General features: G+C 49.8%; 1 protein-coding gene, 1 non-coding gene and 2 pseudogenes across 2 annotated transcripts; 3 read left to right on the forward strand and 1 right to left on the reverse strand.

The window, feature by feature from the left end:
- Positions 1–30688: 30688 nt before the first annotated feature.
- On the forward strand, positions 30689–30762 carry Trnal-caa (transfer RNA leucine (anticodon CAA)). The gene has a single exon. It is a non-coding gene; the product is annotated as a tRNA-Leu (tRNA).
- Positions 30763–34441: 3679 nt separating this feature from the next.
- Positions 34442–35756, reverse strand: LOC143389139 (coiled-coil domain-containing protein 85C pseudogene; annotated as a pseudogene).
- A 29787-nt stretch (positions 35757–65543) lies between these two features.
- On the forward strand, positions 65544–91020 carry LOC143389138 (HHIP-like protein 1; annotated as a pseudogene).
- A 7993-nt stretch (positions 91021–99013) lies between these two features.
- LOC143389137 (cholesterol 24-hydroxylase-like) lies at positions 99014–116175 on the forward strand. The gene is made up of 7 exons (XM_076842403.2): positions 99014–99029; positions 103300–103390; positions 103902–103982; positions 104581–104662; positions 112030–112103; positions 112486–112572; positions 116061–116175. The coding sequence occupies exons 1-7, from the start codon at positions 99014–99016 to the stop codon at positions 116173–116175; spliced, it is 546 nt and encodes a 181-aa protein (XP_076698518.2).
- The last annotated feature ends 5721 nt before the right edge of the window (positions 116176–121896 follow it).

Below are 121896 nucleotides of genomic sequence, written 5' to 3' on the forward strand. Positions count from 1 at the left end.
ATTTACTCAAGAGAGTTTTCTTCAAATATTTAAACTTTGCAAGCATAAGAGGGATTCATTTTTATTACACACATCTCCAATATAAAACTAAAGGATAGATTTTCTCTAAAGGCCAATCATAGTTTTTATTTTTTTTTAATTTTTTTTTCATGTAAGTAAATAAGCCTTTATTTACATTCCAATTTTTATAACAAATCACATCCACATTCATGTTTCCACACAGTAATTTATATTTAAGACACTAAATTTAAATAAGAATTTTAAAATAGGTATCAACTACATAGGCTGAAGAACTTTTACACAATGTAATTCTAAGACTTAATGCCAAAACTTTCCTTGTGAATGATCCAGAAAAGTGTCAGGTACCACATCAATGGACATATACAAATGCAAATACACCTCCACAGAACATTATCACCCCTCTTACAAAGTTACTGCTTTAAAAATCCTGGTAGAACTGACCTGGTCTCTTTTAAATCAATGTCACAAGGGAAAAAAAATAGAGATAGGTGGACAGTTCTGGGTTAACAGACTAAAGATACATAATAACCAAAATGAAACGCATGAGCCTTGACTGAATCCTGGTTCAAAAACAATTAGACATTTTAGGGAACTCTGAATGTAGACTAGACATCACGTGATACTATTAAATGGTTCTAATTCTTTTCAATGCAATAATGATACTGTGTTACATAACAAAATATCCTTATTCTTAGGAGATGCTCCATGAAGTTTTTAGAAATGAATTGTCATAACACCTACACTTTATTTTCAAATATAAAAAAATAGGTACAACCAACAGGCACACATTTAACAATTACTCAGTCCAACTTTTCTATGTCAAAAATTCTTTCATCATAAAAATATGGAGAAATTTTTACTGAGTTTATTTCTAACTTCTCATGTCTTATTTCAGCGCATTTTCCTAATATTCATGTTGTGAACTATACAAGGAAACTTGAACACAAAAGATAAATAATCCAAATCAGAGTAAATAGAAGATATAGATAGGCTTGGCTGGTATTTCTGGAATTGCAGTCTCTTGAATCACTACAATGGAAGACTATCTACAAGATATACATAGGATTGGATTTTACCTGCAAGTGGACAGAGCCCCGGAGGAGTCTGCTGTTGTACAAAGGACAGAAATTCATATTCTGCCTGCTGCAATGTAATTGTACTCTCCTTCACTGCCTTGGTAAGACCAGACTGCAAGAGAGAATCCCCAGCCCCCAGCAGAAACACATGAAGTCAGTTTTCAAAGGTATCCCGAAATGAAACTTTACTTCTAAAATGGGCAAGTATCACCACAGAAGGACCATTTTTATAACTCAAGTTCAAATTGAAACTGCCATCTTTTCACCAAATTTTTCTTAATCCAAGCCAATAAGTTATGTTCCTGATTGTTAATAGCATTTCCACACAGTCAAAAAAGATGGTGCTCAAAGTCCAAGGATATAACCTCTGGGAAGAAACAACTATTAAGAGGACAGCAGCATTCCCCCTTCTCTGAGAGTTGATGTCTAACCTCATCCAAAAGACTGACTTGAGTAATACTTGACAATCCACAATGCGTTCGAGACAGACTGAATATAGGAGAGAAAAAAGAGGACATTCAGGAGAAGATGATCTCGAGAGGTCCAAAAGATGAAAAGTAAAAAGCAAGCAGTTTCCCAGGCTTGCCAAGCAATCTTCCTCTAACCCTCTTTTTAAATACCATCCAACAATGGTCTAGGATTCAGATGTGAGTGCAATAAGCTTGTTACTATTCCCCAAAGCAGCAATCTTGTTATTTGGTAATGTTACCTTCCCATGGTGCTCCTTACACCAATCTGACATGCTGTCCAGCAACTCATCTGGCTGTTTTATTATCAGGTTAGGACCTTCAGCCAAAATGTTAAGATCAGAGTCTGTTATCAGACAGGCCATCTCAATAATCTGGTCCTTTTCAATGTCCAATCCTGTCATCTCCAGGTCCACCCAGACCATTCGCTGTGCCATGCTCTCCCCTGCCGCCATGGCTGCGCCACCTTCGCGGACACCTCGCGACCAGAACTGCCGGTGACTCCCACCCACACCCCGCAACAGCCTGGAGCCCAGGGAGCCGCCTAGCATCACCCGGCACGAGCTGCCACGGCCCCAGCCTAGCCACCGGCGGGCGCGCAGGCGCAATGGTCGCTAAACGTCGCAAACCCGCGGGGAGGTGCTGAGCAAGAAATCATAGTTTTTATAAGGAGGAAATTTTTTAATTAAAATTCTGGTTATGCGTCGACCTCCCACAGTGAAGAGATCCCTATCTTTTGAAACTGGTTATGATCTATTTTATTAAAAAAAAATAACCATAAGAGTCTTCTTTCAACAAATACGCACTGTCACTCAATACATACTGTAGGCACAGTGACTCCTGTATTAAAAGCACTATAGGATGAGAGTTACATGGATCATTTTGCTAGGTTATTATTCCAACTTGTAAGGAATTTTATGAGCAGAAGTCTTTCAATTGATTTGTTCATAAGCTAGCAGACAGAATGCACTTGAAAAGCCATTATTTGTATTGGCTTTTTTTCATATTTGTTAAGAAGATGGGATTTATTTTTAACTCATCACTTTCTCTGTTATTTTCTTTGTTACTACTTGAAGTAGTCACTGAACTAAACAATCACTTTGCAACAGTTTCATCATCATTCACATATAATTTCTTTTAGAAAATGTACCTTTTACAACAAAGCCAGGCTGTTGCCTATGTCTGTTAAGTACTGTTACAAGTTTAGGAACTGCTCTTGTATCAACTAACACTAATTTTTAAGTTATTTTTGTTTCTGTATGTTAATGAAAAGGATAAGAATTCCTAAATTCTTGATTATCTTACTAAGATTTTATTCCATTTCACATAAATCCACTAAGTTAAAAATAAAGACTATTTAACTTATATCTCATTCTTACTAATAAATATAGAACTATTGTAGCTATATTATTATTGGCAAAATGAACATACTTCAAGGTTCATATTTCATATTGAACCAATCAAACATCCTTGCTAAATTTAAAAAAAGAAATCTCCTTTCAGTTTTAAAATTTCTGCAATTGAGAGTTTATTGTCCAACAAAACTAGCCTGTTGTAAATCAGAGACATAAAATCACAAAGCCTATGAAAAGTTGTGTCAAGCATGAAATTAATACTTTGGAGACACTTTTATGAGAAATATATTAAATTCAATAAGTTCTTTTGTTTCAGAACCTTGCAGAGTTTAGTGAAATAACTGTAAATTTGTCTCTTTTAACCTAAAAGAAATAATCATATTAACATTTGTATGCTGATAATAAGTTTTATTACACATTACTGCTACATTTTAAAACTCTGAACATGATTAATTTGTGTTTACAAAGTTTGTATTCCTTGGTGTACAATTAAATAATATCTCAAATTAAGATTGTATTATATAACTTTAATTCTAAAATTGTAAAAATTTTGTTTTTCTGTGCTGAACTGAGTATAATAAGTGATATGCCACTAGAGTAATAATCTAGCTTGGCCCCTTAAATATAATATCAAATTATAAGTACAATTATCCAAAGTTTAGGGTTTCTCTTTTCTTTCATTCTTTCCTAACTTTCTCCCTTTTTACACATTATTTTTTAATTGTTTTAATATTGTCTTGTCTAAATTTCTGTAACTCACATATTGCAAAGCAAGTGTCTAAACTTACAAATTATATTCCTATTTTAGGTCTACTTCCCCAAAATTCAAATTAAACTATAACAATATTATATTTATGTAACCTACATTTATTAATTACCTGACAAGCACACTAAATACATTGTCAATCTCCCAATTGATTATTTTCTTCTAATTAGAAGATTATTCTCTTCTAATTTCTAATTTCTATTTGAATTTTGAAATGGTATATGCTTGAGTTTATATTTGAATCCACATAAGGAGACATTGTCAAGTTAGAAACCTGAACTCTAAGTATACTGTCTGGATTAAAATTCCAGTTCTGATTGAGGGTGCTCGTACTCTTCTGTAGTATGGAAATTAAAATTATCTTATTCAAACAATAAGGAAAATAAATATACGCATGATTTACACTATATATTGTATATAATTAAATAATTATGCATAGTTTTATATATATTTATATATGCACAGCTGTGTGTTTACATTAAAAACAGATACTCTATATAACAATATATAATTATTTTATATATTTATATGCATATTTATATACTTACATTTATGTACATATGACAAATTTTGAATTGTTTATGGCATATAATGAATACTCAGTGCATTTTAGTTAAAATAATGAATTTTTGTTCTCTTTGACTTTACCTTTTTTCTCTTCCCATTTCTTTCCCCATCTCACCCCTCCCATTCTAAACACCTGGACAACCTTTTAGCAAATAAGATCATATAAACCTGTCTTTCTGCTACAAAATAAAATAATTAGTGTAAAATAACACATACAATAAATTACTGAAACTTTTATGACAAATTATAGTGGCTTAGAAGCTAACAATATCCTTAAGGAATAAACAGTCTTGAAGTCTTTTATATAAATACCAACACAGGTTGACACTTACTTGCAGATAATCTTTTTAAAATGAAAATGGACAATTATAGAGTAACTAGAATATACAAAGCACATGACCATGTTTTTGGGTAGCATTTTGTAACTGGTGTAGCTTCGTCTTGTTTTCCTTATATCTTTGTGATCCTGGAATGTAGATCATAATAAGTTGGCCCTCAGAGACCTGTATTTGCTGCTGTTGATGCCCTGGGTGACACCCATCCCATGGGTATGACTGAAATTCTTCATCTCTACTAAATGCACTATAACAAAAGCATTGGTGTGTAATTTCTACAATTAAGTTACAAAGCATACATTGGCTTATATCTTTTTGCCTTCCTTTTTTTTCTGCCTGCTGAGGGAAGCCAGCAATCAAATTATGGGTATAGGTATGATTCCATGGGAAATAATTTCCCCAGACAACAGTCAGTAAATATATGTTAACAACCATTATGAATGCATTTGTGAACTAATAGTTCAGATGAAAATCAAAATGTCTGTAGCCAGATGTAATGCCTTGATCTCAGCCTATCGGGGGTTCCTGAGAGAGAAGCACCCTTAGAAATGATATAATAAGAAATATTTATTGTTATAGTGAATAAATTTTATAATAATTTGTTATGTTGCCCCAGATAACCATTACCAAAAATACCACTACTATATGTGGTATTTTTGGTAATGATTACCACTAAAATCCTTTTAAAGTACTTTCTGTGTGCTTTTCTTCAGATGATAGGAAACTGTATAAGGCAGAGAAGTTAAAGCAACAGTTCAGTAGGTACCTGGAACAGTGTCACATTAATGCAAACTGTATTTGAATTGTGTGAAACAAACATCTTCAAATTTATATGTAATGGAGGATAGTGAATTAAACTGGAATTAGAGTAGAATGTTACAGAACTAAATGAAATAAAATGCAAGAAAATAAAATAATAGATAATAGTACAAACTATCTACTTGTTTTTGCAATTATTAGCTGTGTGTGTATGTGTGGGAGTGTGTGTGTGTGTTTTGTGAGGGTGTGTCCTAAGAGCATGTACATACTCAGTAATCTGCTTAGTACCTGCCATAGTTGTACTCACAGCTGTAACCTATTAATGCAATCAGCTGAGTTTCAAGGGACCCAGGAAAAAACATCTTATGTTCTGCTCCAACCTTTCCCTAATACTTATACACACATGGGCACACAGTGTCCTCCACCTGCAACCTACACTATGTGTGCAATCGTTGTACCCAGGAAAGCCTACTTGAGACTCAGAGTCCAAGGTTATATTGGGGGTTGGTCATATAAGAGTAACAAGTAGCTACACTTTTGAAATTCCATATTTTAAGAATTAGAGCAGGTATTCACCATCCAGGTTAGGAGAAAAGACATGTTCCATGATACCAGCTAAGGGCCAGTTCCAAATGGGTTATTTTGAAAATAGAAACATGAGGCTACTGTGTTAACTCTTCGGTATAGCATGTGTATTATTTGTGTGATGCAAAATGGAAGATTTTCTCTTCAGGTAAAGCCTGAAAGACCTTATAATAAATTTCAATTTTTCAGGAACAATACGTATAATTTCTGAACTTTTTCATAATTTTTTCTTCTAAACTTCTATAGGATAGTACTTGAGCCTTGCAACTAGTGCAATCATGAAGACATTTTGTTGATTAAGATACATTCATCTGCCACAATAACCTAGTCCTCTGGGAGAATAGGCATTATACATTGTCATATCTTCCTAATGACCCTTGAAAATGCACAAGTAATCATATTTTCTTTCCCTGCTGAGTAGTTATTAACAAACTGTGATTTGTGGACTAAATTGAAAATATGGATTACTTTTGAAATGAAGAATACATAAAACACAAACACAAATATTTGTTTATGTACCACCCAAAACTGTTTTCACAAGACAATCACATGGAGTTGAATAGTTACAGAAGAGATTTCATAGCACACACAGCCAAAAATATTTACCATCTGGTCTTTTATAGAAAAACATGGCTAACATTCTGTATTATTAAAAAAATGGAATTCTTTTCACAAATGTTGAGTAAATTATTCAATACCGTCAGAAAATAAAATACAGTTGACTATATATATATATATATATATATATATATATATATATATATGTAAATCTCATGCATTTTTCTCAATTAAAATTTTTTATATATGCATAACATATATTAAGCAATTATTTTATTATAAGACTCTTGTTTTGCTCAAAGCTACCTCAGAAATATTAATGACTGTTTTTCATGGTATGGTTTAAGCCTTCTCCAAATATAATATCCTGTTATCAACAAAATGTATACTCTTATCAAGAGAAAATAAGTAATAATATATTGAGAATATTTTCTCTGAGATTTTGTTAATCAAAAATGTTAGAAAAATATTTCTTCATTTGACCAGAAATGGTAGAAAATAGTAGACTTTACAGAGTGAATTTCAATAGTAGTGGTCTAGATGAGAATCAAGAATGTGCATAACCTGCCATCAACATCTCCTATAAATACAAAATTCAAAAGATGAATTGAACTCCTTTGAATTATGACAACCACGGACTGACTCTTGAGAATTAAATAATTTTCCAAAGAGATAGAAAATAAAGTTAAGAAGAATGAGCCATCCTGAAGCAATAATGAGAAACTCCTCCATCAAGTGTTGTTAGAGTGGGTAAACATGAGAAGGATAAAAGGAGCAGAATCAGTGTGCCTGTCTGGGCATACGTGTGTGGAAGGGATGCAGAAGTGAGAAGGGGCATGGAAACCCATTTATTTTATTTGTCATTGGAAGTTCAGAAAAGACAAATATCAAAATTAATTTCTATTGTACAACAATAGAAAATTTTTCTAATACATCAGTTTTTCACATAATTTACACTAATCTTTATTTACTTAAACCACTTTAAAATTTACTTTAAGAAAAACTTTTAGAACTAACTTTAGAACAATACTGTGAATATAAACTGAATATGTTTTAACATATAAAAAAAATCGTACTTCCAATAAACACATTGGAATTTTATTTTAAATTTTAAATTGGGTATTGCTGCCTGCCAAGATTCTGAAACTGAAAATGTGCTTTTTGGTATAGCACCAACATGCAATAATATAATTTATCTGGGACTAGTTTATATTAGATCTAGTAAGGAGAGTAGATAGAGTGAAATAGGAAAGAATAATAGGTTGGTAAGTTTTCCATTGTGGTAAGTGATACTAATCTTCATTACAATAGTCACTAGCATCAGTTGATGAACAATTTAATCGGGGAGGTTTGGTGAGCAGGACAGAAGAGTGGTTGTATAAATCATTGTACAAGGCAGAGAAAGTTAAGAAGAAAGAGAAAAGGTGTAAACTATATAGTAGTAAAATATAGCAGGAAACCAGGAATTCCAGTTTTGGAGTTAAGAAAGAGGCTTGCCTATCAAGAAAAATACTGAACTTGAAAGAAACACATAGGTTGTAATTAAATAAAATATGTGAATCTACTACTTGTATAACATTATTTGTGCAGGAACATGTTAAAACAAATGTATATAAATCTTTAAATAATGTTTAAAAATTATATGTCATATCTTGTGGAAGAAATAAGTAATACCTCATTATGATTCTGTTTTGAATTTCCCTAATGATTAGTGATACTGGGTACTTTTTGTATACTATTAGTCATTTATTAGTTATTTTATTAGTTCCTGGGGGAAACTTTAGAATATTCCAAGTGTGGAAAGCAGGATGTCTGTTACCAGGAGTTTGCTCACCACAGAAACACTGTCTTGAACATTTCCCCAGCCAGAATTCTTACAGTCATTTGCAAGTCTTCTTTGGATAAATGTATATTCAGATCTTTGCCCATTTTAAATTGAATTATTTTATCTTCTGCTGCTGAATTCTATGAGTTTCTTACATATTCTATATATTAATCCCTTGTTTGATGGTTAGTTAACAAATATTTTCTCTTACTCTATACATTATAGTTTCTTCACACTATTGCTTGTTGCCTTTTCTCTTTACTTTGATATAATCCTATTTGTCTGATTTCCCCTTGTTTCCTGTGCATTTACCCAAAACAAAAAGATTTTTCTATATAACAATTTCATGAAGTGTTTCCCCCCATTTTCTTCTAGTGATTTTTAAAGTTGTGGGTTTTATATATCTGTCTTGGATTAAGTCTGATTTGATATTTGTAAATAGTGGGAGATACAGGTCAGTTTTGTTATTCTGTATAAAAATATCCAGTCTACCCAGAAATCTCACTAGTACTGTTTATATGTTCAAAGGAAAGGACATCAACATATTGAAGAAATAGATGTCTGTAGTCTCATGTTTATTGCAGAACTATTCACAATAGCCAAGTGTCCGTCAATATATGAACAGAAAAAAAAATGTGACTATGTACGCAACAGAATTTTAAGCAGTCATAAAACAAATAGAATCACATAATTTTTGGAAACATAGATGAGCCTTAAGTACATTATATTAAGTGAAAAAGTCAAAAATAAGCACATAAAGATTACTACCAAATGTTCTCATCCATTTGTGAAAGCTAAATAAATTGATCTTCTACAAGTACAAAGCACTCAGTAGAATAGTGATTACCAGAGAGGTGGAAGGGTGTTAGGAAAAGGGAGATAAAAGTTGTTGAATGAATATACAAATACACTTTAATACAGAACAATAGAGTGACTATAGTTTTATTGATGAGTGTGACTATATCCACATATGTGTATATAATGTTCCTGTATATGAAGTTTTTTTTTTTTTGGGGGGGGGGGGTGGGTATTAGGATCAAAGCCAGATCATTCTCTCTCTGACCTATACCCCTAACCCATTTATTTTTCCATATAGGGTCTGCCTAAGTTGTCCAGGTGGCCCTCTAATTCATGTTCCTCCTCCCTCAGCTTCCTGAGCAGCTGTGATTACAGGCATGCACCATAATGCCTGGCAAGAATATTTTATCATATATTCTGAAATAAATTGAAAAAATTAATTTTCAATGTTTCCAAACAGATTATTAATGTTTGCCTTAAATTGATCATTAAATATTTTATGTACCTCTATTAAAATGTCATACTGTATTCCAAAAATATGTACATATACTGTCAACCAAAATAATTGTAAATAAAACAAATGGTAAATTGAATATATTTAGATGAGTGAAACTAAATGAAAATATAACTTTAGTAAATATAAAATATGTTTTTATTCATTTTTAATTGCATAGTGAATTTACTGTATTCAACACCCTAGTGCAGAAATACAATACAATTACCAAAACAACTTTATGTTCATGCTCCATCTCCAGTCACTAAAACTTTCCCAAATATGACCACAATTTTCCTCATGATACTATGCATTAGTTGTTATACTTTTTAAAACTTATATAAATTGCATTATAAAGTATACAATAGTTTGTCTCTTGATGCAAATATCTTAAGAAAAATAATCAGGGATTCTTTATAAAAATACACAATAGGAGGAACCCTTACAGTAAGAGACACTTAAGTACATAATTCTTACATTAAAATCTTTGAAAGCAAATTATCACTAAAGAACCTGTCCCATTCTGCTGGGCAAATGTTAAGTAAAGAGTACGAACACAGTAGATGATTTAGGTCTCATTGTAGGCTCATATCTTCCTTATTCAAATGACACTTGAGACCCAACTCATTGTCTAGTCATGGTATGAAAGAAGTCATTTGCTTTACATTCTTTCATAAATTGTCTGAAAATGTCTTTCATTTGGATAAGCGCTGTTTACCATGGATGCTTCTTTCCTTTGTTTTATCTATTTTAGCTTATCTTTCCTTTATTAATTGTGCACATTTGTATGAATTTCTAACCTTAAAATAATAATAATGAAAGTAACAACAAGTTCACATTGCATGTTTTCCAAGATAATTTCTAGAATGAAATCATCTACCTTTACTCATTAGAGGTATGAGTTGATAGTTTTACAACTATAGAAATGTTATATTGATATTATGAATTTTTGCTCATTTACCTGAGAAAACCCATTTTCTGTGAATCATAGAATTTTACTGAATTTAGATAGTCAGCAAAATTCTTTTTTTAAAGTATTTTTTAGTTGTTGATAGATTCTTTATTTTATTTATTTATATGTGGTGCTAAGAATCGAACCCATTGTTTCACACATGCCAGACAAGTGCTCTACCACTACCCCAGCCCTCAGCAAAGTTCTGATGAGCTGAATTAATTTCCATTAATCTCTATTTATGCACAGCTTTGCCTCAATTTTTGAATAGAATTCACTTAGATAATGTCTCATGTATTTATAAATAGAATATAAATTATATATATAATTTCTATTATATATATAATATATACATATATATATATATAATTTAAAAGTTCAAAATATGTCTAATTTTGAACTTAGAATCTTAAAAAACTAGCCCCTAGCCATTTTTTCTATGACATTGAAATTACCAATATTTAATTTAATTTTTGGACTATATTACACATTAGCCAAATGTGTGTGTATGTGTATATATATTTCTGAGGCACAATAAAATGGTATTTATATCTACAGCAATTTGTTTTTCTTTCATTTCTGAAAATTGAAATGATTTACTTACATATCCTTTTTAAGATAAGTTAATATTGGAGATAAACACACAGAATTAGTGACTAGAAGCTAGTACTCAATTTTTTGAACTATTATTCCAAAATTGACTTTTTTACTTCACTGTGAAAACTTAAAATGTGACCTCTGATATTTAATTGACACACAATGCTCCATCAAATCCTTTTATGATTTTCACATTTATGTAATTGAGTATAGGGTATAAGGAGACAAACAAGGACAATTTGTAAATTTTTAATTTCATTGGAGGCTGTCATCCAGTAATATTCAAAATTTATGTCCTCAATGAATAAGTCAACTAGATCATGTATAAGAATATCAAGTTCCAAAAACCCCAACATTTTTAAAATACAATCTTTTAAAGAAGCCATCCTCATTTCCCCCAATGTCTGCTCTTCAAGACTATTCTTAGAAGCCAGACACTCTTGCCTCACCAGTCTTCCCCAGAAAATGCATTCTGGTCTAAGTGGGAAAATTAATAGTTTCAATTACTCTGGCCTAAAGAGTGCAGAGTCTATTAGTGGGCAATTGCAGTCACTTATTTCCAAAGGAAACCTGCCCATTGCTGCTGAGAATAATAGCTAACAAAGCTTTTCAATTATGGGTTGGAGTTTAAAATGAAGGAAAATAGGTCAGTACAAGGGATGAAATGAGAAAGGGAGAGTCCAGTGGTAGTAGGAAACTTAGGGAGTGCCGAGTTGGTAACAGCAGAGCCAAAGAGGGAAAGAGAGACCAGAAAGAGAAAGAAGATGCATTGAAAAACCTCATTATATAAATTACACTAACTCTGTGCCTTACTCATTTTGCAGCCTCAATTCCTGCTGCTGAAACAGAAAATTTGTATTGATTCCAGGCCATGTAAATATAGTTAATCTTTAGAATGATTAATGAGATTGAAACCCACCATGCTTCCGATTACAGTTCTAAGCAACAAAGATTTGCTAAGAAAAATCAAGATTTTCATGTTCTCTTTTTCTTTCTTTTTTTTTTTGAGAAATACTTTGTATAATATTATTCAGAATTGGAATACATACTTTATATTATAGAGACCCCAAAATAAAATTTTAAAATGTAATAAATCATGGATTTGAAAAATCAGCTGACTGATCCTGATCATGCATAGTTTATACAAATACTCATTCTTTTCATATTTTGTTACATTTATAGTGAAGAAAGACGATTTGGGGGAATAAAGAAATTTACACTGTTTGCTTTTGCCCACAAAGTCCTATTGTGTCAATAGTGATTGTGTTTAAGTTCCCAGTAAGCTATTCCCATTACTGTTCTAATTATGACTTACAAATTATGAAAACAAATATTCCTACCAAAATTATACAGGATGTCTTTTTATAAAAATTATAAGCATGCATTTCTCCACAGATCACACATTGTAAAATCTAATAAACAGTATTAGCAATAAGAAGATTGGCTCATTTAATAAATTTGAAAAACAGAGAGCAACAACTGTTGATAACATGTCACATAGCAGATGAATTTTCAGTATTTAAGTATAATAATTTATTGAAAATGTATTAATTATTTACTAGAAACAAGGACCCAAATTCTGTATGAATCATGGAAGTTATAAAGATGAAAAGATTGCCATCTTCAATTATAGGATTAATCATTATATTAAGCTTTAATAATGTTTTTTTAATGTTTAATTTATTTGTCTTATCAAATGGGTGACTCAGAATTTTTAAAATTATTATTTTGCATATTTTCTCTTAGTTTATGCAACAAGATACACATGAGTTAAATTTCCACTTAAGTACTTGTCAAACATAAGAAATATCCCTTGTGAAAAGTACTTGTTTATAGTGAAAATATTTTCTCCCATATGTCTGAAACATATTTAAATATAAATAGTTAGGAGACAGCCATTTCTGAATTTCTACTTAGTGTTTCTGAAGTATAAGTCTTTGAAAAACATCAAAGTGGTGTTCCAGAAAGAGCAACTACATTTAGATCCCAAGGTAGAGAGAAATTTAGTTGGATAAACTTCCTTCAGGATTGAAGCAAACAGAAATAATTGAAAAACAAAAATCCCCACTGGATGTGGTGACACATGCCTATAATCCCAGCAAATAAGGAGACTGATGCATGAGGATTGTAAATTCAAGGCCAGCCACAAAAATTAGCAAGACTATTACAAAATGGAAAAAAAAAGCTCTGGGAATGGCTATCAATGGTAAAACTCCTGGGGTTCAATTTCCAGTACAAAAAAAAAAAAAGGAAAGGAAAAATCAGAAACAACAAGACAAAACTTAAAATTCCATAACAGGGTTTTAGCATCCACACAATAAGTTTTCTATATTATTTTAATGATGGAAAAGCTGCTATGGCATCCTGACTCAGTTTATAAACACATTCTTGTTTCACAATATATTTTTGGTTCTAATAAAAATTGTATTTTAATGACCACTCTTAACGTTTTAAAGATATATTATTAATTAAGAAAATTTTATAAAAAAATAGAACAGTATAAAGGTATCTTCTGAAGTACTTTATTTTTACACTTTAATTTTCTTGGGAAGATGACATCCAACTAAATTATTTAAATTCAGCAAAATCTGATGAAATGTAAGGTCTCTAGAGAATGATTAAAATCATTTAATCTTTGAAATTGAATTAGTGGTAGAGATTGTTGTTTACATGCTGATTAAAAGTAGCCTAACTTCACCAATAAAAATAGAAATAGAGACATTTGAAGGAGATAAATATTGCCTCTTAGAAATATATTTCCCTTGATCGGTGATAAACACATTATGGTTATATAATTAATTCACTTATTGCTCCCATAATCTGTTAAATTGTTGGAGAAGGTATGCTGGTCAACTATTTCATGGAGCTGAAATAATTCAAAGGTAAAGTAGAATGACTTGAGAAGCGAGAGGACTGAGGAGTGACAGCTCTTTTTTCATTTCCTTTTAGAGATGCATGTACTTATAATGACTGCAAATTCTCTCTTCCTTACTGGAAGGGCAGGTTCCCGTGGCAAAGGCCTCCATAGTATGGAATCTAACTCTATATTACTGTAAAAATGTTGAAGTAACAGCAAGCTTGAAAATGTTGCAAGCCCTAAGCAACATTAATAATCATAGCCAACAAAATCAAAAACAGAAAACTAAATAAAATGCACATTTGTCTTTAAATGTTGGGGTTGTGACTTGTTTTCTAAATATGTAATGAGACTCATAAAAGAACATAGTTAATATATCATTGCAAATCAACATAAACATGGGGAAAACAACTAGTTGAGAAAATACCTGTGAAGCTCATAAAAATAATGGTTTCTTTAAATTCAAGAATTTCTTCAAAATTGAGAAAGAAAAACACCTTTCTTTCTTGAATTTCTAGTACTGGGGAAAGGGCAAAAATCAAATAAACAGGCATTTCACAGAAAAAACTCATACATAGGCACTCACAGAGAGACAACAAATAAATGTTCTATCATAGTCATTGGAAAATTAAAATAAATCATTCAAATAATATAAATAAAGTTAAGCTCAACTAACTCTCATATCTAACTCTTCATTACAATTTACTTGCCCCTCAAATCCTGATCCTAAATGAGAAGTACCAAAATAAAATAACATCTCAACAATTCTAATGAGAAAAATGACAATCAAAAAAATCTAAACTGGTGCCACAGAAAATAGGTTAAGTGAACAACACTTTATAAATAAACATATATTATATATTGGTATAATACAAGGGAGGTGTTACATCTTTTCTCCTTCTCTTAAGGAGAAAAATGTCTGGGCAGTAGTTGGTAAGAGAGAGTGGAGGAGAATCATTCTTCAGAAGATTTTTGCTCTTTTGCACTATTTCTTCACCATTCTTTTCTTCTTCTTCTTCTTTTTTTTTTTTTTGGATAATGGGATGTACCAAGTCTAATGAGTTGAGCACTGAGAATTACCCTAAATGAAAACTGCATTAAACTCCTTTGAAACTAGTAAACTTGGAAATGTGGAAATCAAGTATTGACATGGTTGACTAAGTATAGTAGAAGCTGCCACCTCTTCAGTCTCCTCTCTTGGTGAACACACTCACAGTAAAGTATTTAGGATTATTTGAACAGAGTGGTACATAATTCACGTTTTTATGTGAAATTTTTAACTAGAAACTCTTAATTTGTAGCTATACCTTTTTCTGAACCCATGGTGTCCAAATATCACTATTTCTTATTTGGTGTATTTTGCGTACAAATATTGGAAATAAGAAAAAAAAAACATTCTTGCAGAAACATATGAACTCTAAGTTTATTATTTATATTCATAAATATATACATATATATATATACATACACTTATATATATTTACATATATATACACACACAGAATGGTCACAAATTACTTACCTAATTTTAAATCTGCTTGTCTTTTTCACAGCTCTAAAATTCTCAAAACTCCCATAGAATTCCTACTTTTTTCCTAGAAAAATTCTGTTAATCCAACCAAATTTAGAATGTACTCTCTGAACATCCTTCCTCATCTCTGAAGGAGGTGAGAATTGATTCCCATATTTTCCTAGAATAACTCCTGCTCCTCTAAGTAAATTTAGAATAGATTTCTCTCCTAAAATCCTTTCCATCTAAGAATGTGGCTAGATAAATTTCCTTCTGTCCCTACAGAGTTATATATATGAAATTATTTTAGACATTAACATATTGTAGTCTTATTGTCCAGCCCTAGCCTTCCTCAATCCACACATGTATGCATGCATGCCTGTGTACAAAGTCTCTGAGCTCCTTGAGGGATGGATATGGCACATTTATGTATTACTGTGCTGCTTATAGGTTCTAAAGCAGAAGATGCTAAGGATTGATTAGTCTGAAGCAATTATCAAATGATAAAAAGGTATAATAATGGAAGTGGTAGAGCAGCCAGAGGTTTTTCATCATCATCATCATTATTATTATTACTATATATATTCTTTTGTGGTGTGTGTACTGATTTATTGGTTAGTTTTGTTGTTGTTTTTATATAGTCCAACATCTCAATAAATTTTCCAGCTCTTCTATGTACTTGCTGAATACCCATTAACTTACTAAGCCTGTCTAATGATAACACTCAGGTAATTAGAATAATTTAAATATAAAAGAAAGTATATATATAGAATAAATAAATATTTATACTTATTTGTATGTTTACAAATATATAAAAGAAATATATATGTATACATATGTGTAGATAGATATATAGTATATGTAAAATATTCTACTTACATCTTATTTCACCCTCACTTCCTTTTTCACATTTACCAAACCTCATGAAGTTATCTTACACCATGTGTTTTAATCCACCAAAAAGAAAACATTTCAGTATATACTACAGTATAAATATTCTTTGGTTTCTAATGCACAATTAAATTTTCCTTATTATATAATTACTCCTCTAAATCTTTTGATATTCTGAATCTCCAAAGAAAAGCAAAATTAAAATATTTACTGAAGTAGGTAAAAGACACTTTTCAACTTGAGTCAGTGTAGACAACAGATTTCATTCCATGAATAAGAATTTTAAGTATGGCACTGTGAATCACCTTGACCCAACGTAATGTTATGGACTATGATTTTTGGGTCAATGATATACTGATTTCAGAAATGACACAAGTCTAGTTTTATTACAACATCTTTTAACCTGTACCTTGTATGTAACAATGACACATTTTAAGTTTAAGGTGTACCTCCTGCTGTCAAGGCTGATCTTTCCAACAATAGCAAGTGAGGATTTCTCCTACCTTGGGGGGAAAAATGCGCTTTTTCAATTCAATGTATTGAAGAAAAATTTTTTTCCCATGGATTTTCTCTCAATGTAGGTATACACACAGACACACACACACATACATATATTCATATAATAGAGACATGTATGTTCAGATGTTATATATTTATGGATGGAATACATGATTGAAATAATATAATGAGTCATAATTAGTTTTAAGCATTTTTATTATCTACAGATTTTTAAGACTAAGTTTCTATTTTGATTTCAAAACAGCATTTTAAATGTAATTAGGATTTTTGGAGTACCAGCATTTTCAGTTTCCATCACACATCATTCTTCATACCACATGAGGTATTTTCAGATTTAGCTAGGTAGTATGTCTAAATAAAAAAAAAAATGTGTAGATAACACTGTCTGCAGACTCTGTGCATTAATCAGGCATGGTTTCTTCCCACCTTACACAGTACCTTTTGTCACATACTTTTCCCTCTCAGTAAAGCTAAAATTCAGGTTACATGGAAATATTTGCAATTTGTTCAAGACCTAGAACTTTGAGACACAAGCAGAAATCCCTTTCATTTTTCCTCTTCAGCCATCTTGAATGTTGATTCTTGTACTCTTGAGTTCACCTCTCCACTTCTGTGCTTATCTGTTTAACTAGTTGATCAATCATTGAGAAAAGGATAAGTATCAGAGTTTCCAGCTCTTTTTCCTTTCACAGAACTGTGGGACAAGAACTGACATCTAATTTTACCTTCTGCATGGATTATTGCCAACAGCCACATACTTAAGATGGGGTATGTTATTATAAAGCCCTTGGCTGCTTTCCTCTCTGAACCTATTTTCTCAATTTTATGTAGTATCTTCTTGTTAATTCACAGTGGCCCTTTGCCATTCCTCAATATACCTTACAAGGGACTTTCTATTTTTATTTCTCTGACCTGAAAATGCTCTCTCCAAACCTCCTATGAATCTCACCATCAAATACATTCACAAGATGCTAATTAAAAACAAACAAACAAAAATCAACTATAAACATCAGAAAGATAACAAGAGTAGAGGGAAGGAACAGGGGAGGGAGAATAATTTCTCTGAATAGAATTGTCCCTTACACAATGTATTTATGAACTTACCAAAGATTAGTCTCTTTTTTAAAGACCTTTAGATTCAATCTGCAGCATTAAATCTTCCCTACATATCCCACCTTCTGGTTTAGGGGTTGTATTCTATGTTATGGTAGGAGTGCTACAAGAAGAGGACAATTAGAAAAAGTCAACTTGAAGATGTGCTGTTTTTGTAAAGATCTGAAATACATAATGGAGTTAGTCATGGAAAGTTTTTTTATTCATTTTACTTGGTTTATTTTAGTCATGCATAATGTTAGAATTTATTTTGACATAATTGTAAAAAAAGGGACTGAAGGGCGAGAAGGCCGCAGGGCCCAGGCAGGGAGTCAGGTCCGACCCTACTCAGGGACCACTAGCCTGGGGTCACAGAAGCGTCCATGACAGGTGGAAGGTTTGGGAAAAGGAATCAGAGCCAGATGGCAGAGCACCTCCAGCTTTGTTCCCAGGACACTGAACTTGATGCTGAGGCTGAGGGGTCCCCACAGGATTGGATGCAGGAGGAGGCTATGCTCAGGAAGGGGAGAGTGAGGGCTGCAGGTGGTAGCCCTGGGGGCATGCAGGCAGCAGGAGGCCAAGAGCAGAGGGGGCACTGGAGAAGGAGTGCAGGTGTGCCCAAAGCCACAAGGTCACAGACCCATGATCAGATTGGCACAGGTTCATCTTGAGCTGCCTGATGCAGCAGAACAAGGCAGGGTAGGCAGGGCCTGGTCAAGCTGGTCAGACCCACTGGGGTCTGAACCCTGCCTCCAAGGGACACAGCCCCTGAGGATAAATGTCGATGTCCCACCTCCTGGAAGGAGCTGCCAGCAGGAAGACAGAGTGTGCAGCCTGGGAGCTGGGTCAGCCTCCCCTCCCCTCCTCCCCAGGGCACCACCATGGCCATCCCCAGGGCAGAAATCCATGGACTAAGATGGGTCTGCGGCCCTGGCCCTAGACATCCGCTGACCCCCTGCCCGGCAGCCCCAACAATTGTGCCTTTTGTTCCCCGGTCCCATTGTCTTCGATTCTCTCGCCTGCCTGCGCCAGGGCCAAAGGAGGATTTCCAGGGGGATTTCTCAATGGGCCTGCAGCGAGACATCCTGTCGACAGGACTGCGGCTCCTGGCCTTCCTCGAAAGGCCACAAAGTGCGGAGGAGGCCGACGACCTTTGGGAAATGTACCCAGATGTGAGCAGCTATTTTAGACAAAACCATCTTTGGGCTGTGTGGTCCAGCCGGTCACAAAAGGTGAGGCAGGAGTGGGGGTGTGGCTCAGTGGTAAAGCACATGTGCGGCAGGCACAGGCCCTGGGTGCCAGCACTCAGGGTGGGGGAGCCTGATCAGTCCTAAAATACTAATCTCTGGAGTCTTCCTCGTTTCAGACATGGGCACGGGTCATCGATGCACCATGTGGATCCTTCCTCTTTCCCCCAACAAGCCCACAAAGGACATGTGAGTGTGCCCGACTCCTCCAGGGGGAAGCAGGCTCACGGAGGTGACGAGACTGGCCGAGACTGCAGACCCTTCCCCCACCCCCACCCCCAGGCCCGCTCTGCTGCCGACCAGGCAGTTTTCAGACATGCACCGCGTACTCACGCAGGCCCAGCCAATTGGGCTGATCACACCCAGAGACGGGGAGAGAGGGACACTAGCAGAGCCCACGTGCCTCCAAAGTTGTCACCTTACTCAAAGGGGGCACCAGGCGTGCCTCCTGACCCTCGTCAGGATCCACTAGCCATGACCTCAAAGCCAAGACCAAGCCCCACACTCATCAGTGCACCAATAATCAGCACTTCTGAACACCCTGAGGTCCCCAGAAGGACCTCTGTCCACATGATGGGACAAGCCAAGGGTCCCTTAAAATGATACATAAAAGAAGAGCCAAAGATGGGATAAAACATTCTCAACAGGTAAAAAGAGCTGGAACTAAAAATTGTAGCAACAGCAGGTTGGGAAATTTGTTTTCCAAAAAGCATGTCTTGCTGGGCACTGCAATCCCAGTGAGTCAGGAGGCTGGGGCAGGAGGATCCCAGCCTCAGCAACTCAGTGAGGCCATAGCAACTATGGAGGCCCTGTCTCAAAACAAAAAAATGAAAAGGGCTGGGGATGTGGCTCAGTGGTTAAGCACCCCTGGGTTCAATCACCAGTACCAAAAAAAAAAAAAAAAATTTACTTTTTAAAAGTGCCAACAACAAATCTATACATGAGATGAAATCTCATGGAACACCAGAGACAAGGGTGGGGGAATGAGTGCATGGAAGAGAGACAGAATCTGAGCTTGGGTCTGAAGTGAGTTCTCTGCACTGCTAAGGCCCTTAATGACAAGTACATCCATTTTTAGAAAGAAGTTTTTGGGTTTTTTTTGGTACTGCGGATTGAACCCAGGAGTGCTCAACCACTCAGCCACATCCTCAGCCCTTTTCAATATTTTATTTTGAGACAGAGTCTCACTGAGGTGCTTAGGGCCTCACTAAGTTGCTGAGGCTGGCTTTGAACTCGTGATCCTCCCGCCTCAGCCTCCCAAGCCACTGGGATTACAGGCGCGCAGCACCGTGGCCGGCTTTAGGAAGAAGGCCCTTTCACACACAGGCACCTACCGTCTGTGTGGCTGGGGCCGTGGAGAGCGGGGCTGTCCCCGCAGGGGTGCCGAGAGCCCCCAGCTATCCCACTCAGGCTCCCACCTCCTGCTCCTCCACAGCCCCTACAGCTGCCCCTCAAGCCCCTGTCCCCCTTTCCAGGGCCAGTAGAAAGCTGTTCCTTTGTCAGAGCCCCAAATCATGCCAGGAGGCCTCAGGACAACCAAAAGTGCCCTGCCCTTCTGTCCTGCTTGGTCCCGTGGTGGGCATGGGAGGGGGTGGCCCCACAAGATGGTACCTGACAGAGGACAGCCAGACCCACTCCCTCTTCCCCACAAACTGCCCCTGGGCCCACTGCGGAAGGTATTGACAGGATGAATGGCAAAGGCAGGAGGGGTGCCCAGGCCCACGGGCCAAGCTGCCCCTGCTGTCGGGCAGCTCCTGGGGTTTGAGCCAGGCACCGTGGGCCACAGCCCTGCTGCCCTGGTCACTCAGCCTCAGGCCCCAGGAGCAGATCCCCGTCCTTCACGAGGCAGTTAATTCCTGGCGAAGCCTGGTGGCTTGTGACAAGAAAACAGCTCAGGGCCTGATGCAAAGTCTGTCTCCTTCTAGGCCTTCGAGCAAGACCTTATTATTAAATTTATTTATTTATTAAGAAAAAAGAACCAAGAAATACCACACATGGATTTGTTCCGTCCCCCTGTGCGATGGCCCTTAGAAAGCCCTCAGCCTCAGGCCACTCCACAGGGTGCCCAGGTGGCCCTGCCCTCTCAGCTCCTCAACTAGGTGAGACGGCCACCCCCCGGCCTGGGACCTGCCTCCTGCATTGTTCCACTCAGTCCCCACTCAGGGACCGCCTGGTGTGGGGGACAGCACAGACCCAGAGGCCCAGGCACCTAGGGACAGCCATGCTTCTCAGGACATGGTCATGGGCAAACAAGGGCCGTGGGGCCCTTCTGACCCCCACATTGGTGCAGAGGAGGCTGACCCTGCCTGTCCTGGGCCCACCCCTGGGCACACAGGCAGGACACTGAAGCAAACAGGTAGTGTGATAGTCTGGAGCCCCTCACACCACAGTTGGTCTCAGAAGCTTCGGTTGTTGTGAATAAACAAAGCCACATCACTCTCCCCAGAAGACTCCACTTCCTTGGGGAGGCAGGGAGCCCCCGCCCAGCACCCTGCATACTCCCTGGGCCCTCCCAGCTTGCCTCTGCCTCCCAGCCCCCTCCTGTAGCCCCGTATCCTCCTTCCCAGGCTGCAAGGGCCTCCCAAGCAGGATTCTCCACTGGGCTCTTCCAGCTGCCAATCAGCACACCGTGGGAGGAGGGGGGCTGGCAAGAGGGCATCTGGGCTGAGTACTGGAGGCTTCCCCACCCAGCAGGATGCCAAACACAGAAGGTGGCCCTCAAGTTCTGCAGTCACCCTTGTCATGGTTTCACTTTCCTCAGTCTCAGTTACCCACAGTCAACCAGAGCCCAAATATATTAGATGGAAAATTCCAGAAATAATCCATAACTTTTAAATTGTTGTCATCCTGAGTAGCGTGATGAGATCTCATGCCATCCTCCTGCCTCTCCTGGAACATGAATCAGCATATCCAGGCTGCATACACTACCCACCATTCCCGTCACCTGTGTGGTATTCATAGGGTTGGGTACTAGCTGCCGTTAGAGGCATCCACTGGGGTCTTGGAAAGCCTATGCCCATGGACAAGGAGGGACTTCTATACATTAGCACCTTTTGGAGGGGATATAGGTTAGGCACTGGCCAAGGGTGGCTGGCCTCAGCCTTGGCCCTGAGGGTGCACAAACCACCTCCTCCTCGGCCCAGCTCCCAAGCCTGCCCGTCTCATTGAAGCGAACATGCAATGCACATACGTTGAGTCAGAGAAAAGGGAGCCCACAGACATAGTCAGGAGTCATCAGAGATTGGAGGCCTGGTCTGCAGGAGTAAGGAAGGAGAGGCCAAGGTCACCATTCAAAAGAAGGAAATGAGTCCCCTTCTCATTCTGCCCTGCCTTCAATGGCTGTGTCCCAGGGTCACTATGGGGCCTGGCCGGTGAGGCCGGTGAGGCCGTGCGTGAGCTGGGGAAAGGAAGCCTCCTGGGGTGGGGACTGGGAGGAAAAGGATCCCTCTGGCTGCTGCCTTGGATTCTGGGTCAGATCAAACTCCCCCCACCCGAGGCACACCTGGAAGGTGACACCCTGAAGCCAGAAACAGCCACTGCAGGTTCTTAAACCCTCACAGCAGGACTGTGGAAACAACCCTGGGCAGGGGAAGCTGGGCTGGGAGCAGCCACCGGGCAAGGTGATAACCAGGAGGGGCCCAGCCTTCTAGAACTTTCCCAAGTTCCTCGGGGGTCTCTAAGCACCACAGATCTGATCCATCCACAGGAAACTGGGCAGAGACCAACCAGAAATAAAACCAGCAAAGAGAGTGGCATGAAAACATGTACCCAACCCATAAAGCCCTCCCACAAATAAAAACGGCTTCAGGAATGAAGGTCACCTGGGTGACCTCTGAGGACGCATGAACAAGGGGAACGGAGTGCTCATAGGACAGCAGAGCTGCAGGGATGTCCAGAGACCCTCGCCCCCCGAGACCTTAGGTTCCACTTTATGCCTTTAGGTTCTGTGTGGCATTTCCTGACTGTGAACATGCATTAAAGTTTATATATATATATATATATATATATATATATATATATATTTTTTTTTTTTTAAAGAGAGAGAGAGAGAGAATTTTTAATATTTATTTTTCAGGGTTTTTTTTTTTTTTTGGCAGACACAACATCTTTGTTGGTATGTGGTGCTGAGGATCGAACCCAGGCCGCACGCATGCCAGGCGAGCGCTCCGCTTGAGCCACACCCCCAGCCCAGTTTATATATTTTTTTAAAGGCCTCAGAAGGAACGTCGCCAAACCTACGACCAGGGTTCTTCATCTTTCCTGAGCCCTGGGACACTTTCAGCCTCAGGTGAAAGCAAAGGACAGTGTCCCAAGGAAAGTGCTTGAGTGCACAGTCACCTCAGAGGCTGGGGTTCCCTGAAGACCACCAGCCCCTTGGCTAAGGGATCCTGAGGACACAGCAGGTGATGGCTGCAGAGGCCACTGACCAGTGGTCAGTGCAAGAAAGGAGAACAAGGCTCACTGGAGATAGTAGGTACTGCCCGGGGCAGCTCCCTCCTGTCCCCAGCCCCAAAACTAAACAGCAGGCCAGGAAGTTCCTGTGCCACGGGGGGTCCTGGGAGTCAAAGAGACAGCTGCAATCAGCAGAAGGACAGACCCATGGGATGGCCACTCTCCTGCCTCTCCCTGCTCACACAGTTTGGGCTGCATGGGAAACAAGGGGTCTTTCATGCATGTGCCCACAACCCTCAGCCCCACACAGCTCGGGCGGATCACGTTGCCCACAACCAGGTCAGCACTCCCGCAACAAGCTCTTAATTCAGTGGAAAGGAATTAGCAGCTCTGCAGGTCCAAGAGGCACCCAAGCCAGGGATCACCCTGGAGGGCGGGAGCATCCCAGGGCCCCCTGATCACCCTTCTGGAGGGATGCACCCACCTGCCAGCAGGAGGAATTCTGACAGGACACAATGGAGGGGCTCACTGAGCCAGAAATGCCCCCCAGGAGGAGGAGAGGAGAACAGAAGGCCTGGGCAGCAGAGACACGGGGAAACTCCAGGGACACGGACATGAGGCGTCCCCGCCACAGCTCCCCCTCCACCAACAGTGCCCTTGCACGTCCAGAGTTAGACAAGAGCTTAGAAGGGGCTTTCCCGAGACCCTCCCACCACAAGCTCAGGGATACTCTATGGGCCCCTTTGTGGAGATGAAGCCACCCCTTGCAGGGCACAGGGCTGGGAGCTAGGTGGACGGCCTGAGTCCCCAGGCTCCTAGACCCAGTCTCACTCTGGCCTATGCCACTAGGAATACCCTGATGTCACCCTGATCACCAGTTCCCCTCCACACACACACACACACACACACACACACACACACACACAAAGCAAAGGCAGACAAGGCTATGGTGAGCAGAGGGACCAGGACCAGGGCCAGAGCCCCAGGTGTGGTATGTAATGGCCTCACTGCAGACAGCTGGACCCAGGCAGCTCACTTGACCCCTAGAGGTGCCTGCCTGCTTGCCAGTCTCAGCCGTGGCTGCCACAGGGAATCAACGGCACAGAGGCAGGAGGGAAACCATGCTCCAAGCCTATAAGGATGTGGCCGGGGCGGGTCTGCATCTTCCAGAAGGGGAGAGCCAGCAGAGAGTGTGGCGCTGGCCCGTGTCTATTCTCCCAACGCCCCGCTCCACCCCACCAGCTTAAAAGCCATTTTCTTTTTTTTCTGATCCTGCATCCTTCTTGGCCTCATTTTCAGAATAGGAAACTGGCAGTGAGAATGAGTTGGCTGGGCTCTGCCGGTGCCAGGGAGACCCTGGAGCTGGGCGGCCTCCCTGAGTCTGGGTTTTCTGCACAGACATGTGGACCCAGCCCCCACGCCCACGGCTCATGGCCACCAGCCATCTCCTGCACACAGGGGGACCTGGCACCACCACCACAGGGACACCTCCAGGAGCCCAGCTCAGGGCGCCAGGGGATGAGGGCTGCGGGTCACGTGCCCTGTGGCCTGTTCTCCTTAAGGGCCGACCTAAGCCTCAGCAGGACGGTGGTGTTTCAGCAGGTCCAGGGGGCAGGAGAGGGCCGTTCATGGGACAAGCAGGTCCAGGGTCAGAACTCCACAGCCAGGCGGAGAAGTCAGGAAGGCTGGCACTGGAGTCCCTGACACCAGGCTCAGGTGTCAAGACTTCCTTCTGGGGACAAGTGGGAGCTGCACGGCCCAGGGAAGGACGGTCTAGCCCAGAGCTGCCCCTAGGACTCCGTGATGGAGCACTCGTCATCTCACTGCTGACAAGGTCCCGAACATACGCACGGTGCCCAGTGAAGCTGAGAAGCTAGAAGGTCTTGTGCCATTTAATTGTCATTAAACTGAACTGAAGGGCTAGTGGAAAGCTCAGGGCCAGAGCCAGGAGACCTTGAGGCAGAGGTGGCCGTGGGTGCAGCAGAGGCTCAGGAACACAGGTGAGAGAGGCAGGGTCCCAGGCCCAGAAAGGTGAAGTGGAGAGGACGGTGACCAGCAGCCCGCAGCCTAGGACGGTGTTCCCACCAGCCACAGGGGCTGGAAAGGGGAGGCTGGAGAAGAAGCCACCCTGCCCAGGGTCTGGGGCTGCCCAGGGCAAGAAGCCACACAAATTTCCTTCCACGGAGAAGGAGGGGCCCCAGGGACAGGATGGAAGAGGGGAGGGGTTTTCTTTGATGGCTCTGCATCAGGAAACAGGAGCCTGTGTCCAGGGGAGAAGCCCAAAAGGAGATAATGCGCGGGGGGGGGGGGATACAGGAGGGTCTGGGCAAAGGCATGGGGGCCAGGCCTCGGGGAGAAGGGGGGCACTGCAAGAGGGAGAGATCTGCCTCTTAATTCTCTGTCCCGGCATCAAAGTGGTGTGCATGCACTCTAGAAAATACGGGAAATACAGGAAAAGGAGAAAGGCTGGGGGGTGGGGGGCGGGGGCTTCCTATTGTCCCACCAGCTACCAAGGGATATGAAGCAGCCAAGCAGCGGGAAATGGAGTCCTGGCGCGGGCAGCGTGGCCGGAACCTGCCACAAAGGGCCACTCCCAGAGAGGGCTCATTAGGGAGGCCAGCCGGTGCCGCGCGTGGTGACAGGCAGGCTCATTCAGGGCCCACACACAATCAGAGCCTTGTGGCGAGCAAGGGAGCAGAACGTTCGCAGGAGCCTCTGATTCCTAGACAAGAGCAGGCCTTACCACCTGGGAGCCGCCAGAAAGATAGATTTGGGGAGACAAAGAGATGCGTCCCCTGACAGTGGCTGGTCTATTTTTGGAAATGGGTCGACTCTTTACAGCTGCATCTCAGTGCCACCAATCCAGCCTGCATCTGCCCCGGTGAACAGGTCTAAAGAGTCCTGCTTCGGGGCAGCTGAGTGCCAGCCACAGGGGTGTGGGAGGCGGAGCCCCACCGTGGCAGTGCAGCCTGGCAGTCCCTGAGGGCTCCCAGGGTAGACAGCTGGGTGCCAGCCAGGCTGCACCACTGCAGAGCCAGTACTGGGGACCCTGCGGGCTTCCCACTGTGGCCTGGGAGCCCCCAGCTGAGCACAACAGAGCACCTCCCTGAGCATCCAGGCAGAAAAGGTCAATGAGGGAGCAACCCAAGCAGGCCGTCTCAGCCTTGCCACTAGTATGAACTGATACCACCTCCAGGCCCAGCCCACTGGGCCCCAGGATGCCCCTCCATGGGGCAGTGTCCTCCCCAGCTGACCTGCTGACTGGGTCCATCTCCAGCTCATGTGACCCCTGCAGGCCCTTCAGGTGTTCTGCGTCTTCCCAGAAGGGCTCTGGCCACTGGGCAGGACTCCAGGAGCCCTGGCGATCACAGGTCCATCTCTGAGGCCAGGCCCAGAGGCACTATTTCTTAAGCCCACAGAACACCAACATACACCATGGTGAGGAACCACCAGTAAAAGCAAAAAAGGTATCTTTTTTAGAGTGATTAAGGGGAATGGGGAAGGCAGGGTTGAGCAAATCACCACCATGGCAGGCTAGATTAGGGGGACATAATTAAACACCATCTGGTGCCAAGTACAGCAAGTGGGAAAAGAAAAGGGGGTCACAAGTGGCTTGACCACCATCCAGCTCAATAAACAAAGGAGGGGGCACCTTATCCACTCACCCACCCCCGGCTCTAGCACTGGCTGCACACCTACTATACACAAGGAAGACTGGGCTCTGCCCTCAGGAACCTACAGCCTGGGAGGGACCCGCTGGCAAACAGAGGAACTTGCTGAGGACAGGCAGCCTTGTCCCCAGCAATCCCGCCCCAGGAGTCAGCACCCAGTGTTCTCTGGCCCTCAAGCCAGCACCTAGGCCTTTACCAGAGTTAGCCAGACGGGGAGGCAGGTAATTCCATCAGGCCACAGGGGGAGAGGCTAACCCAGGCAGAGGTCTCAGTTGAGCTAGCATCTGGACAGGTCACCATCTCAAAGCCTCAGAGCAGCACCATGGTGTCACAGGCAGCCTCACCACGCCACCCCACCACCCCAGTGGTCAGTCCACCGACCTGCCCCAAGCTGGGTCCAAACACCAGGGAAGAAACAAAACGCTGTCTTTGGGGCCTAGAAAGGTTACTCCCAGAAATATAAAAGGCTGGCTCCGGGTCACCAATGTGATTGCAGCAGGGCAGAGAGGAGGCCCTGTCCCGTGACTGAGTCTGTACAACCTGGGTCTGGACCCTCAATGCCACCCAGCCCAGCCTCCCATCTTACAGAGGAGAGAATGCTGGCCCAGGGTGCTGAATTTCAGTCACCCTTTCCTAAGCTGCCAGCACACCTGAAGAGCCCAGGAGCCACCCAGAGCACAGAGAGGGCAGGGTCTGGTGAAGAAACACACCAGGAGGCAGGGCAAATGGCACAGGCAGGGTTGCAGGACAGGACCTCCCAGTCCATCTCCATTCCTACCACTGGCCCCATGTGACTTCATGTGGCTCACCTCACCATGCTGAGCCTATTCCCAACCAATGGAGATCCTCACTGATGTGAGTGGCAAGTGAGATAAAACAAAGCAGACTGGGTATGGTAGCACACACCTGTAATTCCAGAGAATTGAGAGGCTGAGGCAGGAGGACCACAAGTTCAAGACCAGCCTCAGCAACTTAATAAGGCCCTGAGCAACTTAGTGGGACCCTGTCTCAAAATAAAACATAAAAAGGACTGGGGATGCAGCTCAGTGGTTAAGTGCCCCTGGATTCAACCCCCAGTAACACACCACACACACACACACAGCAGATCTCAGAGCGGGACAGGCACACATTTGGTTCCAAAAGACATTTTTGGAACCTGCCCCTCAGTGTCAAGCTGGGATTTAAGAGGACCAGGGAGGGACTCAGCCTTGCAAGCTCACAAACACAGTCAGGAATGACAAACAGTAGACCCTGGGTGGGGCGGGGCTACCAGGGCTCCCCCACTGCACCATGTGACCAACCTGGGCCATGTCCCCTTCCTTCCCCAATCTCAGTGTCTGAGGGCTCCTGCAGCTGGCTCAGGGTTTCCAGCTCTCCGGATCCTGGCATTTCCTCCTTCTAAGATACCATCAGTGGTGATTGCACCAACTGCTCCGAGAACCTTTCCCAAGGAAGGGGGCAGACCTCTCAGTAAATGCTCACATGGATTCCCAGACACACCCCACAGCGCAAGAGAGGAAGCAGCCCATCTTGAACTAAGCAAACAGCAGTCCATCCCAGCCTCTGGGGAACAGGGAAGAAGGATCAGGAAACTGACCTCAGCCTCCAAGGGCATTCACCTGAGCACTTCACTAGGCACCACACCTTTGTAAACAGTGGCTAGTGCATCTGCAGGGGGATCAACAACCGCCCGCCTTTCTGCTCTGCTCCCCAGGGAGATGGAGATCATCAGAGACTGGGGAAGAGTAGGCATCCATCCCTGGGTGACCCTGCTCCAGGCCTGCCCAGAGCCCTCTGCCTGTGGGGACAGGGGATATGTGACAATGACCAGTTCTGGGTGCTTTCTGAGGGAAAGGGAAGCACTCCTGACATTCTGGAATAAAAGGAGAATCCATCCTATCAACAGAGACACTTATTCCTCTGTCCCAAGCCTTTTGGGAAGCCACTGGGATCCCTTCTCCGTGATGCACCAGGGAGATGGGAATTAGATACCTGCCAGTCTGAGATCCCAGGGAGGTCCCTGCACAGATCCCAGACACCCACCCTGGCTGTAGGAAGGGAAGAGCAGCCGTGGGCCACGACTATTCTCTGAGTGGGCAGAGAATACAGAGAGACCATGTCAGCCACGGGGGACAGCCAGCATCTCCCACAGGTGCTGACCTGCCTGAGCCCCTCATCGGCTCAGGACCACCTGATCGTACAGGTCAGAGGTCCAAGGAGGAAGACAGGGGCCGGGGGGCAGAGCACGGAACAGATCCACCAGGTCGGCACACCTACAGAGAAAGTTCTGTCCTGCAGCCACTGTCTTAGCTATGGTCATCCCTAGAGGTCGAAGCTTCTTCCCCCTTACCTCTGAGAGTCCCCAGACTGATGCTCCTGAACTGCCACTCCCCAAGCCAGATGACATGAATCACATGCAGGAGGCGCTGGGAACCGGGTGTAGTAAATGCTCACTAATTATCTGCTAATGTTTCCCTTCCTGTTTGAAGGGCAAGTTCTGTCACCACCTCCAAATCCCACTTCCCAGCTGCCCCGACAACATCGCCCCACCCTCCCACCTGACAATTTTCTGCCAGCACAACTAAAGATTCCGAGAGCTGTGGGAGGGTGTCCACAAGCCCCATCCACATGGGGCTCAGGAATGCCCTTCACCAGGTGGGTGCTAGCACACCTCCCTAAAGGACAGCTCCCAGCTTTGGAGTCCGCATGGTCCACCTTCACCACGTTTTGTGGGTGCTGAAGTCTGAACCACTGGAACTTTGCTCTCACCCCAAATCCTGGCACCTTAGGGCTACAAACAGCACCCCCACCCCCACCATGACCTTAGTGTGCTTTGCAGGCCTTGGGCTCTCAAAACCCTGGTCCAGACCCCACTTCCAGACCTTAGCTGAATGCCATCTTCCTTCTATTCAACTAGACCAGGACCCTGGCTCTGAGACAGCGCTGGGTACAAGGGCCCCACTCACGGCCTGGGTCTGGGAATTCCCCACCCACACCCCAGGGAGGCCAATCCACAGGAGGCCAGACCAAAAATGGAAGATCACAAAACCCATCCTTTAGAGTCCATTTCTAGGACCAGGATATTATTATTGTCAGGATACAGATGAAGCCACCAAGGTTGAGAAGGCTTGGTAGGCTCCAAAGGCACAGAAGAGAAGCCAGGCCAGATTCACCCAGAGCTCTCTGACCCTGGAGCCAGAGCCCCAGCCAGCAGCGACACTGCCCTGGTCATGCCCAGAGTTGAGTGCTGTCGCCTGGAGATTAGCTACGCTGCAGTTTTCACAGGTCAGCACACTCCCTCTTCCCTCAACCCAAGTTTTCCCACTTTGCAGATGAGAAAACAGAGGACCTGGACTGGGGATATAGCTCAGTTGGTAGAGTGTTTGCCTCAAATGCACAAGGCCCTGGGTTCAATCCCCAGCACCACAAAAAAAAAAAAAAAGAGAGAGAGAGAAAACAAAGGCCCCACATAGGTTCAAGAACTTGCCAAAGTTAGACATTCGCTGTGCAAATGAGCAGCCAGACGTGGTGCTGAACAGCCCACAGGTAGGAGAGAGAGCCGAGCAACAGTGACTTCCTCCCAGAGCGTGCTGGTCCTGGGACAATATTGTGTCCCGGGAGCTCAGGGACCCAGCATGGTGAGGGTTCTGGCACCATGAGCACTGCCGTGAGAAGCCAGTCCAGAGCAGAGGAGTGAGGGAACGCAAGAATCATAAGGAAGGAGGGTCACCCCTTTACACAGGCAGCTGCAGCAGGGAACAGGATGGCAGGAAAGGGCTCAGGGCCTGCGGAAGAGGAGCCACCCTGCTCTGTACACAGCCTCGCCCCCAGAACTTGCTGGGCAGCAGGAACAGGGCAATAGGCTCCGGTTGCTGGCACAGGAGACCCAACACTCATCCCAGGCCCCAAAGGCCAAGACCTAGAGCCACACACCTAGTCAAGCCTCAGTTTCCCGAATGCGGAGGCCTCCGTCCTGGGACCATTCGGAAGCAGAATGACTAGAAAGCTCTTTGCAGGAAACTGTAAAGCGCTGGGTGGGCCCCCTGACTGACAGCTCCTCAGATGGACCTTCTTTTGTGCATGGTCCTGGGGGCCCAGAACTCCAAGGCCATGGACACATCCCTCAGGCTCAGGTGTGGGGAGGAAGAAGCTTATGTAACTCACCCCATTATCTTCAGTGACCTTTGCTCCGGGTAGCTGGGCTTAAGAGAGGCGGCCTTATTAGCCACACACAGGCCCCACAGAAAAGGCCCATTCAGGGCTGGTATACTCTGTCTTTTTTTAAAGGCCCAAACTACCCCGGCCCCACCCTCCCTTTTAAAAACACAAGCCGGAGAACAAACCCAGCTCCTTTTGAGAAGCTCAAAATTTCAACCCAAACTTTAAAAAGTAAATGGCACCCATTCATGGGCTTTCCAGAGGTTTCTCTGGGTCAGCCACAAGGGAACAAGTCATGGGGCAGGACAGGTCTGGGGGTAAGGAGGAGCAATGGGGTTCACCGGGTGGGGGAAGGGCAGGGAAAAGAAATGAAAATGCTTTTGTTTGCAGACCACATCAGTTCCAGGGGGGACCCTGAATTTCTGACGTTTGAGCTTCTCAAAGTACAACACTGGCATGGAGCAAATAGCATCCTAGCTGGTCCAGACCTCAGACAGCCTAGGCCAGACCTCCAGCAAAAACTGCTCAGGAGAGAGTCCTATTTGCATATGCATTCACAGGCCCACCAGGCCTGCCTCAGCCAAGGGACTGCCTTGAATACAGATGGCCAAGTCCCACCACTGCCACTTGAAGCCTCCCCAGAGAGGACTCGGGACCACGATGATCCAGCAGCAGGTGCAGTTACACATAAAGTTCAGGTGCAAACCTTCAGGCAGGCTACCTAAACTGCAAGCAGAGTCTGGCAGTGAAGCCAAGGGGTGGCTAACAAGCTCCCAGGACGCCAGCAACTATTGAGACCCACAGTGTACAGAGGCCGACCTCATTGACCTCGTGTGAGTAAAGGGGCCCCTTTGGGTTCTGCCTCACCTTCCAGAAGAGAAGCAGAGAGAGGCTGGGCAAAGTGGACTAACTTGCCCAAGGCAGGTGAAGAAGCCAAGATTCTAAGCAAGGCAGCCTGATGCTCTGGGAAAGGGAGCTCTCCACCATCTGCTCAGCGGTCACCAAAGGAAGCGACATCTCCCAGAATGGAGAAAGAGGGCAACACTGGGTCAGGAATCCAGAATGGGGACCCACCAGGGTGCCCTGACTGATAGCTAAGGTGAATGACGACAGGCCAGAGCAGATGACCTGATGGAGACCCCACCTAGGACAAGTACTTCCAATGGCAGCTGTCTTCCAAGGCAAGGCCAGAACCTCTCTGAGCCTCCACTTGCATGTCTGCAAAGTGAGGCTAATATTACCTCTGTGAGCATGAACTGAGCCCAGGAACCAAGGCACAAGCCCACTCACTACCTTCTCCACTTTCACCAGCACCTGGACAGAGGCTCCTTTCCTAGTCCTTGTTCAGTTCAGCCATGAACCTCACCAACTTAAAGCTACAGGTCCCTGGATTGAAAAGCCTGGTTTCTAGAGAAGGGCCTTTCCTGGTCCTGGGCATTCTGTTCCTATTGGTAGGAGAACATCTCAAGGTCACCCATGGCTTTAAAAGACAAAACAAGAAATCCCAGCTGTAACTGAAATTTGTGATGATAATAATGCCGAGTTTTCATTTTCCCCCAAAGCAAAGCTTTGCTGCTACAAAACCTGCAGCAGACCTGTTCCAAGTGGACTTGGGACTTGGGGATTCTGCAGGAAACCCGATACCTCCACACCTACCAGGGCCCAGGGGGTGGAAAACCCTGAGTCTAGCCTAGCCTTCCTTTCCTGCATTATTCACTGCTGCAACTGAAACTCTGGGCCAGACCCAGATGTGTCTCCTTGCACAAAACATGCCAGACCTTCCCTGCACATCGGCTAGGACACTCAAGCCCTCCACAGTCCCGCAGAGATCGCTCCTGCCAAGTGTCATGGATGATGCAGCTGAAAACCAGAAACATTTCATTTCCAGACAGAGGGCTGCAGATACTCCCTCCTTAACTGCACTTGGAGAAACTGAGGCCCAGGAAACTGACCCTCCCAAAGATGAGGTCATAGGGGCCAAGGAACTCTAAATAACAGGTGCATTTCCCCCAAAATTAAACCATCTAACTTTGAGCTACTGGAGCTGGCTTTAAGAAGCCTGGGATTAGAGGCGGTGTGGTTGTAGTGTTACAAAAAGAAACCTGAGTTATAGTGGTAGATGGCTAATCAGCAACAAAATATCCCTCCAAACCAGACCTGCCTTGAACTCAGGCTTAGGGGGGGTAAAGAAAGGAAAATCTGCTATGCTGTCCCTCACCTCCACAGGTATAACCTCCACTCTTCTTTTTCCCACCCGCAATATGCTTTCAGAGTCACTCAGTTATCAAACCAAAGAGAAAGTGTCCCTCCATGGCTCAGGCTGTCACTTTGAGGAAGAGCAGTTACTTAAAGCATATATATATATATATATATATATATATATATATATATATATATATATATTTCTCTGAATTGGGAAAAAGCTTTAAGGAGAACCAGAAAGAGCTGCTTGTCCCCCACCACCAGGAAAATAATTCAGGCAGTAGCAACCGCCATCAGAACCAGGAAGAAGCCTCCAAAAACATGAAAGAACAGGGAGGCCCGTCATGCACCAGGCAGGAGAGGAGGGAAGGGGTAGGGCAGAGTCATTGAGCAGAGGGCAGGGACAGGGGCAGGCTGCTGGGCTCCCAGACCCCAGAGCAGGACACCCTCTGCAGCATTGTGGCTGAAGATAGTGCTGTGCCTTCCTGAAGATCCTCCCATCCACACCCTAGCCACAGATGACCGCTGTACTTCCTTTAAGGTGGTCAACAGTTTACAAACCCTTTCAGGAGCCTTATCTCCACCACAAATCCAGGAGGCAGGGATCATCCTCTCCACTTTACAACTAAGGAAACTGAGGCACACAGAGGCAAAAAGCCAGAATCCATTCCAACTACATCTCTAAATCTCAGAGCCTTGAGAAAGACTCCCAGCCAGAAGTGCAGAACCCTGGTCAGCATCCTAGGTGTCAAGCCTGCCTTTGGTCTGTCAGCCCCGTGAGAGTCCAGGATGCAGCTGGGGAAAGCAGAGGCGCAATGCAGTCACAGCACCCCCCCGCGGATGTCCCTTGGGGTTGGGGGACGCCTGTTGCTCCAAGTATGGGGAAATTCTTTTGTGCCCCAAAGCGCCTTTCAGTTTTTTTTCATGAAGATTCTTAGGTCCCGGGACAAGGATTTCCAACCTGGGATGAAGCCCCCAGCCAGCGCCGAAGTGCTGCACTATAACACCGACAACTCCGCAGGCAAGAAACTTTTCTAGGACAGCGCCGGCCGCGGATTCTAACTTGGACAGGGACACGCATCATCACTTGACCAACTACCCCCACCCAAAGACCCATGCAGGTGAATTTGGGTTCCCCCGGACCGAGTGCGACGCCAGCTGAAGATACCGGGTCCAGGACTAGCGCCTCTCCCCACCCCAGGGCCGCACGAACCCGAGCCGCCAGCGCGGCTGCAACCCGGCGAACCCGCACAGGGCGGCAGGTGGTTAGCCTTACCATGCAAGCCTTTGGGGATGCTGCGGTGGTGTGGCGGAGCCGACAGGTCGTCCAGGGACCGGCGTGTGGCTCCAGCCTTGCCGTCGGGAGCCTTGTGAGGCCCAGAAGACGGGAGAGCGGGTGGAACGTGGTGATGGTGGTCGGGGCTGCCGCCGCTGCCAGCGCTCGACGTGCTGCTGCTGTCGCCCACGTCGCGGGCCCCGGCGCCCGCCGCGCCGCCCGCCAGTGGCCCGCTCAGGCTGGCCTGGCTGTCGATGGAGCTGCAGGAGCCCGCACCTCCGGCGCCGCTGCCGCCCACGCCCCCAGCCGCAGCCAGAGCAGTGCGCTCCTCGTCCAGCAGCAGTACCAGCTCCTTCAGCTCCAGGTTCTCGCGCAGCAGGGTCTCCTGGCGTGCCTCGAGCTCCCGCAGCTTCTGCTGCGAGCGGGCCACCTCGTGCCACACGGCGCCGGCTGCGTGGCGCCCGAAGCGCTGCCACTCACTCGCCAGCTTGCGCCCCTTCTGCCGGTCGTCGTCGAGGAAACAGCAGAGCTCTCGGAGCTCCTGGTTGTCGTCCTGCAGCCTCTGGTTCACGTCCTTGAGGCCGCGGTTCTCCAGCAGGTGCTGCTGCAGCCTCCGGTTCACGTCGCGCATCAGGCCGCCGTGCTCCAACATGAGGCCCACCTTCTCGCCCTCCGCGCGCCGCAGCCGCCGCGCCAGCTCCTCCTTGCTCCAGCGCAGCAGCTCCTCGTCCGGTACCTGGCTCAGCTCCTCCGACGCCGACGCCGCCCCCGCCGGGGGCTTCGCCATGGCGGGGCCGTCACCGCGGCATCGCCCTCGCCCTCGCTCTCGCCGGGCCGGCGCTCCCAGCGCGGGGGCTTGGCTGGGCCGGTTAGCAAGCGGGCGGGGGACGGACAGGGGCGCCTGCGGCCAGCCCACGCTGCCTCACGCGCCCTCACGCAGCACCCGCCTGGGCCGCCCGGGAGCCCGCGCGCCTCAGGGCGCTGGAGTGAGGACGACTGCTGCGTCAGCGGCCGCGGTGCCGGGATTCTCCAGCCTCGGGCGAAGCAGGCGGAGGCCCGACCCCGGCCCAGCTCCCGGAGCCCCAGCCGCTCCGCCCACCCCGGGCGGGGGGAGGGGGCGGGGCGCCGCGGGCCAGCCCCGCCTCCGGGGGAGTGCGGGGGGCGGGCGGAGGCGCGGTCGGCCCCCACGTCCCCCATTGCCATGCGCCCGCCCGCCCGGCGCCCTGCCAGAGGCGCGTAGGAGCCGCGGTCCCGCCCTCCCGCCCGTCCGATTGGGCCTCTCTGGGGGTGTGTGGGAGAGGAGGGGAACACGCGGGGGAAGCCGTGGAGATGGTATTGTCCGTCCGCTGGGTTTCCATCCCCCCCGCCCCCCGCCTCCCCGCGGTTCAAGTTTCTGCGCCGGGAGGACGCGGCCTTGGCCAATCCCAGGGCTACAGGACGCTTTTAAAATGCAGGTACGGCCGCGGGAGAGGAGGGGGACGGTGGGAAAGGTAGGGCAGGGCTTCCCTTAAAGGCGACGCGCGGAAATGGGACCCGAGCCCCCTCCCGGTCCGGTGTCCCCCGCCCTCCCTTTCTCACCCATAATAAACAAATGCCTAGAATATAGGCGACAGCTTCCCCCCGCCTCCCGAGGGCACCCGAGTTCGGCACCGTGTGAGACTTGACGAACAATAGGACTCCTACGTGGGGGGTCGGGCAGGGCCCCTCTTTGTCCCTTTCCGTGCCCCCGGGCTCCTCCGCCCCCGTCTCCACCCGGGCTCTCTCGTAGAGCTCACAGTGGGACTGCGCTTCCACTAGCCGAGGGTTAGATTCGGCGTCAGCTCCCGGGAGGGCCCGGGCCTTGCCAGCCGCGTCCTGGAGCAAGATCCGTACCCTGGTCCCAGCCACGATGGGGCGAGGGCTCCGAGACTTGCCCCTCAGTGGGAGCGGCGCTCAGAGCCCTACTTTTCACCGACTCCACCGCTAAATCCCTGGGATCGGACGGGAATCTGCAATTCGCGCTGTGGAAACCACTGGGAAAGGTGGAGAAAGTCTTCCACTGGGGCCTTAATGCCGGAGTCCGGGGAAGATCAGCGACTGCAGAATCCCCTTGCCACCAGCAACCGTGCGGGGCACCCCGATCTTCCCACGCTAGAGGCTATTATCCTCTGGTCCCCAAAGCGCATTTACCGTGCGTCCGCTGAAAGCGGGCGGAGGGAGATGTCCCTCCCCTGGGACTCGCAAGGAGATAAAAACCCGCGCACGCTACCGTGAGCGGCCCACGGCCTGGAGCGCGCGCCGGCGCACCAGCTGATGTCCCCCTTTAGGTTTGCTCAACCATTCATTGAACAACTGTGTGCCCAGAGCCTGCTCTCTGCTAGACCTGTTCTAGCCCCCACTTCCCTCCGCAGCCCCGGGGGTTCTGCATGGGACAGGACAGCAGAAGCCACTGCCCTCTGGGGATTCAGGCATTCTGGGAGAAGGAGGGGGGAGAAGATAATAAACAAGATAACTGGGACTGTCTTAAGTACTGTGCAGGGAATTAAGACAGCTGCTGTCACAAAAAGTGATCATCAGTTGCCTTAGATCTCCCTGGTTAGGGAGAGACTTAGGACGACTATAGAAACTTAGATCTGGGCGATGAGGAAGAAGGAAGGGGGAAGGGCGTCCTAGGTGGAGGGAATAGCTGGGGCAGAGACCCTAGAATTTCCCTGAGTGAGAGATGCTCTCAGGGGTCAGAGGGCAGATCATGCAGGGTCTAAAGCAGCTGGGAATGCCAAGGGGATCCGACTTCAGTAGGGAAGTAGAATGACCTGGCTTGCCTTTTAAGAGGCTCTGTCTGGCCCCTGTGTGGAAAAGAGATGGGGTCCATACAGAGAGGTCCAGATTCAGTACCAGGTCCCCTACCTACCTACCCACCTCCTTTTCCAGGTAGATGGTCAGGAGAGGGTGATGGAGAGAGGCCAGGCTAGGCAAAGTGCTTCCAAGGTTATACCCTGGTGTTGAGGTTCCCCAGACTCAGCACACATGAGTCAGTGCTGAATAGAGGGTGTCCTTCCTGCTGGAGCACTGTGCTCTGCCTGTCCAGCCCAGCCCAGCCCAGTTTGCATTTAGAGAAGGAGGGGGTTTCATACTGTGCCTGAGGAAGCTGCAGATATGTTTTAACCCCCAGAAAGCCATATTAACCAGCTGCCCAGAGGCTTACCCAGAGCTAAGTCTATATACAGGCAATTGCTCCTAAGAGGACTGGACACAGGACACACTACAGGACACCCTAACTCACCAGGGAAGTTGCTGAGATGATTCTGTTTTGTGCTATCCTCTCCCATGGACTACACCCCTGATCTTCAGCTGAGACCAAATGCAGCCTTTACCTAAATGGGGTATCACGTGCAGAGTGCTCAGACAGGAGTGCCCCATCCAAGAGCCTCCAGGGCTTTGCTAACATCCTCCCTGTGGAGCCAAGACAAGATGCTAGAGGTGGGGTTCTCGTGTGGCTTGAGGAAGGACATGGTTGGGCAGAAGAGGACAAGATGGCAGGAGTGAGAGGGCCCAAGGCTGAAACAGGGTTCTAAAGCAAGAGGGACTTCCAGGGCAGAACCCCCCCCCCCCCGCGAGGGTCCTGGATGCTGGGGTCCAACCAGAGGCATATGCCCCCCATAACACAGTCCAACAGAACCAGCATAGTGACATGCCAAGAGAGCTTCTTTTAGCTTTTAGTCACAAGACCTATGCTTTGTCATGCAAAGTAAAATCAACCCTGGAGCTCCAACAGTCCTTGAGCTGCTCAGTGAAAGTTGAGAGCCTTTAGAACAGAGCTGCTCTGCCACCGTCCCTAGCATGTAGGTGTCAGGTATGAGCCACACAGTGTTTTTAAGAGGTGGCTGGGGTTGAGAACCCCCATGCTAACACATGGTAGATAAAATACTCCAAAATGCAGGATCAGTGGGAGAAATGGTAATCGGAGAAAGCCAGGAAGGCAGATTATATAGCACCTCCAGACAGAGCTCAGTAATGGAGTGTCCTTGTTTCCACGTGTGGGAGGGGAAAGGACATGAGCTGAAGTGTTGACCCCCTACGGGGCAGCAACTGGAGGTCTGCAGGAGTGAACACTCATTCACCCCACAGTTGGCTGGAGTCACTGATTTTGTAGGAATGTAGTGGGGCTGAAGTCCAGAAAGCCTCCTATGCTGGTAAAGTACCTCAGGTCTAACCAGAAGGCCCAGAAGTGAGACCTGGCCAGACTTGGGTTTGATTAGAGAGTCAGAGCCTGGAGGCATTAGGGGATGTGCAGCTGAAAGGCAGAGAGACATCAAGGAGCCTCTGAGGTCAGATGAGTCAGGCTGGAGCAGCCTGGGAGTGGAGATAAAGGAATGGATTGGAGGTGCTGGCCTCTGCACCCCTCCTTGCCCCTCATTTCAAAGCTGGAGTCACTGAAATTCTCTACCACCCTTCTGAGCTCTTCACAGGACTAACCCTAACCTTGATGCACTTATTTTCATAATGGATTAGTTAATAAGCAGGGAGTAGGGAACCCACCACCCAGCTGAAGGAATCCATCCCACCCCTCCCCCTCCCCCTCCCAGAACAGCCAGGGCTCTGAATGTTGTGCGATGATGCACTTGCTTTAGGCTTACCGCAGTCCCCCTATGACACAGTGCTGGATGTTTGCATGCTTTTGAAATTTATTTAAGTGACATTACACTTGCAGCCTGCCACTTCCACTCATTATTATGATGGCATATATAGCTTAGTTTATTCCTTCTCACAGCTGTATACCAAATTGCTCAACCTCAGCTCAGTTGATATTTTAAAAAAATTTCAAATTAAAAATTTATTTTAGTTGTAGATGGACACAATACCTTTATTTTATTCATTTATTTTTTTTAATGTGGTGCTGAGGATCAAACCCAGTGCCTCACATATGCTAGGCAAGTGCTCCACCACTGAGCTACAACCCCAGCCCCTCAGTTGACATTTTGGACCCAATAGATCTTTAATTAATAGAGGGGAGTTGGGGAGCATGTGCTGTCCTAAGCATTGTAGAATGTTTACCAACATTTACGCATTGGATGGAAGTAGCACCCCTTCACCCACTTTTAAAAAACAAAAACTGAGCCATACATGGTGGTGCATACCTGTAATCCCAGCAACTTAGAGACTGAGGCAAGAGGATCTCAATTCGAAACCAGCCTGGGCAACTTAGTGAGACCCTGTCTCAAAAAATAAAAAGGGCCGAGGATGTACTCAGTGATAGAGCACTTGCCTAGCATGCAGAAGGTTGTGGGTTCGGTCCCCGGTACCAAAAAAGAAAAAAATATATCTTCAGATATTACTGAATGGCCTCCAGGGGCAAACTTGCCACTGGTTAAGTAAAGCTGCTATCTAGTATCCGTTGTATGCACCTGTCTTTACAGCCCACTCTCCTGTTGAAGGTCATTCATTTCTAGTGCTGCTGTGGACAGTCTTGTACATGCATCCTGATGCACATGAGCCTGAACTTGGCTCAGGCCTGGACCCAGACAGAATGGCTGAGTGAGTCCTGTGGTGCACACACTTCAGCTGGACCAGAGGATGCGCTGGTCTGCTTTCCAAACAAGTGCTAACTTACACTCCTGCTCCCAGGGTCCAGGCTGTGCCTTACCTGTCCTTGCTAAATGACCATTTGTCACCACTGGTAGGCTAGACCTCCTCCTTCCTGCTCCACATCCTACTCTCTCTCTCTCCTCTCAGCTCTCAGCAGAAGAGAAGCCCACTCCCACTTCTTACTCAAGGGACCCAGTGTACTAGGGGAAGGGAGAGGAGAAGAAACAGGTTTATCCACTTGTGATTTATTTGAAATGTTTGTATTTATCAAATTGATGTTTTCATGCTTGCACTAATATAATGCAACGTGATTATGCTGCTTGTAAGATAATTACAGGGTTTACTTAGGCGATAAGTCCCAGGCCCCAGACACACAGTCTTTGAGCCCAGCTGTGTATCTCTGTGACTGTCAGCAGCTGTACCTTCTACATCAGGCACCTCTAGGCCACGCCCAGCCAGCCCCACAGCCTCTGGTGTTCCCTGCATGCCAGGCCTCAGGGCTGCCCTGGGCCCAGGGTCCATGGTCAGCAGTGCCACCCCACAGCCCAGCTTGCTCACTGCAGAGATCTGAGACCAATCTCCTCTGGTGCCTGAATATTTCATGCAGTGAGGGTGGAATGAAAGTTGCAAAGACCTTAATTGTTAATGTGGCTTCTGCTGGCGGCAGGCCCAGCCCTACTGGCCCCCTCCTGTTGGACATAACAACAGTGGCAACAGTAATTCCTAATGTCCCCCAGGCCTTATCATGACCTGTGCTGGATGAGGCTGGGCAAAAACAAAGTTGTCCCCTGGCCCCCAGCTGGCTGGAGAGAAGTGGTAGCATAAGTAATGGAAGCAGACCATTAGGTCCACTGCTTTGCCCACTACTGTCCCCCAGTGCCCATTTGGCACAGAGCCCAGGAAAGTCATTAAATGTTTGTTGAATGAATGAGTGATGGGGAGTGAGCTGGGTGGAGGAGGAAAGGCCTGGACTTAAGGTCCATGCCTCTGATGTGATAGCAGCGGGTGGCCCCAGGCAGGCAGTCCTAACTTCTCCCCTGGGCGCTAGGTCTGTATCTGAAAATGAAACCACTTCTACCTCCCAAAGAGTGGGAGACAACCACAGGCACAAGGCAGGCTCCAAACCTAGCCATGCAGTGAGGCAGGTGGGTGCTGCTCTCCTGGGGAGGGGGCTGGGAGGCCTGTGGGTGCTTGGTGCCTGGGCTGCAAATAGTATTCTTAAGCCTCTGAAAGCTTCCGCATGAGCCGGGCCTTCTCTCAAGAGCAGGCTCCCCCCAACAGAGCCCCAACACCAGCCTCCCATAACGCCAGCTGCATCTCCACCTTAGCACCCTGTGAGCAACCAGAGTCCTCAGGACACAGCTGGCTAGGCTTTCAAAATGGGGTGGTGGGTCAGCCCCATGGTCTCAGCCTTGGCCACTCATGAGATTCACCTGAAAGATTATAAAATGCAGCTGTTCAGACCCCACCCTGACCAATCTCACCAGAATCTCTGGGGATGGGGAGTCCAGCACCCGGGGCCAGGAAGCTCTGGCCAGGTGAGCCTTTCACTGGCATCAGCTGAGCTGGGAGGAGACACCCCATTTTTGTGGGATGTATGTACCCTTTCTGAAGTGTCTGGATTTAGAGCTCTTTCTCTAACAGAATCCAAATTTCCCTAAATAATCCTAACTTGTGCCGTCTGGAACCTGTACAGTAGCTGGCAGTAGGGAAGGGGACTAGGGTCGTGGAGTTTGGGATGGTGTTCACTTAACACCCCATATCTAATAGGGCAAAATGAAGAGAGGAAAGTAATAAAGACGTACCACCAAAAACTCTCAGGGTCTCATGGTCACAAGTCTCTCAACGGAAAGGAACATCACAGAAGTGCAAAAAGACCATATTGGGCACAAGGTGGCAACGTTTCAGAATGCCATTGTGAGGAAATTCTAAAACCTCCAGAGAGGGAGAGTCACACACAAAAGATCAGAAACCAGCACAGTATTGTTTCTCCACAGCAGCTCCAGAAGGTGGAAAGTTCCAGACACCCTTTCTCTAAAATTAGAGATTAATCCAAGAGAGGAAATTTAAGAAACCAGATCCCAGGATGGGAGGGTCCTGTAGCCAGAAGCAGCCAGGGCAGGTGTGACCCAGGATCCAGGAGGAGCTGCCTGAGGGAGAACCCAGGGATGGATTCCCTGGGGCTTCGGCTGCTGTCGGAGAGGAATGTTTCCACTATATCAGAGAATTTGGTGATAAATCCAAAGAAAACCAAATAAGTCCAAACAAGAAGGTAGTTACTAATCTCTAGGGAAACTCAGAAGTCACCCAAGGCCTGAAATCCAGTCATGGTTCAATTGGCCATAACATTTATATGGTAACATGTGAACAATGATGACTTCACCCAAAACTGATAGTCACACTGAAAGGGTGCAGAGGGGAGGGGATGGTAAGGAAGGAGAAAGAGTGGGCAAAACCCTCCTCTTCCACAATAGAAAGGCTGGCGTTGAAGGAGCAATAAGGAGTAGCACAAGTGTATTGTTTTCAAATATGGAGTCAAGTTCAGAAGAATCCAAACAAATCACTTCCAGGGAGCTGGGGTTGTGGCTCAGTGGTAGAGCACTCGCCTGGCACCCATGAGACCCTGGGTTCGATCCTCAGCACCCCATAAAAATAAATAAACAAAATAAAAATATTGTGTCCATATATAACTAAAAAAATATTTTAAAAAAAAGAAAAAAAAGAAAAAAAATCACTTCCAGGAAGCAGACACCAGGCTGGAAGGACATCAGATGGGGCAAATTTTTTGTTTTGTTTTGTTTTTTTAAAAAAGGCTTATAATTCGATTTTGCAACTCTGTGCACATGTTTGGGGTTTTTAGTTTTGTTTTGGTCATTTTTAATTTTTAACCCTGGCATTGCCTATGATCCCAGCTACTCAGAGGCTGAGGCAGGAGGATCACAAATTTGAGGTCAGCCTGGCAACTTAGAGGGATCCTATCTCAAAATAACAATAGAAAGGACTAGGGGATAATGGACTAGTAACTCAATGGTCGACCACTGCTGGGTTCTATCCCTGGTGCTATTGAAAAGCAAGACAGGAAACCTGATATTGACTTCTCATTGTCAACCCTGGAAGCTAGAAGATCCCAGAGCAATCAGTTGCCTTAAAAATGGAAGGGAAAAGTGTCCTGCCTGGATTGTATGCTTATGGAATGGACCAGCCGAGAATGAGACTGGAATGCAAACATGTTCAGAAATGTAAGGTCTCAAACAAAACAAAACAAATCACCAGCGCCCCTTCCAGGAAGCCTGTGGAGCACACACCTCCTGGGAGTTGAGAACCGCCAGGCAGCAGGGCCATCCATCGCCCGGGAAGGAGGGTCCTTCCCAGCGCCACAGAGAAGCGGCCCCAGAAGTTGGAGTGCTTTGCCAGGAAGGTCCAGGGCAAAAGGGACTCTGTCACATAGCACAATGCCAGGACACTTGACAGTAGCACCAGGTTTAGAGTAGATGGAATGAAAAATTAGAGGGATCCTATCTCAAAATACCTTGCCAGTTAAAAAAAAAAATGCATTAACTCCAGAGCATAAGCAAGTGAATTTGAAGGAGAAACTGTCATCGACCACTTCGTGACCTTCACAGAAGAACATTTACCTAATCATCACAAAACCCTTGACCAGCTGTTGCCTAAGACTGGGATAAAGCCCTCTGGTGCTGGTGGGAGCGAGGCTGGGGAGGTGGGAGTGAGGCTGGGGAGGTGGGAGTAGTGGGCTCAGGAGGGCTGAAGCCTCTTCTGCAGGACAGGAGGCCGCAGAAATATCTGGGATCGAAACATCAAGAAATAACCATTTAAACATCTTACTTGGAGCCCAAAACCAGAGAGAACAACCAAACGCTGACACTGGTTCCCTGGGCAGTGGGAAAAGGCAGGAAGGGACATTTGATTTCCTCATGGACATTCTAATGCTTTTTGATTTTTTAAAAACTTAAGTACATGCATTATTTTGTTTACCATAAAAAATAACATTTATTTAAACAATAATAAAACCTAGCTCTGCAGAGTGGCATGTGAAACAAGTGAGAAGGACCAGGAATATTCCCTATACCCCCAGGCCCCAGGACTCCCTGCTGGAGGGTGACCCCAGCGGGTCAGCCCCTCATTCCTTGGTGAATTCCAGGTACCAAAGCTGTCTCCTGCACCCATCCCCCCATGGGCCTGTAACCAGTGGGCAAGAATCGTGCCCGTTTTACCTTCTGAAGTTGGGGCTCAGGCCCGTACGGTCCCTCTGGTGGCAGGTGCACCATTCTGTAAAGGTGGATAGAGGGTCCACCCACGAGCAAGGTCACAGCTGGCATGTCAGAGCTGAGGTCTGCCTCTTCAGAGGCTCTCAGCTGGTGGGGGGCTGCCAACCCTTCATTTCAGTTTCTTTTCCATAATGTTTGGTCCCATCTTCTACCCTCAGAGTCTACCAGAAGGAGCATTTCTCCAATCAGGTTAGGGTGCCCAGTGGAGAGGGTCCCACTAGCTGTGGAAGAGGAAGGGCGGGCACCTGTGGGGCTACATGAAGATGTGGCATCCTGGGAGACGGAGAGAGAAGAGGATGCTCTGCCCGGTGGACACATGGAAGTTCCATCTAGGGCTGAGAAGGCCCCCCTGGTCCAACTCCTCCAGTGAACTCACGGAGATGCTGAATTAGGAAGGGACCCACCGGAGGAATGGAAGGCCCAGCTCCTTTCTGGGCTTGCGTTTCCATCTTCTCTGATGGCTGCCAGGGGAGGGTGTGGGCTGGGGCGTTGAAATCCCTCCTGTGGCCTGGTATTTTCCAAGCCCTCACCTCCAGCCCAGCACGTACAAGCCCCTATTTTCCTTGGCCTCACACACTCAGCCAAAATCCCAGGGCTCCAGCCATGTCTTTGCCTAGCCTTTCCCTCTTTCCAGAAGCTTCTCTGGAATTCAGCATAGCTGCTTCATTCAGGTGCCTCCTCTTCATGGGGCTCCTCCCAGTGCCTGGGCCAGCACTGATGCAGAGCAGCCTTCCGGAGCCTCCTGGACATTAGGCATCTGGTGTCCTTAAAGCAGCCTTGTAGCCCAGGGGTGGGGGAGGGAGAAGAGAGAAGGCATCCAGTCCATAAGGGCCTCGCCTTGCCAGGCACCAGACCAAGCCCCCGTCCACCATCCCACCAATGCCCCCAGCACCCCAGGTGCCAGCCCTGGTACTAGGTCCTTTTGACAGATGCCATGACTAACACATCCTTGTGCACCTGTCTGATGATGAGGATCAGACAGGAGCTTGTCAGCCAGGTCCCCATGTGATTGGTCTGTGTACCAGTGTGGGCTGGGGAGGGCGGTGCCAGGCTGGGATGTGGCAACACAGGGTGAGGAGGCCAGACCCCCACACCCAGCCTGTGCTCCTCATGAGCCTGATTTCTGCTGAGGTCTTGTCTGCTCCCCTGCTGCTGGGCACTAGGGCTGTTTCCAGGGCTGAACTATTATAAACAGCTCCCAGGGGACGTGCTTATGCACTGCTTTGTTTTCCTGTTGGATTGTTTCCTCGGACAAGTTCCCAGAAGTGCATTCCTGAGTGGAAGGACTTCTGCTTTCCTGCTCCCAGTCCAAATCCCTAGCAGGGTCTGGCCCCAGGATGAGGATGCGGCCTTTCTCCTAGTTTGAGGAGTGGCAGCCGGCAAATCCCGCCTGGCACTTCCGGAGGAAAATGACAGATCTGGCCCTTCCTGTAGAAGCTAATTACCAACTCAGTGCATCCCCGGTTGTCAGAGCACCGAGGGCCCAGGATACTGGGTGCCATCCTTCTGGGCCCCACCCAGACTGCCCAGCCAGCCCTTCGTGGAGCCCATCCCTGGGCTCCCCCGGGGGAGGCAGGTCTGTCAGCAGCTTTGGAAAAGGCCAGAAAGAAGGCTTGAAACCCAGGGGCAGATAATCCCTCATCCTTTCAGACAACAAAGGGCTCCTGGCCCCGCCCCTGACCCAGAACAGGAGTGGCTGGCTGAGGGTCAAGGAGGCCCCGATGGGGCCCAGTCCTCTCCCAGGGTATGCCTCCCACCCTACCCAGCACCAGGGCAGGGTCCCTGCCTGGATCCAGGGCTGAGAGACCTAGGGTTGGCCCCTCACAGCTGTCGCTGTCCTTGGGTGATCACCACAGCAAGGAAGAGGTCCCCAAGGGAGCAGTGACGGAAGGCAGGGTAGGGGGAGCTGTGGAAGTCCCGTTGGAAGGCACCAGACATCCAGGGCCAGGCCTCAGCCAGGCCTCAGCATCCAGGGCCCTGAGCAGCTGCCTGAGCCCCAGGGCGTCTCCCTCCAGCTGCAGAAGGTGGATGGTGGTGGGGGCACCCCTCCAGGGCCTACCTGTGGGCACTGCGGAACTCCCCCTCTGGGAGCACCCTCTGGTGGAGGGTGCCTGTGAGGCCAGCCTCCCGGGCTCAGTGGGTCCCTGGCGTGCATTCCCCAGGAGACAATTTTCTGAGAGAGGGGCCAGTGTCTGCCCTGCTTCAGGCTCAAGGAAATCAGTTCCCCGTCCCTGGAGGTGGACAAGAGGAGATAGTATGACCACCTCACAAGGGGCAGGGAGGCCATCTGTGAGAGAAGGTCTGTGGCTCAGCACCCACCTACCCCACCACCCGCAGAACCTGCTCTGCTCTGTGTGCTTCCACCTTGCAGCCAAGGAAACTGAGGCCGGCCCCGAGGTCGACATCGCTGCCCCCTCAGGAGCCATTGCTGTATTAAGTGCCTGCTGTGTGCCTGTCTTCCTGAGTCTCCCCTTGACCATTTCTACCAACCATTGTCTATAGCCCACCCCACAGGAGCACACTAACCCCCATGCCCCACCCTGAGTTGGCCCTCTAGTCTCTGGGCAGCTAGAATGACCACTTGTGGGTGAGGCCCAGGGTTTCCAGTGGCGGCAGACCTAGCTGTTGTGGGTGGGCATGGGGACATCCAGGCATTGCTAGGCCCCTTCCTGGTGCAGGGACACTGGCTGCCTTGAGGAATGGCAGCCACTCAGGCGTGACATCCAATGATCCAGGGCCCACTGACCGTAGGTGTTTTTAGAGCATTTCCTGTGGCCAGCCCAGCAGGAAACAGGTCTCTCCATCTCAGCCTCAAGAAATTCACTTTTTAAAAACAATCTGGGGACTGGGGTGGTGGCTCAGTGGGAGAGCACTTGCCAAGAATATGTGAGGAACTGGGTTTAATCCTCACCACCATATAAACATAAATAAATGAAGTAAAGGTCCATTGACAACTAAGAAAAATATTTTAAAAAATACTAATTTGGGAGGTGAAAATCCCTTGCCTATAACTTGGTTTGTGCAATCGATCTTTTGCGACTAAAGGCAGGTCATTCTGGTTGTCCCTACTGAAGTCCATACTGTTGGCTGCAGCCCCCTGTTCCACCTGCTGAGGACCCTGCGTGTGCTGTGCTCATGTGGTGTTGACACTGGCACATCTGACAAGCCCCCAGGGCTCCCTGCAGACGCTGGAGAGAAACAGGGCTCTAGGCTGAGACCTGGGCCCATCCCTAGAGGTTTGCACAGGTCTGCAAAGCATTGTTCCTGGGTCCCCCTGCCCAGGGCGTTGTGGCCTCTCCTAATATCCACCTTTTCCATTCTCCCCAAGGACTACGTGGCAAGCTTGTCCCCAGAGGGCTACCATCAATCACCCCTCCGGGCCTTTGCCCACAGTGTGCACGCCCCGTCCTCCTCCTCACTCATTTGACCCCGTGCCAGGACACAGGTGTGTGAAGTCCTTCCCCTTTCAACCTGTTGGGCTCCCACAGGCCCCAGGTTCCTCCGTCATGGCATGGATGTGCTACACTAGTCTTGTTTGCTTACATAGCTGGTCACCATTCCATTTTTGGTTCCAGGGGCCCTGAGAGCCCAATCCAGGGTAAGGTCCCTGCAGAGCCAGCACTGTGCTGTTGGAAGAGCCCAGGATTGGGGTCAGCCAGGTTTGGGCAAACAGTTGAGCCCCTGGACCTTAGTTTCCTCATCTGTAAAGTGAGGATCATGGCCACTTAAATGGGGTAGTGGGGGTCACTGGCCAGGTTCGCACAGGGCTCTGCATGCCACGGGCTGAATGAGGGATGTTAGAGAAAACGCCTGTCAAAGCACAGTGAGGTAGGCTTCCTTCAGGACCTTGGCAGTAGGTACAGGGACACTGTGAGGGATCCTGCAGTGGCGAAGAGAGCCGGCTTCAACTCCAACCCAGCATGGGCAAGTGGGAATTGATAGCCAGGGAGTAGGGGTCAGCAGATGGAAAATGACTGGAAGGTAATCAGGGGCCTCTGGCTACCTGACCTGACAGGGTTGTTGCTGAAGGCAGGCCAGGGTGGCCAGACATGGCCTAGCCTGGGGATGGTGGAGGATGAGGAACCCATCAGGCGGGAGGCTGATGGACTATGAGGATGGGTGGGGCTTCTTGCTAAGCTGATTTAGCAGGATGTTTTGCAAAAGCTGGATTTTAAAGAGGAAGTGCACAGATGGGTCTAGCAAAAGGTTCAGAACCCTGATTAAAATGTGGCCAAGGCGGCTGGGGATATAGCTCAGTATGGTAGAGTGCTTGCCTCTCAAGTACAAGTCCCTGGGTTCACTCTCCAGCACCACAATAAAATAAAATAAAATGTGGCCAAGCCAGGAGTGGTGAGGTATGCTTGTTATCCCAGCAATCTGGAGGCTGGGGGAGGAGGATCGCAAGTTCAAGGCCAGTCTTAGCAACTTAGTGAGGCACTAAGCAACTTAGCAAGACCCTGTCTCAAAAAGTTTTAGAAGGGCTGGGGTGTGGCTCAATGGTTAAGTGCTCCTGGGTCTAACCCTGGTACCAAAACACAAAAACAAAAACAAAAAGATTGGCCAAGCAAGAATCCTTGTCCATGAGCTGTGGTCCTGTCCTCAGTCTGAAAGTCTAGCTGTGAGTGGAGAAGAAAGCACAGTGCCGTAAACAAGACCTGTGTGCTGTGAGAACTGCGGGGGCAGCATTGGAGGGCTTCACTGTTGGGGAAGGGGGTGGGCTGTGAGCTGGGCCTGAAGGGCGGGGAAAGGGCATCTGAGGGAGGACCGTGAGGGAATGTGCTCAGTTACCCACAGCTCTGCCAGCCCTGGCTTTTATCATTTTAACGGTGTGTTTGATTTAGTAGGGGTATGGTGGCTCCCAGCCTTATTGGGCATTTCTTTGACTACCCGTTGCCCTTTAAGGCTGAAAGAACCTCAGCTCTTCACAGTGTCAGTTCAGGGAACTTGTTGACCTTCAACTTGAGATTAGGGAATGAGCTCAGCCGAGAAGAATTTGGGTGATTTGGGAGAAGTGTTGCATCTGAGGTGAAGGTAGCCTCCCTTAGAAGTCAGGCCGGGCCATATGGCCACTCCCTGGGGCTGCACCTCAGGGGATCTGGGCACAGAGAGCTCCTCCCAGCTGCCCCTGGCCCCATGCACAGCCTAGAATTGCCACACTCATGGCCTTTCTAGAGACAAGGGCCTCTGTTAAAATGTAAATATTTTGTCTGGGGCGAGGAACACTGTGCTTTATTATTAAGAGAAAGGAAGATGGAAACTTACTTTAAGTGAGGACCTACTGCATGTCAAGCAGGAGATGGCACCTGCCCATCACCTCCAAATCCACAAGGCAGCCTGGCAGGGCAGGGAGGAGAGGGTGGGAACTCAAGAGCCGGGCAGAGCCAGGGCTGGGCCACTCCTCCTCCTTGGCCGTGGCTCCCTGGAGCCTAATGGGAGACAGTACAAGGGTCTGGGTGCCCCACCTGGATTTGAGAGCAGCTCTTTCGGGGCCTTGGCCTCATCTGTGGATGGAGTGGCATTAACACCTACCCAGGGCTTGTGGTGGGACAAAGGGCACTTGCACATCGGTGACCAGCACCAGGCCAAGTCTTAGTGGTCCTGTCAGGTCACCCTGTTTAGGTGTTTGCAGCCCAGAGACACTCATGCCCCCTCTCCGATGGCCCAGCAGGAGGGGAGCTGGCTCCTCCTCCTCCATGTCCCCATCCTGGGATCTCAGGGAAGAAGGCAGGTGGTGGCATAGTTGTTCAAGAGGACTGGTGGCCTCTGCCAGTCCCCAGCTCCTTTTTCTTAATCTTGCCCCAACCCTGGAACTCACCCCATTCCAAGCGAAACTCAGAAACCCTGCTTGAACCTCAGGCCAGAGGTGAACCCCTCACCTGCTGCACGTCTCAGTCGCCCCATCTCTAAAGGGGGTGCCCGTCAGGTCCCATGTTGACAGAGAGTAGTAAACCTGGTGGAATTGACCTGCCACGAGGAAGAGGCAGGTCAGCTGCCGGCCAGGTGCCATCGTCACAGGAGACAAAAGCTTGTCTGTTGAGGACGGGCAAGTGGCGTGGCTGTGGGATCATGTGATTGCAGGTCACCTGGGCTGCTGGGTGGCCCAGTCCAATAGCACACAGCACTGTAGGGCTGCCTTCCCAGGGCAGTGCCTCGGGCCCGTCCCAGGCTGGACAAGCCAGCACTCGGCTGTGCGGTGGTCCCTGGGTGGCCTGCTGCCTCTCAACAACCGAGACCCACTTTGAGGAGGGGGAAACTGAAGTGCAGGGAGGTCAAGTCACCAGCTTAAGATCCCACAAGCTGGCTGGGACATGAAGCCAGGTGTGCCTGTCCTAGGGTCCAGTCTCTAGTCGGTATGCCAAGCTGCCTCCCCTCGTCATTGTCACCATCACAACAGAATCCCCAGATCAGTCACTGTAGTTATTATTATTACTATCACTGTCAAGGGCCAGCAGGTCTGTGTGGCTGTGTCACTGAGGCCAGGTGCCTGGCCAGTGCCCAATAGGCAGGGGTCCTGTCCCCATCTGCACCAGGAAGGTGCTGAAGACAGAGGCCCCAGCCTTGGTGGAGACCATGGGAACCTCACTCACCTCCCAGGGATCCCGGCCTCCGGCAGCCTCTCCAGTGCCCATCTGCCCTGGGTGCACTGGCCTTGGGTAATTCACAGGGGCAATTCAAGGACATGGGCGTTCAGCATCAACTCATTTCTTTTAGAAAACATGACTCCTCCTGTGCAAGCCAAGTATCCGACTCCAAAAGGCAGCACCCCTGATGATTAAGAGCTGGACCCAAGCCTGGAGCTCCTGCCCCACCCTGGAACGACCTTGGGCAAGAGCCTTCCCCTGAGTTCGGTTTTCCCATCTGCACAACAGAGCGAAACTAAGTCAGCCGGGACCCCGTGGACTGGGCCTGACAGATGTTGGTGCTCAGCAACTGTCTTCATTACTGTCCCTCCATGTGGGGACAACCCAAGAGACTGTCTGTACTAATGCTGGAGGAAAAATGGACTCACTGAGAAGGCACTGCAGATCAACGCCACATGTGACCTGCCTCCCCGGGAGCTGGGCCTGGAGTGTGTTGACCGTGTAGCTGCTCTCGGTTGGGACAGTCTGAGGCTCCAGCAGGATTCTCTCTGGGCTGATGAAGTCAGAGGCCTGTTTTCCATGGAGACTACTGACCCGTGTGTTTGTTGTCCCAGCCCCGCTGGGTCCCATGACTGAGAGGTGACAGCAGAGCCTACTAAATAGGCTACCTTCTTCCCTGCTCCTGTCAAGATTCCAGTTCTGTCCTGTTCTGGTCAGTCCTGCCCGCTGGGGCCATGGAAAAGAGGTGGAAACCACTCAAGACCACTCTAGGCCTTTGGGACACAGCGTGTCCAGTTGGCCCCTCTCTGGGCCTGAAGGTCAAGGCTGCAGCCTCAAGATCAGAGGATCCAGGGCCTGTGTCACCCCAGGCATGGTCGCATGTGGGCTGCCAGAAAGGGGTGCTCTGCAGGTACAGGACAGAGAAGGGCCAGGGTCATCTTCTTGCTCTCTGAGGCAGAATTCTGGGTACTAGGAGTCCTTTTCTCTCCCTGAGCTCTGTTCTACCTGTCCTTGTGCCCAGGTGATGACCCTGGAGCTTCTTGCTTGGAAACACCTACTTTGTCCTATCCCCAGGTCCAGGTACAAGTACTGCCCCATTCAGAAATGCCTTCTAGAACACTGGCCATGGAGGCACACCTATTCTTCCTCCCATTAGCCTGACCACTCTGTGGAGCCAGATGCAAGGCCTGCCCCTGGGGGAATAGTGGGCCAGTGAAGGAGAAAGTGGTCTGTCACCAGATGTCTCAGGATAGAGACAGCACAAGGATTTGTGTGTGGTACTACTCTGCCTGTCCATCTACCCATCCACTCACTCATCCATCCATCCATTCACCCAATCCTCCATCTATCCGCCAACCCATCCAGCCATCTATCCACTAACTCATTCATCCATCCATCCACCAAACCATCCACCCATTCATCCACCAACCCATCCAGCCATTCATCCATCTACCCATCCATCCACCAACCCATCCATCCATCCACCCATCCACCCCCCCACCCCCCCACTATGGAGTCACTCAGAGTGTGGTGTAATAAGAAAGGCCATGGAATGTGGGGTAGGACCGAATCAATCCAGGCTCTGCCATTTACAACTGGTCTTGGAAGGCAGCTCCTTTGTCTCTTTGCCTCCCTTCTCCAGCTCTGAGGTGAGGCCCACAACTTCTGTGACTCCGGGTTTTGTGGGGGTTTAAATGCTGTTTTGCAAAATGTGGAGGAGGGGCTTAGGAGTATCTGGTGATGAGCGAGGGTTTGACTGACGAACGGATGGAGTTTGCGTTCCTTCATTCAGTGCCATCTCACAGCTCTTCCACCAGATGCCAAGGTGCTGGGGCTGAATGACGAGAGGTCCCGGCACTCACGTGGGCTGGGGAGACAGGACTGGGATGGCATTTCAGGAGGACTTGGGGGGATGTGAGGTGGAGGTGAAGCCCAGGAAGCGGGGGTGACTGCGAGAGATGAGGAGGCGTTGCTGAGGTCAGGGTGAGCTGGGCCTGGTCAGAGAACACGCTGAGCGGGAGGGAGCCCAGGTGTCCAACTGGGGCAGCGGGTGCTGAGGTCACAGGTGGGCTGGGGAGGTGGACCATGGCTCTATGGGGGATAGTCTCTTCCCTTCTGTCTTCTCTAAATGAAAATGATAAATAGATGGCCAAGGAGGACTTTTCAGGTGAGGTGAGGGTGGCACATGCAACCTGACATCTGTCCCAGCTCCTGAGCCCTCTCTCTTTCTCACCCCTTCCTGCTGCCCTGAGAGTGGGCTGTCCACAGGTCCAGTCTCATGCCTGTGTGGCCTCAGCTACGTCATACCCCCTCTCTGGGCCTCAGTTTCCCTGTGGACTCATGCAGTTGGCACAGCAGCCGTGCCCACCATGGAGCATGGCAGGGGCATGCAGGGCAGGCAGCGCTTCAGGACATGTGAGCCCCAGCTGTGCCCTCCCTGCCTCCCACCCTCCCCCTGAGGAGCCTCCCTGCCTTGGTCACCCCTGGAAAGTGCAATGGCCATAAGCAAGACCAGGTGGCACCAAGGGGCCCCCTGGTGGCCTGTGGAGTTGCAGCAGCCACACAGCCAGGCCTGCTCCCTCTGTGATGTGCAGGGACAGGGGGCCCTTCTTGGGCTCTTTGCTGGGTGCCAAGCCAGGGAAACCTCGTCTGCCAGCAGCCCTGTGAGGTGGGCATCATTACAATTTATTTATTTTGTTATTATGATTTTTTTCTTCTGCACTGGGGACAGAATGCAGGACCTCAGATGGGATGGAAGAGGGCTCTAACGCAGAGCCACCTCCCAGGCCCCATCATCCCGCTGGCCCATGTCACGGGCTGTGTAACACTCATTGTTCTGTGAAATAAGCAAGAAGCAGAACATAAATAAAAAAAATGTAAATGTGGATTTGTTTTTAAAATGAAGAACAATTATGCTGGGAGCGCATGCATAGACACTCTGTAAGGTGACCAGGAAACGGGGTCACTCAGGGTTTTCTAGGAGGAGAGCTGGGAAGCTGGGGTGTGGCTGGGTGTAGGGAGGAAGGACTCACTGTTACTGGATTTAGTTTTGTACTTTTGGATTTTTGAGTTACATAAAAGTTTTACCTGTACTTAAAATCACATTTAAAATGTCAAAGACTCACAGAATGAGTGGCAGGAAGTTGGAAGTACCCTCATTTCCCCCTTAGTCATGGCAGAGCTGACAGCAACTACTTGCTTGCCTCCAGCAACAGGGCGCTTATCCCATGACTGGCCAAGTCCCCATCTGGAAAGACCCTCCCACCATGGGCTGAAATACGTCTCCTGGTTTACGCTGCCCTTTCTGGGGTGTGCTTCTAGAAACCTCTAAGAGGTTTAGCATTGGCTGAGCACCGTCGGGCTCCACATCCTGTTTCTGAGATCTCAACATTCAGCAGGATTTTGAAGCCATCTGATAAGGTCCTCAGACAGGGCAAGACTAGCCCCCATTGGGAGGCAGAGGGACCCCAAAAATGAAGCCCTGTAGCCAGAACCCCTTGTGCCCCCATGGTACCCAGAATTCCATCACGTGGCCTCTACCGATATGCCGTGGCAATGGGAGCTCACGCCCTTGAGGTGGATATTCTGCGCCCGGTGCCCCTGCCTGAGCATCGGCAGCCTCAGTCCCTGCCCACGGTCCCTCAGCCTCAGTTTGGTCCTCTACAAAATGGGCGATACTAGTCACACTCACCAAGATAGTTGCTGGGAGATGGAGAGCCACGTGGGGATGGCACTGCAGGGGTGCAGAGGGACCAGGGAGGTTGTGGAGAAGAAGGGTCTGCCCAGGCCAAAGCCAGCCAGAGACAGGACAGAGAACCTGGGAACTGAGCCTGGAGTGGGGACTTGGGGCTCCCTGGTCACACAGATCCTGTGTCACCTCCCCCAGGGTGCTGTAACAGGTCGGCAGACTCCATGGCGTCTACAGGGTCATGCCTTCTCTCACACTCCCTGAGGCTGGAGGCCTGGATGGAGTGACCTGCCCCAGGCCTCCCCGCGGGCTCCGGTGGCCGCTATGGTGGCGGGTGTTCCTTCGCTCTAGCACTCTTGGACTGGTGTCCACCCTAACAGTGTCATTTTAACTAGTTACATCCATAACGACTCCCCGGGCTTCCAAATAAGGTCACCTTCTGAGCTTCTGGCGTCAGGACTTGTACATAAGAACTGGGGGGTGCAGTTCAACCCCCTCAGGCCTCACACCTGCCTTCCGCAGGATGGCTCGAGGACAGACATCGGTGAGTCCCTGCTCACCGGGCCTGGTTTCCTCGGCGGGAAATAGTGACCTGGGGGGTGCTCCGAGGGTCTTCCCACTCTGTCAACTCTGACTCAGGTCCATGGGGCCTCCTGGTCCATGGGGTCTATCACCAGTGGGCTATGATGACCCCTCCCCTGGCTACTCCATCGGGGTTCCAAGTCCATCCCCCCAGCACAGCCTGGGATTCGGGGTGGGGTCCAATGGCAAGGCCAGCCCGGGGCATTCTCTCAAGGCAGAGCCTGGGATGGAGCGGGAGGTGGGGCTGGGAGTCAAGATGAAGCCAGGCCAGCTGGGGTGCAACCAGCCACACCTGCTGGACACAGCCTGACCCAGTCCTGGCTCTCTCACTAGAACATCTATGAGCCACCAGGGACCAGAGACCCTAGATGTGGAACCAGGGGCAGCTTGGCACACGTGTGTGAGTATGTGTGTGTGCATGTTCAAGGACCCCCAGTGTTGCATTAGGTATACCTCAGGGGTCACCCAGTCCTAGCAGAGATATTGTCGAGTGCTCTTCAAGGGGCATTTGCACAGCCTATGCTGGCTGACCTCTGAGGACGGGGAGATCACTACCTCTGTGGGAATCTGACCCCTGATATTGAAGAGAACTCGAATGCTCTTCTTACTGGCACTAGCTCAGCTCTCTGAGCTCCCTGAGCAGGACTGCTTCCCTCTCTCCTGCACAGAGTCCGGGTTCCCACACCTTGCCCAATTTCCCCCTTTTTTTCCCCCCTTGCCTAAACATACCAAGTTTCTCATAAAACCTAAAACCAAATCCTCTTGCCATGCTAGACCCTAACTTTGAATATGCTTCCATTTGACTTTCTATTACAAGGGGTTCTGAGCAGCCAAGCTCTGAGCAGGCTGTCTATCACCTTCCATGTTCGGAGTGTTAGACCATTGTTAAAGTGCCCAGAACCACAGTGGCACTTTGGGTGGCTGACTGTTTGGGATCTTGGAGGTGCTTATCCAAGATGCTTCTTTCTGTGCTCTTCCTATACAGGCAAGTGTTTGGCTTTAAATCTCCATTGTGACGCTGGTCCATCATTCAGCCTGGTATAGTCCTTTGGAATTCCAGGTCAGGCATGATCTTTCTCTCTTCAGCCTTAATGAGGGTCTTCTAAGCCTACAGTGGGCATATATATATATGACTTTTCATTTATGGGTTGGGGGAGGTATAGAGAAGTTCCCACCTGTGGCCTCAGCTCAATTCCCAACTGGAGTTTGAGCTTTTTTGGGCAAGTCTGGCCGAGTGGTGAGTAGGCAGGTCTGGTGGGTTTACCTGCGGATCCAGGGGCCTCCCTGGGTGGGAGTGACACACAGGTTTGGAACAAGGAATTCAGCAACCAGGAAAGGCAGTGACCATTCAAGCTGCCCTCCAGCAGCCCCGACTGAGAGGCAGTGCACCAGGCTGGGGACAGGGGCTGCCTACAGAGTCCCTCCAGGGGGCACTGCCTCGGGCTGCCCAGGAGGGGTCCTGGGGTTGTTCGGTAGCCCACATGACTGTTGCTTTAGAGGCAGCCTGGGGAGCCCACTGGCGGCCCTGTGGGGACACCCAGGGAGATCTGTGAGGTCTACAACCCCCCAAAGTAACCAAATGGTCCTGTAGTAAAACTCTGTGTCCTGGGGACCCCAGATGGCACATCACGGCCCATGGGAGTGGGCACTGCTGCTTGAGACCTGCAGAGTTGGGAGCCAGGTCTGGACCCAGCCAGGGGCTCCCTGAAGCCCAGATGGGGTGCTAACCCCCCATGGGGGCCACACAGGGCGCTGTGGAGGGCCTGGGGGGCAGTGGGGCAGTCGAGACCTTGACACGTGTTTTTAGGTGAGCTGGACCTGCTTACCAAGCCCAGGGCTGTTAGGTGGGGCAGCTGTGTCCACGGACTCCGGGCCCTGCCCTGCTTCCAGAGCCACCCTCCTTGCTGGACTCCGGAGAGCAGGCCGCTCAGCCTTCCCGTCTGTAATGTGGCAGCCGTGTCCAGCTGGGCATCCACATGCTAGGATTTCCCCCAGAATTTGGGTTTGGAAACCGGCCCTCTGGTGTCCTGGTTAGCATTTTCCATGTCCTCCCACATCCAGGACAGGGTCGGAAAGTCCCCGTGTCTGGGAAGAGCCCTGGAGCGAGTCAGCCAGGGAGGCTGGCACAGGACCAAAGCTACCACTGACCCCTCCTGGGGTGGCGTGCGGGTGGGGGTCAGCGTCTGTGTCGGGCCTTCCCTGACGGCAGGCGCTTGCACAGTCTGCTCAAGGCCATGGGGAATGGAGCCCAGAGAACACGTCTCTCCCAGGGCTTCTGGCCACAGGAGCCTTTGTGCCTGCCTGTGCACAAGCCTCTGCAGGGGCTGGGAGGCGGGCAGGGGCCACTGGAGATGTGACTCCTCCCCACCTCCACCAGGCCGGGCAGGCTGCTCCTGCTCACACTTGAGGAAATGGCATCGTGAGGACTTAGGCTTAGCCCAGAACAGCGATCCAGAACAGCGATCCAGACCGCTGGGAAAAGACATCTTACCCAAACATAAGGGAACCAGGCGTCAGCTGCAGGACTCTTCAGGGCCTTTAGCATGCAGAATCATGGCTTGAAACTCTCGACGGACTTGGAGCCCCAGTCCCCATGAAGAGCACCGAGAAACTGGTGTTCCCCAGAACAGCACAGAGGGAGTCAGGAGAGACCGCCTGCCGCCTGCATCTTGGGGCGTCTGGGCTGAAGCGTGTGTTCCTGGGAGCAGCAGAGCCATGGGTGGCTGCCGGCTCATGGTCAGACGATGCCTCACCATGCCTCAGCCAGAGGCTCGCAGCAAGCTGGAGGAAGAGGAGGCTGAGGTGAGAGGCCAGCCTTCCCCAGTGGGGGTGTATTGTTTCTTATTTGTTTCTTTTTATTGATTAATTGACTTTTCAATCGTCTCTAACAGGAAGCTTTACACATCCACAGGACAGAGGGCCAGATAATGCTGCATCCCTATCAACTCAAGGCCAACTGTGCATCCTACTCCCCACCCTGGCTTCCCTCAAGGGGTTATTTTGGAAGCAAGTCCCCATTTTTTGGGGTCCTCAGATGGTGACCCAGGTTTAGGGGAGAATGTGCTCAAGGGAGAGGGGCAGGAGGATGAGGGGGAAGCATCCAGAAGCCCAGGTAGGACAGCCCCAGAGAAAACCAGCTGTGGGCCAGGGAGCCTCCCGGGGAGCATCTCCTCTCGGGCCTTGGTTTCCCTGTCTGGGTCACAACAGGAGGGAGCTGGACTGTGGGGGCTCCTGTCGGGACCTCACTGGTCCTGGGATTGGCAGGAGAGCCGGGCTCTCCCTTCACCTCTCCACCCTCCCTGCAGTGCCGACTCCTCTCATTTATTCGTTGGTTTATTTCTTCAACTGGAGAAGGGTCCTCAGACAGGAGGCAGCCTAGGAGGGCTCTGGGGGACAGAGCGCAAGCTCCCTGCTGGGGGGACCCACAGGCTGGCTTCTGGGGGCAGGAGACTGGGCTGTGCTTTGGTGTTTGGCCTTCAGAATAATCGCATATTTATAAATGCATTTTTGGGTGGAATTAAGGATTGAACCCAGGGCATAATTACAGAGCTGTATTGCCAGTCTCCCCACTTTTTTTTTTTTTTTTTTGGTACCAGTGATTGAACTCAGGGGCACTCGACCACTATTTTATATTTTATTTAGAGACAGGGTCTTGCTGAGTTGCTTATCACCTCACCGTTGCTGAGGCTGGTTTTGAACTCTGGATCCTCCTGCCTCAGCCTCCTGAGCCACTGAGATTACTGGTGTCCGCCACTGCACCTGGCACCAGCCCCTTTTAAAAAAATATATAAATATGAGACCAGGTCTCTGAGCTGCTTAGGGCTTCACTAAGTAGCTAAGGCTGGCCTTGAAATTGCAATCCTCCTGCCTCATCCTCCTGAGCCACTGAGATCGGAGGTGTGCTCCACTGCTTGCCCAGCTTCTGGATGCACTTTCACGCAATTACCTTGTGCTTTGGTAAGCCTGTCTTGGAGCCAAGTCCTGCTGTGCATTGGTCTCAGGGTCTGGGCCACAGACTGTCCTGGGAACTGGAAGCCCTGGGTTCCATCCCTCCCCTGGTGCCAGCTATGCTGGGGCCTTCACCCTCAGGGCCCCGGCCCTGGATTCAAGTCCCAGTGGTTTCTGACCCCACTATGACTCAGAATCACCATTGCCTCAGTTTCTCCTTCTGCATGTGATGGGCAGAGCACGGGCACCCGGCTGTCCAGGAGGTGGAGGAGACGGGGAGGGCCATCATGGGGGCAGCAGAAATCTAGCAAGGCCTCTGGAGAGCCAGAAAGAACCGTGCCCTGGTTCCTGCAGGCATGCAGGGTGGGGCAGCATTGGGGGAAGGGACCTTCTCCCGGTTCTCATGGGCCCTGGAGCCTGGGCCTGGGCCAGGCTGCTCCTGTGTGCTGTGGCACCGGTGTGAGGCCTGTGGGGTGCAGGACAAAGCCCTGGGCACAGCACTGGGCTTCCATCAACCCCTGCCTCTGCCTTCCATTCTTATTTTTGTTTCCCAAGTTTAAAATTAAAGAATAGAAGTTAGCCGGGCTCAGTGGTGCACACCTGTAATCCCAGCTGCTTGGGAGACTGAGGCAGGAGCATGGCAAGTTCAAAGCCAGCCTCAGCAACAGTGAGGTGCTAAGCAACTCAGTGAGACTCTGTCTCTAAATAAATTACAAAATAGGGCTGGGGATGTGGCTCAGTGTCGAGTGCCCCTGAGTTCATCCCTGGTTGTTCACCCCCCAAAAAAGAATATAGATGTTTTAAAAGGAGACCAGCGAGGTGGTACTCAAGCGGGTCTTCGGGGTGGCCCAGGCTGTTCTTTGGTGATTTGCCAGCTCTGCAGGACAGTGTGGCACTGGGCACTCTGGGCAAGCAGTGGAGCACACCTACGATCCCAGTGGCTCAGGAGGATGAGGCAGGAGGATTGCAATTGACCTGCCCTTACCAGTACCAATGAATCTCAAACACCAGCAGATTGAGGGGACAGAAGCAAGTCACAAAAAGAAAAGTTCAGCATGAGAGCTCTTTTTTTTCCTCCAGTGCTGAGGATTGAACCCGGGTACTAGATACATGCTGGCCAAGCATTCTACCATTGAGCTACTCGTACCTTTTAAAATTTTTATTTTGAGACAGACAGGTGTTACTAAGTTGCTGAGGTTGGCCTTGAACTTGATCCTCCTGCCTCAGCCTCCCCAGTCACTGGGATCAGGTGCACCACCACACTGGCTAGGCATATTTCTAACAGCCTCATTTAATGACCCCAGATGAGTAAGTCAAGACACAGAGAGTTAAGTGACCTGTCCACAGCTACAGAATTAGTGACTTGCAGAGCCAGGACCAAAACCCAGTATTCTGAAATACAAAAACCCAGTGCAAGTGGCAGAGATCAACTCTAAACTCATGTTTTAGAAATGATTTCGGACATCTGAAGGGAACATGGTTGAATTTTACCATCAACGAAATCCAGAAAAGAGTCTTGGGAGTTCCTTCCTCTCTGTTCCTGGTAATTTTCCATGGCTGTGAAATGTTTACGAAAGCCTTGGGCTGTGGTCCAGGGCTTCTGGCCTCTGCTGGCCCCAGGCCTTGCCCAACCTTGATACACATGGTGCAGGGAGTCCAGCTGCCAGGGTGGCCGGGCAGGACAGTTTACTCTCCAGCACACAGTCCTGGCACATGCTCCTGTTGGGGCCAGGAGTGGCCAGAGGAGGCCTGGCTAGGGAGAAAGGACCAATCAACACCTGGCTGTTGCCCTCAGGATGGGGCGAGAGCTGCCCAGTGGGTGGACAGGCTGTCCTGAGGCCCTCCCTGTCTTTCTGGGAAAGATGCTGACCACCATGTAATTAGCAGGCATCTGGTCTGCAGAAGCCGTGCACATGTCCCTGTGCCAATGAGTCTGGCTAGAGAGGTGCTGGTGATCGCCTGGCTTGTGTGTCCTGGGTGCCTGCTGGGCTTCTGGAAATGTGGGCAATGGTGCTGGACCCTCATGACTTCATGTGGCTCTCGTGACCAGGGGTTGGGACACAGACTGGCCAGCAGTGACTCCGTCCCATTCAGGAGATGGGGAAACTGAGGCTGAAGGGGGAAGAGTCCTGCATGGGGTCACTTGGGAAATCCGAAGTAGGGCTTGTGTCCTTCTTATGCCAGTCCAGGCCAGGATGGGTGGAGAGCAGGCTTTACGGGCCCAAATGACTTTTTGTTTTTTTTGGAACTGGGGATTAAACCCAGGGATGCTCAGCCGCTGAGCCACCTCCCCAGCCCTTTTTATATTTTATTTAGAGCCAAGGTCTCACTAAGTTGCTTAGGGCCTTGCTAAGTTGCTGAACCTGGCCTCGAACTTGTAATCCTTCCACCTCAGCCTCCCGAGTGTCTGAGATTACAGGTGTGCAGCCCAAATGACTTTGTAAATATTATTTTAAGCCAGTTACAAGTAGCACATGGCTATCTGTAGCAACTCAAGAGGCTGAGGCAGGAGGATAACAAGTGTGAAGCTAGCCTGGGCAACTGAACAAGACCCTGTCTCAAAATAAGATAAAAGGCCTGGGGGTGTGGCTCAGTGGTAGAGCACTCGCCTAGCATGCTCAAGAGCTGGAGGATGAACCCTGTATAGCAAAGAGCAACCACAGTCCCCAAAAAAACCTTTAAAAATTATTATAGAAGTTGTCTAAGAATGTGCAATATTCAGGTTGTTTGTGTAGTATTTTTTATTAATAGACTTTATTTAATAAAAATTTTAGGGTCTAGGTTGTGGCTCAGTGGTGGAGAATTTGCCTAGCACTCGTGAGATACAGTGTTCAATCCTTAGCACCATATAAAATAAATAAATAAAATAAAGGTATTGTGTCCATCTATAACTATAATTTTTTTAATTTTAGAATTTTTGATATTTTAAAATTTTAATTATTTAAGCATGGGGGACAATACAGAGGGAATATACTTTTTTTTTCTTTCTACTGGGATTGAACCCAGGGCCTTGTACATGCTAGGCAAGTGCTCAGCCACTGAGTTTACCCCCCAACTTGGGAATATACATTTTTGACTAATGTAAATCCACTTTCAAATCACACAATGCCACTTCAGGTGTCATGCAACTAACTTATCAGATTGTTTCCACCCCACCCCCACCCGACTGCTTGTTCCTAGCTCGTGTCCATACAGTGCTGCTCCACTTGAAGAACTTCTTTTAACTATTTTTTGTAGGACAGATCTGCTCATCAGCAGATGAATCCTCCCACTTCTGTTTTTCTGGGAAGGTCTCATTTCTTTTTTACTCTTGAAGGATAATTTTGCTAGATACAGACTTCTGGGTTCATGCAGGTTTTACTTTCTCTTCTTTTGTTTCTTTCATTTTTTTCTTCTTTTCTGCAACATAGGAGATTGAGCCCAGGGGTGCTTTCCCACGGAGCTACATCCCCAGCTCTTTTTATTTTTTTATTTTGAGTCAAGGTCTTTCTGAGTTTGCTCAGGCTGGCCTCCAACTTGTGACCCTCCTGCCTCCCAAGTCACATGCACCACTGTGCCTGCTGATGGGGTTTTTCTTTCGCTCTGTAATCCCAGGGACTCAAGAGGCTGAGGCAGGAGAATCACAAGTTGGAGGCCAGTCTGAAATTTAGGAGACCCTGTCTCACAATAAAAAATTAAAAGGGTTGGGATGTAATGACAGAGCACCCCTGGCTTTAATCCCAGTCCTGAAAAAAACTATAAAAGTGTGCCCCCAAGACTCTGGTCCCCAGTCGTTGGCTCTCACACTCAGCCTCCAGCAATTTGTCAGCTTAAGCCATCCTGCCAGCCTGTGGCTCCAGCAACCTCTGCTGAAAATCAGCTGCTCTCCGCTGCAAGGCTGGATGTGCTTGTCTCTCCAGAGTGTCAGGGACAGTTGGCCTGGGACCTTAGTTCTCTCCTGGGTCTAAGTCAAGTCACTGACTTTAAGGGCAGTGCTGGCAAGTTCCTGATGTCTGATCCCTTGTGTGTATATGAATCTCAACACAAGGTCACTGTGTCCCATGCTGCCCAGACCTATTGAGAATGGGGAGCCCCTGGGGATGGGGATACCATGATGGAGGCATCAGGTGCGTGAGTTCTGGGATCCAAGCCTCCCTGCCATGACTCAACGTGGCAGGCCTTCTCTAGGGTCAGGCAGCCAGTGCACCTGGCATAGATCTGGAAACTGCCTGGTGGGGACCATGGGTATCAAGTCTAGTGCCCCACAGTCGCTTATGAACACCTGTCCAATGAATGAGTCGACAAGCCTCCAGAAGATTCCCGTAGGCTGGGAACGAGAGCTCAGCAGAACACCAGAGAGCAGTCCTCTAACTGTGCCTTCACCCAATCTCATGGTTAGGGCCCAGGCTGTGTCACTTCCACCTCAACACACATATCCAGAGCCCTGAGTTGATGTCCCATCACCTTGTTCCGACAGTCAGCTGGGAAGGGGAAACAGTCCTGTGTCCTTCCTGGGTCTTGTGCCCTTGGACCCCACTGGCTCTGTCCTTGCCCTGCTCTCGGTGCCCCCACTCAAGGCTGCATTTCCCAGGTTCCCACTCAGCTGTCCCCTGCTCAGTCCAGCCGATGAGAAATACTGGCAGGAGCTGAGGGCTGGAGGAAGCCATCCCCTGTCTGACTGTCTGTCTGTCTCTGATGATCTCTGACAGTGACCTTCTCCAGCTTCTACCAAACAGGCCCGAGGTTTCGGCCAGGTGACCACAGTGCCTTGACTCCAGTGCCAGAACACCGGTGGACTCTTCCGCTGCTGCTGATTCCAGGCTGCCACATTGTTCCCTGTATGGCTTTGGGGCCTCTTTGTCATGGATTCTCTGTTAAATTTGCTGTTCTAAATACTTGGAGGTGTTTGGTCTTGTGTAGAGACCCTTGACTCACCCCTGCCCCTGTTCAGGCCTGAGCCACAGGCCTGAGAGCCCACAGGCCTGCTAAATCTAATCTACCCTCAGCCCCGCCAGCAGCGCTGGCCCTTCAAACCTGCAGAGGGTGGGTGTGTGACTTGGGGCCATGAAGACTAAGCAGGAGTTTGCCAGATGGAGCCCTTTGGGGACGGCATTCCAGGGAGGGCAGGTGCTGAGTTCCACTTGGGGATGTGCTAGGTGTCTTTGGCATTGTGAGATTCTGAGTTGGTTGAGGCAGAGTATGTGTGTATTAGGGGCAGCTAGGTACCCATCCCAGGAGGTGCACCCCTCGGGCACCCCATCTGGAGCTGAAGAAGGAGGCTTAGTAGGCCCTGGGCTCTGTGGAAACTGCTGGCCCAGGAGGGGAGAATGGGAAGAATCTTGGGCCAGGGCCAAGGGTGGGACCTGGGGGCTGTCACAACCTCCTGGCCCCCATCCTCAGGTTTCACGTTTTGTGACTCTGGGTTGACACCGCCTGTCTCCTACACCACGCCCTCACTTCAGCTCCATGAAAGTTTCTGATCACTGGCTCCTTGGCATCGTCCCTCCTTTGGCCCAGTAGGCGGTGGGACTGGAATCTAGGAGTCTGGGCTTGGGCCCGGGAGCCCTTCGACCCTCCGGCTAACCTGCACCTGGGGGAAGAAGCCGAGCCCTTAGGAGAAAACGTGAAACACACGCGGTCCCCGGGCCGGGCCACTGCCTTTGAATTCAGAAAGGCTCCCGGGCCTGGAGGAAGGGGCTGCGAGCAGAGCGGGAACAGAGGTTGTGCCACGGTCCGACCGGTGCGCCAGGGTGTCCCTAGCCAGAGGTGACCTCCTGGTAGAGGAGGTCCCCAAACTCGAGGTCTGCGGGGCGGATCTTTGCCGCGAGCTCCCGGGAGGGTGCAGGAGAAGCGGGAGGCGGCGCTCGGGGGCTGCGCCGGGCCGGGGGTGCAGTCCTCCGCCTCTTCTTCCGCGGGTCGGGCAGGGCCGGGCCGCGCCGGGCGGTATGGCGGGCCGGCGTGCCGGGGCGCCGCTGGCGCTGCGGGTGCTGCTAGTGTTGCGGGCGCTCCCGGCCGCCGAGCACCCGCAGTGCTTGGACTTCAGGCCGCCCTTCCGGCCGCCGCAGCCGCTGCGCTTCTGCGCGCAGTACTTGGCCTTCGGCTGCTGCGCTCCAGAGCAGGATGCAGCGCTGGCCCACCGCTTCGGCGCCCTGGCGGCCCGCGTGGACGCCCCGGTGTGGGCCGCGTGCGCCGGCTACGCGCTGGACCTGCTGTGCCAGGTGAGTGGGCGCTGCGGCCGCTGCGCGGGCGGCTGGGCGGGCACGCGGTACCGGGGCGCGTGCGCGGGGGGCCTTGATCGCGGGGTCGCTGAGCGGAGATTACTGGGGTGAGGATCAGAAGTGGGTCCCTGGCTTTGGAACTCGAGGATCCTAGAGGGAGTCATCTGCCACCGGTCGGGGAGCCAGGCATCCCCGGACAGCTCTCGGCTTTGCCTTTCATAAGCTTCGTAACGTGAGCCTTCCCCGGGCCTCAGTTGCCTCTGCCAGCGCAGTCGGGACAGGTGATGTCATTACTCTCTCCGAGACTAGGGCCTTTTCTGTCCCGCAGTACCCCCCCCCCCAGGAATCCCGCCCTGGTCGGTACCGGGATGCGGAGGCGTTTGCCGCGCTCCCTGTGCTGCTGCGCGAGGGGATCAGGGGCTCCGAAGAGGGCGGGGTCAAGGTGCCAGACGTGGTTGAAAGGTCTAGGGGACACTGTTCCCTATGAGGGCCCCTCCCTGCCCTGCGGGAGCAGTCTAAGAGCCCCTGCCTCCTCCCTGACCTGGCCTGTGTGAGTCCTGGACCCTGGGTGTATTCCAGCCCCACCTGGGTGCTCCCGCTGGAAGGGCGCCCTCACCTGAGGGACGCCTCCCCGCTGACTTCTGCCCACACCACACTGTCATAGCTGTTTTCCTTCTGTGAGATTGCCCCCGTGGGTAAAAGTTGTCTGGCTGAATGCAGAAATAGGGTGTCACCAGGAGCCCTAAGGCTGGCCCTGGCCATCAACTGGACAGTGAAGGCGCTCAGGGGTGGAGCGATCCCACGGGCGCAGCGCAGTACTCCAGCCTTCGGCCAGCAGGGGGCAGGCGAGGGGGAAGGGGCAGAAGGGCTTAATGGAACCTGATGTCATGGGGTTTGATCCTGGCTGTGCCACCTTCTGACTTTGTGACCTTGGGAAGATCACCACTGCACACTTCAGTTACATTATCTTTAAAATGGGGACAGAAGCTGGGCATGTTGGTACATGCCTGTAATCCCAGAGACTCAGGAGGCTGAGGCAGAGAATGGCAAGTTCCAGTAAAGCCAGCCTGAGCAACTTGGAAAGATCCTGTCTCAAAATATATTTAAAAAAGGCCCAGGCGCGGTGGCACAAACCTGTAATCACAGCCACTATAGAGGCTGAGGCAGGAGGATTACAAGTTTGAGGCCAGCCTCAGCAACTAAGGGAGGCTCTAAGCATCTAAGCAACTCAGCAAAACCCTGTCTCTAAATAATATATTTAAAAAGGTCTGGAGATGTGGCTCAGTGGTTATATGCTCCAGGGTGCAATCTCTACTAATACTATTACTACTGTTAACAACAACAATAATAAATAACATGGGGACAGATTTCTCAACTGTCCCCCAGGGTCGCCATGCAAATTAAGTGGCTCAAACAATAGATGCAGTTAAATTTCTCTAGTGCTTCCTGGCCCACCACTAGCCCCCGACTCTGCTGAACCCCCATGCTGGGCATCTTAAGAGCTGAAGAGTCTGGCCAAGTATTTCTCTTCCCAGCCTGGGGACTCCTTGGGATCAGGTCCTTGGTCTCCCCACACCCAGGCCATACAGCAGAGTTCACACATTCATTCCACACCTGTTTATTGAACGCTTATTATGTACTGGACCAGTCAAGGCAGATAGGTCCAAGGAAGAAGAAGGGAAAGTCGGTCCTGGAGTGTCTGTTGGCAGGAGGCCCCTCCTTTTCCTTGGGAACCTCCTGGGATTGCCTGGCCTTGAGCAACCCATGGTGGAGTGTCTGCTAGCACCTCCAGCCGAGGCGTCTCTGGGAGTGACCTCATGTCTGGAGTGAGCTTACAGAGGGCGGCTGTGACTGGGGCATGGTTTCCCTGATGGGGTTTTGTGGAGATGGCTGGCAGGAGAACTGCTCTCTGCCAGCCAAGACTGTGTCCAGATTCAGCACCTCCGGATTCCCACCAGGAGAGGTGGCCCAGGCACCTTATCCACAGGTTTCAGTCTGCATTCAGGCCTCACATCTGTCCTGGGGAGGCAGGGAGGCTCTTACCTCCCATGGATGCTGTGTGCTCTGGAGGAGAAAGACCAGCTATGGCGTGTGCATCCCCTGCATGGCTGGCATGAGCCTTCCACGGGCTAACTTCCCCTGCAATTGAGGTGCCCTCTCCAAGTGCCTGAGGTCATCCTCTCCTATTTCTGATGCAAATCTGCAAAGGTTCTCTGCAGGCTCATGCCTTCAGAAGATTGTTCCAGGGCCTGTAAGGACTTGGTCCTGTGCTGGTGCTGGGCCTGGAGGCAGTTGGCAAGTCGCAGGCACAGCCTCAAAGTCCCCTTGTTCAGTTCAGGACAGACAGCAGCTACTTACCAGAATGTGCAAGAGATTCACCAAGATTACCAAAACCCGTGAGGGCATAGCACAAAGGTGTCAGGGGCTGGGAAGGAAGGCCTCCTGGAGGAGGGATTATTCAGTTACTTCTTACCAGCTCATCTAACTGGAAAATTACCCAACACATACTTGTATCATCTTGATTTATTCCTCGTGACAACCGTGAGGTTGGAATTCCTTACCCTTTTCATGGATGAGGACATGGCCCCAGGAGTATGCCCACGGTCACTTGAGTGCACAGAGAGTGTGCGCTCTGGCTCCAAAGCCCTTCTCCCAATGCTACCTCTGTCCCTGAGCCTGACTATCTGCTGCGTCCTGGGATGCCCCCCCTAGAGGGTGCCACCATCTGTGGGATGGACAGGTTTGCAAAGAGATGATTAAGTCCTAGCCAAGCAGAGCATCCAGGCCACCGCTGGCGGTGAAGAGGTGAGGGCAGAAGTGTAGAGTATCTCCTGCAAGCTGCAGGGTTACAAGGTAGTGGGGGCTGTGTGGGAGCCCTGAACAGATGTTGTGGGAGTGGCCTAGGGCCGGCAGCAGCCCTGGGAAAGAGCCGAAGTAAGAGAGGACTTTGAGTCTGTTCTTGCGTCATGAACAGGAGTTTGGCAGATGTGGAATTGAGTGAGGAGGAGCGTCCTACGGAGAGGACATTGTGTGCGAAGACTCTGTCTTCTCAAGAGTGGGAAGGCATAGGATGCCTTCGGGACTCAGGACCATGAGTCATGAGTGTCAGTGGCTACACGGGGGCAATCTTGGGATGGGGAAGTGGCAGGCTGTCTGCCCTGCACTTTCTGGCCCAGGCAACTGAGTGGTGGGTTGCTGGCATGGCTTTCCACCCTCTCTGCCACTGACTGTGAGGCCTGGTGCCTCATCATCTCTCTGCCAGCAGTGGTTGCCGGCGCTTCTTGTTATTTCCTAGTTCTTGACTGCTCTGCTCTGAGCACCATGTTTGCCCTGTGTGTAAGTAAAAGTACCCAGGCTGCGAGTGAACAGCCATGGACCCAGGGTTTGCTGGTGACTGCCAAGGTCTCCAGGCCCTCTTGGTCCCTCTGCCTGGGCCTTGGTGAGTGGCATGTCCTCAGATTGGCTTCCAGAAGTTTGTTCTGCCCTCCACTGTGTCTCTGGAGCCGAGGACAGTGCCTGGCACAGTGTGTGTCCAGGAGACACTTGTGGAGTGGAACGTTCCTGGCTCATCTGGACAGAGCACCGGGTGGGTGGTGTGAGTTCTGGTGTGAGCCCAGGTTTGGCCACTTCTTGGAACATGTCCACTTTTAGCCTCGGTTCCTCATCTGCAAAATAGGAGTCACAGTGACACTGACCTGCAAAGACTGAATGAGGTGTGCACATACACAGAGCCTCCGGGACCACCTGCAGCTGCTGGCTGACCCACAGGAGACACCAGGGACCATGAGAGACACTGCAGTGCACAGACCTAAGGCCTGGCCACCTGGCTTCTTGTTGGCAGAGTTAACATGTGAGCTGTGGTATCCCTGCTTGGGCCTGGGACAGCAGCTGACCAGAGGCTCCAAGTGCACAGCAGGGCGCTGCCTGTCCTGTCGGGTAGGACTCAGCCCTACAGCAGTAGAGGGGCCAGAAGGACAGGCCATAGCTGACCGAAGCCATGGTCATGTGATGGGAGTGAGTGGCTCCTGGACTGGAGCTTGAAAACATAGCTGCGAGGTCAGCCAGTCACCCGCTGCCCCCAGAGGCCTCCTGTTGGAAGCCAGCCTGGTCCCCCCTGTGGGTGGGGAGGACGTCTGTGGCTGTTAGGGCCTCCTCCACCGCAGGAGGCGCATCCCCTGAGTCCTCTGGGGGCCCAGAGCTGAGTCAGGCCGGGCCTTGGACTGGTGAGCTCACGCGGGGAGAGGTGTCAGGCTCAGAAATAAATAATTACAACACGCAGGTCAGGTCCAGGGTTGGACAGAGGGTGGTGCCCACGGAGCCTGGGCTGCTGAGGGCACCGTTGCACGCAGAGGCGGGGAAGGGGCCATGGTGTGTGTGGCGGGGCTCTGCACTGGGGCTTGAGGGTGGGTAGGTAGAGCCAGTTGGTGGAGTCCAGCACACTTGCTCAAACCCAGTCTGTGCAGCACACTCTGAGGCACGTGACCCTGGGCTGGTGACTTCCTGTGGAGTCCTGGCTTCCTCATCTATCTAAGGACACGCAGAACAAGGACACCCTGCTGCTGCTTTGGGGGGAAGTAGATTCACAAAGAGTACCCTGCACAGGGCTGGCCCACCGTCGGCCCCAGCCCCCGCAGCTGTTGGTATTGTCCTGCTAGTTCATCTGTATTATTTAAGGATGTGGAGAGTGTGACCTGCCAGAGAGGCGGGGAGGGAAGGGTGCGCGGCCAGGGGCAACTGTCCTGAGGTGCAGAGCAGACTGCCGCGTGGCAGGGCTGTGGGGAAGAGGAAGGTGGGCAGGAGCAGGAGCCGTGGCAGAGCCAGATCAGGGAGAGCCAGGCTAGCCCCGTGTGGCTCTTGGGTTGGGGGCAGGGTGGGCGCTGGAGGTGTGGCTCAGGGAAGAGGCTGCTCAGGTTTGCTGCCCTGGCCAGGGTTCCCAGAGAGCAGAGCCAAGCCACAGTTCTGCACCCTTTGTCTTAGTAGGGTTAGGGGACCCAGGAAGCAGGAGATGGCGTAGCAGTGTCAGAGACAGGCAAGGATGCTGCCAAATGTGATTGGGAGCCACCTCGGAGCAGCCGAACTCTGCACTTTGGGACTGTTCAGGCAGGGAGGTGGCCAGAGGCTTGTCCCGTCGCATTCACTGCCCTGCATTTCAAGTGGTGCCCACGTGGGCCCTGATGAGGTCTGACGCGTCTCGCTGGTGGGGAAGCACTGGGGGCGGGGCATGAGGCTCTGGATTCTGCTCTGGGCAGAGCTGGGAAGAGGACCTGTGAGGCCAAAGGCCTGCCGAGGGGCCCAAGGGTTTGGGATTCATTCATCACATAGAAAGCTGCTCTGCCACTGCTGCAGTGGGGACAGCTCCAGGGCCTCATCAAGGAGCTGAGAATGAGGTGCCTGGGCAGGAGGGAGGGACCAGGTGTGGGGGGGTGGGCACTGGCCTCATCAACACACTTGCTTATTGCCCATGCCAGTCACCACCATGCTGGAGAGAGCAGAGCCCACCTGAGATCACATTTAATATGGTCTGTGTTGCTAGCCCAAGTGTGGTGCTGAATGACATGTGGCCTTCAGCCTCAGTTTCCCCAGTAGCAACTCCCTCTTGCGATCTCAGGAAGATTCAGTGGACAGATATGTAGGAGCACGTGGCCTGTCTCTGGTGAATCAAGGTCAACAGAGGGCTGGTGGGTAAGGTATTTCCTAGGGCCCACTATGTGCTGGACGCTATCAAGTTCTGGGGTACAATAGTAACCATCCATAACCTGTGTTCTGAAGAAGAAGACAGGCAATAAACAAGGAACCAATTGATTTTTATTATAATCTCAGGTCATGTTCCTTTTGTTTGAGATGCTGGGGATGGAACCCGGGGGGCTCTACCACTGAGCTATATCACCAGCCCTTTTTGGTTTTGATCTTGAGACAGGGTCTGAGTTGCTCAGGTTGGCCTCAAACCTGCATCTCTGATTTTTGTTTGATTTAAAGCAGGGTCAAAGGCCAGGGAGTAATGGGGTGGGGGTGGACTGGGTGATCAGAGATCTGAGGAGGTGGCCCTTGAGCAGGGTCACAAAGGGAGGGGGTTATCGTCTAGATCTAGGGGTGGGTGCAGGATGTGAAGAGTTGGCTTGGAAGTGCTACAACCCAGCGGTGCCCCCAGCAGCCTCTGTGTGGCAGCAGGTAGTAGCAGAAGGGACAGTTTCAGGATTTGTTCTAGCAGGCACACCAAGGCACAGGGACAAGAGCACAGGGGAAGGGAAATGAGGCCAGGTTGCTGCTGGAGTTGAGGCTACAGGTGGTAATAGAGGGCCTTGTCCACCCTTTGTGGGTCTGCAGACTGAGGCTCTGCCCAGGGGCACACAGCTGACTGGTGTCCCCACACAGCACCCCTGAGCCCTGCCTGTCTCTGCAGGAATGCTCGCCCTAAGCAGCCCACCTCTATGATGCTGAGGACCCCTCCACGCCCCTGCGGACAGTGCCGGGGCTCTGCGAGGACTACTGCCTGGACATGTGGCAGACGTGCCGGGGCCTCTTCCACCACCTCTCGCCCGACCGCGAGCTCTGGGCCCTGGAAGGGAACCGAGCCAAGTTCTGCCGCTACCTGTCCCTGGATGACACGGACTACTGCTTCCCACCCCTACTGGTCAACGAGAACCTCAACTTGAACCTGGGCCGAGTGGCGGCAGATGCCAAGGGCTGCCTGCAGCTGTGCCTGGAGGAGGTGGCCAACGGGCTGCGCAACCCGGTGGCCATGGTCCATGCCCAGGACGGCACCCACCGCTTCTTCGTGGCCGAGCAGGTGGGGCTGGTGTGGGCCTACCTGGCCGACCGCTCGCGCCTGGAGAAGCCCTTCCTGAACATCAGCCGCGCCGTGCTCACCTCGCCCTGGGAGGGCGACAAGCGGGGCTTCCTGGGCATCGCCTTCCACCCTGACTCCCGGCGCAACCGCAAGCTCTACGTCTACTACTCCGTGGGGGTCGACTTCCACGAGTGGATCCGCATCAGCGAGTTCAGGGTCTCCGAGGATGATGAGAACGCCGTGGACCACGGCTCCGAGAGGTGTTTCCCCGGGGCCACCAAGGGTGGGAGCCGGGCTGCCATGTGGGGGCATGCGCACGTGCCCTGGTGTGAGCGCCTCACCAGGCGGTTACTAAAGACCTGCACATTTAAACCCCAGCACGTTCAAATCCCCTGGTGGGGCACTGAGGTACATGCCCTGGGGCCTGGGGAGGGCTGCTTCTGGAAACCAGACGTTCAATGGAACCATTTCCTGACCCCTCCATCTGGCCTCCAAGGCAGATCATCTCTCCCCCAACTCTCCAACTCGAGATGGTTGCTTTCATGTGGTTCTGTTGTTGGTCCCATTTTTCAGATGAGGAAGTGGAGGCTCAAAGAACCTTTCAGGTCACACTTCTAGGAAGTATTTCAGCATTAACCCTGCTCTGGCCTCCGTGTCCCCCCAGGGCACCCTCTGCTCCAGGAAACTTCCTTCCTCCAGCTCCCACCCATTCCCACCCCCAGGTCCTCAAGGCCTACACAGACGGCTCCCTGTGCATTATATATGCTCCAGCTGTCGTCAAATTGGGTTGAGCTGGCCTGCCCAGGGTGCTCACTTGCCAGCCTGGGTACGATGGGGAAATAGCTCCCGTATCAGAAACACAACAGGTAGAATTTGATATTGGAAAATAGTTGCACAGGGGTTAGGACAGTGAAAGGGCAACCGCAGGAAGGGAGGCCACTCTGAGCTGCAAGTGGAGGAGCTGCCTCCACCCCTAGAGCTGGTCAAAGTGGGAAGGGGGGCTTCCGGGAGCCCAGGAGCACTGGAGCTGGGGCCACCCAGTGACAGATGGCACCATGTTGGGCCTGGGCAGATCAACTAGACCCATAAAGGAGGTGCAGCTACTGCCAGGACCCCACCTGAAACAGAGAGGGGTGTCCTCCCCACTCCAGTCTCGGGAAATACTGCCCATTGGCTGAACCATTTCAGCCAGCAAAGGAATGTGGGAAGTGTAGTTTGCAGCCACAGGGAAGGGGAGGGTCAGCCCTGGGTCAGAGGGCAAACAGGCAAGTAACATCACCTTGTATATTTGATCAAACTGTAACATCTTGACACTGAACATAGAGAAAGGACGAGTGACCACCAGACAGCTGTCTTGGTGAGCTAATGGGGCTCTTGCCATACAGCACTGATTTTGTTTTTGTGTTTGTTTTTGGTACTAGAGATTGAACCTAGGGGCACTTAACCACTGAACCACATCCCCAGCCCTCCTCCCTTTTCTTTAATTTTTTTTATTTTTTATTTTGAGATAGGGTCTTGCTACATTGCTTAGGGCCTCACTAAGTTACTGAGGCTGGCCTCAAACTTATGATCCTCCTGCCTCAGTCTCTAGAGCAGCTGAGATTATGAATGTAACCGTCATGCCTGGCTCCAGCATTAATTTTAACTATGAGCTTCCTGGCAGCTGGAGCAAAAAGAGAAAACATGATGCTCATAATCTTATATGAACCTATGCAACTACTTCTCCATGAAAGATTATTTATCATATGAACCTGATAAAGGGAAGATGGAAGGGCAGAATGAAAGTACCTTCAACAGTGACTTAAAAAAATGGTTCCTGATAAAACTTAAATTGAGCACAGAATATACAGAGGAACATACTTAAGAGTGAGGGTTCATTAAGGGTCTTCTGGAGACATCATTTGTCCAAGCCTGAATTCATTTAGAGGGGGACATAGGCATGGCCGGCTGGCCAAAGGCAGGCCAGGGAAAAGCAGTCGTCTTTGCCCAAGCTGACTGGCAGTCTCTTCATTTATTTATTTTAGGGGATACTGGAGATTGAACTCAGGGGCCCTCGACCACTGAGCCACATCCCCAGCCCTATTTTGTATTTTATTTTAGTTGCTTAGCACATCATCATTGCTGAGGCTGGCTTTGAATTTACAATCCTCCTGCCTCAGCCTCCAAAATCACTAGGATTACAGGTGTGTGCCTCTGTGCCCGCAGCTGTCAGTCTCTTTATCTGGGGCTGGGATCCCGCAGTCTGAGCTGTGCTCCGCAGGAGGCCCTGGTGCTGGGGTCCTGTATTGCTCATCTCCTGCTGTGCATTGGTATCACAGTGCAAAGGCTTCCAGCCCTGGCTCTGAAGGACTCAAATCCAGGGTCCAAGTGACTTCACCTTTCTGTATCCTGGTTTTTCTTATCTGTCATTAATGAGAGTTTAGCGAGTGTGTAGCCAATCCTGGAGAGTTAGAATATCTTAAGTTTATTTCAATTGGAGGAGGAGGAGGATAATGATGATGATGACAATGATAATTATTTGGATACCAGGGATTGAACTCAGGGGCACTCAACCGCTAAGTCATATCCCCAGCCCTTTTTTTGTACTTTATTTAGAGACAGGGTCTTACTGAGTTGCTCAGCACCTTGCCATTGCTGAGGCTGGCTTTGAACTCGTGATCCTCCTGACTCAGCCTCCCAAGCCACTGGGATTACGGCTCAACTGGAGGATAATTTTTTCAGTCCTGGGGATTGAACTCGGGGCCTCATACCTGTTAGACGAGAGCTCTACCAGTCAGTTTCACCTCAGTCCTTTTTATTTTGAGACAGGGTCTCCCTAAGTTGCCGGGCTGGCCTTGAACTCGTGATCCTCCTGCCTCAGCCTCCTGAGTATCTGGGATTACAGGTGTGCACCACCACACCTGGCAGAGAATTGGCTACCCAGGCGTTGAGAGGGCTGGAAGAGGACCAGAGGAAGGATCAGTTTCCTGAGATTAGTGGCTATAACAAGCTACTGCAGCTCTGGGAAGGGAGGAACAAAGGGAAGAAGGTGTTTGTGCAGGTGTGTCTGCCCTCGGTCTGTGTTAGCCACCACTGTCGCTGGCTCTGCACCTGCTGTTTTTGGAGGTGGAGCCAGAGGTCAGAGACCTGGCTTCTCCCTCCTGCCTTCTGCTCCCCAGTGGCAGACCCTGACCTGAAGCTGGCTGGCTGGGCCATAGTGGGAAGTTCCCTGCATTGGCAATCAGGAGGTCCCCAAGGCAGGGTGTGGAGCCCAAGCATCCTGCCAAGGTCTTAGAAGTTCTGGTAGCTAACAAATGGGATATGTGTAGAGTGTGCGTGGCCTGACTAGCTGCTGTGGGAAGCTAGGGCAATGCAGAAACTAGTTGAACCAGTGGTCAGGTGGACAGTTTCACATAATTATAGTAGGGCAGATGCTAGCATAGAGAGCAGTAGGAAAAAAAAAACAAAACACTGAGCCAGAACTCAAATTTGAGTTCTAGTCCCAGCTCTGCTACCTATGGGCTGTGAGACTTTGGGCCAGTTGCTCAACCTCTCCGAGCCTCCAGGTCCTCCTTGACATGTGGAGTAAATTATCCCAGCTCAACCTACTTACCAGGTCCTTGTGAAAATCACTTGTTACAAAGGATATAAAAAGTCTTTTCCAGCTGGGCATGTGGCACTCACCTGTAATCACAGTGATTTAGGAGACTGAGGTAGAAAGATCAAAAATTCAGGAACAGCCGGCAAGACTCTGTCTCAAAATAAAAATAAAAATAAAATAAAATAAAATAAAAGGACTGGAATGTGGCTTAGTGGCAGAGCACCCCTGAGTTTAATCCCCAGTATCAGAAAACAACAACAACAACATTCTATTCTCCATTGTGAAATGACATCCAACAGAGAGGAGGGTTCATTGTTGTGATCTTGTTTTCTGTTTGTTTGTTTGTTTATGTGTTGAAGGCTGAGTTTTCATTGTTGGGGATTTATCTTCCTTTAGAATAATCCTGGAGATTGAAGAACCAGCTGCCAACCACAATAGGGGTCAGCTGCTCTTTGGGGACGATGGGTACCTGTACATCTTTACCGGAGATGGTGGGATGGCTGGAGACCCCTTCGGAAAGTTTGGAAATGCCCAAAACAAGTATGTTCGGCTTCTAGTTGTCTGGTACCTTGGGGGGCACTCCGGGGCTTCTGGCACTCTTTTGGAGCCAGAAGTGACTTTCTTAGCCAAGCAGCTTCTCTTAGTAGGGAAGGGTCTGGGAACCAGCTCAGCCTGCAGCTAGCTGGGGATCCCAGGCAGTCACTGGTTCCCATCAATTACAGGGGAATGATAATCATCTCCATGGGAGGCTCCTCAGCTTACAATTGCCCAGAGCCTGTTTCTCACAGGTGCCTGGTAAGTGACATCAGTGACCCTCTGGGAAGGTCAGCCCACTCCTGAACAGAGCCCTGCTGGAGGGAGGTGTGGGGTGCTCCCCAGATGGATCAGGGAGGGGAAGCAGGCCAGAGCAGGGTCTTTATGGACAGGTGGGTTTTCTGCCCCAGGGTCACTCACAAAGACCCAAATTCGGAAGTATAATCTCGGCCTCATTTACCCACCTGCTGGCTTGAGCAAATGGCCTACCCTTGTGCCTCTTTATGCATGCACACATGCGAGTGTACATCCTTGTGCATGTAAACGAGGATATTGAGGAATCTCCGGCCTGCCTCTTCCATTTCCTTAGCCAAAATGACAAAACCTCCCTTAGCCCAGGAAGTCAAAATAGAAAGGGTGATATTGATTACTGTAATTAAAGTGCTCACAATTTGTGACTTAGGCTTTCACATGTGACAGTGTAAGAATCATCCGAGCTTTCTCAGTTTGCAATGTGTTCAGAGATGAAGTTGAGAAAATAGAAATTAAGGATTTGTGGATAATTGGATGGGACATAAAAACATTGTTTTGCTGCTATGTGGTTTTTGCCCACTCGCATCCTGAGGCATGATATCATGCCTGTTGTGGCTCAGGGTGTGAGCAGCCCAGGGCCCGTGGAAGGAGCTGCTGGGGAAGCTGGGAGGCCTGTGGTGGGGACCTTGGCATCGCTGGGGGCGTGTTTTGTTACCATTAGCAAGACACCTGTGAGGTGTCTCTACTGATGGAGGAACACTTGGGTGCTAATTCTTGTGGGAATGACGGTACACACAGTTCTGTCAACTGGGCAAAGGACACCAGCCCTGCCTTGAAAGGCAGCCTGGAGGGAGGGAGTCCACCAACACTGAGAGGGGAGATCAGAAACCAGGTGAGAGGCCTGCTCCCCTCCACACCATCTCCAAGCACAGCACAGATTTTTCCATGTGATTTTTGTCATGTGATCAGTGGAACCAAAGCTACTCCCCCCCCCCCGCCCCCAGCAGAGCTGCACAGAGGTTAGAGCTGCTCCCAGCAGCTCCCACCTTCTCCCAGCCCTCCGTACGCTTTCTGCTTGACACATATGACTTTGATCACTGACTCAACACTTGATGTCACCTACTAGGTGGGATCACTGGGCTGGGTCCTGGAAAAAAACTAAATATGAGTCACTTTCTAGTGTAATCCTCACTGGCTAGCACAACCCTGTAAACAGAAGGGCAGAGCAGAACCCTCTGTCACTACGGAGGTGGGCTTCCATAGAGGGTCTGGAAAAGGGCTTGGGGTTCTGGGCCAGCCATCTGGGCTGGATCTCTGCCCTACCATTGATTATCCGGGTGGCAGGGGGCACTTTATCTGACTTTTTTTGAGCTTAGCTGCTGTCTGTAGAACTAGATCATAAGAGTACTCAACCTAAAAGTTTCCTTATGGCCATGAAGTGGGACAATAGATGACTTTAGGTCCAATGCTCTGGACAGGGCTTGACACCAGCTGAAAGGGTGCACCAGGTTGTCCAGCTGCCAGTAGCTGAGGAGCACCGCACCGAGGTCTCTGCCGCATAGCTGGGGCTCACCCTGCACCCGGCCCCTTCGCTCCCTGTCCTGGGGATGGTGCGCGCTGACACCCCCGCCTCCCGCCTGTCCGTAGGTCGGCGCTGCTGGGCAAGGTGCTGCGCATCGACGTGAACCACAACGAGCGCGGCCCGCTCTACCGCATCCCGCCCGACAACCCGTTTGTGGGCGACCCGGCCGCGCGGCCAGAGGTCTACGCCCTGGGTGTGCGCAACATGTGGCGCTGCTCCTTCGACCGCGGCGACCCGGCGACGGGAGCGGGCCGCAGGCGCCTGTTCTGCGGTGACGTGGGCCAGAACAAGTTCGAGGAGGTGGACCTGGTGGAGCGCGGCCGCAACTATGGCTGGCGCGCCCGTGAGGGCTTCGAGTGCTAAGAGCGCAAGCTGTGCGCCAACGCCTCCCTGGGTGAGCCCGCACCCGGGACCCCGAACCCGATCCGCCCAACCCTCCCCTCGGCTGCCCAAGACTGGGGCTCCCGCAGGGCTGCACCCAGGACCCTTCCCAGGCACCTCTTCATTTTGGACCGGTCCCCGCACCCCATCCTCTGCGAATTGTGCAAGGAGACCTCCTGTCCCCACTGGAACCTCTCGTGCCCTCCCTCGGGCGCTCCTTTGCTCTTGCTTTCCCCCTGGCCCTGGGCCCCTGCAAATCTCCCCGCCCCCAGGCAGTCCCCATGAGCACCTCCCTCCTTCCCACCTGCCATCAGGGGCCTTCTGGCTGACCTCGTGACCCCTATCTCTTGCTGACCTTTATCCCCAGTCCCCTTTTCACAGGCCTCCGGCTGGGGACAGACCTGGCAGTTGAACAGGCTGCCACATGTTCACCCCGGGCTCTTTCCCCTTCTGCAGATGATGTGCTGCCGATCTTTGCCTACCCGCACAAGATGGGCAAGTCGGTCACAGGGGGCTATGTGTACCGGGGCTGCGAGTACCCCAACCTGAATGGCCTCTACATTTTCGGGGATTTCATGAGCGGGTAGGTGGCCCACAGCCCTGAGTACCTGTGGTTAGGGCCTCTGCCCCCTGGACTGTGATGAAGTGTGTGTGTGGTGTGTGTGAGTGTGTACACAGGTGCACACGCACACTGACAGGAGCCTCCTCTGGGTGTGGGCTAACGGGTCTCTTCCTCAGGGGGAAGTTGAGAGTCACCCCTTAGGAAATCTGCTCCTGCTCTCCTAACAGGGACTGGAGCCAGCCAGAAGGCCCAGGTCATGGCTTGGCAGACCATGGGCTTAAGGGCGGGGACCTGGTCTTTCCCTCTCTCCTGAAACTCCTGTGCTTTGAGCTACAAGTCCTTCTGATAGTCAGGGACAGAACACCAGCAAGCCCTCTATCCCCAGGGCCACCTTCCTCCTGGGGAAGACAGGACCCATCACTGCACAGAATGGGAGCGCCTAGAGCCTTACCCAGCCCACCCCAGCCAGGCCTGCAGAGAGCATTGGTCCCAAGCCCCTTGCACAGGTTGGGAAACTGAAGCCACAGAGGGCAGTGGCCCATCCAAAGTGACCCTGCTGAGGAGGGGGGAGCTAAGGCTGCTATCCAAGCCTGACCATTGTGGCCCGTGGAGCCTCCCTCCTCTATTCCCATCACTGAGACTTAACAGGTGTGTGGGTGGGTGGGGGGGGACAGGGCATGAGTCATATCCAGGTGCATTTTAGAAGAGGAGAGAGTACACCTCCTAGGCCTGCTGTGAACCAGACTCTGTCCTCTGTGGAGCTTGGATACTTACGACCACCTTGTTGTCCCATTGTACAGAGGAGAAAACTGAGAGTCAGAGAGGACCAGGATGACATACATTTTAAGAGGACCAGGATGACATACATTTTAAGAGGACCAGGATGACATACATTTTAAGCTGAGGCTTAAAATTGCATCTGAGATGCCTGGTCCGGATCCTTCTGCTCACTGGAGTCAACCTTGAGCCATTTACTTTACCTCTTTGTGCTTCAGTTTTCTCACTTACAAAAAGCAGTTGATAGTAGTGCCCACCATCTCAGGGGGTCCCCAGGACAGAATCTACTAGGACATACACAGCACTGGGAAGTTAGTTCAAAATCACAGACACACGATGCCCCTAATTCCCATTCTGGGGAGAACAGCCGAGTAGGTGCCCGGGGAGGAGATTCAGAGCCCAAGGCTGGCAGGGGACTTCTTGCCTCTGGAAGGCTGTTGACTTAGGCTCAGTCGGGAGCTGAGAAAGTACCCAGCCCTGTGCCCCTGGATACTGTATCATTCTCCCAGTTCTTGGGGACTCCCTTCCTTGGCCACCCAGCTTTCCACCTAGAAAAAGCTTCCTAGATGGAGCTTTTATTTTTGCCACCAGTTCTTTCTCTCCCAAGTCTCCTGGTCTCGGACATTCAATTAATTTTGCCCACATTCCCAAGCCCCTTTGCTGGGTCAGGCATTACGCCAGGGTCAGGGTAACTGAGATGAAGAGCATCTTGCATCCAAGCCAGGGACACACCCACACTTGGTCTGAGACATTGCAACCTCAGAGAGCCTGTGCCCAGTGCTGGGAGTCCAGAGCAGTGCAGTCAGGGAGGGCTTCACAGAGGAGGCAATGTCGGAGCAGGGGCTGGAAGTATGTGTAGGTGCTGGAGAAGCAGAAGAGGGAGTCGGCACAAGATGAGCATGTTCCCAAGATGGCCAACCGCCTGATGTCTGAAGTACAGGCAGTGCCAAAAGATGCATACACCTTGGGGCAGCTGTGGTGGACGTCAGCTCTCAGAGACACTGTGCCTTCACCTGGCCAGGGACTGCACTGAACTGACGGGCAGGAACCAAGCTGGTCTTGTTCATCCGGGGTTCCTCTGGCAGATGCTCAGTGAAGATCACACCTAGCCCACTTCACAGACACACAACCTGTGCGGCTGCAGGGCCCTGCACAGAAGGGCCCACACTTCGCTTACTGCTCTCTCATCACTCTCCTGAAATTTTTAATAATTTTTGAACAAGAGACCCGGCATGCATTTTGCACTGGATCCTGCCAATTACAATGGTCCTGGTTGCATGGATGAGCAGACAGGAGGACAGATGGGTGGATGGATAGATGATTGAATGGGTGGAGGAGTTGATGAATAGATGGTGTGTTCCCCGTACACCATACCAGCCATGACCTCAGACCTCATCTTCCTCTCTAGGCGTCTGATGTCCCTCCGAGAAAACCCAGGGACAGGCCAGTGGCGGTACAGTGAGATTTGCATGGGCCGTGGCCAGACCTGCGCATTCCCAGGCCTCATCAACAACTACTACCCACACATCATCTCCTTTGCAGAGGATGAGGCGGGTGAGCCTTCGTGGACCTCCCCCTGGTCCAGACTCACTGGGCCTGGAACTGGTTTCCCCCTCCCAGGGCTCCTGGCTATATTGTGAGTGGTCGGGTCTCGGCCTGAAATGACCTGCGTGCTGGGGAGGGAGGCGTTCAGTTCCTAGGGCATATTCACTTTCTCATCTGGAAAAAGGGAGAAATGGTCCCTCTTCCCGGTTCCCATCCAGTGCAGGGCTGCGGGGAGGCCAGTGCTAACAGGGGTTGGGTCTGCAGGCAGGATCTGGAGGGCAGAGGGAGAGTGTCTCCCCAGAGAACTGCAGGGCCCTTGGTTCTTCATGGCAAATGCACTTGGACCATTCAGTGAAGCCACACTGGAATTTCACAGTGGGTGGACAAACGGCAGCCCTCCTGCCTGTTAGCTGGTCCCACATTGAGGAACTTGTGTTTTCAATGCAGGGACAGAGGGGGAGGGGAAGAAGAAGGGCCTTGGAGACTGGATCCTGCTCCAGTCTCCTGCCTTTGTCCTTGGACCCCTTGACTATGCCACAACAAAAGGCCAGAGGCCCTCAGCAGGCCCTGGTGGATGCTTTGTAGGGGTTTCTAGGCAACGCAGTTGGTGGGGGGTGCTTTGGAGGTGTGTCCCTGCAAGGCCCAGTGCCAGAGCCCCCAGGGAGTCTGGGAAACCTTTGTTGAACCAACCTCCCCCATCACATCTGAATTTCCAAAAGGGCAGCTCCAGCCCCTGAGAGGCACCTGGGCCCCTGAAAGCCCTTTCTTTTGGTCAGTAGGGGGTTAACGTATTTCAGAAGCAGGGGAGCCTCCTTCCCCACCTCCCTCTCCCCCAAAGATGCAGGGCCTGGAGGAAGGTGTAGTCCCCTGGGACCCTTCCTCAGCCCTCTGAGTGGCGCTGAGATAGAAAACCAGGAGGAGGCACCCGCGAGCCAGGAGCCCAGGGCCAGCTCCAGGTCCAGTGTCAGCCAGTCTCTCCCACTACTAGAGTGTGACATTAGCAGAGCTCCTGGCTCTTCTCCTCCCTTTCTGGTTCTCCTGACACTTTAAAATTACAAAGGAGGATGCCTGCTGGCCCAGTATCTGCCAGGGACAGTCCACACCACAGAGATCAAGAGGGCAGTGTGGCTCTCAGAGGGCCTGGCAGCATGAGAAGGGTCCCTGTGTGTGCACGTGGTCCAAGAACCTGCTCACAGCCCTGGAGTCTGCCTGGTCTAACCCTGTCACTTTACTAACGGGGAATGAGACTGACTCTTCACACCCAGTAACGAGGGCGGGCACTGTGGGCAGAGCAGGGCCTCAGGTTGGTCAGCCAGACGAAGACACAGGGGAAGGGCATTCAGGCTAGGGATGTGCAGGGAGCCTTGACCTACAAGGAGCTGGAGTGTCAATGTGAGGGCTGCACAGATAGAGGGACAGGGGCTGCCCCCAGAGTCTCGGTCCAGAGAGAGGCCAGAGGGAGGTGGATGGCCTGAGATGACACTACAAACCTGTGGCTTCCCTTATGGACTCCTGAAGGGACATCTTGCCAGGGAAACCGTATTCCTGCAGGTGGCATCCTCCCCATGTAGACCTATGCCCCTTATCCCCACTTCCCTGGTGGGCCATTGCTCCTGTCACAGCTGGGTCCACCCCTTACACAAATTACCCCTCAAGGGTCTCCCCCTTTGCAGAATCCCCAGGGTTGCCTGCCCTTGCTTGCTGACCCTGCCCCCATGCACCCTCCCTGACTGCCCCTGTCTCCTGTGACATGATTTTCTCTGTCTCAGCCTCTCCTTGGGGATGCACCCCACTCCCAGGCCTGGAGGAGCTCTCTGCTATGCTCTTACAAGGACAGAGGTCTTAGTGCGACTGAATTATCACATTGGGCCATAGGGGGCTTGCGTCAGGTTTCCTAGTCACCGTGGATCCTACATTGGTGTGGAGTTGGGACAGCAGACTTTGCTGCACTCTGGGTCTGGCTTAACCGTTCACTACATGTGTGACTTCGACCTTGCTGAGCCTGTTTCCTCATTTGCAAGATGGCAATAATGAAGCCCATTTCCTGGGCCCCAGAGGGCCTGGCTGCAGGGATTAGGGTAGGATGGTCAGGGAACAGGAGGACTAATGTCACCTGAGAGTGAGCTGCGTGGTGCTCAGAATTCAGATCTGTACATTTTCACTGTACCTGAGAGCTGGAGGGGAAGATAGGGGTGGGCCATCACAGAGTTCCTAGACAGAGGGCTTCCGGGTGGCCCCAGGGGCTCACACTAGATTTCTGACCCAGTGCTTTCTGCCCTGCCGGGGAGGTGCCTGCTCCCAGATCTCTCCAGGTGACAACAGTAACAGCTACTGAGTTATTGCTCTCTGCTCACCATAGCAGCCCTGTGAACTTGTCCATTTTAAAGATGGGGAAACTGAGGCTTGGGGAGCCACATGTGCCCGCAGGTCACCTGGGAGGCCATCGTGTAGGGAGCTGTTCCAGGGTCTTATCTATGCCCAGAGATGTGTGGTGCTAGGCTTCAATCCGGCCAGGACTGGGGGTGGGGGGACAAGCCACCAGGAAGGAGCAGGAGCAGAGATCTGAGCGGGGAGTGGGGACAGGCAGGGTGACTGATCGCTCAGGGACAGTGCTGCAGAGGCCCAAGGCCACATCTGGACACCTCCCAGCCTCAGTTTCCAGTTCTGGGGGCTGGACCAAGAAAGAGGCTGCCCTGGAGTGCTCCCCTCAAGGTCTGCTGAGGCTGGGGTCAGTCTCCAACCTGAGGGCTGTGGAGGTGGGTGGGGCTGGCCCACATTACTCTAGCTGTCCACTCACCTGCCATCTTCTTCTTTCCAAAGGGGAGCTGTACTTCATGTCCACGGGCGTGCCAAGTGCCACGGCTGCACGTGGGGTCATCTACAAGGTCATCGACCCTTCCCGGTGAGTCCCTGCAAGGTGCAGACCGAGCACCTACCGTCTCACTCCTCTGACTTTCCCCAGCTCCCAACGTGGGGAGAATTCATATCCCCATCTTTCAGATGAAAAGACTGATTCCCAGAGAGACCTGATGAATCAAGTTCCCACCACCGGGAGGTGCAGATCCGGGATTCAAAGGTCTGCCCGCCAGAGTGCGGCTCTCTTCAGGTCGTGGGGAGTGGGAGATGAGGTTTGGGGCCTGTGAGTGTAGCGACCTTGCCTGACCTCTCCTGTGTCTTTCCTTCTGTCTAGCATGTCCCTCATTCCTTGTTCCCTAGGTTGCTCCATCTCCCACATTCTCCAAACTCCTGCTTGCCTCTGAGATGCCTCCCCTGACCTCCTGTCCCCATCTGACCCTGGCCTTTCTCCTGGAGCTACTGGCTAGAACTTGCTGGGGCTCTCCAAGCACCCTCCCTGACCATCCCATTCCAACTCTCTCTCTATGGGCTTCAGTTCTAGGTATGATTCTCCACTGCTTCCCCCTGCCCGCTGTGATACTGGGGATTGAAACCAGGGATGTTCTACCATTGAGCTTTTTTAAATTTCTATTTTAATTTTGAGACAGGGTCTCACTAAATTGATGGCCTGCTAACTTGCAATCCTCCTGCCTCAGCCTCCCAAGTTGCTGGGATTACAGGCGTGGGCCACCACACCTGGCTTCAGCTGCCCATTTTATGGGGCAGAAATAAGTATAAAGATATAAAGTCATGTGCCAGAGTCCCAGAGGGGCAAGAACTGCAGGTGGGTCCAGGTGACTGGCTTGAGAGTCCTGCCCTAACCTCTAAGCTTCATTGTGCTGACCACAGGGCCTTGGATCTCACTGCCTCCAGGCGTCCTCCCCAACCTACTTGCCCCTCCAGGCCTGTCTAATCTTTCTGAGTTCTTATCACCCAGACTTGGAGCTCCCAGCTGTAGGACTGTGCCCCACCTGTCTGTCTGGTCCACATCTCCTGGATCCAGTCCACATCTCCTGGAATAGATGTGTCCTTTCACCCCAACAAATCAGCTCAGGCCCCAGGAATGGCACAGAGCAAAGACTGTGGCATTTTTTTTTAAGTTTTATTTTTAGTTGTCGACCTTTGTTTTCTTTTTTATATGCGGTGCTGAGAACTGAAGCCAGTGCCTCACCCATGCTGCTTCTCCCCTGCTCCCTGCTGTCTGTACTTGTATCCAATACCTGGGGTGACACCACGCATGCTCACCCCCTTCCCCACCAAGCCCAAGGATGCACTCCAAGAATCTGCGGGTGTTTGGCAGGCCCTGGGGGAACCCTGATGTGTTTAATTACCCCAAACTCTGAGACCTACTGGTATGGGAAAGTCCCGAAACACCCGGTGCACCTAAACAATACTTTTTAAAATTTGGAGTCCTTTTAGAGCTACAAGGAGGTGGCAGAGTTTCCTGCATACCTTGGGTGCAGTGCACCCCACTACCTCTTAGGTGGTCTTTGAACGTGAACCTGTAACCGTTAGTGAACTGACCTTGGCACGTCACCACTAGTTAAACTCTGTCGGCTTTTTAAGGGATTTTTCCAGTTGTTCTCTTGTGTCCCTTTTCTAGTCCAAGATCCCAAATTACATCTAGTCATCTTGTCTCCTTAGCTTCTGGTCTCTGGTCTGTGACATCATCTCACAAATATATTATTTAATGACATAACTTTTTTTTTTTTTTAAATCAAGGAAAACATAGCAATCCTCCTCTGATCCCTGTGTTCTCATCTCCCTGAGGTCACATCCATCTTGTGGTGCCAGGATTTATGTCCCCGCACTTGGATCACATGCAAACTTTACATTCTTCTTCGCTCGTTTGTTCCCTACTCTGTGTAAGCGTTTCCACGTTGCAACATCAACCTCAAAAGGATGGTTTTTAATGGCTGGTCATTTTCTGCTGAGTCACTGAGCCATAACTGTCTTACCAATTCCTTGGAATTGAGGTTATTTCCATTTTTTTTTAAGAAGAATGCTTCTCTGAGGAAATATCACATATATTGGGTGTCTAATTCCTGCCACATGTTGCCTTAAAGGCATCATCTCCGCCGGTTTTTGCAACACCCTCTCTCTGTTGGCTCACTGTCCCTGTGGAAGGAGAGGGAACCTGCCTAGACCCAGCAGCTTCCCCAGCTCCGGCTTCAGGGTTAGGAGGAGCCCAGATGGTAGACTCCTCCCTTCCTCCCTGACCCCTTGCCCTTCCATTTTTCTCTCTTGGAATATATGTTTTGTGGCTGTTGTTGTTTGGTTCTGGGGATTGAACCCCAGGGTCTCTACCACTTGGCTATATTCCCAGGCTTTTTTTAATTTTTGCTAAGTTACCCAGGACAGGCTTGAACTCAGAATCCTCCTGCCCCAGCCTCCCTAGTTTCTAAGATTACAGGTGTGCACTTCCGTCCGTGGCGGGCTGGCTAAATGTATTTCATTGCAGCCACTCGGACTCCAGAGGGGTCCGACACTGAACATTTGGAAAATGAAGAACCAGTAGTGGAGGGGGTGGGGTTGCGTCACCTCACCATGCCCAGACATAACAACGGTGGCATTTTTGGGCTTACTCCCATCCTTTTGCGTAACAGATTTTAAAATATAATTTCCTCAAAGAACAAAAGCCCAGCTGGGCCTGACTGAAGTGTGTGGACATGACCTGGAGGGAAGCCCTGTGGCTCCTCCAGCTTCCAGAAGAGAGGCGAAGAGAGCGTGTGTGCCAGTTGCATTTCCTCAGCTCTGGGGGAGAAGCCTGTGTCCCTTCTTCTGCCAAGCCTGTCTGGAGGCCCCTCACGTGGCTGCTTCCCACCCCGTGCTGACGAGACCCTATTGAAGTCCTGGGCCCACGTGGGGCACTCTGGGAATGGGGTCGGTACCCTTCAAAGAATACAGGGCCGGTACCATTCAAAGAATCACAGATCAACAGCCAAAAACTAATTAAAATGGAATTCCGTTCCTTCCTTGTGCCCCTGAAGGATGTAAAAGGAGACCCATTCATACCCTGGCAACCCTGGCACATGGCTCTCTTGCCGTTCTCTCCAGCCCCAGGCCCTGGGCTCCCACTCAGGCTTGCTTCCCTCCTCCTCCCTGCTTTACCCCTTAGCCTTGACCTTTCCCAGGTTCCTTGGCCAGGCTGGGCATCACCAGAAATCCAGACACCAGAGGCCGCAGAGACCATCCTCAAAGTCTGGGGGTTGGAGGGCCAGGGTAGAAGGCAATAATGGGGCACCATAACAGGTGCCAGAGTGGCGGGGTGGGGAGAAGAGAGACTGGCATTCCACCAGTGGAGGATGAGGCGTGGGGCCCACCTCTGACTCCGAAGTGGCTCAGAGAGAGGGAGCCTCTGGCACTACCTAGTGCTCTGCAGGTAGAGACTGAGCAGGCGCCAGTGGGCTACCTTGGTGCCTGTGTCCTGAGGCTGGGCCCTTAGAATCCTGGGGGCACAGAGAGTGCCAGGGTCCTGCAGGGCACACAGTAGGTACTCAGTAACTGGCCACCATTTACTGCTATTCCTGTCCACACCTGCATGGTCCCTGCACTCCCTGCCACCACCCATGAGAAGGGCTGGTGTCAGGTGGACACGCTTAAGGCAAGTTACCAGGGTGGGACCTCATGACCTCCTGTGTGTTATTGGCAGACGAGCGCCACCCGGCAAGTGTCAGATCTATCCCACCCAGGTGAAGGTGAGGAGCCGCCTCATCCCCTTTGTGCCCAAAGAAAGTAAGTGCCCATGGATGGTTCTCTTTGGGGGAGGGAAGCTCCTGCAGCCTGCACCCTGCAGACCCTCAAGTCAGATGCTGGGGGCCCTTAGTGGGACCTAGAGGCCCCTCCTTGGTCCCTCTGCCTAGCAGCTTGCCTGGCATACTTCCACAGATAAAGTGGAAGGAACTTTAGAGTGGGTCTGTTGGACTGGCCACAACTCCTAAGACCAGGCCCTAGGCTATGGGCAGGTGGTCCGAAGGGCTGCAGCCTCAGGAAGGGCACAGCGAGGGGAGGAACAGCTGTGCCAGGCAAGTATGCTCAGAGTCCTCTAGGAGGACACAGAGAGGACACCTGTGTGTGAGCAGGGAAGGCTGGGGGTGGGGTGCTCGGCTAGGCTTTCCAAGATGGTTCCCTTTGCCTGCTTGGTGAGGAGGGACAGTGGGATGAGCAATCCTCCGTGGCTTGAGGGGCCTGGGGCTGTGAGAAAGGCTATTTTGCTGGAGGGGCTACCACTGGGCCCCAGCTGGGTAGAAACAAAGACCCCCCATTACCAGATCTTCCGCTTTCCATCCAGCCACACACACATGATATGTGCTTTGCCCATGGCAGTGGAGGGATACAGAGAGAGGTAGGTGTGGCCTTGCCTTCTCAGATTACACTTTGAAACCGCTGGCAACTAATTCAGAATTGCAAGAGCCACTGTGCAGCCCAAGGGACTAGCAGGGGCTGCCAGCAGGGTGCCAGTGCAGGGGGCCAGGTGGGGAGCAGGAAGGCAGGGCAGGGCGCCTGGGCAGAGGCTGCTGCAGGAGGGCAGAGCTCAGGGGTCCCAGCAGCAGGTGGCTTTGAGCGTGGCAGGCCTTCCTCCACACGTTCAGTCACGTTTCTGTCACTTGCGTCAGTCGCCCACTCTGTGCTGGGTGCTGAGACCAGGAGGAAGTCAGACCAGGCCCTGTCCTGGCTAGGACAGAGAAGCCGTTTAGTACAGATGTGTGTTCCAGATCCTGTGGGGACCTGCCCAGGGCAGTGTGGGACTGGGTGGGGGTAGCGGTTCCTGAACTGGAGAGAAAAGGAAGGAGAGCTGAGGGGCAGGGGGCAGAGAAGCTGGGCCTGAGGAGAGTCTGGATGGAGTAGAGGAGTGCGTGGAGCAGAGCTGGTGCTGGGGGGGGCGGCACCTTGCTCATGTCATGGTGCTTGGACCTGGCCTGCACTTGTCCTTGTTCCAAGAAGCACTTTCTCAGCACTCCCCGACCCCATGGATTTCACAGTGCAACTGGCCAAGGTGGGGAGGGATCAACGGGATGTGCCCTGGTGGCCCCAGGATTCTCCCCGTAGTAACTGTGTTAGTCGGGGTTTCAGCCCTCCTCTGACTGCTGTCACAGGGGACAGTGCCCACTGCCTGGCACTGGCCCTGCAGGGGGTAGGGCTAGACAGAGTACAGTGTCTGATGTAGAGTGAAGTTTATTCCCATGGCCATCCTGGGCCCAACGTGTGTCCCATGTCCTTCAGGACAAAGAGAATCACCAACCTCAGTCCCCCAAAGACCTATGGTGTCCAGGCCCTGTGACGGGGTGGCTGTTCCTGCTCTGACCCCTCCATCCCCAGCTGTGATCCTTGTGGGCCCAGTTCCTGTCCTGCTGGCCACCTACTGCTTTAGTCCATGCCCCTCTGCGGCTTCAGCTTCCCCACCCTAAACCAGGACTGGAAGCAACAAGGGTCCCTTGCTCCTAGAATCCTAGCCCAGCACTGCTTGCATCGAGGCCCAGAGGTTACAGCATGGGTACCCCCCAGGAGGGCAGGGCTCGGGATGTGGGAACCCAGCGGCAGACGGTCATAAAACAGCGAGCTCCCGGGATTGGTGCTGAATGGCTGGAGAAGCATCGAGCACTCTATGGGGCCTGGGTGACTCAGAAAGCACCCCTAGTGCCCTCAGAAGCACCCTATCTTCAGGGTCTGAGTGGGGGAAAGACGGAGGACATCTTTCCCTGAGGTTCACCTTCCCACCTGGAGGCAACCAGGTGGGAGATGAGCGGGGCTAGGGGACCCTCTGACCGCGTGCCCTTCTTCTGTTCAGAGTTCATCCGAACGCCAGAGAGCACCCCACGGCCCACCAAGGAGCCCCGCAGGACCCGTCCCACGGCCGCTCCACGCACTCCCACCCCGCGGCCGGCCAGGCCCACCCGGCGGCCAGGGGGCCGAAGGGGCGGAGGACGGCGACGGGGGCGGCCGAGCACCGCGGACCCTACACCCTCCAACGGCGCGGTGCGCCTGGTGCGACCCGCAGGACTGAGCTCCGGCCGAGGACGCGTGGAGGTGTTCGTGGGCGGACGCTGGGGCACCGTGTGCGACGATGCCTGGGATACCAAGGCCGCCGCGGTTGTGTGTCGCCAGCTGGGCTTCGCACATGCCGTGCGCGCAGCAAAGCGTGCGGAGTTCGGCGAGGGCCGCACGCTACCCATCCTGCTGGACGACGTGCGCTGCGCGGGCAGCGAGCACCACCTCCTCGAGTGCGCCCACGCCGGGGTGGGCACGCACAACTGCGGGCACGAAGAGGACGCGGGCGTCGTGTGCAGCCACGAAGACCCGTACTCATAGCCGAGCCTCGGCTACCAGGCCTGGCCATCCAGCAGGCAGGCAGCCCAGTGTGCGCCTGGTTATGCACACGTATCTAACCGGGTAGGGTGATGTGGGTGTGTCCCAAGAGGTGGCCTTATCTGCCTAGCTGTCCTGTTGGACCTGTGTGAGGTGTTGCAGTGCACGTGTGCCCTCCTGTGTCCCTGGCCGTGTGCCTTCTGCAGACTTCATGCTGGTGTGTTGGGACGGTGTGGTCTGTCAGGGTGTGATCTTGGGGCAAGAAGAGCTCTTTTTTACTTCCAAGTCTCCAGATAGCAGCAGGAACACCGTCCTTTAATCACTGCATGAATGAAGGCACCTCTGGCCGACTGAAGGAGAGGGCCTGTCCAGCAGTGTAGGAGCAGAGGGTGCCAGACCAGCTGGAGCCTGGCTCAGAGATCGTGGTCCAAAGAGCTTGGCCTGGTGGCCCAACAGTCCAAGGCACTGGAGAGAACAGGACGCATGCCGTGGGGCAAAGAGAAGCTGCTCATGTGGACAGATCCCAGGTGTCCTGTGGCTATGACGGCCCTTGAGAGGTTCAGCCTGCCTAGGAGGAAGTGAGTAGCCATCTCAGGAGAAAGCTAGCCAGGGGGCACCGGTGAAGTCCCTTGATCATCTGGACGTCACTGTCATGCTAAGCACCTGCAGGTTCTCCAAGGATAGTTCCTGGCCTCCTCCAGCCCTGAAGCCTGTCTTCTCCTGCTCCTGGGACAGAAGCACCCCATGCTGAGCAGAGCTTCCCCTGCAACCTCTCCAAGTACTGAGTGGGGGGCCCTGCCCTGCTACTTACAGGGTTGTGTCAGGACCATCAGGCCACCTCTGTTATCTCCATCCCCACTCCTGAAACTCCAAAGACCCTCTGATTTCTCTAGCCCTACTCAGGGGTCACCAGGCTGGGGGGCCAGTGAGACTACTGAGAGCTTGTCCCCAGGACTATGCCAAAAATGTGACTGTTTATAGACCCCCTCCTGCCTCTTTTCTGATCCTGACTACCCGGGAGGCTGGTGTGGGGTGAGGGGACAGGGGAAGGGGTAGCCCCCAGCCTTCTTCCTCCACAGGCTCCCTGGCTTACTGGGGGCCTCAGCTCTGGACTGTGCTAGGCCTGTAGAGGGGTTAAGGACTCCGGGCTCAGCCTCTGATGGGTTTGGGGTGGGTGGATAAAAGCAGATGAGTCATCAAGACAGGTTGTGGCCCATGTCAGGGGCAGTGGTGAGGGGTCTGGGTGAGACACTCCAACCTAGCCTTGTATGAAGCAGGATGGTCTGGAAAGAGGCCCTATCTGCACCCAGTTGAGCAGGCCATGGGGTGGTGTGCCAGGCTGAGGGGCTGGCAGCAGCTGTGGCTGCTCATTGAAGTTTAGGTAGAACCTGGTTGCAGAGGAACCGAAACGTGTGTGTGTGTGTGTGTGTGTGTGTGTGTGTGTGTGTGAGAGATGCTGGGGATTGACCCCAGGACCTTGTGTATGCTAGGCAAGTACTCTAGAATCGAGTGACATCCCCAGTCTTTTTTTTTTTTAACTTTTCTGAGACAGGGTCTTGCTAAGTTGGAGTGGCTGGCCTTGAACTTGCAATCTCCTGCCTCAGCCTCCCAAGTTGCTGGGACTACAGGTGTGAGCAGATAAAATTCTGAGGTCAGGAGTTCTCTGAAGTGAAAGAGCTTCCTGAGCTGTTACAGAAATGAAGGACAGAAGACAGGAGGGACCAGGTCCAGGTGCAGAGCTGTGCAGCCATGAGCAGCAAGGCTGGCCTGGTAGAGGCTGTAGCCTCACCCCGGAGGGAGGGTCCTGGTAATGCGGTCCGGGCGGCACAGGTTGTGTACACTGAGCTTTGGTTGGCTATTGATAAAGCGGGGATAAGCTGAAGGCAGCGGTGGGTGGGCTGGCATTGGCGAGTGGTCCATTAAGCACAAATGCTTGGTACTTAGGGATTGGTTGAGGCTAATAGTTGAGGAAGGTCTTTTCCTGTTGATTGAAGTGGATTCTGGTGTTTAGAGACCAGGGTCAGAGTCCCGCTCTCCCACATTGTTTACTGATTCATTCCCTGTGTCCTCCCTGGTCCATCTTCCTGCCCTTATTAATTTAATGTAGGACCTCAGAATTTTTCTCTCATCACCTCTTGGACTCTTCATACCTCTGTGCTAAGTGGGGCTGGCGAGGACTCAGGACCTTGTGTGTTATCTGACCCTGTTGGGCTGCCTCTGTGTGGGGGCTGCCATTAGCCCTGCTGTGGAGTGTGGCCTGTGAGCCAGGCCTGGTTGTAGAGATGGCACAGCAGGGCTCAACTCGACCCTCGGGACAGCGCTCTTCTTCTCCCTTTGTCACATGAGGGGAAACCTGGGCACATGGAGATTAAATATCTTAGTTGAGGGCCCCAGGCAGGGCGGAGAGAATCCAAGGCTCAGCTGAAGCCAGATCTGCTCCCGAGCTGGCTTGTGGCTCTGCTGCTGCTGTGTCTGCGGAGAAGGGTACGACAGCCTGAAGTGCCAGGCCCTGCCACTGGAGCTGCCAGCCTGGCTGGGAAGCAGTTGGTAGCAACCCTGTGTGCCCCTCCTGCCCAGGGCAGAGTGCCACTGTCATGAGAAGGGGCTGGCGGAGTCACTATTCCTTGGGCAGTGATAAGAGTGGGTGGCTGGCACCCCACATGCCAGGCACTCTTCAAGTGCTGCTTTATCCACTCCTTCAACACTGTAGTAACAGTTGGAGGCAGGTGCTGTGATCACACCTCCCAGCAGGAAGCCTACAGATGTAGAAACTCAATCCAGAGAGGTTACTTCCTGCCACATGTCACACAGCCATTATTTAAATTCGAATCCAGGCAGTCCACCCTGGAGCCCCAGCTGTGGCCATCCTGCTGTGCTGCTTGAGGCATTAAGTCCCCCCCCACCCCCAACTGCCCTGTGGTTGTGCAGATGAGAACTCACGTCGAGGGAGGGGAGAGCTGCCTTTCAGCACCTCAGGCATTTCTTCCTTGCCTTGCAGTCCCTCGGGTCCCTTTGCCCTGCCAGTTTCCCTCTTTACCTCCCTAGCCCAGTTTGGCCTCCTGTCAGCAGCCTGGGTTAGGCTTCTAGAGAAGCTGCTGCTGCCAAAGGCACACCGCTTAGTTTTGGACCCTCAGGGCCAATGCTTCCATGTGGCTCAGCATCCAGGACCAGGTCCAAAGCATATCAGCCTGTCGTAACTGCACTTCAAACCACTGTCCAAGCATCGCTTGTACCTTGTTCAGTTGTGTCCAACTGCCCCCAGGACGCTGAGTGGCCACCCTTTTCTTCTGACAGTAGGAAAAGCCCTCTGTCCATGACTTCAACAACCATGTCAGTAAAGGGAGTGCACAGCCTCCAGCTCCCCAAGGTACCGTGCATTTACACCTTGCAGATGTTTGGAGGTTGACTAGAAGGGTAAGGACTCTGGAGACCAGGTTCCAATCTGGCCTGTGTGACTTTAGGGCAGTCACTTAACCTCTCTGAACCTCACTGGAAAACAGATTATCAGCAGGATTACTGTATAAAAAAAAAAAAAAAAAGAGGTAACATTGCAAATGTGCCCAGCATGTTCCAGGCGGCTTCCTGGGCAGAAAGCTCTGGATCAATCTAGTGGTATCTATGCTGGCAGCTTCCAACTGTATAAGATAGAGTGGGAATGGGCATACTGGAGACCAGCACTGGAATGATACGGGAAGAAATCCTCAAAGTGGGAGGAAAATGAGCTCCTTTGGAATAACGTGGAGAACCCAGGTCTTGTCGTGGGGCGTCTGTGCTTGCTTCCCCTCCCCTGCTGAGAACTAGCTTTTACTGAGCACTGACTGCATGCCATATGTCTCCAGTGTGTCGGCTCATTTGATCTTAACAGTGGCCCCACAAGCCACCACCAATATCACAGTCCCTCTTTTCCATCCCAGGGTGGTTATGTAACCAGTCTCCAGGGCTTCCCAGGCAGTTTTGAATGGAGGCTGGCTCTCCCAGGGCCTGGTCCTCCTCCTTCCCTGGCTTCTGCCCCTCTGCCTGAGAGGCACCCAAGTAGGGCGGCCACTTCAGAGCCACCGTCCTGGCTGCATCTCCCCAGAGGTTCCTGCTGGGAAACTACTCCCTTTATGGCAGGTCTACACTGGTGGCTTGTTTTCAGGCTTGAGGAGAATCCCCTGCAGGGCAGCTTAAGACCCAGGTGGCTGGGTTCCAGCACAGTTTTGACTCAGGTTGGGGAGAGGCTGAAGCTTTGCAGTTCCACCAAGTTCCTGGGTTGTGCCTAGGGGCCAGGCTTTGAGAATCAGAGTCATGCTAGTGCTGTTCAATAAAGTATGATGTGAGCCACATGGGCGATTAAAAATTTTCTAGTAGCCCTATTAAAAAGTAAGAAGACTAGGTGAAATTAGTTATAATAATATATTTTATTTAAGCAACATACAAAATAGTATTTTAACAGGTAATCAATGCAAAAATATCAATGACTTTTTAAAAACAACCTCTCTGGGCATTCAATTTATGAAATCCGATGTGTAATTTACCCACACATCCCATCCCAGTTTGGACTAGCCACTGTTCAAGTGCTCAATAGCCACATGTGGACAGAGGCTACCATACTGGATGACATTGGTCTAGACCATCCCTGTGAAGGGGCAGGTGGTGGCCCTTCCAGGTAGTACCCTCTGCTGCAGCTGGCAGTGCTGCCGGCCCAGGAAAGGGACCTTCAGCCTTGGAGCCTCTGTGCATGCCCATGTTCCACCACCTGATTTCTCAAAGAAGAGTGTGACATGTGGTGCCTTGGGTAGGGGAGACTGTTGTCCAACATAGTGGGAGGAAGGGGGTTCTCTATGGACAAAAGCGCAGGGGTGAGCAACGGTTGGGCTGAACCAGAGGTCACTGATATTGCCTGATGTTCCACAGAATATTAACATCAACCCCTCAGCCCTAGGTGGACGGGCTCAGCTGGCAGTTGTGCCCAGATGCTTCTCTATGCCTGCCTCTCATGGGGCCCTAGCCTGTGCCTAGAGCTGTTCAGGATCAGGGCCTGTCCTCAAGAAAACCACTGTGCAGGCTCCAGAGGAACAAAGCATGCAGAGTGGTTGCCATACAGCCTGAAACTTTTTGTAAACTCAGGGCATGGTGCCAGGAACTCTGGTTTTAAAAGTGTCCTGTCACTTTTCTTTTTCTAGCTAACCACACACTCACCTGAGAGCACAAATCTACATCCCTCCTGATTGCAACCCCACCCTGCTTCCAAATTGCCCCCAAATCTTGGAGCTCTCACAGCCCACAAGGTGGGGATTGGCTGACCTCACTGCCTTTCTCCTGGCAGTCCCAAGAGCCTGAGGTCTTCGGTGCACTCCTACGTCTGCTTCTGGCCGCCATGCGGGGGCTCGGTGGCAAGTCACCGTCCCCAGCTTGATGGTCCAAGTCCCTGCAATGGGATGGACTCCTGGCAGCCGGATCAGCCTAGGCGGCTGTGTCCTCGGGAGCGGAAATCTTGTCTCTTCCGTGCAAGGCACGCGTCAGAAAGCTTGGCCTTCTCCATCATCCCGCAGACCATAAGGGTTACTATCCCTGGCTATACCTGGAAAGGTGGGCACAGAGGTCACTGTTTTCCAATCCCCAACCTCTCCAGGACTGTCCCAAGACTAGGGCAAGTGTATGGCCTCTTTCCAGAAGTCCCGCAGCGTCCGAACTCTTCTGGCGCTCCCACTCTAGCCCCAGAAGATCTTTAGCTGCGCTAGGAGTAGGCACACCTGGCCCTTGCAGGCCACTGCTGACACTTTGGGTGACCATTGGGATAGGCACAGTGAATTTAAAAGCCCAGAGTTGGCCTCTTTGGACAAACCCGGATGAGTAGGAGAAGCCTTTGGCCACCTGGGTCACACTCCTCGCTTTCCCCAGGGAGAGGCTCAAGGGTACATGATGCCCACTCCAACTCCAGGTGCTCCGGACCCAGGGCCACACGCTCGGCACCCTGTGTTTGGGAGACTTGGCGGGGCCAGGACTTGGAGAGAGCAGCTTCGAGTCCCGCAGCGTGCTTCATCCGCAGACTCAAGCCTCCCTGTGTCCCTCGGGGTCCTCGTCACCCGCTGGAGCCTGCTGGCGGACCGCGGGCGCTGGGCACCTACAGGCCGGCGAGGAGAGGCGCCCGGGGGCATTTGGGTAGACCAACTTTGGGAGACTGGGTTGGAGGAAGAGGCTTGGGAACCGTCGGGGTAACGCCGGAATCTGATGGCTTCGATGGATTTCCAGAAGGTTTGAGCAAGAAAGGAAGGGACCTAGGACCGCGCGTGGAGAGACGCCGCTATTTGGAGGCGCCAAGGGGGCGGAGCCAACCCGTTAGACTTCACCCGGCCGCCGGGGTAGCACGCGCTGAGAAATCAGGGTTGCCAAGGACAACGCGTTTGGGGCGGGGCTGCTTCCGGGGCGGAGCTTGAGCCTGAGAGGGCGGGGAAGGGCGGGGTCTGGGGGATGCGAGCCAGAAGCGAAGTTATGATTGGTGGAGACCTCCTGTTCTGGGCAGGGTCTGGGCCGGGGCTGTGTGAAGATCGGGGAGGAGCTTAAGCGGGGGCGTGGCGTAGAGGGGGCGGGCCCCAAGCGCTGGAGTCGAACTTGGAGACGTGGTTGGCGGGGACCCCGCGCCCGGGGCGGGGCCGAGCCGGAGGGGGCGGAGCCGAGCGGCCGGGGGCGGTGCTGGGGAGCGCCGGGCCTGGGGCCGAGGCGGCGAGCGGCGCGCGGCTCTGACAGCCGAGTCGCTCGCGGCCTCCCGCCCCCTCGGCACGGGCGCCCACCTGGCCTGGCCTGGCCTGGCCCGGAGCCATGAGCCCCGGGCTGCTGCTACTCGGCAGCGCCGTCCTGCTCGCCTTCGGCCTCTGCTGCTCCTTCGTGCATCGCGGTCGCAGCCGCTATGAGCACATCCCCGGGCCGCCGCGGCCCAGGGGAGCGGGGGTGGGGGCGGGGCCCTGGATGGGGCGCTCGACTGGGGGGCCGGGGGCCGTGTCCCTGCCAGCATCGGGTCTGGGGGTCCAGCCTGGTCTTTGCGTGCGACCCGCTTGGAGACCGAGGCCGTGAGAGGGGCGCTAACTATTCTTAGTAACAAATTACTCACAGCCGCAGCAGCTGCTGGGCGCCCGCCGCTCGCCTGGGCCCCACAAACGTGATAGCAGCGACAACCCTGTCAGGTAGGTTCTATTGTTAACCCATCGTTCAGACCAGGAGGCTGAGGCGCGCAGAAGCGAAGTCACCTGCCCAAGGTCACACAGTTGATAAGCCTAGATTTAAGCCCACTTCAGCCTGACTCCAATGTGGGTGCTCTTAACTTTGGGATTCGGACAGGATTAACCTAGCAAAGTGCACTCTTTGGTTACATTCCCTCGTGTTGAGTTTCTGTCCTGGGAAATACCCTTTATCATTTCAGTACTTTCGTCCCATTCTTGGTCCCCACCCAACTTACCAACCCCCTCACCAGAACTTTGGAGTTGCTGAATTTTGGAGTTGCTATGTCATTTCCCTGCTCCTAGGGCTTTCCATCACTTTAGAACCAAAAAACCCAGTTCCTAACTAAGTCCACTGCATGGCCAGCAAGGCCCCTGAGGAGTTCTCCCGGCCAGCTCTGCACCCTTCTCTTCTATCTTGCTGCTCACTGCTGCCCTCCCTCTATCCCAAGCTGGCTCTCACCCCACCAGATCTTCCTGTTCCCTTCTGGAGCCTAGGCATGGTGGGCTTCTTCCTCTGTCACCTCTGATAGGCTTTCCCCAACCACTCTGTGTCAAACCACTCAGCCCCAAACTCTTTATGAGGCCATCTCTCCTGAAGGCACCTTTCCACCTGTTGACTGTCTGTTCACCTGTTGATTGTCTGTCTCTCCGTTTAGACTGTGAGCCCCAAGAGGGTAGGGATGCTCTGTGTTCACTTGTGTATACCTAGCACCTGGTATGTTGCAGTTGCTCAATAAATATCTGTTGAATGAATGAATAAATAATGGTATTAGACACACTTTTTAAAATCTCAGGGCATGAACATTCTGGAAGGTATCTATCTCCAGCCCAAGTCAGAAGTGCTGGCTCTGGAGCCTGAATTTCTGTTTGGTGGTTTCAGGAATGATCTCTGGCTGGTGACATGGGGAGGCAACTGTTCTCCCCTTGGCTCTCTGTTGTCTCTGACCCTTCCAACTTTTGGGTCTTCCTGGTACCTCCTTTCCCTTGATGAGCAGTTCTGCTTTCTACTTCACCTAGGTGGATCTTTCCCCAGCCCTCCATGCTTGGATTAGAAGCTAACTCTTCAGAGAGATCCCTCCTGCCTGATATTGAATTTATTGCATTTGTTTCATAAACCCTTAAACCATCATGTAGTTTTTAACAGCATAATGGTAACTGGCAAATTATTTGTGCAACCTTATGTTAAGTGTCTGTCTCTCCCCTGGGGCCTGTGTCTGTCTCATTCACTGCTGTGTCCTGACATCCCAGCACAGCAGCACCTGGCACATGCACAGTAGACAATAAATAGTGATTCAAGGTTGAATGGTGGAAATCTACAGTTCCGTTAGGCGCACTAGCACTCTCCAACTCAGTAACCAAAGCTGGGAATGTGTGTTTTTGCGCTTGTTCTGATGGGTCTTATAACCCCAAGGGCTTCAAACATTACATACCTGGTTGGATCTCTGTATCTGAAGAAGGAAGAAATTAAGTCAACTTTCTATCTCTACATATTTTTTTTAAATCAAGATATAACCTGCATACTATAAAATTTACCCTTTTAAAGTATATTATTCAGTGATTTTGGGGGGTACTGGGGATTGAACTCCAGGGAACTGGACCACTGGACCAATGCCACTGGACCCCTGGACCACTGAGCTACATCCCCAGCCCTATTTTGTATTTTATTTAGGTCAGGGTCTTATTGAATTGCTTAGTGTCTCGCCATTGCTGAGGCTGGCTTTGAACTTGTGATCCTCCTATCTCTGCCTCCTGAGTTGCTGGGATTTCAGACATGCACCACTGTATGGCTTCTAATTCAGTGATTTTAATATAGTAACAGAGTCATAAAACCATCACCACTACTTTCAGGACATTTTTGTCCTTTTAAGAAGAAACCCTTTACCTATTAGCTATTACTCCTCATATCCCACCCCATACAGCCCCAGCACTAATCTGCTTTCTGTCTCTACAGATTCACCTACTTTGGATATTTCATATGAATGGAATCATAAATATATGGCCTTTGAGTCTGGCTTCTTTTACTTAATGTATTCGAGGTTTATCCATGTAGTGGAATGTGTGCATATTTCTTCTCTTTTTACGGTTGAATGATCCCCATCTCTTGCACCAAGAGTTTTCCTGTGACCTACAAGTGTGTGTGAGGGGACAGAAAAGTAGAAGAAGGCTGAATATAATCACTGTTGGGCTCTTTATTAAGGAGGTGAACTGAACAGTGCATATATAAAGATTTTGGATTACAACTTGGTTGGTGGTCAAATATAAAACCGCTTGATGAAAGTTCTGAAAACTTTCCTAGCACAAATTAGATATTCCGGCATTCAAAGCCTCGATCCTGGAACCATGATTGGCAATGCCGTAATTGACAGGAGGTCTGTGTAATAGGGTTCCAGGAGTGGCATTTGTCCCTTGTTATTCCAAGGCTTTGCCAGCTTGTAGCAAGGAACCTCTATAGCTGCTGTGGCTTGGCCCACCCTCTGTCCTTCTTCTGTAGGAGGCCCTCTTCTCCAGGATGTCCTCCCAGTGACCTTCTCTGTGCTCTTATTACCATTTCCCTCTGCACTGATTCATTTAACAGATAGAAACTTAGAGCCCCCTGCCTGTCTCACACCCATGTGGGTTGCTTCTTTATTTCTCTGTCACAGCTCTCTTAACGTTAGCATCAGCCCCGAAGGTCTGTTGGCGTGCAGTGGTGTCAACTTGACACTGCATGGTCTCTCCTGGTTTTTATTTATTTTGAAGGACATTTTTTTGACTTCGACTCTGGACAGAGCTGGTTCTCTCCTCCCGTTGACTTGCCCAGCTGCCCAGGGTGATTCCCAGCCATGGCGAGGCCCCTCCTCGGGCTCTGTCTGTGGTGCAGCCAGTAGATTTTGGATGCCCATCTGAACACTCGCCGTCCCGGCCCACCAGGTGAGGCACTGACCCAGCTCTCCCCCCTGGTGGGGTCCCCACTGCTCAACCAGGGAGTAGGCTCCCTTCATCCCCAAGTGGTCTCACCATGGGCCCCTCCTCTCGTTCCTGTCCAGAGCTTTCTGTCACCATAGCAAACCTTGGATTCACACGTGGCCAATCACAGTGTTATAGGAAAGTGGATGTGCTGGGCAGTGCCAGACAGGGGGACTCTTTGTCCGCCCCCTCTCTCTGGGCTGCCCTACCATATCCAGTCTATCACCAGGGGTGTGGGAAGTGGGCTTCTGTCCGTTGGGGGTGCTGAGCTGAAAGCCCAAGTGTGGTGCGATCCCCTCAGCCATACCTGCCTATTTCCAACACCCGGCCTCCTGCTGTCTTCTCCTAGCGTCTCCTGCAGGAACAGAAGGAATAGCTCTTAGTTTCCTTTCTTGACTGGCCATGGGGATCCTACCCAACTCCCTGCCCTCTGTCACCTTTTGGTGACATTTGCCTTTCTTCCCAGGTGGTGGTAGACCCCAGCAGCTGGGGATCCCACTGGAGTCACACAGGCCTACAAGAATGAGACCATTCCCCCAACATGAATAGATTTTGGGATTGACAGTAAGAATGTTCGATTACTCTGAAAATACAGCCTGTCTGTTCATCCTTCTGTAAGCTGAGTGGTGTCGGTGCAGGGCTACACACCTGGAATGGGCCTCCTTTGCCAGGGTCACCGAGTACTTCCTGCCCCAGAGCATTTTTCCGCCCACTCTCCAGTCTGCTCTCTTGCCTTCTCTTGACTTCCGTCACCTCCCGCTCCACCCACACACTCGGCTTTTATTCTCGCCTCCTACTTCCCTGAGCCAACGGAATGAGTGCAGAGAACTTCTTTCCAGGGGGCCTGCGCCTCGCTGCCCACCCTGTGTCTTCCATCTGTTCTTGCAGATGCATGTCGGTGTCCTGGCCCAGGCCAGCCTGCCCCTCTGCTCAGCCACCCTGCCCCAGCCATCCTCTGCCCCCCACCCTGGCCATCAATTGGTCCTCTCTTCTGCACCACACCATTTGATATTACCTGCTGTCCAATCCCTGGCTTGGAAGACCCTGCCCTTCACCCTCTCGCTCCCTGCAGCTCCTCAACTCTGCCTCTGAACTCGGAACTTTGGCTCCTGCCTCTCCACTGAATGAGCTTTGCTCCAGAACCCTAGGGTACCCAGTGGTCAGCTCCCCGTCCTCATCCTGCCTGGTCCTTCAGTGTCCTGGACAGAGAACGTGCCAGAGCCACCTGGCAGAGGTGGAGGGGGCCGGGCTGGTGGTGGGGGCTTCTCCACAGTGTGTTTACTTCCCGGAACTTGTGACCCATTCCTCTCTGCAGCAGAGCCAGATGTGTCCTGGTGGCAGAATCATGGGGTGGGCAGGAGGCCATCTGCCAGCCCAGCAAGCTCTGCTCAGTCCTTCTCATCTTAGTGAACAGCAGCTCCACCCATTCTCCCAGCTTCCAAGGCCACAGCCCAGGGCACCCTTGGTACCTCCCATGCCTTACCACCACATCCGTGTGGTCAGTGTGCACTGTTGGCTGTGCCTTTGAGGACAGTCAGAAATCTGACTTCTTATCACCACCACTGCCCTACCCTGGTCTGGCCTCATCACCTCTCCTAGCCCCTCACTGGTGCCCCTGCTTTCACTCCAGTCCCCTGTCCCACTCCAGTTACTCTCAGCACAGCAGCAGAAAGAATCTACCTAAGTCCAAATCAGATCCCTCCACTGCTTGAAGCCTACAGTGGTCCCATATGACTGATTTCAAAGCAAAGTTTGATCAACGGCCTATGGCACCCTATGTCCACTGAACAACTTTGGTGACCCCACCTTGTACCAGCTGCCTCATAAGTACTCTGTTCTGGCTACAGGGGGTTTCTCGCTATCTAAGCACATGCGTACCCCAGGGCCTTTGCACCAGCTCCTGTTGCCTGGAATGCTATTTCCTTAAATACCTGTGTGGCCAAATCCTTTACTTCTTGCAGGTGTCAGATCACAGGCCACCTTCTTGGAGAGATGTTCCTGCCTGTTTAAATGGCCATTCCTGCCCCTCTCCCCAGCACTCTTGTCCCAATATGTATCCTGTTTTTTTCCCATCACTCTCTGGCATCATGTTTATTTACTTCCTCTTCTTAATCTTCTCTCCATCTCTCCCTGGGAGAATCTGAGCTCCATGACCCAGAAAACTCCAACTGCAGTTTCATCGTCACCCATTTGGGATGCTGCAGTGAGCATGATTGGAATAAAATCATGTAAGAGGCAAGAAGTCACGGGCATCCTGAAATGTGCTTCAAGGTCACACCCAACAGGCTTGCTATGCTCCAGTGCCTCCCCTGCAGACTTAGATAAACTGGCCTTTGGTGAGGCGTTTGGAGCACCCTGGGACCAGCAGTGCAGTTGTGGGCAGGTCCCTACCTCTCTGTCCCATAAATGACACGGTTCATGATACCTAGATTACCCAGGAGACAGAGTGCCCAGGTGGGGTGAGGCTTAGCACGGTGCTCGCCACAGGAAGTACGCCACGGATATCAGAAGGAGAGACACATCATGCTCCTGAGCCCTTGCTATGTGCCAGCCCTGGAGCTCTGGCCAGGGACAATGCCTCCTCTCCAAGGAAGCCTTCAGTGCTGGTGGGACCTGGGTTGCGTCACTGCCTGGTGGTCCTGAGCCAGCCCACGGCCTCCTCGGGCTCAGGCCTCCCTGTGGGGGAGGGGCAGCCTTCGGTGGTGCTGCTGCTGAGCCTAATGCTTCCTCTTCTTCCAGTTTCCTTCTAGGACACCTCCCCTACTTTTGGAAAAAGGACGAGGTTTGTGGCCGTGTGCTCCAAGATGTGTTTTTGGATTGGTGTGTTCAAACTTGTCACTTGTTGCCTTACTCCAGGTCCTCAGAGGGAAGTCATCCCACTTAGTCACACAACTCCCAGCCCCACCCTCCCCTGGCCCAGGCCACAGCTGAATGAGGCTGGGTGGAGCCACCTTGTGCTATTCATCAAAGGGGGGACCTTAGACCAGCCTTCAGAAGCTCTTTGAGCCTGAGTTTCTTTATCTATACACTGGGTGTGTGGGAGGGGACAAGACTGTCATTGTTTGGGCTGGGACTTAACACTCTTCAAAGGGCTTCCAAAGAAAAGTTGTCATGAAGATATGGTTCCCAGAACGACCTTCCCAGGCAATTGAATGAGGGTCTTGCAATCCTATCTCATGGGCATGGAAATTGAGGCCCAGGGAGGGAGGTGACTCAGCCATGGTTGGGCAAGAGCAGAGCCTCACCCCCAGGCCTCCGGACCCCCAGCACGGGGTTCTTCTCCTGCCCTGTGCTGAGCGCCTTCTGGGACGGGATGCTTCGGTTTCCCCTGGCAGTAGGGCACCCCCTGGGCTGAGGCTGGGCTGAGGGGCACATCTCTGATGGTTGACAGCCTCCTTCTGGTCACTTTGATTTCCAGGGCTAAGAAGTACGGACCTGTTGTGCGTGTCAACGTCTTCCACAAAACCTCGGTCATCGTCACAAGCCCTGAGTCAGTCAAGGTAGGGAAGGTGTGGTTTCCAGGGCAGCTCCCTCCCTTTACCTGGGTTGGGGGAGTGAAACCTGGTCCCAGGGACGTGGAGGACCGCTCCAGAGCCACATGCATTCGGGCTGTTCTCCCAAGGATCCAGAAGGGGGGGCTCTTAGAAAGAGGCCACCACTGGGGCCACCTCCAAGCACTGCCATGGGCACACAGAGAGGGAGGGGACTCTGCTGTTCCTGTTTGGGCTGGGAATTTGATCCATCTGGTTACAATGTAGTGAATTTGCCTTTCTTGGCCTCAGTTCTTTATCTAAAGAGGCAGCAATTTTAACCCTACCTTGAAGCTCTCTGATGAGAAGCAAATATGGGTGGATTTGCCTAACACGAAGCTTCTAAGATACTCAAGCAGTACTTACTGTGTGCCAGGTACTTTTCTAGGTACTCCATCACTGTTGACCCATTTCATCTTCACGGGGTGGGGGCTCTTATTAGTCCCCATTTTAGAGATGAGGAAACCGAGACAGAAGGCATTAGTCTGTACCATGTAGGAATAAAGAATGAATACCCATCATCTGCTTTGGAGTTGGCCAAACCAGGCTCAAATCTGGGCACTATGGCTGGCTGGCTGTGGGACCTAGGACAAGTGACTTCATTCTGGGCCTGGTTCCTCATCTATAAAACAGGGATGTTGCCTCTCTTAGATCAGTGGGCTGGAACCATGGGGCCCATGCCAGGCACACGCCATTTGCTCAGTTAGTGTTGGCACTGTTATTTTTCAGAGTGGACGTTCAGAGATAGTGCTGTGACATAGCGTGGCCGCAGTGAGGGGCAAAATACAACATGTGGTGTTACTGGGGTTTGCTTTGTTTTGTTTTTGTGGTGCTGGGGATTGAAGCCAAGGCCTCAAATGTGTTGGGTAAATGCTCTACCCCTGAGCAATACCCCAACCCTAAAATACAACTTTGGGCACACTTCAGGAGACAGGCTGAACAACCATGGTGTTACTAACTGAAGGTCAAAGATTATTTTCAAAAAAGCTCAAATTTCACAGACATAGTTTAAGAGTTTTTAAAGTATGCGACCAAGAACATGCACAGAGACTTTCACGATACTTGCAGGTGTATATTAGTATGGTGCGTTATGTGAGTGTGGCAACTGATACTCAAGTGTTAAGCAAACCTTGCATTCCTGGTCATGATATGTTAAGGCTTATTTTTCTAGATTCAGGTTTTTTGTCCTTGTATTTACTTTCTTGTAGTGCCTTTGTCAGGTATTGGTATCAGGTTAATACCAGACTCAAGGCGGGTCAGGAAGTGGTAATCCCTCCTCTGTTTTTTTTTTTAAAGAATTTGCATAAGAATGGTATTACTATTTTCTTTAATGTTCTATAGAATTCACCAGTGGGGCCAAGTGGATCTAGACTGGGCTTTAAGGGAAGTTTTGTTTGTATTTTGAGAAATTAAACATTTCCCTAGGCATGGTGGTGAACACCTGTAATCCCAGCGGCTCCAGAGGGTGAGGCAGGAGATTACTAGTTCAGAGCCAGCCTCAGCAATTTATTGAGGCCCTAAGTAACTCTGTGAGACCCGGTCTCTAAATTAAATACAAAAATGGTCTGGGGATGCAGCTCAGTGGTTAAATACCTATGTGTTCAATTCCTGGTACATAAAATAAATAAATAAATATTTCATGTGTTTTAAAAGTCATGTACTTAAAAATATTTTAAATTTTAAAGTATTATAAAATAAAATATAACAGGGCCTTGCCCATGTTAGGCAAACATGTCCAACCACTAAACCACATCCCCAGGCCTTTTTAAATTTTTATTTTGAAACAGGGTCTCCCTCAGTTGCCCAGACTGACCTTGACTTTGCAATCCTTCTGCCTTAGCCTCCCTAGTAGCTGGGGCTGCAATTACACACCACCATACCTTGCTAAATTTACAGTTTTAATTAAGTGTACAGCTCAGGGACATTAAGTACCTTCACATTGTTGTGCATTCTTTACCCTCACCCAACTCCAGAACTTCTTCATCTTCCCAAACTGAGGCTCTGTACTCATTAAACAATAAATCTCCATTTTCCTTTACCCCAGCTCCTGGCAACCAGCACTACACTTACTGCCTCTATCAATTTGACTAACTGCAGCACCTCATCTAGGTGGACTCATAGAATTTTGGTTCTTTTGAGATTGGTTTATTTTGCTTTCATAACATCCCCTAGTTCTACCCATATTGTAGCAGGTGTCAGGATTTCCTTCTCAGTTTATTTAATTGACATTTGGTCATTCTGATTTTTTTTCTTGAGTTTGGTAATTCATTCTTTCATGGAATTGTCCATTTCATTTAAGTTGTCAGAATAATTGGTACAAAGGCATTCATGACATTACTCATCTTATTAATGTCTGTAGGATCTGTAGTGATGTCCCCTCCTTCATTCCTGAGAATAGTCATTTGGGTTTTCTTTTACTTCTTGATCAGTCTACAAGGCAAATGAATGAGTGGCTCAAAGAACCATTTTGGCTTTAACAACTTTCTCTATTGTTTTTCCATTTTCTTATTTACTGATTTCAGGTTTTTATCATTTTCTTCCACTACTAATTTTGGTTAAATTTGTTCTTGTTCTAATTTTCAAGATGAGAGTTTATATCATTGATTTCAATCATTTGTTTGTTTGTTTTTTCAAAAGAAACACTTAAGGGCTGGGGTTGTGGCTCATTGGTAGAGTATGAGGCACTGGGTTTGATCACAAGTACCACATTAAAAAAAAAAAAACCTAAATCAACAAAATAAAAGTATCAGGGGGAAAAAAGCCTATAAAATAAATACTTAAAGGGAACTGTCTTAATACAAATTTAGTAGGTCATATTTTCATTTTAATTCAATTCAAAATATTTTCTAACCTTCTCTTGTGCTTTCTTCTTTGAACCATGGATTATTTAGATGTGTGTTATTCCATTTCTAGATATTACTGGATATTCAAGATATTATTCTGTTATTGATTTCTAATTTAGTTTTTTAAGATCAGAGAAAATACTCATTGTGGGCTAGGGATGTGGCTCAAGCGGTAGCATGCTCACCTGGCATGCGTGTGGCCCGGGTTCGATCCTCAGCACCACATACAAAAAAAGATGTTGTGTCCGCCAAGAACTAAAAAATAAATAAATAAATAAACCTCTCTCTCTCTCTCTCTCTCTCTCTCTCTCTCTCTCTCTCTCTGTCTCTCTCTCTCTGTCTAAAAAAAAAGAAGAAAATACTCATTGTGATTTCAATTCTTTTAAATTCATTGAAATTTGTTTTAGGGCCTGGCATATGGTACATTTTGATAAACATTTACAAATACTTAAAAAGAATGCATATTTCATAATTGCTGAATAGTGTCTTACCAACGTTAATTAGATCAACTTGGTGTGTAGTGGTATTTAAATCCTCCAAGTTCTTTCTAACTGTTCTGACAATTACTGGGTGTGGGGGTGTTGGACCCTCCAATCAAAGTCATGAGTTTGTCTCAACTTTCAGTCCTACCTGTTTTACTCCATGTATTTTGGTGTTCTATTATCCAGTACGTATGCATTCAGTAGGATGATGTCTCCATGAAGGACTGACCTCTTTGAATATATTTATAATATTGCAACTGGTGTTTAAGTTCTGCTGGACCATTCTATCACATTTACTGTGTCTAGGCCTGGGTATAGGCTAGACTTTCCTAATTTTTTTTTAATTGACCCCTTTATTCTTGGAAATGTCTGTTTTTACCCTTGGGAGTGCTCTTTGCCTGGAGTGCCTCTTCTCCGCTTCAATACAGCCACTTCAGCTTTCTTCTGCTTCTTGTCGCCTGGCGTCTCTTTACTATTAACCCTTGGGGTTCTGGATTTAAAGTGGGTGTCTCATGGGTAGCTGTAGTTGAGTTCTTGTGGTTGTATACGGTATGACAGTCTCTACCTTTAAATGGAGCGCTTGAGGGCATTTATGTTTAATGTAATTATTTTTACAGTTAGGCTTGAGTCCCTCGTGTTCCTGTTTGTTTTCTGTGTGTTCGTCTGTTGTTTGTTTCCCCTTCCTCCTTTTCTGCCTTCTTTGGATCAGGTACAGTTTAGTATTCTGTTTTATCTCTGCTATTGGCTTTTTCGTGTTCTCTCTCAGTGGTCATCCTAGGATTGATAATATCATCTTTAACTTATATCAATCTATCTTCAAGTTGCCACTTCATCTCTGCCTATTTGTTTTTATGACTTTCTCTTTATCACTTTAGCAACTGAATTATGATCTGCCTTTGGGTCCTTTTCTTTGTGTTTATTTATTTGTGGTACTAAGAATTGAACCCAGGGCTTCATGCATGCTAGGCAAGTACACCGAGGAGGTACTCTCAGATGCCGAGCTTTGCCCTGTGGGCACCAGGAGGCAGTCAGGCTGCTTCTCTACTGTAAATCAACCCAGGGCTGCTACCTTTCAAGCCCTTACTCGATTTGATTTGAGACATGATCTTGCTAAGTTGCCTAGGCTGGCCTTGAACTTATGATCCCCCTGCTTCAGGGCTCCAGAGTTTATTGGGATTACAGGTGTGTTCCCCTGTGCCCAGCTCCTTTGTATCAATTCTATTTGGGATTCTTTTTGAACTTCTTGGATATGTGGATTCTTTGAATATGTTGGTGTGTAGTGGTATTTAAATCCTCTAAGTTTTTTTCTAATTTTTTAGGCAATTAGAATATATTTATAATATTTTAACTGGTGTTTAAAATTTTGCTGGACCATTCTATCACATTTATTATGTCTAGGTCTGGGTATAAGCCAGAATTTCCTCTTTTTTGACTTTTCTATTTTTTTTTTTTAATTGACGACTGGCCAATGTTGTTACAAAGTTCCATTCTGCTCACCAGTATTTGGAGACCAGAGTTGGTAGGAAGGGAATGACAAAGAACAACTTCACTGGGGCAAAGTAAAGCTAATACTAGATAAGATGGTGTAAAATGCAGTGGCGTAGTCATCACCCTTGTTACACTATGGATTTTTCATTGTTGAGCATTAAATTTTGTTTTAAGAGCCAAGCATGGTGGCATTTACCTATAGTTCCACCTACTCAAGAGGCCGGAGAATCACTTGAACCCAGGAGTTCAAGACCCACCTGGTCAACAGAAGAAGACTCTGTTTTTAAAAAAATCTATGTTTTTTGCTTTCTTCCTTTAAAAATTGTTGGACTTCATTCAGACAGATGGTAAAGTAACTTGCAGATCAATTTGATCCTTTCTCAGCTTGCATTAAGGTATTGATTGATGGCTACAGAGTTGACTTTTACTCCAGGGCCAGGTTATTCCTATTGCTAAACAGTGACTCTACTAGGGCCTTTAATGAAGTCTTCGTGTTGGAAACGTGTCTACTCTGGCTGGTGGGTACTTGAGTGATTCTTGGCTCTGTTTAAGCTCTGGGAATTGCCCAGCCTGTAATTGTGTGATAATCCTCCTCTTCTCAGAATCTGCTTTGGCCCAGCTTCATGGAGACCGCAACAGATGTACTGGTGGTCATCAAACACTCTGGTGACCCCATGCATGGAGCTCGTTTGGCCATTGCTCCTCTTGGTTCTTTGTCCTATAAATTCCAGCTTCCCTTGGCCTTCCTGGACTCTGAGCTCTGTGTGCAACTTGGCAAGGCTGATGGACTGTATTTAGGTCTCTTCTTTTAGTGTGTCATTGTCCTGGAATTGCCTCCAGGTGAAAGCTGGGTAAACACCAGGTCTTAAGGCCTACATCTTTTTTTCCTCCCTCCTTTGGTTCACAGTCCTGTCCTGCTTGTCTCAAAATGGTGTTGGAAAACAGACGTGTCACACATTTCTGCCCTGTTTTCTGATCTGGCAGGAGGCAGGTCTGGAACCCTTACTGCCTCCTGGGCTGGTGTGCATCAGAGAAGAGGCAAAAAGAGCTCGTTCCTTCCTGAGCATGCTCCGGCCCAGAGCTCTGCTCAGCGGGCAACCACAGGGTCCCTAGCCCGAGGACAGCAGGCCCTGGGAGACGCCAGGCAGTGGGGACGTTGATTGGAGCCCATGCTGAAGCTGTCCTGCCCTGGCAGCAGGGACTGGTTCAGATTCGGATGGGCTGTGGACCTCAGGTGCTCAGGGGCATCTGAGCAGGGACAGAAGGTGGGCTTTTATTGGTGTCTTCCTCCTGGTGACAGAGGGGTTGATGACAGAGCTCATCTTATCAATGACAGTGTTTGGGGTGGGCTCAGGGTTCCTGGGATATGGCTCTTTATGTGAAGTCAGTCATCTCTGGGGTTTTCTTTCAGCTAAAAAAATCAACATTCTACCCCAGGAGCTAGAATTACAGAAGGTAGCAGCCCTGGGTTGATTTCCAGTAGAGAAGCAGCCTGACTGCCTCCTGGTGCCCACAGGGCAAAGCCTGGCATCAGAGAGGGCAGCTCTCGGGGTCCAGGCTCTGTGGCGTTCACACCCCTCCCCACTCCACACCCCTCTGTGGAATGTGCCTGGCCCCCACTGCCCTCAGCCACATGCCAGCCTTTCTCACCTGCCCTGCAGCAACTTGCCTGAGTTCAAGTCCCATGTCCTCCATGAGTGTGACCGTGGCCAGTTCTAACCCTCAGCTCCACGACCTGTGTCTGAGGGTGAGCTGCAGGGTGCTGGTGCACACCCGGCGCATGCTGAGCACCCCGCCTGCACACCCAGTTCAGTGCGCAGCAGCCCCAGCAGGCAGGCACTCTTAGCCCATCTTATAAGACAGGCACACTGAGGGGCAGGGGACATGAGTAACCCAGCCAGGGTCATGGAGTCCACAGTATTCGTGCAGGGATGTGGTGGTGGGGGGGCCCAGATCCCAGTTCAGACTGGCAGATCCGGGCCCACGCTGCTCACCACTGGCCTGTGCTGCCGCCCAGCTGTTGGCTAATGTTGCCATGGCTACCAGCCAGCTCCTGGGGACAAGCTGGCTGTGCCTCCAGGAGGTTTTCCTTGGCCTCTGGGGCTGCTTGGGGCTGCAAGTCTGAATCTGTGCCAGTGTCTCTCCTGTGCCCTGAAGCCCCCCAGGCCTCTCCCCTTCCTACCCTGGGGTCAGAGCAGCCTGCGCCTTCCGTTGGGCTGCTCGGGAAGGGGGGTAGCGTGGGGTCCTGAGTGTGGCATTGGAGTGAGGAACCCCACAGCTGGGATGGAAGATCGCTCAGCCCCCCTGGACCCCCTTTCCCTCATCCCCCGTCCCCAGGCGTTGCTGTGGCCTCAAGACTGCCCTCCTCAGTGAATGGATGAGGGCTTCCGAGAGACGCTGTGTGTGGAGCTTCCTGCCCGGGCTGGCACTCAGCCGATGCCAAGGTCTGGGGCATGTTTCAGGAGGGCCCTTTGCAGCCTCTCATGGGTACCTCAGCTTATGTTGTTTTTTGGGGGATGTTTAGAAGTTCCTGATGTCAACCAAGTACAACAAGGACTCCAAGATGTACCGCGCCATCCAGACTGTGTTTGGTGAGAGGTAAGGAGCTGAGGGGCTGGAGGGCCTCCGCTGGGAGCACAGGGACTCCCTAGGGCTGAGGTGGCACTGGCAGGCAGGCACAGGGGATGTCTGTGCATGGTGTCCTTGCTCTTGTCATTGGCTCTTTCCTGGGAGTGTGGGGTTGTGAAGGTTGGGACACACAATCCCCTGTGTCTTATTTCTAATAGATGTGTGATATTGTGGCACTTGTGGGGTGACAGGTCATGCCTAGTACCTGAGCGCTACACATTTTTATTGTGGCACAATTGGTGCACTCACGGTGTGTCCCAGGACCTTCTCACGGCCCCACAGGTGACCCACGCACACCACACGGTTACTGCCCACACACCCTGGTCTTGCATCAAGTTTCTGTCTCCCACAGACTATTTGGCCAGGGCTTGGTGTCCGAATGTGACTATGAGCGTTGGCACAAGCAGCGGAGAGTCATGGACCTGGCCTTCAGCCGGAGGTGAGTGCAGCTGGCGATGGCAATGGGCTCGGGGCGGTCACAGCACAGCGGTCCTCGGGAAGGGAGTCTCCACCCACGGGCCTCACCCTGCTGAAGGGAGAGAGGACAAGGAGGGTGCGCAGGGTCGAAAGAGAGCCAGACTGGTGATTGGGTGTGGGGCAGAGAAAGGTGCCCGAGGGACCTGGGAAGGTCAAGGGCAGAATGACCATGCAGCCAGAGGCAGGTCCCCCTTCTCCAGGAAGTCACCCAGACCTCTTCACTCCTCATTTGGACTGCTCCTTTCATTCATTTTAGCTTTTATTCACTTATTTTTGGGTGATGTTTTCTGTTTTCACGAACTGATTCATATTCCGTACCACTCGCCTACTTCGCATGTCTAACTGTGGTTTCACCACACTCATAGACTCGGGCAGCCGTTGCCACTGCAGTTAGAACAGTTCCATCACCCCAAGCAGTCACTCCCCCTTTCTCCCCAATACCCCACCCATTGCCTCCTTTTTTACTTGGTGGGTCTTCACATTCCAGACATTGCATCCAAAGGAGTCACAGACACGCGCTTCTTCCTGCCCAGCTTCTGTCACTGTTTCCACAGCTCACTCCCTGGTGCCTGTTGACATCAGTGCTTCATTCCTTCTTGTTGCTGACTAATATTCCGTTGCATATGTATCTCGTGCTGCTTATTCGTTCTTCAGGTGGGGACGATGGGTTATTTCTGCCTTTTGCTGTTATAAATAACAGTGCTGTGGACCTTTCTGTAGTCACTGTGTCAACACATATTTCATACCCAGTGGAATCTCTGGATAATCTGGGAACTCTATGTTTAACATTTTGAGGAAGACAATCTTTTTCTTGACATAATTTCAAATTTATAGAAGAATTACCCTAATAGTATATGGGACTTCTGGATATATTTTTTTTTTTTTACCAAGATTCACTTGTCTATTGTTAAAAAATCATTATTTGCCTTACAATTTCTTCTCTATCTACATATGTCTGTATAAAATGTATAGATCACTCCTTCTTGGATGTGTATATATGTTTCTGTATTTTTATGCAGTGCACACATCACACTATTTGAGGGTAAGTCAGAGACATGCACTGAATGCCATTAAATAGTTGCATGGACCTTTCTAAGGACAATGACTGTGTCTACACTTAGATTATTAAAACCAAGAAAATCTGTATTAATCTACACCCATCCTCTCACACCCCACCCTCACTCAGATTCCGTCGTCGGTGCCAACCCGGCTGTTTGGCCTCGACTGAGGCCCAGTTCAGGTGCATTCCTTGTATTTCCTAGCCTTGACCCTTAGCCTCTGCATTCTGGGGCCCTTCTGGGTCTCGTCTTGACCTCCTGCCTTTCCACACTGCAGGCCAGTTTTGCAGCTAGCCCTCCAGCTTGGGTCTGTCACTGATCTATGTGGTTAGCTCGGGTACATGCTGTGTCCCTCTCCAGGCTGGCATCAGGAGGCTGATGGTGACCATCTTGGTGCTGATCACCACGTGAACCTGGCTCTGTGGTGAAGGTGAAGTGCTCCAGTTCCCCTCTGTGAATTCACTCTGGGATTCGTAACCTTGGGGGCTGGAAGCGGCCTCTCCTAGACCCCACTGTGGCCTCCTCGATGCCCTCCCTTCTCCTCTCTTCCTTCTCTCTTTTTAAAATATAATTTTTAGTTATAGTTGGACATGATACCTTTGTTTTATTTACTTATTTTTATGTGTTGCTTAGGATCGAACCCAGGGCCTCACATGTGCTAGGTGAGCGCTCTGCTGCTGAGCCCCACCCCAGCTCTTCCTTCTCTGATGCAATTCCTCACTGCCCTGGAGAGATTTGTTTTTTAAATGCCAGCTAAAGATTTTATTATTGTAAGATGGAAGTATTTTAAAATGAAAAGAAAGATATGATCACAGAAAAGTCTAGCTGTTTTATGCCTTCATAATTTGTTTTTTAAAATGTTGGACAAATAGGACAGCAAGACAGTTGACAATACTTAGTCACTGATCTGTGTGGTTAGCCAATATTTAGTGAGCATCTTCTTCATGCAATTTTTTTTTTTAGAGAGAGAGAGAATTTTTTAATGTTTATTTTTTAGTTTTGGGTGGACACAATATCTTTATTTTATTTGTATGTGGTGCTGAGGATCGAACCCAGCACCCTGCCCATGCCAGGTGAGTGCGCTACTGCTTGAGCCACATCCCCAGCCCCATGCAAAGTTTTTTACATCAAGATATATCTGTGCTTCTCTCCAAGGAGAAGAGGTGGTGCCAGGACTCAGGTGTGCCATGCGGCTCCTCAGCTCTGAGGCTTTCAGTGGCTCCCTATCACCAGAAGACCAAGGGCAGACCCCACCCACCCCCAGTCTGCCCCTGAACCCTTGGGGCCTTGGCCTCTGCTTGCCCCAGCTTCCTAGACACACTGACCTCGCTGGCATCTCTGCCCTTGCTCCTGTCCTCCCCTCTGTCTCAGGGTGCCCTCAGGGGCATGCCTGCCCTTCTTTGATGCCCAGCTGGGAGGCCCCCTCTGAGGCTGGTTCATGCCCCCCTCATGTCAGTGAGTGCTTCTGTCCTAGGAACGAGGAGCAGAGGGCGCCCCATTCCTGATTCCTGTGCCCTCCAGGTGGGCCTGTGGGTGCAAGAGCGTGACGGGGGGTCAGCTGGCAGCTTCACTTCCCCAGAAGCAAGAATGGTGGCACGGGCTGGGAGGCTTCCACTCCACAAAGGTCATTGTACCAAGAGCCAGGGTGTGTGGTCCCTGCCCTCATGAGGACAGGAGGTGGACGTGGCTCTGAGCAGATGATGCCCACATGGTCATGATGTAGAAACCAGTGCGTGTTGGTACTGAGGGTGTGAGGGTATGTTGCCAGTTTCTGCTTTTCTAGATTTTACTTTGGCAGGGAGATCCTGGTCCTAATCCTTTCTATGAAAGTCAAGGGGGCGAGGACAACCAGCCCTCCAGGGGGACCTTCTCTCTCTACAGTAGCTGCAAGGGATTCAGCATTGGTACAATAGCTCAAAAGTCAACTGAAATGGGCTTTTTTTTTTTTCAAAAGAGGAGTACAAATTATCTTGCAAATGAATGTGTACTTGCAAACAGTGTAAGCATTATGAAGAGAAGCTCCAGGGTGCTGTTGATGCAGGTCTGAAAAATCAGGATCAGGTCCTCATTCCCCCGGTGTTGACGATTTAACACCAGAGAAAAGCTGGACTTCCTTGGAGGCAGAGCTGGACTTCCCTGTAAAGAAGGCAGGACCAGAGCTGGTGTCTCTGGGAGGGGTGTGTGCCTTGCCCCTTTATAGATCTCAGGTTTCCTTTCCTCCCCTATTCCTATCTTGCCTATGTGACCAAAAGGCAGGAAAAGAGCCCCCTGGGGATGCTCACTGCCCACTCCTCCTGTTGGGAGGAGCTATTCCTGGAGGGGTGGGTAACAGTTGAGAGCAGGGACATGCTGTGAGGTGTTAGCCTTTCATTTCCTTTTTGTTGGTGATCAGCCCCTATCTTTCCAACCCAGTCATCCGTTCTCCATGCTGTCTGCCGGTCTTCTGCCCTTGTCGCATCCCCCCTCCCATCAAAGGAACCCTTACTGCTGTAAGGAGAAATGGGTGATGACCACTCTGGCTTCTTCAGGCCGGGAGGGAGTGACATGGAGCAAGCAGTTTGGGTTTCCCTTTTAGGACTATTTGGGGTCAGTTGAAAGGTCCATGGTAAAAGTCTGGTTCAAAAAGAACAGGTTGTAAAGTCATCTGGGAGGTGGGTGCTTCTATGAGAGGAACAAGAAGACATGGGTTCTGGATGAGATTAATGTAAAATAAGTGAATATGATGATTGGGTAAGAGAGACCAGCACATTTTCTTCACCAGGAAGTTTAAGAGCTAAGAAGTTGATCCCATGGCAAAGCCAGTGAGGACTTGGCCTCTACTTGGGAGTGCAAATCTTCAGGATATTAGTTATCTGTCAGCGTTATCAGGAATACAAACACACCCTTAATTTTTATAATGTCATAGATGCCCCCATAAGATGTAGCTAAGATATCTAAAGTCATCTAAATTTTGTAAAGTACCTTTCTATTGGCATAACTTGTGTTTAGTAGAGATTGCTTTATTTATGTCACTTAGGTCTAGATAATCAAACTAGCAGACACAGATAAAGCCTGCCTATGTGGGAGGTTAGGAAGATTTTTGGGTTTTTAAAACCTTTTTTTACTTGTCAATGGACCTTTATTTATTTATATGAGGTGCTGAGAATCAAACCCAGTGCCTCGCACATGCTAGGCAAGTGCTCTACCACTGCACTATGGCCCCAATCCTATAATTTGTGGGTTTTAAATTAACTTTAAAAAGCTTCTGACTCTGATAGTCTCTTCTCAGGCACTCTCGCCTAAGAATCCTTCTTTCCTATTCTCCTAGTCTACAGCCTTACATACTCTTGGTGGGGCTGTAACAGTGTACAACTTAGATTGCATTCAGAGAACTATTTCTTTTCTCTGAAATGCCCAGGTATGGCTCATTTGGTAATAACTTATTTTTCTAGATGTTTAAGACCAAACTGGTCAGTTTGGCCTTGCTCCTATCTATTGTTAAGGGTCAGCTGAGTTTCCTCAGGAGGTCACTATTGGGAATTTGAGAGCAGCCTCTTAGCAACTCTAGAGCCATCTGCCAGGATGGGTCAGGGTCTTGTTGACCACATGTGGCTTCCCTTGGAAGTCCCCTCAGTCCTTAGATTCAAGCTGATCAGGGATGTTTTCCTCTCCAATGACCTTCTTCTTTGCAGCATGCACCCTAGTTGGCTTTCTGGTCTCCAGGGTCTCATGAATCTCCTTGATTGGGAGATCATGTGACCCAGAGTTGCAAAGCCCTTTGAGAAAGAAGTCCCCTCAGTCCTTAGGTTCAAGCTGACTTCTGAGAGCAAGAGCCAAATATTGGTTGTTTTCTTTCTTGGCACTTTTATTTCCTTAACTTTAATCTCCAAGTTTTGGTTTCCAAAATATAATTTTTATAATATAATTTTTTAATATCTAGCAGGCCAGTTTGATCACACTTAAAGTATGAGAACTGGGTTTTATCTTTAATGACTATAACTTTACACTTATTTACTCCTTCCATTTAACTGGTCAGTATTAGTACTGGAAGTTAGCCCTACATCTTGTCAGTCCTATAGATGATGGCCTATTATCTCAAATTAACTCAGGTTGTTATATTAGAAGTTGTGCCTGTGTAAGGCATTAACAGACAATCGTTATAAAGTTTACAGGGAAAATACAAAGTGAAATTGACAAGAATAAGAACATATTTAGTTTGTATAATAGTTATGAACCAAGAAACTTTTTTTTTTTGGTACTAGGAATTGAATTTAGGAGCACTCAACCACTGAGCCCCACCCCCAGCCCTATTTTGAATTTTATTTAGAGACAGGGTCTCACTGAGTTGCTTAGTTATCTTGCCATTGCTGAGGCTGGTTTTGAACTCATGATCCTCTGGTCTCAGCCTCCTGAGCTGCTGGGATTACAGGTGTGTGCCACAATGCTCGGCAAGAAATATAATTTTTATAATCCCAAAACTAAAATTCAAGGTACACCAGCTTGACGAAATGTTCTTCTAAACCGTATATTTTAAAGGTTTGTATACTTGGAAGGCATGATACAACTAGTATACAAAGAAGCCAATAATAATGCCACAACTACACTGGTGTTTTTATATTAACCAAGTGTAGTTTTTAAAGAAAAAATTAGAATCTGTAGTATAGTGTAATAATCTAAAATAATAGTTGTTGTTTAACCAGAGATGTACAAACCCAAATTCCTTTAAGACTATTTTCTCTAAATAACAAAACTTATCAGACACAAGAAGTTATCTTGTAGTATAAAAGCAGATTAATGTGTTAAAAAATTCTTGTTACTTCACCACATAGAAGATTAAACTTTGGTTTATATCAGCACATTAATATTTGATCTTAGGAAATAATCTTGAAAACTTTAACTGATTGTGCTAATTATAGCCAACTTAGTTACACAAACTTTTTGAGATTTACCCTCCACAAATTTTGTGCAACTTACTTAGACATTCTACAACTTTTTATTTTATCACATAAAAGAATTTCTCATTCAAAAATATTTATTTTTCTTTTACTTTTAATATTAAAATATATTTCCATACCTAGAATTTTCTTATATTTCTTTCCTAGTATTGACCCTTTTAAAAATTTATATTCTGAAACAATCCTTATAAAATTTCTGATTTAGACAAATTACTCCATTTTAATAAGATGAAATACTCTGTTTTTATAATATTTTAAATGAAACCTAACTGAAACCTTTGTATATAAAATTATACCTGATATAATCTCTTTTTTGGGGGGGTATCATGGATGGAACTCAGGGGTACTTGACCACTGATCCACACCTCCAGCCCTATTTTGTATTTTATTTAGAAACAGGGTCTCACTGAGTTGCTTAGCACCTTGGTATTGCTGAGGCTGGCTTTCAACTTGTAATCCTCGTCTCTCAACTCCAAGCCACTATCCCCATGCCTGGCTGATAGAATCTTAACTCTCTTTTTTATTTTAGTTGTAGATGGACATAATATCTTTGTTTTTATTTCTTTATTTTTATGTGGTGCTGAGGATTGAATCCAGGGCCTCATGCATGCAAGGCAAGCACTCTACCACTGAGCTATAACTTGGCCCGAATCTTAACTCTTAATAACCTTGTTTTTAGTGAAGACACAGAAATGATTAATGTTTAAATATATTATGGAATTTAAGAAGTCAAGAATATTTGATTTTATATTTAGCAGTTGATGTTTTAGCATTTTTAAAAAAAATTAATTGTAGATTAACATGATACCATTCTTTATTTATTTTATGTAGTGCTGAGACTTGAACCCAGTGCCTTACACATGCCAGGCAAGCACTCTGTCGCTGAGCCATAGCCCCAGTCCAATGTTTTAGCATTTTAACTTTGCAAATTAATCTGATGTCTCCTCTGGTATATATGAGATCATTTATGAAGATTAATCCCATTGATGTTAAATCTAATTTACTCATTTTTATCTGTGAAACCAAGATATCAGATAAGTGTAGTTAAAAGTATTAGCCGTCTCTTCCCTGTTGAAGAAAAATCCTAGAAACAATGGATATTGTATTCTAGATATTTTATAGAAACCAACACCATAATAATTGTCTGATCACCTAGAAAAACTTGTGAGCCAGTAATTTTAAAGTCATTTTTACTCTCATGGGTTCATGAATTTAAATTGAACTTCTTTTTTTTTTAATTTTTTAATATTTATTTTTTAGTTTTCAGCAGACACAACATCTTTATCTGTGGTGCTGAGGATCGAACCCAGGCTGCACAAAAAAAATTATAAGTTAAAATTTTTCATGAAAAATTTATTTTACTATCATTAAATTGAAGTTCTTTCAGTCATTATCACTGATATTATGGTACATTTGTTGTGACAGCAGAATTTTTATTACAATAAATATAATTATAATTAAGAGAAAATACTTTATATTCCAATTTTAATATTAATAATATCTGTACAACAATCAAGTCATTTATCCCTCTCCTTTATCAGTTGTTGCATCTATTAATTGATTAGGTTAACTAGATTATTTAACATATTTCTTGAAGATCTAACATTAATGAGCTCTTTTATAAGCATAAAATTCTCTCTTAAATTTGCTTTCCTTTTTCTATAAAATGTGAATATGAATTATTGTCAATGTCCATCAGCCAAAGACCACCAGAAATACATTTAGCACAGTTAGACTTATTACTTCTTATAAGACTGCAATCTCAGGAAACCTTCAGTTTCTTCAAAAATAGGAACTTTTAGGGTACACTATTTATATGGTCAAAGCAAAGAACTGTATTAACAGAATAAATATGGAGAATTGAAACAGTAATTTATCATTAAATCTAATGAGTTCATTTGGTATTACTTTTAGATTCTTGTCTAAAAGTAAGTGAAATCATGAATTAAATTATGCTATTTGTTTGTGTGTTATGTATAGAGTAAGATACTCTTGGATATAATTCTATCAGTAGGATATGTTCTTTGTGCCTTACAGCTATAATGCAGATCCATTTGAAGTTTCCCTTTATAAAATCTCTAGCATAAAAGACGCTTATTAATTTGTTTTTGTAAAACTTTATCTAGATTTGTATGAAATACTTAATGATAAAATAAGAGTTTGGCATATGGTCCAAATACAGCATTTGACCCACGGTGGCTACATCATAAATATCCATAAGAAACATAGGTATTAATAATTATGTAAAACATTGTCATAGAAACAAAATAGGATCACAGAGCTAAACTGGATTGTGATACTAAAATAGAATGGAAGATGTATTCTAAAACATAAAAAACTACTGGTACAGTATTATGAATTACAAAACTCTTATGTATGTTTTAGAGGTCCTTTTTCCATCTTTAAATGAAAACATATAGTAAATGTGGAGAGACATTCCTGAAATTCCAGGGACATGGAAAGCTGAAGAGGAAGAATCACAAGTTTGAGCGCAGCCTGGAAAAGTTAATGAGATACTCTCTCAAAATAGAAAGAAAAGAAAAGAAAGAAAGAAAAGAAAAAAAGAAAGAAAGAAAGAAAGAAGGAAATAATGAAAGAAGAAAAGAAAGAAAGAAAGAAAGAAAGAAAGAAAGAAAGAAAGAAAGAAAGAAAGAAGGGAGGGAGGGAGGGAGGGAGGGAGGGAGGAAGGAAGACTGAGAATGTAGCATTTTATGTATCTACTATAGAACATGAGAGGGTTTAAAACCCAGTTCTGGAAAAAGAGAAAAAAATGAATAAATAACAACATGTAATTTGAAGAAACAAACATGATTTTTATTATTTAATTTTGTATAATGATATATTAGAATTAACATCATCAATATTGTATACCAATGTATATATTACTCTGCTTTATTCATTGATTTGAGTATGTATATGATTGCAAAGGACAAAAAATCAGTTTTAACCAGCACTAACCTAAAATCAATATATAGAGCCCAAATATGCAAATCTGCTGGTTCCTGAGGGAATCAAAGGAAAGTTTAATAAAATGGGGGATCTGAGAGTTCAGGAGTCTTCTTTCTTAATATGCCAACTCTGTTTTTGTTCCTATTTACCCATTATCCTGTTATAGGCCTCAAGGATATATGCCTATGAGAAAAAGATGTTTTAGGATTGATTTCTCTTGAGGATCGGCCTGTGATAGACATACTGAAACTATTTCTCATTTCTCCATTACAAATATATTTAGCTATCTTTGAATTGGACATCTCTGTCTTCCTTTTACAAGATTATTTGCTAATTATAAACATA

This window comes from Callospermophilus lateralis, unplaced genomic scaffold, assembly GCF_048772815.1.
Source record: "Callospermophilus lateralis isolate mCalLat2 unplaced genomic scaffold, mCalLat2.hap1 Scaffold_44, whole genome shotgun sequence".
Classification (NCBI taxonomy): domain Eukaryota; kingdom Metazoa; phylum Chordata; class Mammalia; order Rodentia; family Sciuridae; genus Callospermophilus; species Callospermophilus lateralis.

Excerpts from the sequence above, each read along its gene's own strand:
- LOC143389137 (XM_076842403.2), top strand. Across the intron at positions 103,983-104,580 it reads CAAGATGTGTTTTTGGATTG|GGCTAAGAAGTACGGACCTG; the intron begins GTGTGTTCAAAC and ends TTTGATTTCCAG. Across the intron at positions 112,573-116,060 it reads GACCTGGCCTTCAGCCGGAG|CCCCTATCTTTCCAACCCAG; the intron begins GTGAGTGCAGCT and ends GTTGGTGATCAG.